The sequence below is a fragment of the Danio rerio genome, chromosome 15 (genome assembly GCF_049306965.1).
Source record: "Danio rerio strain Tuebingen ecotype United States chromosome 15, GRCz12tu, whole genome shotgun sequence".
NCBI lineage: Eukaryota > Metazoa > Chordata > Actinopteri > Cypriniformes > Danionidae > Danio > Danio rerio.
In genome coordinates, this window is record NC_133190.1 from 18,865,635 (window position 1) to 19,004,836 (window position 139,202).

The 139,202-nt window shown below is 40.4% G+C and overlaps 3 protein-coding genes, 1 long non-coding RNA gene and 57 other non-coding genes across 63 annotated transcripts in view; 15 read left to right on the forward strand and 46 right to left on the reverse strand.

Moving 5' to 3' along the window:
* Positions 1–21,063: 21,063 nt before the first annotated feature.
* LOC137487681 (uncharacterized) lies at positions 21,064–25,103 on the reverse strand. Its single transcript, XR_011006376.2, has 3 exons — positions 24,948–25,103; positions 24,734–24,818; positions 21,064–24,243 (listed from the first exon to the last, which is right to left on the reverse strand). It is a non-coding gene; the product is annotated as an uncharacterized lncRNA (long non-coding RNA).
* A 14,144-nt stretch (positions 25,104–39,247) lies between these two features.
* On the reverse strand, positions 39,248–39,334 carry trnay-gua (transfer RNA tyrosine (anticodon GUA)). Its single transcript is given in 2 exon segments — positions 39,248–39,283; positions 39,298–39,334. It is a non-coding gene; the product is annotated as a tRNA-Tyr (tRNA).
* An 88-nt stretch (positions 39,335–39,422) lies between these two features.
* trnae-uuc (transfer RNA glutamic acid (anticodon UUC)) lies at positions 39,423–39,494 on the reverse strand. The gene has a single exon. It is a non-coding gene; the product is annotated as a tRNA-Glu (tRNA).
* Positions 39,495–40,985: 1,491 nt separating this feature from the next.
* Positions 40,986–41,058, reverse strand: trnar-acg (transfer RNA arginine (anticodon ACG)). Its single transcript has one exon. It is a non-coding gene; the product is annotated as a tRNA-Arg (tRNA).
* Positions 41,059–41,320: 262 nt separating this feature from the next.
* trnae-cuc (transfer RNA glutamic acid (anticodon CUC)) lies at positions 41,321–41,392 on the forward strand. The gene has a single exon. It is a non-coding gene; the product is annotated as a tRNA-Glu (tRNA).
* Positions 41,393–41,481: 89 nt separating this feature from the next.
* On the reverse strand, positions 41,482–41,568 carry trnay-gua (transfer RNA tyrosine (anticodon GUA)). The gene is given in 2 exon segments: positions 41,482–41,517; positions 41,532–41,568. It is a non-coding gene; the product is annotated as a tRNA-Tyr (tRNA).
* Positions 41,569–41,656: 88 nt separating this feature from the next.
* trnae-uuc (transfer RNA glutamic acid (anticodon UUC)) lies at positions 41,657–41,728 on the reverse strand. Its single transcript has one exon. It is a non-coding gene; the product is annotated as a tRNA-Glu (tRNA).
* Positions 41,729–43,658: 1,930 nt separating this feature from the next.
* trnar-acg (transfer RNA arginine (anticodon ACG)) lies at positions 43,659–43,731 on the reverse strand. Its single transcript has one exon. It is a non-coding gene; the product is annotated as a tRNA-Arg (tRNA).
* Positions 43,732–43,993: 262 nt separating this feature from the next.
* On the forward strand, positions 43,994–44,065 carry trnae-cuc (transfer RNA glutamic acid (anticodon CUC)). Its single transcript has one exon. It is a non-coding gene; the product is annotated as a tRNA-Glu (tRNA).
* An 89-nt stretch (positions 44,066–44,154) lies between these two features.
* On the reverse strand, positions 44,155–44,241 carry trnay-aua (transfer RNA tyrosine (anticodon AUA)). Its single transcript is given in 2 exon segments — positions 44,155–44,190; positions 44,205–44,241. It is a non-coding gene; the product is annotated as a tRNA-Tyr (tRNA).
* Positions 44,242–44,329: 88 nt separating this feature from the next.
* Positions 44,330–44,401, reverse strand: trnae-uuc (transfer RNA glutamic acid (anticodon UUC)). The gene has a single exon. It is a non-coding gene; the product is annotated as a tRNA-Glu (tRNA).
* Positions 44,402–46,113: 1,712 nt separating this feature from the next.
* On the reverse strand, positions 46,114–46,186 carry trnar-acg (transfer RNA arginine (anticodon ACG)). Its single transcript has one exon. It is a non-coding gene; the product is annotated as a tRNA-Arg (tRNA).
* Positions 46,187–46,448: 262 nt separating this feature from the next.
* On the forward strand, positions 46,449–46,520 carry trnae-cuc (transfer RNA glutamic acid (anticodon CUC)). Its single transcript has one exon. It is a non-coding gene; the product is annotated as a tRNA-Glu (tRNA).
* An 89-nt stretch (positions 46,521–46,609) lies between these two features.
* trnay-aua (transfer RNA tyrosine (anticodon AUA)) lies at positions 46,610–46,696 on the reverse strand. Its single transcript is given in 2 exon segments — positions 46,610–46,645; positions 46,660–46,696. It is a non-coding gene; the product is annotated as a tRNA-Tyr (tRNA).
* An 88-nt stretch (positions 46,697–46,784) lies between these two features.
* On the reverse strand, positions 46,785–46,856 carry trnae-uuc (transfer RNA glutamic acid (anticodon UUC)). The gene has a single exon. It is a non-coding gene; the product is annotated as a tRNA-Glu (tRNA).
* A 1,828-nt stretch (positions 46,857–48,684) lies between these two features.
* Positions 48,685–48,756, forward strand: trnae-cuc (transfer RNA glutamic acid (anticodon CUC)). The gene has a single exon. It is a non-coding gene; the product is annotated as a tRNA-Glu (tRNA).
* An 89-nt stretch (positions 48,757–48,845) lies between these two features.
* On the reverse strand, positions 48,846–48,932 carry trnay-gua (transfer RNA tyrosine (anticodon GUA)). Its single transcript is given in 2 exon segments — positions 48,846–48,881; positions 48,896–48,932. It is a non-coding gene; the product is annotated as a tRNA-Tyr (tRNA).
* Positions 48,933–49,020: 88 nt separating this feature from the next.
* Positions 49,021–49,092, reverse strand: trnae-uuc (transfer RNA glutamic acid (anticodon UUC)). The gene has a single exon. It is a non-coding gene; the product is annotated as a tRNA-Glu (tRNA).
* Positions 49,093–50,585: 1,493 nt separating this feature from the next.
* Positions 50,586–50,658, reverse strand: trnar-acg (transfer RNA arginine (anticodon ACG)). The gene has a single exon. It is a non-coding gene; the product is annotated as a tRNA-Arg (tRNA).
* Positions 50,659–50,920: 262 nt separating this feature from the next.
* trnae-cuc (transfer RNA glutamic acid (anticodon CUC)) lies at positions 50,921–50,992 on the forward strand. The gene has a single exon. It is a non-coding gene; the product is annotated as a tRNA-Glu (tRNA).
* Positions 50,993–51,081: 89 nt separating this feature from the next.
* Positions 51,082–51,168, reverse strand: trnay-gua (transfer RNA tyrosine (anticodon GUA)). Its single transcript is given in 2 exon segments — positions 51,082–51,117; positions 51,132–51,168. It is a non-coding gene; the product is annotated as a tRNA-Tyr (tRNA).
* An 88-nt stretch (positions 51,169–51,256) lies between these two features.
* Positions 51,257–51,328, reverse strand: trnae-uuc (transfer RNA glutamic acid (anticodon UUC)). Its single transcript has one exon. It is a non-coding gene; the product is annotated as a tRNA-Glu (tRNA).
* Positions 51,329–52,821: 1,493 nt separating this feature from the next.
* Positions 52,822–52,894, reverse strand: trnar-acg (transfer RNA arginine (anticodon ACG)). Its single transcript has one exon. It is a non-coding gene; the product is annotated as a tRNA-Arg (tRNA).
* A 262-nt stretch (positions 52,895–53,156) lies between these two features.
* trnae-cuc (transfer RNA glutamic acid (anticodon CUC)) lies at positions 53,157–53,228 on the forward strand. Its single transcript has one exon. It is a non-coding gene; the product is annotated as a tRNA-Glu (tRNA).
* Positions 53,229–53,317: 89 nt separating this feature from the next.
* trnay-gua (transfer RNA tyrosine (anticodon GUA)) lies at positions 53,318–53,404 on the reverse strand. The gene is given in 2 exon segments: positions 53,318–53,353; positions 53,368–53,404. It is a non-coding gene; the product is annotated as a tRNA-Tyr (tRNA).
* Positions 53,405–53,492: 88 nt separating this feature from the next.
* On the reverse strand, positions 53,493–53,564 carry trnae-uuc (transfer RNA glutamic acid (anticodon UUC)). The gene has a single exon. It is a non-coding gene; the product is annotated as a tRNA-Glu (tRNA).
* A 1,493-nt stretch (positions 53,565–55,057) lies between these two features.
* On the reverse strand, positions 55,058–55,130 carry trnar-acg (transfer RNA arginine (anticodon ACG)). Its single transcript has one exon. It is a non-coding gene; the product is annotated as a tRNA-Arg (tRNA).
* Positions 55,131–55,392: 262 nt separating this feature from the next.
* On the forward strand, positions 55,393–55,464 carry trnae-cuc (transfer RNA glutamic acid (anticodon CUC)). Its single transcript has one exon. It is a non-coding gene; the product is annotated as a tRNA-Glu (tRNA).
* An 89-nt stretch (positions 55,465–55,553) lies between these two features.
* Positions 55,554–55,640, reverse strand: trnay-gua (transfer RNA tyrosine (anticodon GUA)). Its single transcript is given in 2 exon segments — positions 55,554–55,589; positions 55,604–55,640. It is a non-coding gene; the product is annotated as a tRNA-Tyr (tRNA).
* An 88-nt stretch (positions 55,641–55,728) lies between these two features.
* On the reverse strand, positions 55,729–55,800 carry trnae-uuc (transfer RNA glutamic acid (anticodon UUC)). The gene has a single exon. It is a non-coding gene; the product is annotated as a tRNA-Glu (tRNA).
* A 1,494-nt stretch (positions 55,801–57,294) lies between these two features.
* On the reverse strand, positions 57,295–57,367 carry trnar-acg (transfer RNA arginine (anticodon ACG)). The gene has a single exon. It is a non-coding gene; the product is annotated as a tRNA-Arg (tRNA).
* Positions 57,368–57,629: 262 nt separating this feature from the next.
* On the forward strand, positions 57,630–57,701 carry trnae-cuc (transfer RNA glutamic acid (anticodon CUC)). The gene has a single exon. It is a non-coding gene; the product is annotated as a tRNA-Glu (tRNA).
* Positions 57,702–57,790: 89 nt separating this feature from the next.
* On the reverse strand, positions 57,791–57,877 carry trnay-gua (transfer RNA tyrosine (anticodon GUA)). The gene is given in 2 exon segments: positions 57,791–57,826; positions 57,841–57,877. It is a non-coding gene; the product is annotated as a tRNA-Tyr (tRNA).
* Positions 57,878–57,965: 88 nt separating this feature from the next.
* Positions 57,966–58,037, reverse strand: trnae-uuc (transfer RNA glutamic acid (anticodon UUC)). The gene has a single exon. It is a non-coding gene; the product is annotated as a tRNA-Glu (tRNA).
* A 1,493-nt stretch (positions 58,038–59,530) lies between these two features.
* On the reverse strand, positions 59,531–59,603 carry trnar-acg (transfer RNA arginine (anticodon ACG)). Its single transcript has one exon. It is a non-coding gene; the product is annotated as a tRNA-Arg (tRNA).
* Positions 59,604–59,865: 262 nt separating this feature from the next.
* Positions 59,866–59,937, forward strand: trnae-cuc (transfer RNA glutamic acid (anticodon CUC)). The gene has a single exon. It is a non-coding gene; the product is annotated as a tRNA-Glu (tRNA).
* An 89-nt stretch (positions 59,938–60,026) lies between these two features.
* On the reverse strand, positions 60,027–60,113 carry trnay-gua (transfer RNA tyrosine (anticodon GUA)). The gene is given in 2 exon segments: positions 60,027–60,062; positions 60,077–60,113. It is a non-coding gene; the product is annotated as a tRNA-Tyr (tRNA).
* Positions 60,114–60,201: 88 nt separating this feature from the next.
* Positions 60,202–60,273, reverse strand: trnae-uuc (transfer RNA glutamic acid (anticodon UUC)). The gene has a single exon. It is a non-coding gene; the product is annotated as a tRNA-Glu (tRNA).
* Positions 60,274–61,766: 1,493 nt separating this feature from the next.
* trnar-acg (transfer RNA arginine (anticodon ACG)) lies at positions 61,767–61,839 on the reverse strand. The gene has a single exon. It is a non-coding gene; the product is annotated as a tRNA-Arg (tRNA).
* Positions 61,840–62,101: 262 nt separating this feature from the next.
* trnae-cuc (transfer RNA glutamic acid (anticodon CUC)) lies at positions 62,102–62,173 on the forward strand. The gene has a single exon. It is a non-coding gene; the product is annotated as a tRNA-Glu (tRNA).
* Positions 62,174–62,262: 89 nt separating this feature from the next.
* Positions 62,263–62,349, reverse strand: trnay-gua (transfer RNA tyrosine (anticodon GUA)). Its single transcript is given in 2 exon segments — positions 62,263–62,298; positions 62,313–62,349. It is a non-coding gene; the product is annotated as a tRNA-Tyr (tRNA).
* Positions 62,350–62,437: 88 nt separating this feature from the next.
* Positions 62,438–62,509, reverse strand: trnae-uuc (transfer RNA glutamic acid (anticodon UUC)). Its single transcript has one exon. It is a non-coding gene; the product is annotated as a tRNA-Glu (tRNA).
* Positions 62,510–64,002: 1,493 nt separating this feature from the next.
* On the reverse strand, positions 64,003–64,075 carry trnar-acg (transfer RNA arginine (anticodon ACG)). Its single transcript has one exon. It is a non-coding gene; the product is annotated as a tRNA-Arg (tRNA).
* Positions 64,076–64,337: 262 nt separating this feature from the next.
* trnae-cuc (transfer RNA glutamic acid (anticodon CUC)) lies at positions 64,338–64,409 on the forward strand. The gene has a single exon. It is a non-coding gene; the product is annotated as a tRNA-Glu (tRNA).
* An 89-nt stretch (positions 64,410–64,498) lies between these two features.
* Positions 64,499–64,585, reverse strand: trnay-gua (transfer RNA tyrosine (anticodon GUA)). The gene is given in 2 exon segments: positions 64,499–64,534; positions 64,549–64,585. It is a non-coding gene; the product is annotated as a tRNA-Tyr (tRNA).
* An 88-nt stretch (positions 64,586–64,673) lies between these two features.
* trnae-uuc (transfer RNA glutamic acid (anticodon UUC)) lies at positions 64,674–64,745 on the reverse strand. Its single transcript has one exon. It is a non-coding gene; the product is annotated as a tRNA-Glu (tRNA).
* Positions 64,746–66,238: 1,493 nt separating this feature from the next.
* trnar-acg (transfer RNA arginine (anticodon ACG)) lies at positions 66,239–66,311 on the reverse strand. The gene has a single exon. It is a non-coding gene; the product is annotated as a tRNA-Arg (tRNA).
* A 262-nt stretch (positions 66,312–66,573) lies between these two features.
* trnae-cuc (transfer RNA glutamic acid (anticodon CUC)) lies at positions 66,574–66,645 on the forward strand. The gene has a single exon. It is a non-coding gene; the product is annotated as a tRNA-Glu (tRNA).
* Positions 66,646–66,734: 89 nt separating this feature from the next.
* trnay-gua (transfer RNA tyrosine (anticodon GUA)) lies at positions 66,735–66,821 on the reverse strand. Its single transcript is given in 2 exon segments — positions 66,735–66,770; positions 66,785–66,821. It is a non-coding gene; the product is annotated as a tRNA-Tyr (tRNA).
* An 88-nt stretch (positions 66,822–66,909) lies between these two features.
* Positions 66,910–66,981, reverse strand: trnae-uuc (transfer RNA glutamic acid (anticodon UUC)). The gene has a single exon. It is a non-coding gene; the product is annotated as a tRNA-Glu (tRNA).
* Positions 66,982–68,474: 1,493 nt separating this feature from the next.
* trnar-acg (transfer RNA arginine (anticodon ACG)) lies at positions 68,475–68,547 on the reverse strand. Its single transcript has one exon. It is a non-coding gene; the product is annotated as a tRNA-Arg (tRNA).
* A 262-nt stretch (positions 68,548–68,809) lies between these two features.
* trnae-cuc (transfer RNA glutamic acid (anticodon CUC)) lies at positions 68,810–68,881 on the forward strand. Its single transcript has one exon. It is a non-coding gene; the product is annotated as a tRNA-Glu (tRNA).
* Positions 68,882–68,970: 89 nt separating this feature from the next.
* On the reverse strand, positions 68,971–69,057 carry trnay-gua (transfer RNA tyrosine (anticodon GUA)). The gene is given in 2 exon segments: positions 68,971–69,006; positions 69,021–69,057. It is a non-coding gene; the product is annotated as a tRNA-Tyr (tRNA).
* An 88-nt stretch (positions 69,058–69,145) lies between these two features.
* On the reverse strand, positions 69,146–69,217 carry trnae-uuc (transfer RNA glutamic acid (anticodon UUC)). The gene has a single exon. It is a non-coding gene; the product is annotated as a tRNA-Glu (tRNA).
* A 1,493-nt stretch (positions 69,218–70,710) lies between these two features.
* trnar-acg (transfer RNA arginine (anticodon ACG)) lies at positions 70,711–70,783 on the reverse strand. The gene has a single exon. It is a non-coding gene; the product is annotated as a tRNA-Arg (tRNA).
* Positions 70,784–71,045: 262 nt separating this feature from the next.
* Positions 71,046–71,117, forward strand: trnae-cuc (transfer RNA glutamic acid (anticodon CUC)). Its single transcript has one exon. It is a non-coding gene; the product is annotated as a tRNA-Glu (tRNA).
* Positions 71,118–71,206: 89 nt separating this feature from the next.
* On the reverse strand, positions 71,207–71,293 carry trnay-gua (transfer RNA tyrosine (anticodon GUA)). Its single transcript is given in 2 exon segments — positions 71,207–71,242; positions 71,257–71,293. It is a non-coding gene; the product is annotated as a tRNA-Tyr (tRNA).
* An 88-nt stretch (positions 71,294–71,381) lies between these two features.
* trnae-uuc (transfer RNA glutamic acid (anticodon UUC)) lies at positions 71,382–71,453 on the reverse strand. Its single transcript has one exon. It is a non-coding gene; the product is annotated as a tRNA-Glu (tRNA).
* Positions 71,454–85,847: 14,394 nt separating this feature from the next.
* On the forward strand, positions 85,848–110,210 carry galnt17 (polypeptide N-acetylgalactosaminyltransferase 17). Of its 2 annotated transcripts, none has more exons than XM_073923497.1 (12): positions 85,848–86,328; positions 89,077–89,356; positions 91,245–91,428; positions 92,728–92,894; positions 94,140–96,883; positions 98,931–99,128; positions 102,363–102,480; positions 102,644–102,829; positions 104,192–104,329; positions 107,314–107,409; positions 109,483–109,644; positions 109,749–110,210. In XM_073923497.1, the coding sequence occupies exons 5-12, from the start codon at positions 96,240–96,242 to the stop codon at positions 109,893–109,895; spliced, it is 1,689 nt and encodes a 562-aa protein (XP_073779598.1). In that variant the 5' UTR covers positions 85,848–86,328; positions 89,077–89,356; positions 91,245–91,428; positions 92,728–92,894; positions 94,140–96,239; the 3' UTR covers positions 109,896–110,210. The 2 variants fall into 2 exon arrangements, with proteins under 2 accessions (XP_073779598.1, XP_696189.5); XM_691097.10 differs by having other exon boundaries at positions 96,709–96,883.
* Positions 110,211–127,488: 17,278 nt separating this feature from the next.
* caln1 (calneuron 1) overlaps positions 127,489–139,202 on the reverse strand; it is a 141,378-nt gene continuing 129,664 nt past the window's right edge. For both annotated transcript variants that reach the window (XM_685807.8, XM_021466346.3), the window contains exon 6: positions 127,489–129,864. In XM_685807.8, coding sequence (XP_690899.2) covers positions 129,737–129,864 — 128 coding nt within the window. In that variant the 3' untranslated portion in view covers positions 127,489–129,736. The remainder of the gene's footprint in view (positions 129,865–139,202) is intronic.
* Positions 139,198–139,202, reverse strand: part of LOC141377977 (uncharacterized) — a 146,763-nt gene continuing 146,758 nt past the window's right edge. Inside the window, exon 3 of the mRNA XM_073924212.1 lies at positions 139,198–139,202. This exon is cut by the window's right edge and continues 329 nt beyond it. The gene's annotated coding sequence lies outside the window, so the exon portion shown is untranslated.

Consider the following 139,202-nt stretch of genomic DNA (forward strand, 5'->3'; position numbering starts at 1 on the left):
TTAAAAAAGACATTTTCTGTTTGTTCAAGCGACTTATTTAAAATGAGCTGAAACATCACAATTATTGAGTTTTTTTTTAGTGAGGAAACTTGTTCTATGGTCAATCTATGTAAAAACTAATGAGCTAACTTATTTACTTCATGTTGTCCCAACACCAAACCATTGTGTGGATTTTTTACAGTGTAATGTGTAATTTATTATTTTTTTTACAAATAGTAGACACAAACAGCATTGACTTTTATCCTTATGAGAATAATGACAATCTAGTGATAATGATTTCAACAATCTAGTATTTTCTGCTTCAGCTAATAGTCTTTACAGTTAACTGCCCCGGCGAAGACATTCAACACACATGAAATATTCTGCGTAATTAAGCCTAAATGCTTAGATGTCAGCCGTTTCTTCTAATCCTCTCAATATTTAATCTGCCAGCAAGTGCGGAGGGCTTCTCGTTCCACCCGCGGTAGCCTGCTTCGCCACATTAATCCAGAATTTTTAACTCCTTGAACACACATCCTCCAGGCGTGACATTAAAATAACCTCCCAGCACTTGAGAGAGGAGGAGAACTTCATGGCTCTTTGTTAAGGGCTGTAAAAGCAGCACTGTGTGTCTTTGTTGGCTGTGTGGAAGTGTCAGAGGCTCGACTCAAGCGTGGAGATGGCGGAGTGAGAAGTCCTGAGGATATAGACTGGCTGTAATTACTGTCTCTCTCTGTTGGCAGATCTGACTCTTCTAACAGCTAGTGCACTGTAGTGACAATTATCAAATGCACTAGTCATGCTTTCATGCACTCTTAGATTTCAACAGCTAATGCTAAGAGGAACACCTAAGGGCATGTAATGAAAAACAGCTTTTTAGTCAGTGCTATTGCCATTTTAATAATATTATTTATAATTATAACAATATAAATGTAATTTTTCTCTTTTTGTACAATTCATATTATTACATTTTACTATATATGTACAGTGCTCAGCATATATAAGTACACCCCTCACAAATCTCTTTTAAATTAAAATTTTTATTAGGAAGCCATACTATATTATTTGTGCATATACATTAAATTAGTCAGCACTAAAGCCAAATCTGGAACTTATCTAACAAAATAACTTACGATTAGTCCAAAAACAAGTAACCTACATTCAAATTTATGTTATAGAAAAATATTAAAGACAATTTTTTAAAAAGAGGAGAAATCAAGAGAAGCAAAAAATTAGAAAAATCGAGTTGATATTTTGTAGGTTGTAATTTTTTTTTTTTTTGCAATATTTTGCTTTAATTTATTTGTATTTTCTTTCAATTTCTAGAAATGCTTATTGACTTAAATAATATTTTATTGTCATAAATATATCTGTTTAATAAATCTATTTTGTTTAAATGAACCAAAATACAACATACAATATAGTTGAAGTCAGAAATCTTAGCCCCCCTGATCTATTCGCCCCCTGTTTACTTTTCCCCAATTTCTCTTTAACGAAGAGCAGATTTTTTAAAACACATTTCTAAACAAAATAGTTTTAGTAACTGATTTCTTATAACGGATTTATTTTGTCTTTGCCATGATGACAGTAAATAATATTTTACTAGATATTTTCAATTCAGCTTGAAGTGACATTTAAAGCATTAACTAGGTTAATTAGGGTAACTAGGCAGGTTAGAGTAATTAGGCAAATTATTGTATAACGATGGTTTGTTCTTTAGACTATAAATAGATGTTTAAAAGAGCAAGGAAATTATATATATATATATAATTTATTTTTCTTATTTTTATTTGTTTGCAGACCAAACAAGTTCTGCAATTTACAAATGAATGTTTTAAAATAATGTTACAATATATGTTTTGATATAAATAAAAGCACATGAGCAATCTATTGCTAAACTCAATTATTTATTTTTGTTATATGTATAAGAACATATAACAAAAGTGTTATATGTTATATGTACATGCATAAGATTAGGACTTATTTGATGTTTTTCTATTATCATTTAATACATATTGCTGTTTTTATTTATAGATTTTTATAGATGTTTTAGGCTTTTGATTGTATTTTATTAATTTGTTTTTATTTGTATATATTTGGGCCCAATTTAAATTATATAAGCACTATATTAATAAACTCGAATCTTTAATTTTTGTTGTATGTAAAATAAATACTCAAGATTATATCTTATGTGATGTTATTCTATCATCATTTAATTCAAACCATGACCATTTTTATTTTAGGATTTCTGTTTTCATAATTATTTTAGTTATTGTTTTGCGTTATTCATTGTATATAATATTGATTGTATATATATATATATATATATATATATATATATATATATATATATATATATATATATATATATATATATATATATATATATATATATATATATATATGTTTTGACCCAGGGGCGACGTTTTGACCCAGGGGCGACAGGGGTTAGCACTGCCGTTTCACAGCAAGAAGATCACTGGTTCAAGTCCCAGTCCGATTTCTCCCACAGTCCAAAGACATGTGCTATAGGTGAATTGAATAAACTAAATTATCTGTAGTGCAAGTGTGTTAAAGAGTGTGTATGGATGTTTCCCAGTGATGAGTTGCAGCTGGAAGGGCATCCACTGTGTAAAACATTTGCAACATAAGTTGACGGTTCATTCCACTGTGGCGACCCCTGATGAATAAGGTACTAAGCCGAAGGAAAACTAATGAATCAATTAATAAATTTTGACCTAAAAATATGCAAATGATTAAAGTAATATCAAATTATGTAATGAGCGAACACATTACTAACATCAATAATTATTCAATGTTACTTTATATGTAACTAAAAGAAATACAAAAAACACATTAAAGTTTCATATTACAATTATATCCATATTAAATACTGTACAATCATAGTCATTTGACTGTTACAATAAATCTTAACCACAAAGGGCTTGAGTGAAGTGTTGATGTGGGTGATTGCAGTGATTTTGTTCATCTTTGCACAAAGCCTGAGTCGAACATGAACTTGTTTACCTAGTAACACATCCAACCAATGCTTTTATTGAATTTTGTGAAGTCTAGACAGCTAAAAAGGCATTTTAAGAGCTTTAACCACTTAGCTGAATCACGCTTAGGAGATAAAGAGAATGGAAGAAACTATTGATCTAATACATGCTCTCCAAAAAAAGAGTTGCTAGTTCTAATTACTTATTTAAAATGAGCTGAATTAACACTATTCTTGAGATTTCTTTAGGTGACAAATTAATTGTTTTATGTTCAATTCATTCAATTATTAATAGGTAATGTTTTTTTTTTGTTTTTACAGTATTTTGGGATTTGAATTAACATGACAGCATGAAATTCCATGGAGAACTAAAGCATGCAGAAAAACAAATGCTGACAGACAGCCGCATTAAAGTTTCAGACAGAATTGGTGCTTTGACTGCTACAATAAAACTAAAATAAAATCTGAAACAATTCCAGACAACCCTTTGATTAACACAATAATTTATATTTCAATAGAGCAAAAAAATGGTCTAAAAACCTGACCTACTTCAAGCAAAATCAAAGAACGAAAATGGCATCATTTCAAACAATCAGGTCAAAACAAAGTGGAGTCATTTTTAAAGAGCCCATATTATACATGAAATATCTTGGTTGTAAGGGTCTCCAACAACAGTCTAATATGCATGCAAGGTCAAAAAACACTTTCATGGTCTTATAATCTGCATTTATTTTTACCCAATTATCCCAGCAACTCCTGTATGAATCGTCCAGTGATTCATTTGTTCCCAAACCCCTTCTTAGCGCGAAGCTAATCTGCGCTGATTGGACAGATGACAGCCTGTTGCGATTGGTCGAATGCCTTCAGTCAGAGTGAAAAGCCAAACAGCTAATCAGCAATATAAAAGTAATCAGAGTTCATACACGCTCGATAGTGTAGGCGTGGATTTTAGCTGCCAGTGGGTCAATGTAAATACAGTCGATGAACTTGAAAATTCAGAAAATTCATTTTATTGAGCAAAAACTCCAAAAACTGTCGAGGAGATCACATAGCTTTTTTCACTCTGCTCTTTTCACAGACACAGACACACACACACACGCACACAAACACACACACACCTCCGGACGACAACGCGCGCGCACACACAAACACACACAAATACCTCCGGACGACAGCGCACGCGCACAATTACTACCCTCGTCCACAGAGCTCCGTAAACCATGCAGCACGCGTCGCGTTTTTACAGTACACGCGGTACACGCAGTACACGCGGTTACAAGTAACAAATCCCAACTAAATACATTTGCAAGCTAGAGTCAACGAGGCAACAACTTTAATCGCACGTACTTACACTTGAGAAATGGAGGAAGCAACCCATCCTGATGTCCAGCAGTAAGTTACTCTTTACTGATCCTTCTTTTAACAAACGCCGATGAAGTATTCTTTGTAGCATGTAGTTTGCAGAAGTTTCCAGTAGTTTCCAACTGCTTGGTTATAATGCTGATGTTTCATCTTTGGGTAGAGACTCGATATAATATCCATCTGCAGTGTGACTTCAATCGACCGGCATGTTTGTGTACGTGTGTTTGTGGGTGTGTGTGTGTGTGTGTGTGTGTGTCTGGGTTTCTGCGTCAGAGGGCGGGGCCTCAGGTTTGAAAACTCCCGGGTTTGCGCGTGCAAGTGAATAACTTGGTTTCGTTCGTACGTCATGGCGAAACACCTAATGACTCAGTATCAAGGCGACTCGTTTGAAGCACTATGAGTCGACTCTTTTATTTAGATGAATCAACCATTTTAAACACTGTACACTAACAGATTTAAGCCTTAGCTGGATACTTCACTTCACTTAGAGCTGTGTTACACACTACATAGAGGGGAATTTTCAAAAACCCATAATATGGGCTCTTTAAAGTAACTCTCGCTCTCAGTTTGTTTTTCCCCCTCGTTCCATTATAAGTAAAGTAGAGATAAGTAAATTATAAAGATCAAGAGATTGATTGAAGACAAATTTGAGCATGTACCTGCGATATTTGAAAATTACAATATCTACCATTTGTTTTTATTAAAACTAGATCAGTGCTATATATTTTTCTGACTTGTGTATACCAAATGTTTCTAAGAATGTTCAAATCCAGACAAATAAGCCAATTTATCTATGTGGCATGGTGTGGCATGTGTTCTGTGTAACCATACTACACACACCTTTGATAACTGGTTTGTTTTTATCGAAAAAAACAATTTGCTGCCCTAGGCACAATTTTATCTGATGCTTGCACTTCAGTCACAGCCAATTGCAGCAATAATCATTCTGTGCAAACATTTATACAAACAAGTTATAGCATTTTTTGAACACGGACACACATACAGGGATAAAATAAATTCAAATTAAAACTTAGAGAAGATATTTTTCTCCATCTCTGTATTGGTGTGTATTAGTCTTGAAATGTGATTATAGATAAGGTTATTCTTGTGGTAGTATTGTATAAGGTTGTACAGTGTGTGGCATCTGTTATGTGTTATGTGGTTGTGCATACTGTGTTATAATGAAAATTAATAATATGATTTGAATAAAAAAATAAAAGAAGATTTTTGCAGAATGTATAAACTAGATCTATAAATTTGTAAAAGTAATTATTGTTTTTGTTGATGTTAGTTATTAAAAATCAATCTTATTTTAAATACTAAAGTTTCCAGTCATTCAAACATTCATTTTCTTTTCGGCTTTGTCCCTTTTTTAATCTGGGGTCGCCACAGCTGAATGAAAAGTCAAATTATCCAACATATGTTTTATGCAGCGGATGCCCTTCCAGCTGCAACCCATTACTGGGAAACATCCATACACACTCATTCACACACATGCACTACCGACAATTTAGCTCACCCAATTCACCTATACCACGTCTTTGAACTTGTGGGGGAAACCAGAGCACCTGGAGCAAGCCCATTAAAACACGGCGAGAACATGCAAACTCCACACAGAAATGCCAACTGACACAGCCAAGGCTGGAACCAGCGACCTTCTTGCTACTCACTGTGCCACCATGACGCCCGTTTACAGTCAAATTATGCAAATATTGGTGTATTATATTGAAACAAAATGTATAATGCACAAAATTTAATGACTTCTCTTGCATGCGCTGTTTAATCTCCAAAATAAATGAATAAGCATACATCATTATTTTAAAACACCTGTGTTTTCACAGTCAACTCAAGAGACAAAATGAATGTAAAGGGCATGCATGAAAACCATCGTATTAGTCATTGTGTTATTGCTATTTTGTATAATAATAGTAATAATACATTTTTAAATTTTGTATCATTTATCATTTTAAAACTTAATATTTTTTACTTAATTCAAAATCTTTAAAAAATTATTTTGTATATGGTTAATTGTTATTCTATTCAATAATCAGTTAACTGTTAAATATGATAAAAATAGCATTATACCATTTCATATTTTTTTTTATTTGTCAAAGAAGGTCAGCAGTTTATGAATATATTTGAATACTATTTACAAAATGTGTTAAAAAAATGTACCTTAAAAAAGCTCAGATTTAGTACACTTAAAAAATCGGTAGGAAAATGGACAAAAGACTTAAGATATTCTGTTGAATTACAGACAAAAATTATTTTATATAATTACAAGCAGAAACTGTAAAAATACAGAACATACTTTACGGTCACAATTCATTAAATTACAGTTTATTACTCTTGATAATTGTGTAAACTGTGAAAAACGGGGAAAAACAGTCAGAAAAAAATGAAGATAATCTGTAAAAAACAAACAAACAGTAATTTCTTGACCCACAATTACAAATTATTACTGTCATTTTTCAGATTATAACTGTAATGATACAGGTAGTTACTGCATTTTACTAATTTTTACAGCAATTTAGATCATTACTGTCATTTTACAAATTATTGCTGTAGATATATAATTTATTGTTGTAGTTATACAAATTAATTAATGTGATTAAAAATATTTCTGTAATTATACAGGTTATTAATGTAATGATTCAAATTAATTAATGTGATTATAATGATTATTACTGTAATTTTACAGATTAATTAATGTGATTATACAGATTAATCTTAGTAATTATGCACAAAATCTCTAAATATTCCATACATTTTTCCACTTTTTACATACCTGTAAAAGAGAAAAAACCCTTTTAAAGGATGATTAAAAAGCTTAAGTACAAATAACTGCTGTAATCATAACACACTGTTAATATAACTATAAACTATATTAACAAATAGTTTTAGGATATGTAGTTTAAACTCCAAAACAAATAGCTTGAAAAAATACTAGACTATTATATATTTTTTTATTTTATTTTTTTCCAAATAACACATTTGGTCATCATTGAACAACAAAAACAAGGTTAGTGTCATGTGAATAAAAATTACATGTTACTCTCTGAAAATGCAAAGAAAATTCCTTTAAGAAACAGAAAAATAATGTAATACAAAAATACAAGCAATAACTGAGAATTTGATGTTAGAATTTTTTTTTATAACAGAAAATATCTTTAAAACAACAGGTATTTCACTGTATAATAAAAAAACAAAAATAAAAAACAAATACCTGTAAAATAATGTTTATTTTTTACAGTGTAGGAAAAAGAACACAAAACAAGTTCCGTTTTTGAATGAAATGACAACTAGAGTGGACAAAAGCATGTAAAAATGGACAAAAGGGATCACTATGCTGATTAGAGCTGATATTATCAGAGTAGAAAAGGAAAGAGGAAGTTATACTGATTAAAGGTTACTATGGCACTTGCATTTCAAAATAAATATTGCAATCTTTGAATACAAAAAAGGTCAGTTCTGATTTCATAGTGATTTTAAATCTTGGAGTCTGAAGGCGACTTTCTGAAACAGCCTAATATAGTCTGGCTATATCCACTCCGAAAATGGGTCACAAAACATCACCTGTGAATAATAAAAAGATTATAATACCCATGACGATCGCATTAAGATTTCAAAGCACATCATAATAGACTATTACCTTGAGTATTATGGCAAGAAAACTGAATTTGCTGGCAATTTAAGGTATAAACTCAACAAATGCTTGAGGGAGATGCATGCTGGGCATACTATATTAGATGCACAGATTTTGAAGCCGTTCCCAGACAGGTTCTGACAGCATATTATTTTACATATTTAGGCTGTAGTGACAGACAAGCTGGCAAAGTTAGGCAGCCTGGAACAAACTCTACACTCTAACAGTACAGCTTTAAATATATGTGTGGATGTGAGGGTGTGGAAGAAATGCAGTCAAATGCTGTATTTAGTTACTTATTTATAGTTTTTAAATTAAGTAATTTATTAGAAAAATAGGTACAGTAACACTTCAAGCCCACCAGAAGTTCATAGTTGTCATTTTCCCTTTATCAGTAACTATCTAAATGTTATTCATGTTTAATTTCGCAAAGACAAGCAAGCAAACGACCAAATAAAAGATTTCAAGAAAGAAAAAAGGGAATTGATTTACTTTCTGTCACATGAGGCCTTCAACTTCCTACCTAATTTCAGGATGCAAAATGGATGCAAACCCTCCCAAATAAATACAACTTTCATGATACTAAAAAATTTTTTTGTTCACAAATGTAAATCAACATAAACATAAAGGTCTCTAGATTCCTTCAAATAAAACAAATCTTTCAAGACATCTATAGTTTTTAGTATATGTTCATCTAAACATAAACATTTAACTGATATATTTACTTTAAAGTAGCCTTTTTTGATACACAATTTGGTATACAGTAAAATCCTCTACAAATTAGTAAAATTAACTTCTCCCACTGCTTTCGAATAACACTCGAGCTGAGTTAAAGTGCTGAGTCAACAGAGAATAATGATCTCTTGCAGTAAAAAAGCAGAATGACTGAAGAAAAACACAAAACCACATTAAATTCAGTCATAACTTTAGGCCCAGCTGCGAAATTGCAGCTTTTTTCTACACAAAAACACAGCATCAGGTTACTGAAACCCAATTTTTGAAAACTCTTGTCAGGGTGAAGATTTTCAAAAGCGCCAGGGTCTATGTTTTTTAGAAAATTGAGAAAAACACGTTTTTGTTTATAAAAATACCTGTGTACGTGTGGACATGGCCTTGAGATCAACTAAAACCTCATTAAATCTCTCAAAATCTCAGCTCATCAGGATCATTAAACAACTCCAGAAACAGATTCAGCAGCTTTACTTATTACTAAGCTGTCTGACTATTTCTGGCTGATGCCTACAAAAGTCAAAATCTTTTGTTAGATGTCACCATTGTGGAATGCATTTACTTTTGTGTACTTACACCAGTATTTAATTTTTTGCTTTGACTGCTGTAACTCTGTGTGGGACCAAATAATCCCTGCCCTTGGGATTTTGCTGTGTAGGTAATAAGACATTAAAACTGTTGTTATTACAAACTATTTGTATTAATTAATAACTTAATAACTAATTATTGCAATATTTGTAATAATTTTTTAAATCAGATTTTTTGAATGAATGAATGAATGAATGAATGAATGAATGAATGACACATAATGGCAGTTATCATAAGGATCAATAAGAATCCCTTCACATTCAAAATGCGTTGTGTCAGGTTTATAATGGTTTTATGGCTTATGAACAACACCTTCAAATCAAGCATTAATGAAATATAAAATATATTTGACATACATATGTGTGTAAATCTCATCCACTTATTTGGTGTTATAACCTCTGTGACCTTCAGCTCCTATTTTAAGAAGAAAGTAGCAACTATCAGCAGCTCATTCTCACAATCCATTGCCCAATTTTACCACCAGTTTGCAGCTGACCTCATTCGAGACGGTCCCAGATGAGGGAAAAACTCAGTATTTACAAATGAACACCTGCCCTCTCTGTCTCATCGCTCTCCATCTCCTTCAAGAGCTCTATTTTGATGAGCCATTTCATCATTCAGATCTGCGCAGCTGAGCACATGACTGGTAAACTCCACAAATAGTCCATCCAGTTTAACAGCATGAGAGACCGACTCAGATACACGATCACATGTGTATCAACTGTTCTAGCTGGTGTTGGCAGTCTTGTCTTTGAGTGGTGCGCAACTGAAAATAATGTTAACATTTGACAAAGAATGCATTTATGTTCGGCAATCAGTTGAGCTTCAAAAAGTTACAATATAAAATGTGATTGAGGCCAAAAGTACTTAATCATATGCAACTTGATAAAATCACCATAACAATGTTTTGTCTTAAAAGTCATGTCTATACTGAAAAACATGTTTAAAACTACCACTCCAATATGGTCAAATCATGTTTTATTCAAATAGGTTTGGCCCTGATCTCATTCCATAATTCTCAGTTAATTTTAAGCGTTTAAATAAATCTGAAGACTTGAATAAATTTTTATTCCTCAGCTCAGGAGCTGTCTGTACATTTTCTTTTTTTGCAGTTTTTGTTCTTTGCAATTCCACCAGAGGATGCTGTGTATGCTTTTTTCAGTCATTGAATCTGTCATCTGCACGTCAAAAACTGTCTGGCTTAGCCCAGCTACCAAATCCGACCTCTGAAGACTATGTCGAATAGTTAGGACTGCTAAGCGAATCATTGGTACAGCCCTCTTTACTCTCCAAGAACTGTACTTATCCAGAGCGAGCGGAAGGGTTGCCTAAATCACTCTGGACCCCTCACACCCAGCCTTTTTTGAACTTTTCCCTTCTGGTCGACGCTAAAGAGCACTGCGCACCAGAACAACCTGACACAGAAACGGTTTCTTTCATCAGGCAATCCATCTCATGAACACTTGATGATAGTAATTGTGTAACAAACATTACTTCTGACTATACACTGTTTATACACAAATACACTTATTTAACAACACACTCTACATGCCAATTTGCACATAACAGCTGCACATTTAACGTTATATATAGTGATTACATACACTTGTCAATTTGTATAATAGCATTCACTACTTCTATTTTTGAAATATGTTTATTATCTGTTTTTTGTCCTGTCTCTGTAATTCTGTTGCACTGTAAGAGCTCTGTTACGAAAACAAATTTATTTTATGTGTGAACATACCTGGCAATAAAGTTCTTTCTAATTCTGACATTCAGATCTCAAATTTCTCTCGCGAGTGTCATTCTTGTCTGCTGTTCTCACGTAAATCCACCAGAGACAGCTGTCGACTGACTGACTGTCCAATGGACAGACCCACCCTCCTCCTTCTCTAAACCCAACTAATAGTGTTTTCAAAAACACTGATTGACCGCGTCTCATGTTCATCAACGTACATGGCGAGCTATGCTGAACAAACTGGTAACAGTGAGAAATACGTCCATGCAGAGGTAAGTGGTCAGCTGGTAAGTGTGAAAAGGAACGGCATAGTGTTTGTTTTAAAGATGAAATTCAGCCATACATACTTCTGGCAACATAATTCTCAATCTCCAGAAATGTATGGGCTATGTTTTAAGAATGAGCCTATGTAGTGTAATTTAGTTTCTATGAGAAAAGAAAGTTTGTTTAACAGTGTTGTTTTCACAGTGGGGGTGTAAATGGTGGAGAAGCAGAAATTAAGCTAATCTAATAGTCATCAGTTATGACCATTTTTTAAATGAGGTCACTAGGAAATGCAGCCAATTATCAGTCCAAAATTGGTAAAATGTGAGAATCAGGATATTTAGTAAGACCAGGGGTGTCCATATTCAGTCCTGGAGGGCCGGTGTCCAGCATAGTTTAGCTTCAACACGCCTCCCTGGAAGTTTCTAGTATACCTAGAAAGAGCTTGATTAGCTGGTTCAGGTGTGTTTATTGGGGTTGGAACTAAAACCTGCAGGACACCGGCCCTCCAGGACCGAGTTTGGACACTCCTGAGTTAGACAAACTAACTTCATATGATGTATCAAAAATTGATTGGACAGTTGAAAACAGGGCAAGGGTAAAATAAAAGCAATTCATGATGTCAGCTGGAATTGAAAATTAGTTTAGAGATGGAAAAACTAAGTCCGTTTCCTTTGACATTAATTAGTAAACATGTATTGGGGACTTTTAAAATGTTGTATAGCATTTTCTATGCTTTTCTAAATTCATTATGTGTTTTAGTTTAATAATAAAATACTTTTAGTTTTTAATAAACCATGCCAGTGTTTAACTAATTTTTCCTTGGTTTTGATCTTGTTAAAACTTGGCCACAACTGAACTCAATCAAGACTCATTACAGATACATACCCAGGTCTATATTTCTGGGAACAGCGAAATATGTAACCAGAAGTAGGTTTCCTTGCAGTTTTTGTTTTTGCAAATTCACTAGGGGCCGCTCTGTACGCTTTTTGATGATCACAAATTTCTCTTGCGTAAATCCACCAGACGGTGCAATATACACTACAGCTGACCAGGTCAGCTTGCTGTTGTCTGACTGACTGATTGGCCCACCCAATCCTTTTCCTTAAACCCAACTTTTAGATATTGAGCAAGTTATTTTTATAGTGCTTTTGTGTATTGTTTCTGTGTGTTGTATTCTCCCTTATCTGTCTACTGTATTTCTCTCTCTCCACATAAGCGGAGATCTAGTGCAGCTCTAAGAGGGGAGGTGCCAATTATAAAAGCACGCTGTTGGCGCTGTTCCTTGAGTTCTCTTCCTGTTTTCCATTGCTGTTGTGTGTGAGCAGATTGCTCTAAGTTCTCTGTGTGGCAGTGACACCTTTCTGTCCGAAACCCCTTTTCAAAGTCATCTGGTGAGATACTCTGTTAAATATGGTAATAGGACAGTATTATGTATTAGCTGTGGCTGAATATTTGTTTATTTACTGCAGAATGATCTTAAGGAAGGCCCTTTTCTTTTGTCACTTTTTCTCCTGTTTAAAGGATAGACAAAGAGGGTAGAATTGTTGTTTTATTTGCAGAACTTTATTTTTGGTTTCAAGAGTTCACACTTAGCTGATGATTGTTTAAAAAGCTTGTTTGGCATGCTGTCTCGGGAGAGAGCCCTAAGCTCATAAGATCCCCGAACTGGGGGCTCTCTCCCGTTTGCAACGCGAGAGGGAAGTTTGAGCTCAGGTAAATCTTGAGAATTCCCCTGCTGTAGTAGCTAATGAACTGATAGTGATTGCTCTTAAGAGATAACCATTTACTTAGAGCATGTCTATGATGCCGATTTGGATTATTCAATTAACATAGGTTGCATGTTTTTTTTTGTTTTTTTTGACGGTGGGAAGAAAACCGGACAACCCGGGGAAACCCACGTGAGCATGGGGAGAACGTGTAAACTTAGCACAGAAGCGTCAGCTGGCTTGGTAAGGACTAGAACCAGTGATGTTATTGCTGTGAGGCAACAGTGCTAACCACTGGGCCACTGTGCCACCCATCTAGGAAAGGAAAAGTAGGAGATGGCTGTCATAAGGAACTTGGGGTACTTTTAGTGGCTTAGGAATCATCTGATTAGTGAATCATAAATGAAATAATGTGGGGTCGGCTGCAAGCAATCATATGCACGTGATCCTCTCAAAATTAGTTCATAAAGAAACTTCACTTCAAGAGTTCACTCTTAGCTGATGATTGTTTATAAAGCTTGTTTGGCATGCTGTCTCAGGAAAGAGCCCTGAGTTTATAAGATCCTCGAGCTGGGGGCTGCGTCCCGTTTGCAAGGCGAGAGGGGAGTTTGAGCTCAGGTAGATCTCGAGAACTTCCCAAGATGCCTTAATAGGCTCGGGACAGCAGCCGCGTATTAAAGAACCCCCCAAAAGGCTATAAAGATCAAAGCCATAACTGGATGCTGAATGGAATGTTTAAAAGATGGTACCGGGAGAGGGTTTACAGGAGCAAAGATGGAACCGGTGCAGAGTGTAAAAGTTTAGGTTAGAGGGATCGCTACAACTGAAGTGGTGTATTGGCTGCCGATGTTGCAAATTTTATGTGTGCTCCCGTGGCAGTATTTAACTGTCGTGACTGGACAGGAGAGTGAGACAGATGTAATAATTTTAATGCAGGATGTATGAGCTCTGCTAGAAAGACTCTTAAAATGGTAGTGATGAAATGTCAGGACAAGCTCAGTGGAGCGTCTTTGCTGCAGCTGAGGTGCAATAGAGTCAGTGATGCAAAAAATAATTTAAGCTAGGTGGAGCATCTCTTTAGTTGCAGAGGTGCAATAGAAGTCAGTGGTGCAGAGAATTTAAGCTAAGCCGAGCTTCTCTACAGTTGCAGAGGTGCAATGGAAATCAGTGGTGCAGAGAATTTAAGCTTAGCATCTCTACATTTGCAGAGGTGCAATAGAAGTCAGTGGTGCAAAGGTTCAAAAGAGAATTTAAGCTAAGCGGAGCATCTCTACAGTTGCAGAGGTGCAATGGAAGTCAGTGGTGCAGAGGAGAATTTAAGCCAGGCGTAGCATCTCTACAGTTGCAGAGGTGCAATGGAAGTCAGTGGTGCAGAGGAGAATTTAAGCTGAGCGGGGCATCTCTGCAGTTACAGAGGTGCAATGGTTGTCAATAATAACAACAGGTAAATACGCTTCCGTGGAGGCATTTAGACTGCTGTGGCAGTGCTGGGGAGTGTGTCAGTAGTGGTATGTTAGATGCAAATTACGCAAAATGTGCAAATTAAATATTCATTAAAGGCGGCAACACCAAAGCTCCAAAAATATTAATTTATTAAATTAAAAAAAGCTGACACAAAGCTTTAATAAATTTATATTTTTGGAGCTTTGGTGTTGCTGCCTTTAATGAATATTTAGATGGAAGTTTATGCAAGCTCTGGCAGAGCGTCACTGCTGCGGCAGTGGTGCAGAGGGGAAAAGAAGCTCAGCTGAGCTTCTCTGCTGTTGCAGAGGTGCGGTGGAAGTCAATATTGGAAGGTAAGTACGCTTCCATGGAGGCGATTTAACTGGTGTGGCAGTGCAGGGAGTGTGTCGGTACTGAATGGCTAAATGGAGATTGTGGGAACTCAGGCAGAGCATCACTGCTGCGGCAGTTAAATAGGTCAGAGCTGGGGTGAATGGAAGTGAATAGAAGTATGGGATAGTTCAAGTTTGGAGGGAAAAGTTAAAGGAAGTAAAAAGGGGAGAGGGTAGTGTAACAAACTCCTGTAGTAATTGTAGGGAGAATAGGGAAAAGGTCATACTTATACCTAGAAATGCATGTGGGTGGAAGTTGGCTGGAGAGGATCAGCTGGGCTTCCTTGAGGTGGTATTGCTCTCCTGTGGTGTAAGAAAGCTAAGAGGGTTTAGAATGGGTGCGCGGGGAAGGGGATATCAAACTTTATATAGAATGTCCTTTGCAAAATGTATCTATTTTGATTTGCTTAATAAAGAAGATAGCATTTCTTTATCCTGCAAAGTTAGATTAGATATGGTGAGGTAATTGTATGATTGAAATTTGATGTTAGTTCAGAATATCTCAAAAACTTAAAAGGCTTGTGTGAATATGGCATCAAGAGTGTGAGCTACACTCACCCATAGCAACACTGCAACTGCAGTGACGCTCTAGCTGAACCCTTATTTACTTTCTACATATCACTACCGACAGTATTTAACATTCCTGCGGGAGCACTCATAACGCTCCAATACTGACTACCACTGCACCTCTGCAACAGCAGAGACGCTCCGCCGAGCCTTAAGCCTTGTTTATACTCGACACGTCCGCTTGTTTGCTTGAGTGCGTGCAGCCAATGTGTTGTCATCGCGGAGTTTGCGGAGGTTTGCTTTGGATGCGCGCGGCATGATTTCTGCTGGCGGGGCGTCGGGCATTTTCTGAGACTCGAGCGAAGAGTGTGCGCGGCGCCGCAACTGATTTGAGTTGAATATGAACCACTCTGAAGTGATTTTATCTAAAACAGTAGGACTGAACAAAAATCTTATGACCCGTGATCAGAGAGATAACCAGATAATCAATAATTCTTGCCTAGAAATTGCAACAGCCATGGGAAAGGAGAAAGTTTTTGTTTAAAGGTTTGGAAAAACCTGAAGAATAAGTTTATTAAAATCAAAAGAGGCCATGGCAAAATGTACACAATTACAGAATATGTTTTTCCACCAGTCATAGGTTTTGCACTGATTTGTTTAATTTTGTATTAAAAACAATTTAATAGTTATAAAACTATAATGAAGTCACAAAATTATTTTTAATAACTGGAAAGGAATAGATACTAATGGCCTGTTTCTCTGGGCTTTATTGTTGATAATGGTCAGGAATGTTGGACCATCACTGCCTTTTTAGCATAAGAATAGGACAGAAACTAGCCAGACAGTAATATGAATTGTGGAGCGGTCTAAATCTAAAATAATCAGTATTTTTAAGTAAGTGTGCTTTTTTTGCTTTTATTTATGCTATAATAAAACATTTGATTGTAGAGCAACTCAAAATTGTATAGGTTAACTGTCCGAGATATGAACAAAAGCAAGTGATGACCACTAATTATTTGCTAGAAATAAAAACAACAGTGGGAAAGGGGGAAAGTTTATGTTAAAAAAATTTGAAAAAAAAAAAACCTGAGGGATAAGGTTTATGCCAAAAAAAAAAAAAAAAAAATCATAGCAAAAGTGTAGACCCCTGTACACAATTACTGAATATGTTTTTCCACCAGTCATAGCCTTTACACTAACGTATGTTATTGGATCGTATTTGTAATACATCTGTATTTTTTTAGTAAGTGTACTTTTTGTTTATTGTTTTTATCCTTGCCATAATAAAAATACATTAGTAGAGCAACTCATGTTTTCTTGTGATTAATATTGTAATAAACTTTAAAAAGTAAAACTGTCAGATATAAAAAGAAAGTGATGCATCAAAGTTTAATAAAAAAAATCTTACAGGTTATAAAAATGCTTATAATCATTAAAATAATTTATAAAAACAATACAAATAATTAGTTTAAAATATTGAACGACATTATGATATGAGTTTGTACTTCTCTGTTTATCCGACTGATTTTAAGGTGGGTTTCTTTTGACTGCCCCCTGTCGTTTTAAAGAATATCACAACAGTGAATGCGGCAAGTATAAAAGCCTCGGCAGTTTTGCGAGGGGCGCGCGCAGTCAGCGGAGGTGCCTGATGTGGCGCCAGGCGCGAGTATAATTCCAGCTTTATTCTCCCTCTGCACCACTGCCGAAGCAGTGATGCTCTGCCTGAGTTCACACACATCTCCTTTTAGCCATTCAGTACCGACACACTCCCTGCACTGCCACACCAGTTAAATCGCCTCCGTGGAAGCGTACTTGCCTTCCAATATTGACTTCCACCACACCTCTGCAACAGCAGAGAAGCTCAGCTGAGCTTCTTTTCCCCTCTGCACCACTGCCGCAGCAGTGACGCTCGGCCTGAGCTTGCATACACTTCCATCTAAATATTCATTAAAGGCGGCAACACCAAATATATGGGCTATGTGAGTGGAAATGTATCCTTTGTGTACAGTGTGATTATATTTGGAATGTCTATAGAATGTAATGGGTTGGATGAGGGTCAGCTTCTGCAGCCGAATGTCATAGTCTCTGAAATGAGAAACAAGAGAGAATCTGAATTTTTTGTTTTACAACATGGTACATGTACGGCAGACATAATAAATAGTTTTAGCTGATATCCATGTAAGCCGCTTTAATAAGGACATGGGCGACTGTGAATGGAAGCATCTTTTGTTAATGGATGGTCCGATGGCTTTGTTGTTGCAATGTGCAAGGATGGTAGAGGTGGGCATTCGTCCCCCCACAGGATGGCAGATGGATGGGAAGCTGAGGATATAGGGTGTGGCCTGTCTGATGGTCCTGGAAGTATCTATTGAAGATCCATTTGTCAAAAAGATCCTCCTTCTATTTATGGGAAGTTTGTTTCTTTGCCATTTTTACATCCAACTGACTTACCATTATAAACTTATGTATGACACTTTGTATATCAACACATGAGTCACTGGGATATTACAATTGGACTTCTGTGCTCAATGTTTATAATGTTATTCAATAGCTGGGTAATATTCACTGGTTAGGTAATAATCTTTCCAGAGGTTAACTGGCTATTAGATTTAACAGAGATTTTTATTTTTTACATTTATTTATTTATTATTTATTTATTTATGTATTTATTTATTTTATAAATAATAAAAATATATTTAAAAAATTGCCATTTTGTTAACCAAAAATACTAGTGTATATGAGTAGAGATGCTGTTGCGCTGCAGTGACTAGCTTGGATGATAACAGAGCAATCCATGATGTTTTTCTATGCACGAACACGATGCGAACCAATGCTTAAAGACTAGATTGCCTGGATCTTTGCTGTTGAATTACTTTGGAATGTTGCGGATCTGTGGACGGGCGGGAGGCTTGAAAGGTAAGCTATTGGTTGATATCTTTTTATTCATGTGAGTCTCGTCTTTCAAAAGATTTATAATAGTTTAGTCTTTGTTGGGGAGTAGTTTTTTTTTTTTTTTCGAGGCTTCCCCTTAAAGGGTCACGAAACACCAAAACACATTTTTTGAGCTTTTGACAGTCGTATATGTGTCCCACACTGCTAAAAACACTATTAGGACACCTATATTTCACTAAAAAGTGTAAATTGGTTGTTTTTGCGTTATTTCAAGCAAATTCGTACTTCCTGTTTGAAACGAATTTTTGAAGCTGCGTCACGGTCATGACATAATAGCGTGTATTCCAGCGTGCAGACTGGGCGTCTGTGCCTGAGTGAGTCTTATTACGTCTTACAGTGTGATACATTAATGCATGAGTAAGGCTTGGTTCAAACCAATCAGCGCGCTCTATTGTGCAACTTCATTATTATTCATTTGTGTCACCGTGTTTACACCACAAAGACGTTGTGTTGGCAAAACAAGCGTGAAGTGTTGCTTTTATAGTTTGCTGCCGTTAAGTTTCATTTTCATTTTCTCTCTGTGAGAGCTTATCTGGATCACGTGTGGATTAACAGTGTACGCAACGCTCGACAACAATAACTTACGTGTCTAAGGAGGATTATTGTTTACCTGAGAGCTGTTCTCATCTGCAAACGCTGAAATCTGGATTTGCTTGTAGTATTCTCTCCATAAAGACGCGGCTCTAGTTGCTGGTGATTGTCCTGTCTCTACAGATTTGGTAAGTGAGCGACCAGTGCTCTTTGTTTATTCAGTTTGCTCGTATCGAATTAAGTTAACTATAGCACTGAGTGCAGAAATGTTAGCACCGCATTTAGTGACCGGAATAACACACGCGGCTTTCTGACGCTACCTGCCGTGTGCATCTAAGTTTCCGGGAAATGCGGAGTTTTTTTTTTCTCTCATTTGCCGTGCGGTATCAAACATTGCATGAAAAATACACGCTTAGAGCAGTTCCTCGAATCAAATACCTCGTTTGTCGCGAGGGGCATGAATGAATTCCCTGAATGAAAGAGCCAAACTGCAGTTAAAGTCCAACATTTATTAATTCAGCAAATAATTCGACTACAGATGTCCATGTAGGTTAAACACCATCGCTTTCTCCTGTCTCTCTGTGTGTGTGTGTGTGTGTGTGTGTGTGTATTTTGACTCTGAAACTCGCGCGTGCACAAATAGACACTCCCACACCATCCCACTTTAGTTCCTCCGACACTCCCCCCTAAACAGAGCTGGACACGCCCACTTTTCTGACTTTTTCGAAAGTAGAGGTGTGAAAACACCCTGCTGAAACGAGGGGGTTTCATGGCCCTTTAAAGCATACAATATATGTTACCACGGGTGCACCGCTAGGAGAGCAGTGAGTTATTGCAATGGCTTGGTTCGTCGGCGTCTTTAGAGTTTAAGCAGAGTTTGTGGACAGAGTTTGAGTTTTGACTGTGATCTTGCTGGAGAATTAGGTTGAAGACAAAGCGGATGCGATGTGTGAGGCACTTTGAAGTGGAAGGTTTTGATGTTGTTGATAAAACTGTTGTTGATGTATAGTTTGAGATGTAGTTGTTGTTGTTGTAGTTACAGTAGCAGTAGCTGGTGATTTGTAGCAGAGCTGTCTTTAAAACGAAGATGTCTGTCATATGGAACTTATGGTACTTATATTGGCTCATGAATCGAATAATGCGGGCCAGCTGCAAGCAATCATAAGCTCTCATAAGCTCATAATCATAAAGCTGCGGTCACACTAGAGTTTGATAATGCGAAATTCTGTCCTGCGGCGCTGCAAAAAGGGGCGGGAATAAACAAGTTTATTAGACATTTTAAAAAGCGAATGATTGCTCCATGTTTTTAATTTCTGTCCAGAGAGGTCATGTTTGGATCCTCAATTGGTCTCACACAGTCAAGTGGTGCGATTTCGCAGGTCAGAGTTCACCAAGCTTGAACTTTGCACGGCAGCAACTTGCGAAACTTGACGCATGACCCTCCGTTTCCGAACCGACGCACTCGTGCACGTACGAATGGAAGTTTATGGGAGGAAAAGCCCAGTGTGACCGCAGCTTTAATCTCATTAAAACACATTTTTCTTGACAGAAATTTAAAACATGGAGCAATCGCTCGATTTTTTTAAATGTCTAATAAGCTTGTTTAATCCCACCCTTTTTCGAAGCGCCGCACGTCAGAATATCGCATGCTCAAACTCTAATGTGACCGCAGCTTTAGAGTTTGAGCTTGCGATATTCTATCGTGTGGAGCTGCGAAAAGAGGCGGGATTAAACAAGCTTATTAGACATTTGAAAAAGTGAGCGATTGTTCCATGTTTTAAATTTCTGTCAAGAAAAATGTGTTTTGGTGTTTCGGTGTATCTTTAAGAAGGAACATAGAAATGTTATCTGACTAACATCTAGCAGCTTAATGTGTCTGGAAAAATAATAACAGGCTTTTATTCTCACAAACCGCGCAAATGTGTATGCGTCTGAGTGTTCTGATTGGCTAAATTCGAAGTCTTATGTCAGCACGTTCTAGACGTGAACGCACTCTTTCCGGCAATCTTCCTTCTGCGTTCACAAAGCGCAGCATTTCAGCAAATTATCGGTGATGTTACAACTTATCTCTCCGGAAAATAGGCGGAATTAAGTTTTTTTTAAAAAGGGTTCACACATACAGACCTTTACTGAAAATTGCCGGTAATTTTCCGGAAAGGTCTATATCTGTAAAAGAGGCTTATGTCAGATAATGTGATTTTTATTTATTTATACATTTTTTTCTTAATAAAATCTTGACTTGGTCATGGGCAGCAAATGTGCCACATTACACGTTCCTTCACGATTAGTCATCCTGTGACGTCTACGACGAGTGTTATTTCCCAAAGCTGTCACATAGGTTGCTATAACAATATATATTTTTTAATCTAATTTTCAATATGTTCGTTTTTTTAAATGTTTGTTTTAATCTCAATAAACACTGATGCTTGCAGACAACTAATGACTAGGCTACATTATTTAGGGGAACTCATTAGGATAGGATCAAACTTATAATTCCTTTTTAAAAAGGGCGTAGCCAGGGTGTGCCGGTGCCCTAAAAAAATAAAATAAAATAAAAAATAAAAAAACATATATATAAGCGCATCTTGTTTATTTTTTAAAATTTTATAATTATGCAACTTTGATGTTATTGTATGTATATTTCTGTGGTTATATAGACTAGGTTTTAATATTGCTTAAGTGGAGGCATTATTTTACCGTGGTAAAGTGAATAATTTTTTGGCAAGTTAATGCTTAATTGTTTAGTAATTAAATTTCATAGTTATAAAATACATTTAAAGAATATTTTAAGACTTTTAATAATTCAGGATTATTTATTGCACCAAAGGTCAAATCAAAGGAACATTAAATGTTTGTAAACTTTTAAACTGTTTAATTTGTGTGTTAACGCCTGTTGTAAAAAGCTTATTTAGGCCTGCTAAATGCATCATGTAATTTGAAATATATATTTTATCATTTTTGTGCAAGTTTTTCTACAAACATATAACCTAAAATGAGGGTACTTCAAAACTTAACATTGGCAGAGTGTGTGTCGCAAATAAAGTGTTCATTAAATGAAAAGTCAGGTGTCTATTGCAGCAAATGGTGCATTCAAAGCTTTAGAAACTGGCTTATAAAAAAAAAGGACAAGGACGTAAATGCTGTTTAAAAATTGCAATCAAAAATGACGATAATATGGTGTATTAGAGGGTATAAGCAGGCAATCCTTGAGAACAGGTTGATGCAGGTACGGTATATCACTTATTTATCACACAGCTTATACCCACTTCTAAATCCCCTCTGATACGCATCATTCAGTAGCATCCCACAGTAGCTAAAATCATGACAGTCCACCACATTCAGTCAAATGTGAATAAATGTCACAGTGATGATGCAGTGAAAACTGTGGCACCGGCTTGCATTAAATCAACGCAATCTTACGGCAATTCGTAACTTTTTGATATTCGATGATTTGCACCCTCTCCGTCTCCCACACCCCAGTAATTTGAATCAGAACATAATAACGAAAACATTACCTTACAAATAAAAAGAAGCAGGTTTTACAACCAGACATTTCTCAAACCAGTGAACCCCTGTAAACTTCTCAGTCCAAGGATCCAGTAAACTAATGCATTCAAATAAGTTCTTATATAATAATGTCTTGGATACAGAGAAAGTTTTTAGATTGTGTGTGCTTTCAGAAAATAAGTAAGCTATCATCTGAATGATCAATGGGCATGTATGATTTACAGCCCAGTCTGTTCTGTAACGTTAGCAAAGTCTGCGTTTTCTTTTCTTTTTGCAACTTATTTTGACAATACATGAGGCTCAACCAGTTTTTCTGATGCACACACAGAGTCTCTTTCTGGCTATGTTACATGCTTTTTATTATTAAGATATTTTCTTTCAACTCTAAATGTATATTTTTTGCCATGGGTTTCTTAATAAACAATCCCTCCATTGAACTTGTCGCGAGAGAGACGGAATAATAAAAGCACATAAGCAGCAAGGAAAAATCATATGCTCAGACATAATCTTTAAAATAATGACGTATTAAAAATTCGCAAATATATAACTGAGATTTGTGATTCAATTACAGTGAAGGATTCATTAAATCCTTATTTTCCTCAGAGCGAAATAAATCATCCACCCGTATAATTGAGTAGTGGAGATACAAACAAAAATCTAATTTTCTTTAAAAATATATCTTTTTGAAGCGAATTTCATTTGCTATAATTTTTTACTAAATATTTATGTATCTATTGTGGATCAGTTATCAATAAACAAGAATAATGAATAACATTTGAGGTGACGCCCATCAAAACAAGTCCACTATAAAACACTTTCCGCTATAAACAACTTAATATTGTAGAACAGGGAGTTAAAGCTTATAGAACCATATCATATCATCATAGAGTTAAAAATGGTTTTATATTCTGATATTCAGACATTCCCCTAATAATATAATTTCAGAAAAGTATTCTTTGCAAATTGTAAATAGGGTAATCATATTAGCAGCCATTGTTCACAGTGAATTAAATAGTGTTAATGTCGTTTTGAAGCCATGCGTGCATGCTAATTCCGATCGAATATTTAAAGTAACATGCACTGAAAAAAATAATATGCTAGATTTACTTAAGAATATAGTGCATCATTTTTGCATCCCTCTTTTTAAGCAATTTTCACATTAAATTTAAAGCAATATTACCTAAAAAACCTTCAGTTGGTGATGCTTAATTTTTTAAGTATTCTAGTAAATAGTTTTGCTTAAATTTATTGGTTGGTGTAACTTAATATTTTAAGCAGTTTTTGTTTACAAATTTAAGTTATTTCTACCATTAAAGTTCTGTTTACCCAATTATAAAATCTTAAGCCAATTTAACTGAAAATGTTTAGTTCTTCAACTTTAAAATACTAAGTCACTTATCAGTTAACTTACGATTAGCTATACATTACAAAGGGTGGAAAAAAACACAGATAACAGGATTAAAGTAAAGAATTTCTTTATTAGACAAATGCATCTTAAAACATTTCCTTAAAACATTTTTTGGTGTTCAAAAAAATGCAAATTTTTTTACAAATGTACTGCTTTAATAGAAACAATAGTTCAAAAACTGTTTCAAGAGTATTCTGAAAAGTAGCGTTCAAAGCTGTTCTTGTCAAACACTCAGCACAATTGCCTCACAGCAAGAAGGTCGCTGGTTCGAGCCCTGGCTGGGTCAGTTGGTGTTTCTGTGCTGAGTTTGCTTGTTCTCCCTGTGTTGATGTGGGTTTCTTACGGGTGCTCCGGTTTCCCCCACAAGTCCAAGACATGCGGTATAGGTAAATTGGGTAGGCTAAATTGTCCGTAGTGTATATGTGCGTATGGTCACAGTTTTTGGTATGTGCTCTCCAATGTCCAGCTGGTCTGTTTCCCCACAAGTGTCCTGAAACAAAACAAAAATCAAAATGTATATTATGCATCAGTTCATAAAGAAATAAAAAGGCACAGCCTAGTAAAAAAGGGGGAAAAAGTAAGAAACCGAAAAATACAATCAGAACCCGAAAGTCAGAACTTTTCTTCAGTAAAACAGTAAAGAAAATTAACTTAAACTGTGATCTTTGTTCACTAACTTTCATCTGCTAACTAGCATTTTATCAAAGACCACAGGTGCTTCAGTTCCAAATTTTCTTTACTGTTCTACTAGAGAAGAAAAAATGTTACTCACATCTTCGATTGGCGGGGGTGATTTAAAAAACAGGAAATTTAAAATTTTTGTTGAACTCAATTTAAGATGACTAAAATCACTCAAATATAAAAAAAAGTTTCTCTTTCTAAATTGACATTTTACATGGTTAATTGTATTTTCAGGTTTGCAATTAAAACCTGCTACAAAAGTCATTTGAAAGTGAACCAAATGAACTACATTCACTAACCACGTAATGTGTAATCAGATTTTCAAGGTTGTCAGACAGGTACACAGTCAGACAGCATATCACCACCTCCCAGAGAATGTCCACACTGTGATTGCAAATAGAAAGAAATATATAAATAAATTGTAATATTTTAAAATGCATTACATGGTAGAGACAATGAACATCTAAAATTTAAATGCTAAAACAGGCAAGCAGAATTTTCAGTAAACAATACCTGCTCCAGCAATTTCATCACATCACAGATTTTGCATCCTGCACTTCCCTCCTTTTTGTGAAATAAATGGACAAGCTGTTCTGTGTAATTGTCGAAATTTTCAATGAAGGTAGATTCCACATCAGCAGCCGTCAATCCTTTGAATTCTTCTTTGATCTTAAAAAAAAGAAAACTAACAAATTTTACTTATATTTACTTATAAATATACTTTCATTATTAATTTAATAAAAAACAACAACACAAAAACAAACAAACAAAACAATACAATAAAACTTTTAAGTTTTCAAAAGTCAGGCGGTACTGACATTTTTACAATGAGAGTATACCAGCATTTCCCACCATGTTCACATGCTCAACAGTGTTTGGCCACAATGATAATCGTTTAAAGCTCAGTAAAAAGCACCTTAACAAATACAAACCGGAGCAGATATATAATAGATCAGCTGACAGACCTGGCTTCAAACACTCCTGCGGATCAGGGTTAACACGTTGTGTTGAGTCAAGCATGGTCATTTATTAAAAGCATCCATTCGTTATACTGTAAATTGCCATCTAAACATTTAGACATGCATTATTTATAAGCAGGCATAAGGAATATCATTTAACGTTTGCAATAGCTTGCCAAAAGATGAACAGCCTTCTCCCGAGCTGATTTTCCAAAATGGACTCCTCAAATTGCGCGCTGTGGTACAGCGGCACGTGGTAATCGGAAGATCCTAAAATATTGGGTTCAATTGACTAAACCTCAAATTATTGCTAACTTTACTAAAAATTGCTAGTTGTTTTTCTTCATTAAATAAAGTAAACAGTGAAATCAATATTTTATGTAACATTTGTAGTTTAAAATTAAGCAATGTCCAAAACTAAACTTTTTAAGTGAAATTTGTTTGTTTAAATGAGCCATATTTACTGTGTCATTTTTTACAGTGAGGTAAACAATATAGGGACTTCTAAATGAACCCATATCCACCGGTGACCCATGCACCCATAAGTAAGTATAAATATGCATGCAGCCTATTTTTTGATTACCTGACAAGTGCATTAACAGCAGCACCCACTGATATAACCGAGAAATGAAGAGCTCCTATTGCACAGTGTCATCCACAAGACTGAACTCGTCGTGAAGATGGGGGGAAAAATTAAACATGCTAGACTTGCTGCGATGGTGTCGTGAGGCATCTCAGACATGATATTGGTTGTCGTGAACTATGGCACATTACACGAGAAGAAACGAATGAATCTTGTGTCACGATGCCCATTTGTTGTTTTCGAATCCCCGTGACACCCTACGTCAAGGAAATCATGCCTAAATCAAGTGATCTGACCGGGGCTTTAAGAGACGCTTAATATTAGGTAGCGTACTTTGTTTTGTTTGTTGTTTTGGCCGTTTGTTCCCTTACCACCATGGTTTTGATATTGGAAATATTTATGTTTAATAAATCTGTTAACCTTTTTCGACAACTTGGCCTGTGTGTGTGTGTGTGCTTGGGGAGCAGGAAAGGGGACTCCGGGTGACCTCTTTTATTAGACAGTCATCCTTATCTTTTATGTTCATGGCACCATGGTTCCGCTACGTACAGTAACACAACTAATAGTGTTTATTTATGTTTTACCTGGTTTCTGGAACTGTTCTTTGCCAGACTTGAACCTTGTCATTGCAGTTAACTACGCTCCCATCCCAAGTCCACCAACTTGTGCGGCGAGCCACTGGGTAAACTGGTAACAATGGAAAAGTCGTCCATGCGGAGGTAAGCAGTCAGCTGTTAGCGCTAAAAGGACCAGAAGCTGTCGTCGTTGTCATACCACTCTGTAGAGTATGATTTACATACGAAATAGCCAGACATACCTCTGGCTACATAATAAGCGCTCTCCAGAAATGTAGATGGGCACATATCCACAATAAGCATATGTTGCAACAACTATAAAATGAGGAATCCCATAAGTACAGAAGGAAACTACTTAGCTAGCTACTTCGAAACTTCGAAACTAATTAATGTAGCTCTCATAGTACAATTTAATTAGACAATGTTTTGACCCATATCAGGTCAAACAGGAAATACAAGAGAACCCTAGTAATAGTCAAACTTGAGACATCATACACGCAAACAATAATATCCATAATTAACCAATAAATAGGCAAATGACATAAGAAATATACATACAAAAAAACATGTTATCCATTCAGAATTAAGTATTATTAACAAGTTTCTGAAAAATGTACAAGTATGTTTTTACAGTTCTTGAGGCTCCTATAAATGAGATCAAATTATAATAATATAAATTCACCACACTCTAAGTATATATATATTTTTTGTTCAGAGAACAGCTGTACTTTCCGGACGTTATACCCACAAAAAACCATACATGATTGCTGGTATAATCTTGAATTTTTTTTTCAAAATTACAAACATTAACATATTTTACTGTTGTATACATAAACCTTGCACCTTAGTTATAACAAAATTTTGTCTTCATCTTCCTCATCACTTCACATAATGTCCACATCTGAGATATTTTCATATGCTCAAGAACTTCAAGTCTGTATATTTTGCATATGAAATTGTTTCAGCAATGTATAAGAACTTCAATGTAGTTTTTAATTTAAAAAAGTGCAATCAGCATTACTAGAGATGTAAATTTAGTTACAGATTTTGAACCCATTGTACATCCTACTGGACAAACATATTTGAGAAGATCCTGATCTAAAACATTTAAACTTTAATTAGTTAGTGCAATCTCTCATTTTTACATACAATCTATGAAATATTGGCCAACAATAAATCTGTCTTGAGTGAAGTGATGCAATGCTTCTTATGTAGTGGATTTTTTTTTCAAATTACAACAAGCCAAGCCTTACCGCCATTTGATTTGGAGGACAATTGTCAACTCTCATGGACTTCAAGCTTTAAATTACATGACAGGAAACAAAAAGGAAACAAAAAACATGGGCTGACATGATGTCCATTTTAATAAGAAAGGTTTCAAATCAAATTCCAAAATAAAACCCCTTTGAGATTATATATCCCATCATATAATTATAAAATCGAGATCATATGATCACAAGTTCAACATTACCACACATACAGTCGGAACCAATTTCTTCAAATTCTTTTAAAAAAAGTCACGACACTGCCAGTACATCTGCCAATAGTTCTAGGAGCTATAGTTTTTAAAGTTCCACTTAAATATGTAAACAAATTATCAAGGAGCTGTAAAAGCTTTGTGTCAAGTAGTAAACAATTAAAATGAATGGATCCAGACATTGCTTTCTATGCCTTTAACACAAAGACTTAAAAAAAATCTTGTCTAATGTTGAGTTACGCATAATCTGTCATCACAATGGTCTTGGATTATTGCGAGCTATAGAGCATAAAACAAAAGAAAAAGAGCATTTCTATTTTTGAAATCATGAGTAATGCTGGCTCGTTCGCAGTAAATCAATACAACAAATATAAAGAAAGCAAATGTGGTCAAATATTTACATGAATACATGTTGAATGAGTCATTAGAACATACACATGTTCTCATTAAAATAAACTTGCTGACAACCGATCTAATCAAACCGCTGTTGTTAAAGGTGTGGCTCCCTGAAATTATTTTTAGTGCGATTTCATTGGGTTCCTCCCATTCTTACTTTCATCTCGGTATCCAACCTCATTATGCCACTTCCTGTTTATCAAGTAATCAAGAACAGGAATGTCAGTCCTGTAGAAGAACCAAGGGTTACATGATGCAGCCGTGTGAGGACTTGACATGCAGAAAGTGAATAATGCGAGTGTGGCGAGATCTACTGAGTTACTGCTATGCAGCCATGCACATAAATTCCTTGGGCTATCTGGGTGACCTATTTCCTCCTAAACCGAACGAATATAAAGGTGCAACAGAGAGGAAAGCCATGAGCAACCCATATAGCTATAAATAATATACACTGAAGGTGACAGCATTAAATACACCTTCAAAACACATTTTGTTTAAGCGATTGCATACATGAGAGATAATGGATCATAAATATGCCCTCCTGGTATCTTTGGCTTAAGTTGAAATGCGATGCTGATTGTTACTGAGGTGCAACAATGTTTATTACAAATGAAGACAATCAGATAAGAGCCAAACCTACTTGCCAAATCTAAAAAAATAATAATAATAATTTACTGGAATAGTGCAAGTATAAGCTTGTCTAAGCATGTGGGATGTTAAGGTAATGTTACACTTTCACTGTCACACATGACAAAAATGTATATAATTTACATTGTCATCATTTAAAATGCAGTAAATTAGTTATAAAGGGGTGGTCCTCTACCACATCATATTTTAAACTTTAGTTGATGTGTAATGTAGCTGTGTGAACATAAACATCAACTCTGAATGTAAATTGCTCAAAGTTCAATGCGAAGGGAGGCCTTGATTTTTTACAGTGTTAGCTTAGCAAAGCCTACAATGAACGAATTTTGGGGACTGCAAAAAAAATACTTCCGGGCCTCTGAGATCACAAACGTACTTTCACCGCGCACACACACACTGTGCAGCTAAGGGGCGTGGCCAGAGGCACTGTAATCTTACAGCAGAGGGAGAAAATGCCATCCTGCTATTTCCACAGAGCTTCTTTTGTTTCTATATTTGGGCTTCCAAAAGACACAACACAAAGACAGAAGTGCTAACAGTTCAATATTAATTATGTTCCAGAGAATTATAAAAACATAGCAAGCATGATTTGACAAAACACAGCTTCCAGAATCTCTCCCAGTTCAGTGCTCTATTCGGTTAAAATTGCCTCAAAGAAGGAGCAGCTCCAACAAGCAGAAGCTGTGGACTCACAACCTGTAAGTGTTTTTATTTGTTAAAATTGATTATGACATGCACAGTGTCTAGCTGTAATGGTATGTTGTAGCAATGATGTAAACAACAATATTTGATTTTTGTATTTCTATGACACAACATGTTCAGAGAGTGTACTATTTTTCTGGTCAGTTACTGTTCCTTTAAGATGACATTATAGCGTAAGCTGTGCGAGAGAGCGAGAGAAAAAAAAGAGGAGCCTCGTGAGAAGCAGCTGCTATAGTTGGGAGGCGATATATTGGTAATATTAAGCGCTCTATTTTGACGGTCCATGCGCAGAGCGCAAAACGCAGGGCACAAACGCTTTCAGGGCGTGTCAGGACGCGTTTTTGCTAATTTAAGGACGGGAAATCTGTCTTGCGCCAAGGCGCATGGTCTAAAAGGGTTGAGTTTATTTTCTTAATGAGTTATAGGTGTGTTTTGAGAATAAACCAATTAGAGTCTCATCTCCCATTCCCTTAAAGAGCAAGCTGCGTCGCGCCAAGAGCGCATTCGCTATTTACAGCACGCAAAGTAAGTCTAAGTGGAAAAAATGAGCATTTCACAAGCAAACAGTTAACAGGTAACAGTTTTTTAACAGAATACTGTTAAACAGAGCATCTACTGCGTGAGAAAGAGAGATAAATGATCTACTTTCACTTTCGCTCTTGAATAGGGAAACCTTTACGCACAGACATCAATTAGCCTATAAATAATTAATTTCGTTTGTTAAGCGCAAAGATTTGTTTCAAAACTATTTCTAAATTCAGTTCTAATTTCTAGCAAACGAATAAATGAACAATAATGGCCAAGTGTGGTCAAAATACTGAGTTATTTCCAAATACACCTGCCATGCCCCATATGGTCTAAAACCTGACAGGTGGGCAAATCTAAGCTTGTTTTTAATAAAACAAATATAAATAGGGATATAATAAATAATACTGCTAATAATGATAACATTATACAAAAGCAAATCGTCACAAATAAACTGAAAAAGCCTCCCGAGATGAAGAAGACATAAAAGCAGTGATAATTCATATTTATGTAGGCTAGAAAATAATATGTTTTGTAATGTTTTAATCCTTTATATTTATATCCTATATCTATTCTTATTATATCCTATATATATCCTTAATATTTAAAATTTTTCATATGTAAAGATATTTGCCTATTGCTCTCTTGTGCGTATTAGACAGTGCGTAAGCGAGGCGCAACTCTGCGCCGGAGTTTAGACCGGGTTAGTTTTGGTCTAATGAAAAATCTTTTATAGTTTCTCAAAATAGCAACGCGCCAATGGTCCACCTCAGAACGCCTTCCTTTTTAGACCAGAACGCCTATGGGCGCACAAATGAGCGCTAATGCATTTGCTATTTAAACAGCGTAGAGCAACGCCTCAAAACGACTCTTGCGCCAAGCTGAAACTACCAAAAGACTACTGCGCCGCGCCTTGCGCCACACTGCGCCAGGTGTATGATAGGGCCCATTGTCTTCAAAGTGAAAGTAAAAGTGACTGTGACTCAGCTCGTTTGTTATCTAAGTACTGAAAATTACCACATACATCACAAACATTCCACTTAACGCAGCGTTTGTGTCTGGTAAATAAATCGTTAGCTGTTTAGCAGTACCTGTTTTTACCGGCAGGTGGGAGTGGCTCTGTTGTCACATGGTGTTAAAAAATCCCGCCACTGCACTTAATTCATTCATTATTTTGAGGAGCTGAAGCTAATGAGGTAATAATACAACTCTTTCACAAAACTGAATAGTTCTAACTACTGATGAAGCTTATTTGTTTCCACAGTATAAAATGTGTGTAGTTTAAATTCATGCAAATTAGTCAAAAAACGTAAATTGTACTAGCTTTCTAGATATGATAGATATCTAGGCATATTTATATGATATAGCCAGTCACATCTGTTTCTGTAATAGTTAAATCACAGTTCATGCGTTTAGCTTATTATATAGCTATATTCTACTTTAACATGCTTTGTCAGTTAGCATTGAATTATAAATTGACTATAATTCAAAAATACCTAAAATGGTTGGAAGAACACATACAGTGGAAGTCTGAATAATTAGCCCCGTTTTTCCGCAAATTCTGTTTTGATGACAGCAAATAATATTAGACTAGACATTTTTTAAGACACTTCTATACAGCTTAAAGTCACATTTAAAGGCTTTAAAGGCAGGGTAGGATAATTAAGTTATTGTATAATGATGGTTTGTTCTGTAGACTATAGGAAAAAAATATAGCTTAATGGGGCTAATAATTTTGACGCTAAAATGTTTTTTTAAAAATGTATAACTGCTTTTATTCTAGCTGAAATAAAACAAATAAGACTTTCTTCAAAAGAAAAATATTATCAGACATAGGCTACTGTGAAAATTTCCTTGCTCTGTTTAACATCATTTGAGAAATATTTAAAAAAGAAAATAAAATTCAAAGGAGGGCTAATCATTTTGACTTCAACTGTATAAAACATTTATTGTTGCAGTCGTGTAAATTATCAGTTACTGTAAAGCCTTTTTATGTTTATTCAGATCTTATTGTCATTCTATTACAGCAATAGCTGGATGCCTTCCCCCATATTAGGGATTTCCTAGAATGTTCTACTCCTTTTGTGAGGCATATATGGAATTTCTGCTTAAGTATGAATAAAACAGGCATTAAATGCATTTAAAGTGCTACAATGCCCACATCAACCCTATTTTAAGGAAAACTGAAAAAAAAATTCCCTCTGAAAAAAATTAAAGTAAACATATTTCTAGCATATAGATATGTATTTTTATTTTTGTACTATTTTTGATAGAATTGTTATTATATAAAAATAGTAGCCTATTGAATATCAATATTTGATATTATACACTCCATATTATATTATATTATGTTATATTATATTATATTATATTATATTATATTATATTTGTAACGACTGGGGTGGAAGTGACAGATACAACTGGAGGTAAGATCCAATATGCAGGTTTATTCAGCGTCAGGCAAGCAGTGGTCATACAGGTGCAAACTGGTATGTGTGGACAATCCAGAATCGCAATCAAAGTAAAGGCTATAGGTCGTAAGGCAGGCGGCTAAACAGAATAACAAAGATACAAGGCTAAGGTCTAACACAGAGAAACAAGACAAGGAAACGCGTTGTAATATCACACTCGGGTAAACAAGACTCGGCAACCAGGGTGAGTGAATGAGTGGTTTATGTATGGTTTGTATCAGTCTCTGACAAGGTTCAGCTGGTGAGTGCAATCAAGCAGATGAATGAGCATGGGTGTCTGGGAGCAGTGCATGTATGAAAATGTAGTCCGGGGAAATGCTGAAGTGTAGTCCTGGTGTTCGTGTGTTGTGTGACAATATTATACTATATATTATATTATACTTCTTTCGGGCTAAGCCCCTTATCCCTTTTGACCCTAGCAACGTCCCTGGACCTGTTTCAGCGCTGGACATGGAATTATCACGTGGGATATCGGTAAATCGCAGCTTTGTGCAGGTGGGATTTCATCATATGTTTGGTTTTCATCGGATGGACGTAAGTGACATCATCATAGCATTATGAGAGATCGTTCTGAAGCAATACAACTATGAATGTGCACCAACAAACTAGGCCCCAACGTTAAAGTATGCATACTAATGTTTTTTTTAGACTGAGTGACTTTGTGACTGTTTTGACTGTGACTGATTTATAATAGGTTTGTAAACTAGACTGAGACCATTTAAATTGTAAAGATTTGGAGGTTCACTTTATTAATCTTGTTTTTTACAATTGTGAAACGATCTGAGTTAATGGTGTTTGAGTTCAGGTGTTATAGCAGAAGTGCTTAACTCTAACTTTGATGTGATTTTTTATCACTTCTGTTGATTTGGTGTAAAACAAAATATAAGGAAAAATATGAAATATAGAACAAAAGAAGTCAGTAAAGAACAACACTTAGACTTGTAAGGCTAGTTTACATATTTTATTTAGCTGATTTAAGGTGCTTAATTTTTACTGAAAGAGTAAATCTTCATTTAGTGAATTCAAAATTAGATAAAGGGTTAATTCTTTTCTTTTATTTATTTTCTTTTTACTTTAAACAAAATTGTAATAAATTGCTATTATTTTTCTTAAAATCTAAATTTGATATCTCATTGTGTTTTTTTTATATATCAAATTCATTTAAAGAACACAAAACAAACAAACTTTAAATTTATACACACTGTATAGTTTAATTCAGCTAAAACAATTTTTTTTTTTAGAATACAAAGGAGTAAAAATACCGGCTAATTCACCATTCAACTGCCGGGAACCCAGGTATTTCTGAACAGGATATCTAAAAATAATTCTTAAGGTTAAGAAAAGGGTTACATATTTATTTACTGATCGACTGTTGGCATGGAACATTGAGTGGTCTCGCCAGCGCAGGAAGCTTACCATCCATTATATAACACCACAGAAATTCTCTGTTAATAACCCAGTAGAAAATGTATTTTATAACATCCTCATTTAGATAGGCGCTGTTAAACATTCAGCCCAAATGCTCCGGAGAGACCTGGAACGTATTCATTTTTCCTTATAGCCTATATCACACCAATAGGTGGATGTGATCTTAAGGAAAGTGTTAAGTATTTCAGCACATAAGAGCAGGTAATAAAATATATCCTATATTTTGTTGCGCTCAGCAGCTTTTCACTAATAAAGCTCTTCATGTAAATTTCATTATCATATTTTACCACGTCATATAAAAGCATAAACACTTGTTTGAGGACACAGAACACATTTTGTATTTGCAGTTTTCCCCGATGCCTTTGTAAAGCGGCGCTGTGCAGAACAGAAAAAAAGGCAGCCTAGTTTCTGCTTTCGCTCACCAAAAAATGCTCTGTTTGCACTATTTGATTAATATCATCGTATCCAAATATTTATAAATAACATTTTAAACCTCCTCTGGTGTTATTGTTTTTTGGAAATATCTAAAATCTTTTTTTCAGATAGGTTTTTATAAAATGAAAGTTTAATATGGCTTTAAAACGGTTTGATTTATCGATTGTATGTACCTAAATTGTTATTGTCACCGACTCGGTCCCAGTCATTCCCCTCGCTGGCCAGCAGAGGTCATCATCACTGGACTACTGACATTACGTCACCCTCTCAGACACTGATTGCCACACACCTGCTCCACATCACACTGATTACCCACGCACACATATAAGCAGCCCAAACACACACTCCAGTGCGAAGTCTTGTTCTGCCTCTGCTGACATTACTGAGCGTTTCTCATCCTTGCCTGATCTCCCTGTTGCTAACTCGGATTGTCCCTCGACCTTGCCTTGCCTGCCGACTGTCTTGAACCCAGCCTGATTATCGACATTGATCCTAGCCGCCTGCCTCTGACCTATGCCTGCTATATCACCCAGTGTATGCCAGCTGCCAGCCTATCGACCCTATACAACTGTGATTGATGTGAGTTCGCACACTAGTACATACTGTGTGTTCGTTATTAAACTGTGTTTAATAAATATACTGCAAATGAATCCCTCTGTGTCAGACCCTTCGTTACAGAAGACTTCGCCCAACATGGATCCCGCAGCCCTGCAGGTCTTGTCCACAGAACTCACTACCCAAGCCCAGGTACTAGCGACACATCAGCAGCAGCTTTCACACCTCACCCGGCTGACGGAGGAGTTAGTAAAAGCCCTACAAGGTTTGAATGTTGCAATCCCAGCACAACCCACCGCCAACTACTCTCCCAGTCAACATCCGGTAACCTATGCACAAAGTTCCAGTCCCCGCCTAGCGTTCCCTGAGAAGTTTACGGGTAATCCAGCCAAGTGTAAAGGTTTTCTGCTGCAATGCAAACTGTTTGTCGCTAAACAATCCCACATGTTTGCGGATGAGAACAGCAAGATCGCCTTTGTGTGCTCACTGCTCGCTGGGAAGGCTCTAGACTGGGCTACTGCTGTCTGGCCAGATAACACTCCCACTTTTCCTACGTTTAAAGAGTTTATTCAACGTTTCTGTGTGGTATTCGATCATCCGGAAGGAGGTCGAAATGCAGTTAAAGAACTTTTGACTATCCAGCAGAGAAATCAACCTGCGGCTGAGTTCGCTTTGCACTTTCGTTCATTAGCTGCACAAACTGGCTGGGCTGACTATCCCTTGAAAACCCTCTACCGCAAAGCTTTAAACCCCAGACTCAAAACTGAAATGGCCTGTAGAGATGAAGGGAAAACACTGGATCAGCTCATCGAACTGTCCATCAGGCTAGATAATCTGCTCCGCACACGAAGACCATCCCATGCTATTCTTCCCTGTCCTACTCAAGACGCAGTCCCAGCATCTTCATTCACCGTGGAACCCATGCAACTGGGTCGAACCCAGTTATCTAGTGAAGAACGTGACAGATGTTTAAAGAATAAATTATGCCTTTATTGCGGTCTTTTTGGTCATACCAAGGTTCAATGCCCCAATAAGCCACCCATCAAAACGTTATCGGTGAGTGCAACTTCTATCTTTTCAAGCAACAGTAACACTCTGACTGTACCCGTCTCTCTGTGTTTTGGAAATGCAACGATTCACACTGTCGTTCTGGTTGATTCAGGAGCTGCAGGCAATTTCATGGATTATACGTTTGCCAATAACAACGCTGTTCCATTAACCTCTTGTGATTCCCCCCTAGCAATCACGGCGATAGACGGACGCACCCTAGGGGATGGAAATATAACTTACCGCAACTCCAACTCTCCGTTCAAACAGGCTCTCTCCACAAATAACAGATGGAGTTTCTGATCACAAAATCCCTACAACATACCATTATTCTTAAATGGCCCTGGTTACAAGCCCATAACCCCCATATTTCCTGAAAAAAGGGTGAGATTACTAAATGGAGCGAATTATGCCTGAATAACTGCCTATGTTCTATTGTTCCCGTCCAGCTCAATGCCATTGTCACCCGAAGTGTACAAGGATCTTGCGGAGGCATTTAGTAAGCAAAAGGCTATTAAGCTTCCACCTCACTGTGAGTATGACTGCGCCATTGAGTTATTGCCTGGTACAACACCCCCTCGTGGGAGAATCTTTCCTCTCTCCCAAAGAGAAACCGAAACCATGAACGCTTACATTAAAGAGGAGCTGGAGAAAGGATATATGTGACCATCAACGTCACCCGCATCCGCAGGCTTCTTCTTTGTGGAGAAGAAGGATGGAAGTTTACGCCCCTACATCGATTATAGAAGTTTGAACGAGATCACAGTCAAATACTGCTATCCCCTGCCTTTGGTCCCAACAGCCTTGGAGCAATTACGCTCAGCCAGGTACTTTACTAACCTTGATCTTCGCAGTGCATACAACCTCATCAGAATAAAACAGGGTGACGAATGAAAGCCCGACTTTTCCACTGCCAACGGCCACTATGAATATTTGGTTTTGCCCTTCGGCCTAGCAAACAGTCCTTCCGTCTTCCAGGCTTTCATAAATGAGGTATTCCGAGACATGCTTAACCAGTGGGTCATTGTGTACATTGACGATATCCTCATTTACTCCAATACCTTAGAAGAACTAAGAAGAACCTTGCTAACCCGGACTGTCCCTCGACCTTGCCTTGCCTGCCGCCTGCCATTGACCCATGCCTGCTATATCACCCTGTGTATGCCAGCCGCCAGCCTATCGACCCTATACAACTGTGATTGAGTTCGCACGCTAGTACATACTGTGTGCTCGTTATTAAACTGTGTTTAATAAATAGACTGCAAATGGATCCCTATGTATCAGACCCTTTATTACAGTTATAGCTAGCTTTTGTTTGATTTTTATTAGTTTATTTTTTTTATGTGATTTTATTATATCCAATATTTGTAGTTCTTTAAATTATTTCAATATAACTTAGACTATTTTATTAAGATATGACATTATTGTTTTGAGCCACAAAAGTGAACACGGAATTTGTTAAGTTTTATCTTCTGTAGTATTCATATTGTGTATTCTCCAAAATAAATTCTTGCACACACATACAGGCATCGAAATGCGCACAAACATGTCTTTAAAAACTCTCGAAAACCTTTACTGTCTGCTGTGTCTTTAACATGGTGTACAGATTATTTTGGGTTATTGAAACAAGGAGGACACAGTAAAGAATGTCACATATGAATTAAACCTTTATTATTTTATGCAACAGCCTTACATTTAACAGGGAAACATGAGAGCGATCATAAGCAAAAAGACCCCAGCCTATAAGGCTAGATGTTTTCTTTCTCTTATTTATTTATTTGTTTATTTGCTTGGCGCATGTACTAATGTGAGGTTGGAAAACTAGTGCCCGCCTCTCCTCTCACTCTGCCCCGAAGCCCCAGCTGGCCCTCTTTAGCCCAAGATATTCGGCGGGCCGAAGAAGGCCGGCCGCTGGCCCTGAGAAAGCTTCACTTTAGCGCGATTAGGCCCTGGAAGTGACAGTGGAAACATAACTGACCTTGGCTCGCCCTGGCTTGCACGCTTTAGGTGCGATAGTGGAAACGCGGCTAATGTAGCTGTTTTCGTTGCTTGCACCTTTAATGCTAGTTCACCCTGCCCACTATTCCCACGTGCCTGTCAGAGTGTGCCTCAATATCCGCCTCAGCTGCGTCTTGGAGCAGATCTCACATAACATTTGTGAGAAATACTAGTAAGAATTTTCCCAATGATTATTTGATGTATTTGTTGTGGAGTTAATTCAAGTCTTTCTGCATCAAGTTACACACAATATCATTACAAAATTCCTGCAAGCACACACACAGCACACACGTTTAACTTTGCACTGTTTTTGCATGACAAATGTGACAGAATACAAGTTAATATCTACTGCTGTATGGATATCCGTTTAGGTAATGGAAGAAATAAGCCTGATTTAACATCAACAAACTGGGATTGAAGTGTCTTCTATTATAATTGTACTGACACGCAGCTTTTTTAAAAATGTTTTAAACTTGTAAAACTCATTCTTGATCACATTTAATGATGATTGATGATCACAGAAAGCTGAACATATCTTGTAATCCAAGTTGCTTTGTGCACATTGCATCTTGTTGATATGGTTATACGCACTACTATGAAGACATGTTAATACATGGTTGTCATTCAAATTGGTGTGTGGAAAAACTGCAAACCTACATCACATTCCAGTAGGCCCCAAAATGGGAGGGGTTTGGGATCCTGTTTAAACATCAGGAAATTTAAAAATAAGAGTTATTGTCTTCATATCACTCCATTATCGCTTTTGACACACAATACACACAGATCTGTCCAAACAGCTTACAAAAAATGATTTTCATCATTGCTGCCTTTTAATAAAATACATTAGGTTGTTTTCTGTGCCATATAAAAGACATTAAATAAATGAAAACTCATCTTGTTTGTTACTGTGAGATTGGGTTTAAGCTTGGGGTAGGTTTGACATTCAAACATACCAGGTGTCTTGGTGCGCATGCAGTCTTCGCAAAGGGAAGAAAGCGGCTCTGAGCGCAAAAGTCGTCCTTCGAGCCGGAGTCGAACCAGCGACCTAAGGATTGCCAACATCCCACCTACAGTCCTCCGCTCTACCAACTGAGCTATCGAAGGCTGACGAGGGAGTTCCACAACCTCACACTATAGGGTCGCTGCAGTCCGGCTGCTGGCCGAAAAGGACAGAAGCAAAAGCGCTCAAGCCTTCCCAAACCGGGAGTCGAACCCAGGCCGCCTGGGTGAAAACCAGGAATCCTGACCGCTAGACCATATGGGAACTGCCACTCATGAGGCCCAGTCTTGGCCCACACTCCAGTTCTTTCTGATCGCTCGCACTTCCCTGCTCCGCTTGCACAAGTGCCACTCATACACTTACGCACTCTCTCATACACAGCTTCCTGGTTTCCGTAACCTAGAATCTTCAGATCCGTAGTCATAAGCGTTATCCTTTGTGCCACCGGCACTCTGTTCAGCACCTTGCTAGCCCATTGCATGAAGTAAGGACAAGGCTCTGTCATTCCGGAGTTCCTTCACCACACATTCTGCTTTGTTTTTATGGCAAGAGGTTGTGTGGATGGGATGCTCTAACAGGATTCCCGACAGTCCCTCCATAGAAGACCTGCGATCCAGGGCTGGAGACTCTCACCTCTCCAAGAGGAGGTTAAAAGCCATGGTTTCTTTTATGCCTTTGTGTCAGAGCATTTAGGTGTTGCTGCAGCTCAGAGACCTACAAGTGGAGGAGATTACACTGCAAGTTGGCTGGGTGACCACTAAGTGGTAGGCACTTATGCCACAAGTAGGCTAGCTTTGCGATTGATGTGGCTGTAGTAGACAGTAATAAAAAAAAATAATAATAAATAAAAAACTGGTTACTCTGAGGTTGTGTTTAGGCTTGGGGTAGGTGTAAAACTGAATAAAACGCAGCAGGTTACTGTGAGGTTGGCGCCAAGGGCTGGGGTAGGTGTGATAATAATAAAATATGCAATAGGTTGTATTCTGTGCCATGTACAAGACATTGCATAAATGAGAACCTCATGGAGGTTTGTTACTGTGAGGTTGGGTTTAGAGTTGTGGTAGGTTTGGAGGTTAATAAAACACAGCAGCATACTGTGAGGTTGGGTTTCGCATTGGGGTAGGTTTGACATTCAAATATAATAGGTTGGACGCAGTGTCTTGTACGAGACATTAAACGAATGAAAACTCCAGGAGGTTTGTACAGCCCACTTGGAGCTCAAGTCTCACCCACTTGGAGCTGACCAGGCCATTTGGAGCAGGCTCCGATTTCTATTTATACCTTTCTCAGTCAGGTAACTTCCTTTTCAGTAATATGAGCATCTGCACTGTGTGGCATATTTGCAGACATTTAACAGAGACTACAAACATTGCTCACACTGGTCTGAGATGGTCATTTTGACTGCAATCTTGTTTTAGGTGGGCACTTTGTTTTTGAATCTTGTCTGATTTTCCTATGTTTATCTGTGCTGCAGTAGAACGCCTTAGCCTCACAGCAAACATTGTGGTTTACAAGCTGTCACTGGCATCTTCCCAGGAGAGTGGCTGTCCTGGTTTCCTCTGGAAGTCCTGAGGTATGTGCGGGACCAAGACATGAGAGCAGTTGGGGCAGCCTTTAAAAGCAGGGGAGCACCCCACAGGCTCTGGGCCGGCGGCCCCAGAAACTCGATTCACTCCAGAGTAGAACTGAACAGCTCCGGCTGGGGCAAACGGCGACTGCAGTGCACTGACTGACAGCAACGCAAAAAGCTCTGAGCGAGCCAGCCAGGAGTCGAACCTAGAATCTTCTGATCCGTAGTCAGACGCGTTATCCATTGCGCCACTGGCCCAGTCTCTGTCTATAGTGCGCCTGTTGCTCGAAAGAGGACACAGCTCTGTCAGCATGGAGTTCCATCAACGCATGCTGTGCTTTGTTATCATGGCAAGTTGTGGTGTCGATAGGATGCACTTACACAGAGCATGAGACAGTCCCTCCCTGGAAGAACTGTGATCCAGGCTCTGAGACTTTTTCCCTTTCCAGGAGGAGGTTACAGGCGTAATTTTTGTCTGAGGAGCTGCAGCACACCTGGCTAGGGCAAGTTTTGCCAGCCTTCCCTGGTGGTCTAGTGGTTAGGATTCGGCGCTCTCACCGCCGCGGCCCGGGTTCGATTCCCGGTCAGGGAACTTTCTTTTCATTTCCATGGTGAACATCGATCTGTGGTGCGCATGCAGTCTTCGCAAAGGGAAGAAAGCGGCTCTGAGCGCAAAAGTCGTCCTTCGAGCCGGAGTCGAACCAGCGACCTAAGGATTGCCAACATCCCACCTACAGTGCTCCGCTCTACCAACTGAGCTATCGAAGGCTGACGAGGGAGCTCCACAACCTCACACTATAGGGTCGCTGCAGTCCGGCTGCTGGCCGAAAAGGACAGAAGCAAAAGCGCTCAAGCCTTCCCAAATCGGGAGTCGAACCCGGGCCGCCTGGGTGAAAACCAGGAATCCTGACCGCTAGACCATATGGGAACTGCCACGCACGAGGCCCAGTCTTGGCCCACACTCCAGTTCTTTCTGATCGCTCGCACTTCCCTGCTCCGCTTGCACAAGTGCCACTCATACACTTACGCACTCTCTCATACACAGCTTCCTGGTTTCCGTAACCTAGAATCTTCAGATCCGTAGTCATAAGCGTTATCCTTTGTGCCACCGGCACTCTGTTCAGCACCTTGCTAGCCCATTGCATGAAGTAAGGACAAGGCTCTGTCATTCCGGAGTTCTTTCCAGTTCTTTCTGATCGCTCGCACTTCCCTGCTCCGCTTGCACAAGTGCCACTCATACACTTACGCACTCTCTCATACACAGCTTCCTGGTTTCCGTAACCTAGAATCTTCAGATCCGTAGTCATAAGCGTTATCCTTTGTGCCACCGGCACTCTGTTCAGCACCTTGCTAGCCCATTGCATGAAGTAAGGACAAGGCTCTGTCATTCCGGAGTTCTTTCCAGTTCTTTCTGATCGCTCGCACTTCCCTGCTCCGCTTGCACAAGTGCCACTCATACACTTACGCACTCTCTCATACACAGCTTCCTGGTTTCCGTAACCTAGAATCTTCAGATCCGTAGTCATAAGCGTTATCCTTTGTGCCACCGGCACTCTGTTTAGCACCTTGCTAGCCCATTGCATGAAGTAAGGACAAGGCTCTGTCATTCCGGAGTTCCTTCACCACACATTCTGCTTTGTTTTTATGGCAAGAGGTTGTGTGGATGGGATGCTCTAACAGGATTCCCGACAGTCCCTCCATAGAAGACCTGCGATCCAGGGCTGGAGACTCTCACCTCTCCAAGAGGAGGTTAAAAGCCATGGTTTCTTTTATGCCTTTGTGTCAGAGCATTTAGGTGTTGCTGCAGCTCAGAGACCTACAAGTGGAGGAGATTACACTGCAAGTTGGCTGGGTGACCACTAAGTGGTAGGCACTTATGCCACAAGTAGGCTAGCTTTGCGATTGATGTGGCTGTAGTAGACAGTAATTAAAAAAAAAAATAAATAAATAAAAAACTGGTTACTCTGAGGTTGTGTTTAGGCTTGGGGTAGGTGTAAAACTGAATAAAACGCAGCAGGTTACTGTGAGGTTGGCGCCAAGGGCTGGGGTAGGTGTGATAATAATAAAATATGCAATAGGTTGTATTCTGTGCCATGTACAAGACATTGCATAAATGAGAACCTCATGGAGGTTTGTTACTGTGAGGTTGGGTTTAGAGTTGTGGTAGGTTTGGAGGTTAATAAAACACAGCAGCATACTGTGAGGTTGGGTTTCGCATTGGGGTAGGTTTGACATTCAAATATAATAGGTTGGACGCAGTGTCTTGTACGAGACATTAAACGAATGAAAACTCCAGGAGGTTTGTACAGCCCACTTGGAGCTCAAGTCTCACCCACTTGGAGCTGACCAGGCCATTTGGAGCAGGCTCCGATTTCTATTTATACCTTTCTCTGTCAGGTAACTTCCTTTTCAGTAATATGAGCATCTGCACTGTGTGGCATATTTGCAGACATTTAACAGAGACTACAAACATTGCTCACACTGGTCTGAGATGGTCATTTTGACTGCAATCTTGTTTTAGGTGGGCACTTTGTTTTTGAATCTTGTCTGATTTTCCTATGTTTATCTGTGCTGCAGTAGAACGCCTTAGCCTCACAGCAAACATTGTGGTTTACAAGCTGTCACTGGCATCTTCCCAGGAGAGTGGCTGTCCTGGTTTCCTCTGGAAGTCCTGAGGTATGTGCGGGACCAAGACATGAGAGCAGTTGGGGCAGCCTTTAAAAGCAGGGGAGCACCCCACAGGCTCTGGGCCGGCGGCCCCAGAAACTCGATTCACTCCAGAGTAGAACTGAACAGCTCCGGCTGGGGCAAACGGCGACTGCAGTGCACTGACTGACAGCAACGCAAAAAGCTCTGAGCAAGCCAGCCAGGAGTCGAACCTAGAATCTTCTGATCCGTAGTCAGACGCGTTATCCATTGCGCCACTGGCCCAGTCTCTGTCTGTAGTGCGCCTGTTGCTCGAAAAAGGACACAGCTCTGTCAGCATGGAGTTCCATCAACGCATGCTGTGCTTTGTTATCATGGCAAGTTGTGGTGTCGATAGGATGCACTTACACAGAGCATGAGACAGTCCCTCCCTGGAAGAACTGTGATCCAGGCTCTGAGACTTTTTCCCTTTCCAGGAGGAGGTTACAGGCGTAATTTTTGTCTGAGGAGCTGCAGCACACCTGGCTAGGGCAAGTTTTGCCAGCCTTCCCTGGTGGTCTAGTGGTTAGGATTCGGCGCTCTCACTGCCGCGGCCCGGGTTCGATTCCCGGTTAGGGAACTTTCTTTTCATTTCCATGGTGAACTTCGAGCTGTGGTGCGCATTCAGTCTACGCAAAGGGAAGAAAGCGGCTCTGAGCACAAAAGTCGTCCTTCGAGCCGGAGTCGAACCAGCGACCTAAGGATTGCCAACATCCCAGCTATAGTCCTCCGCTCTACCAACTGAGCTATCGAAAGCTGACGAGGGAGTTCCACAACCTCACACTATAGGGTCGCTGCAGTCCGGCTGCTGGCCGAAAAGGACAGAAGCAAAAGCGCTCAAGCCTTCCCAAACCGGGAGTCGAACCCGAGCCGCCTGGGTGAAAACCAGGAATCCTGACCGCTAGACCATATGGGAACTGCCACTCATGAGGCCCAGTCTTGGCCCACACTCCAGTTCTTTCTGATCGCTCGCACTTCCCTGCTCCGCTTGCACAAGTGCCACTCATACACTTACGCACTCTCTCATACACAGCTTCCTGGTTTCCGTAACCTAGAATCTTCAGATCCGTAGTCATAAGCGTTATCCTTTGTGCCACCGGCACTCTGTTCAGCACCTTGCTAGCCCATTGCATGAAGTAAGGACAAGGCTCTGTCATTCCGGAGTTCTTTCCAGTTCTTTCTGATCGCTCGCACTTCCCTGCTCCGCTTGCACAAGTGCCACTCATACACTTACGCACTCTCTCATACACAGCTTCCTGGTTTCCGTAACCTAGAATCTTCAGATCCGTAGTCATAAGCGTTATCCTTTGTGCCACCGGCACTCTGTTCAGCACCTTGCTAGCCCATTGCATGAAGTAAGGACAAGGCTCTGTCATTCCGGAGTTCCTTCACCACACATTCTGCTTTGTTTTTATGGCAAGAGGTTGTGTGGATGGGATGCTCTAACAGGATTCCCGACAGTCCCTCCATAGAAGACCTGCGATCCAGGGCTGGAGACTCTCACCTCTCCAAGAGGAGGTTAAAAGCCATGGTTTCTTTTATGCCTTTGTGTCAGAGCATTTAGGTGTTGCTGCAGCTCAGAGACCTACAAGTGGAGGAGATTACACTGCAAGTTGGCTGGGTGACCACTAAGTGGTAGGCACTTATGCCACAAGTAGGCTAGCTTTGCGATTGATGTGGCTGTAGTAGACAGTAATTAAAAAAATATATATAATAAATAAAAAACTGGTTACTCTGAGGTTGTGTTTAGGCTTGGGGTAGGTGTAAAACTGAATAAAACGCAGCAGGTTACTGTGAGGTTGGCGCCAAGGGCTGGGGTAGGTGTGATAATAATAAAATATGCAATAGGTTGTATTCTGTGCCATGTACAAGACATTGCATAAATGAGAACCTCATGGAGGTTTGTTACTGTGAGGTTGGGTTTAGAGTTGTGGTAGGTTTGGAGGTTAATAAAACACAGCAGCATACTGTGAGGTTGGGTTTCGCATTGGGGTAGGTTTGACATTCAAATATAATAGGTTGGACGCAGTGTCTTGTACGAGACATTAAACGAATGAAAACTCCAGGAGGTTTGTACAGCCCACTTGGAGCTCAAGTCTCACCCACTTGGAGCTGACCAGGCCATTTGGAGCAGGCTCCGATTTCTATTTATACCTTTCTCAGTCAGGTAACTTCCTTTTCAGTAATATGAGCATCTGCACTGTGTGGCATATTTGCAGACATTTAACAGAGACTACAAACATTGCTCCCACTGGTCTGAGATGGTCATTTTGACTGCAATCTTGTTTTAGGTGGGCACTTTGTTTTTGAATCTTGTCTGATTTTCCTATGTTTATCTGTGCTGCAGTAGAACGCCTTAGCCTCACAGCAAACATTGTGGTTTACAAGCTGTCACTGGCATCTTCCCAGGAGAGTGGCTGTCCTGGTTTCCTCTGGAAGTCCTGAGGTATGTGCGGGACCAAGACATGAGAGCAGTTGGGGCAGCCTTTAAAAGCAGGGGAGCACCCCACAGGCTCTGGGCCGGCGGCCCCAGAAACTCGATTCACTCCAGAGTAGAACTGAACAGCTCCGGCTGGGGCAAACGGCGACTGCAGTGCACTGACTGACAGCAACGCAAAAAGCTCTGAGCAAGCCAGCCAGGAGTCGAACCTAGAATCTTCTGATCCGTAGTCAGACGCGTTATCCATTGCGCCACTGGCCCAGTCTCTGTCTGTAGTGCGCCTGTTGCTCGAAAGAGGACACAGCTCTGTCAGCATGGAGTTCCATCAACGCATGCTGTGCTTTGTTATCATGGCAAGTTGTGGCGTCGATAGGATGCACTTACACAGAGCATGAGACAGTCCCTCCCTGGAAGAACTGTGATCCAGGCTCTGAGACTTTTTCCCTTTTCAGGAGGAGGTTACAGGCGTAATTTTTGTCTGAGGAGCTGGAGCACACCTGGCTAGGGCAAGTTTTGCCAGCCTTCCCTGGTGGTCTAGTGGTTAGGATTCGGCGCTCTCACCGCCGCGGCCCGGGTTCGATTCCCGGTCAGGGAACTTTCTTTTCATTTCCATGGTGAACTTCGAGCTGTGGTGCGCATGCAGTCTTCGCAAAGGGAAGAAAGCGGCTCTGAGCGCAAAAGTCGTCCTTCGAGCCGGAGTCGAACCAGCGACCTAAGGATTGCCAACATCCCACCTACAGTCCTCCGCTCTACCAACTGAGCTATCGAAGGCTGACGACGGAGCTCCACAACCTCACACTATAGGGACGCTGCAGTCCGGCTGCTGGCCGAAAAGGACAGAAGCAAAAGCGATCAAGCCTTCCCAAACCGGGAGTCGAACCCGGGCCGCCTGGGTGAAAACCAGGAATCCTGACCGCTAGACCATATGGGAACTGCCACGCACGAGGACCAGTCTTGGCCCACACTCCAGTTCTTTCTGATCGCTCGCACTTCCCTGCTCCGCTTGCACAAGTGCCACTCATACACTTACGCACTCTCTCATACACAGCTTCCTGGTTTCCGTAACCTAGAATCTTCAGATCCGTAGTCATAAGCGTTATCCTTTGTGCCACCGGCACTCTGTTCAGCACCTTGCTAGCCCATTGCATGAAGTAAGGACAAGGCTCTGTCATTCCGGAGTTCCTTCACCACACATTCTGCTTTGTTTTTATGGCAAGAGGTTGTGTGGATGGGATGCTCTAACAGGATTCCCGACAGTCCCTCCATAGAAGACCTGCGATCCAGGGCTGGAGACTCTCACCTCTCCAAGAGGAGGTTAAAAGCCATGGTTTCTTTTATGCCTTTGTGTCAGAGCATTTAGGTGTTGCTGCAGCTCAGAGACCTACAAGTGGAGGAGATTACACTGCAAGTTGGCTGGGTGACCACTAAGTGGTAGGCACTTATGCCACAAGTAGGCTAGCTTTGCGATTGATGTGGCTGTAGTAGACAGTAATTAAAAAAATATATATAATAAATAAAAAACTGGTTACTCTGAGGTTGTGTTTAGGCTTGGGGTAGGTGTAAAACTGAATAAAACGCAGCAGGTTACTGTGAGGTTGGCGCCAAGGGCTGGGGTAGGTGTGATAATAATAAAATATGCAATAGGTTGTATTCTGTGCCATGTACAAGACATTGCATAAATGAGAACCTCATGGAGGTTTGTTACTGTGAGGTTGGGTTTAGAGTTGTGGTAGGTTTGGAGGTTAATAAAACACAGCAGCATACTGTGAGGTTGGGTTTCGCATTGGGGTAGGTTTGACATTCAAATATAATAGGTTGGACGCAGTGTCTTGTACGAGACATTAAACGAATGAAAACTCCAGGAGGTTTGTACAGCCCACTTGGAGCTCAAGTCTCACCCACTTGGAGCTGACCAGGCCATTTGGAGCAGGCTCCGATTTCTATTTATACCTTTCTCAGTCAGGTAACTTCCTTTTCAGTAATATGAGCATCTGCACTGTGTGGCATATTTGCAGACATTTAACAGAGACTACAAACATTGCTCCCACTGGTCTGAGATGGTCATTTTGACTGCAATCTTGTTTTAGGTGGGCACTTTGTTTTTGAATCTTGTCTGATTTTCCTATGTTTATCTGTGCTGCAGTAGAACGCCTTAGCCTCACAGCAAACATTGTGGTTTACAAGCTGTCACTGGCATCTTCCCAGGAGAGTGGCTGTCCTGGTTTCCTCTGGAAGTCCTGAGGTATGTGCGGGACCAAGACATGAGAGCAGTTGGGGCAGCCTTTAAAAGCAGGGGAGCACCCCACAGGCTCTGGGCCGGCGGCCCCAGAAACTCGATTCACTCCAGAGTAGAACTGAACAGCTCCGGCTGGGGCAAACGGCGACTGCAGTGCACTGACTGACAGCAACGCAAAAAGCTCTGAGCAAGCCAGCCAGGAGTCGAACCTAGAATCTTCTGATCCGTAGTCAGACGCGTTATCCATTGCGCCACTGGTCCAGTCTCTGTCTGTAGTGCGCCTGTTGCTCGAAAGAGGACACAGCTCTGTCAGCATGGAGTTCCATCAACGCATGCTGTGCTTTGTTATCATGGCAAGTTGTGGCGTCGATAGGATGCACTTACACAGAGCATGAGACAGTCCCTCCCTGGAAGAACTGTGATCCAGGCTCTGAGACTTTTTCCCTTTTCAGGAGGAGGTTACAGGCGTAATTTTTGTCTGAGGAGCTGGAGCACACCTGGCTAGGGCAAGTTTTGCCAGCCTTCCCTGGTGGTCTAGTGGTTAGGATTCGGTGCTCTCACCGCCGCGGCCCGGGTTCGATTCCCGGTCAGGGAACTTTCTTTTCATTTCCATGGTGAACTTCGAGCTGTGGTGCGCATGCAGTCTTCGCAAAGGGAAGAAAGCGGCTCTGAGCGCAAAAGTCATCCTTCGAGCCGGAGTCGAACCAGCGACCTAAGGATTGCCAACATCCCACCTACAGTCCTCCGCTCTACCAACTGAGCTATCGAAGGCTGACGACGGAGCTCCACAACCTCACACTATAGGGACGCTGCAGTCCGGCTGCTGGCCGAAAAGGACAGAAGCAAAAGCGATCAAGCCTTCCCAAACCGGGAGTCGAACCCGGGCCGCCTGGGTGAAAACCAGGAATCCTGACCGCTAGACCATATGGGAACTGCCACGCACGAGGCCCAGTCTTGGCCCACACTCCAGTTCTTTCTGATCGCTCGCACTTCCCTGCTCCGCTTGCACAAGTGCCACTCATACACTTACGCACTCTCTCATACACAGCTTCCTGGTTTCCGTAACCTAGAATCTTCAGATCCGTAGTCATAAGCGTTATCCTTTGTGCCACCGGCACTCTGTTCAGCACCTTGCTAGCCCATTGCATGAAGTAAGGACAAGGCTCTGTCATTCCGGAGTTCCTTCACCACACATTCTGCTTTGTTTTTATGGCAAGAGGTTGTGTGGATGGGATGCTCTAACAGGATTCCCGACAGTCCCTCCATAGAAGACCTGCGATCCAGGGCTGGAGACTCTCACCTCTCCAAGAGGAGGTTAAAAGCCATGGTTTCTTTTATGCCTTTGTGTCAGAGCATTTAGGTGTTGCTGCAGCTCAGAGACCTACAAGTGGAGGAGATTACACTGCAAGTTGGCTGGGTGACCACTAAGTGGTAGGCACTTATGCCACAAGTAGGCTAGCTTTGCGATTGATGTGGCTGTAGTAGACAGTAATTAAAAAAATATATATAATAAATAAAAAACTGGTTACTCTGAGGTTGTGTTTAGGCTTGGGGTAGGTGTAAAACTGAATAAAACGCAGCAGGTTACTGTGAGGTTGGCGCCAAGGGCTGGGGTAGGTGTGATAATAATAAAATATGCAATAGGTTGTATTCTGTGCCATGTACAAGACATTGCATAAATGAGAACCTCATGGAGGTTTGTTACTGTGAGGTTGGGTTTAGAGTTGTGGTAGGTTTGGAGGTTAATAAAACACAGCAGCATACTGTGAGGTTGGGTTTCGCATTGGGGTAGGTTTGACATTCAAATATAATAGGTTGGACGCAGTGTCTTGTACGAGACATTAAACGAATGAAAACTCCAGGAGGTTTGTACAGCCCACTTGGAGCTCAAGTCTCACCCACTTGGAGCTGACCAGGCCATTTGGAGCAGGCTCCGATTTCTATTTATACCTTTCTCAGTCAGGTAACTTCCTTTTCAGTAATATGAGCATCTGCACTGTGTGGCATATTTGCAGACATTTAACAGAGACTACAAACATTGCTCCCACTGGTCTGAGATGGTCATTTTGACTGCAATCTTGTTTTAGGTGGGCACTTTGTTTTTGAATCTTGTCTGATTTTCCTATGTTTATCTGTGCTGCAGTAGAACGCCTTAGCCTCACAGCAAACATTGTGGTTCACAAGCTGTCACTGGCATCTTCCCAGGAGAGTGGCTGTCCTGGTTTCCTCTGGAAGTCCTGAGGTATGTGCGGGACCAAGACATGAGAGCAGTTGGGGCAGCCTTTAAAAGCAGGGGAGCACCCCACAGGCTCTGGGCCGGCGGCCCCAGAAACTCGATTCACTCCAGAGTAGAACTAAACAGCTCCGGCTGGGGCAAACGGCGACTGCAGTGCACTGACTGACAGCAACGCAAAAAGCTCTGAGCGAGCCAGCCAGGAGTCGAACCTAGAATCTTCTGATCCGTAGTCAGACGCGTTATCCATTGCGCCACTGGCCCAGTCTCTGTCTATAGTGCGCCTGTTGCTCGAAAGAGGACACAGCTCTGTCAGCATGGAGTTCCATCAACGCATGCTGTGCTTTGTTATCATGGCAAGTTGTGGTGTCGATAGGATGCACTTACACAGAGCATGAGACAGTCCCTCCCTGGAAGAACTGTGATCCAGGCTCTGAGACTTTTTCCCTTTCCAGGAGGAGGTTACAGGCGTAATTTTTGTCTGAGGAGCTGGAGCACACCTGGCTAGGGCAAGTTTTGCCAGCCTTCCCTGGTGGTCTAGTGGTTAGGATTCGGCGCTCTCACCGCCGCGGCCCGGGTTCGATTCCCGGTCAGGGAACTTTCTTTTCATTTCCATGGTGAACTTCGAGCTGTGGTGCGCATGCAGTCTTCGCAAAGGGAAGAAAGCGGCTCTGAGCGCAAAAGTCGTCCTTCGAGCCGGAGTCGAACCAGCGACCTAAGGATTGCCAACATCCCACCTACAGTCCTCCGCTCTACCAACTGAGCTATCGAAGGCTGACGACGGAGCTCCACAACCTCACACTATAGGGACGCTGCAGTCCGGCTGCTGGCCGAAAAGGACAGAAGCAAAAGCGATCAAGCCTTCCCAAACCGGGAGTCGAACCCGGGCCGCCTGGGTGAAAACCAGGAATCCTGACCGCTAGACCATATGGGAACTGCCACGCACGAGGACCAGTCTTGGCCCACACTCCAGTTCTTTCTGATCGCTCGCACTTCCCTGCTCCGCTTGCACAAGTGCCACTCATACACTTACGCACTCTCTCATACACAGCTTCCTGGTTTCCGTAACCTAGAATCTTCAGATCCGTAGTCATAAGCGTTATCCTTTGTGCCACCGGCACTCTGTTCAGCACCTTGCTAGCCCATTGCATGAAGTAAGGACAAGGCTCTGTCATTCCGGAGTTCCTTCACCACACATTCTGCTTTGTTTTTATGGCAAGAGGTTGTGTGGATGGGATGCTCTAACAGGATTCCCGACAGTCCCTCCATAGAAGACCTGCGATCCAGGGCTGGAGACTCTCACCTCTCCAAGAGGAGGTTAAAAGCCATGGTTTCTTTTATGCCTTTGTGTCAGAGCATTTAGGTGTTGCTGCAGCTCAGAGACCTACAAGTGGAGGAGATTACACTGCAAGTTGGCTGGGTGACCACTAAGTGGTAGGCACTTATGCCACAAGTAGGCTAGCTTTGCGATTGATGTGGCTGTAGTAGACAGTAATTAAAAAAATATATATAATAAATAAAAAACTGGTTACTCTGAGGTTGTGTTTAGGCTTGGGGTAGGTGTAAAACTGAATAAAACGCAGCAGGTTACTGTGAGGTTGGCGCCAAGGGCTGGGGTAGGTGTGATAATAATAAAATATGCAATAGGTTGTATTCTGTGCCATGTACAAGACATTGCATAAATGAGAACCTCATGGAGGTTTGTTACTGTGAGGTTGGGTTTAGAGTTGTGGTAGGTTTGGAGGTTAATAAAACACAGCAGCATACTGTGAGGTTGGGTTTCGCATTGGGGTAGGTTTGACATTCAAATATAATAGGTTGGACGCAGTGTCTTGTACGAGACATTAAACGAATGAAAACTCCAGGAGGTTTGTACAGCCCACTTGGAGCTCAAGTCTCACCCACTTGGAGCTGACCATGTCATTTGGAGCAGGCTCCGATTTCTATTTATACCTTTCTCAGTCAGGTAACTTCCTTTTCAGTAATATGAGCATCTGCACTGTGTGGCATATTTGCAGACATTTAACAGAGACTACAAACATTGCTCCCACTGGTCTGAGATGGTCATTTTGACTGCAATCTTGTTTTAGGTGGGCACTTTGTTTTTGAATCTTGTCTGATTTTCCTATGTTTATCTGTGCTGCAGTAGAACGCCTTAGCCTCACAGCAAACATTGTGGTTTACAAGCTGTCACTGGCATCTTCCCAGGAGAGTGGCTGTCCTGGTTTCCTCTGGAAGTCCTGAGGTATGTGCGGGACCAAGACATGAGAGCAGTTGGGGCAGCCTTTAAAAGCAGGGGAGCACCCCACAGGCTCTGGGCCGGCGGCCCCAGAAACTCGATTCACTCCAGAGTAGAACTGAACAGCTCCGGCTGGGGCAAACGGCGACTGCAGTGCACTGACTGACAGCAACGCAAAAAGCTCTGAGCGAGCCAGCCAGGAGTCGAACCTAGAATCTTCTGATCCGTAGTCAGACGCGTTATCCATTGCGCCACTGGCCCAGTCTCTGTCTGTAGTGCGCCTGTTGCTCGAAAGAGGACACAGCTCTGTCAGCATGGAGTTCCATCAACGCATGCTGTGCTTTGTTATCATGGCAAGTTGTGGTGTCGATAGGATGCACTTACACAGAGCATGAGACAGTCCCTCCCTGGAAGAACTGTGATCCAGGCTCTGAGACTTTTTCCCTTTCCAGGAGGAGGTTACAGGCGTAATTTTTGTCTGAGGAGCTGGAGCACACCTGGCTAGGGCAAGTTTTGCCAGCCTTCCCTGGTGGTCTAGTGGTTAGGATTCGGCGCTCTCACCGCCGCGGCCCGGGTTCGATTCCCGGTCAGGGAACTTTCTTTTCATTTCCATGGTGAACTTCGAGCTGTGGTGCGCATGCAGTCTTCGCAAAGGGAAGAAAGCGGCTCTGAGCGCAAAAGTCATCCTTCAAGCCGGAGTCGAACCAGCGACCTAAGGATTGCCAACATCCCACCTACAGTCCTCCGCTCTACCAACTGAGCTATCGAAGGCTGACGACGGAGCTCCACAACCTCACACTATAGGGACGCTGCAGTCCGGCTGCTGGCCGAAAAGGACAGAAGCAAAAGCGATCAAGCCTTCCCAAACCGGGAGTCGAACCCGGGCCGCCTGGGTGAAAACCAGGAATCCTGACCGCTAGACCATATGGGAACTGCCACGCACGAGGCCCAGTCTTGGCCCACACTCCAGTTCTTTCTGATCGCTCGCACTTCCCTGCTCCGCTTGCACAAGTGCCACTCATACACTTACGCACTCTCTCATACACAGCTTCCTGGTTTCCGTAACCTAGAATCTTCAGATCCGTAGTCATAAGCGTTATCCTTTGTGCCACCGGCACTCTGTTCAGCACCTTGCTAGCCCATTGCATGAAGTAAGGACAAGGCTCTGTCATTCCGGAGTTCCTTCACCACACATTCTGCTTTGTTTTTATGGCAAGAGGTTGTGTGGATGGGATGCTCTAACAGGATTCCCGACAGTCCCTCCATAGAAGACCTGCGATCCAGGGCTGGAGACTCTCACCTCTCCAAGAGGAGGTTAAAAGCCATGGTTTCTTTTATGCCTTTGTGTCAGAGCATTTAGGTGTTGCTGCAGCTCAGAGACCTACAAGTGGAGGAGATTACACTGCAAGTTGGCTGGGTGACCACTAAGTGGTAGGCACTTATGCCACAAGTAGGCTAGCTTTGCGATTGATGTGGCTGTAGTAGACAGTAATTAAAAAAATATATATAATAAATAAAAAACTGGTTACTCTGAGGTTGTGTTTAGGCTTGGGGTAGGTGTAAAACTGAATAAAACGCAGCAGGTTACTGTGAGGTTGGCGCCAAGGGCTGGGGTAGGTGTGATAATAATAAAATATGCAATAGGTTGTATTCTGTGCCATGTACAAGACATTGCATAAATGAGAACCTCATGGAGGTTTGTTACTGTGAGGTTGGGTTTAGAGTTGTGGTAGGTTTGGAGGTTAATAAAACACAGCAGCATACTGTGAGGTTGGGTTTCGCATTGGGGTAGGTTTGACATTCAAATATAATAGGTTGGACGCAGTGTCTTGTACGAGACATTAAACGAATGAAAACTCCAGGAGGTTTGTACAGCCCACTTGGAGCTCAAGTCTCACCCACTTGGAGCTGACCAGGCCATTTGGAGCAGGCTCCGATTTCTATTTATACCTTTCTCAGTCAGGTAACTTCCTTTTCAGTAATATGAGCATCTGCACTGTGTGGCATATTTGCAGACATTTAACAGAGACTACAAACATTGCTCCCACTGGTCTGAGATGGTCATTTTGACTGCAATCTTGTTTTAGGTGGGCACTTTGTTTTTGAATCTTGTCTGATTTTCCTATGTTTATCTGTGCTGCAGTAGAACGCCTTAGCCTCACAGCAAACATTGTGGTTTACAAGCTGTCACTGGCATCTTCCCAGGAGAGTGGCTGTCCTGGTTTCCTCTGGAAGTCCTGAGGTATGTGCGGGACCAAGACATGAGAGCAGTTGGGGCAGCCTTTAAAAGCAGGGGAGCACCCCACAGGCTCTGGGCCGGCGGCCCCAGAAACTCGATTCACTCCAGAGTAGAACTGAACAGCTCCGGCTGGGGCAAACGGCGACTGCAGTGCACTGACTGACAGCAACGCAAAAAGCTCTGAGCGAGCCAGCCAGGAGTCGAACCTAGAATCTTCTGATCCGTAGTCAGACGCGTTATCCATTGCGCCACTGGCCCAGTCTCTGTCTGTAGTGCGCCTGTTGCTCGAAAGAGGACACAGCTCTGTCAGCATGGAGTTCCATCAACGCATGCTGTGCTTTGTTATCATGGCAAGTTGTGGCGTCGATAGGATGCACTTACACAGAGCATGAGACAGTCCCTCCCTGGAAGAACTGTGATCCAGGCTCTGAGACTTTTTCCCTTTTCAGGAGGAGGTTACAGGCGTAATTTTTGTCTGAGGAGCTGGAGCACACCTGGCTAGGGCAAGTTTTGCCAGCCTTCCCTGGTGGTCTAGTGGTTAGGATTCGGCGCTCTCACCGCCGCGGCCCGGGTTCGATTCCCGGTCAGGGAACTTTCTTTTCATTTCCATGGTGAACTTCGAGCTGTGGTGCGCATGCAGTCTTCGCAAAGGGAAGAAAGCGGCTCTGAGCGCAAAAGTCGTCCTTCGAGCCGGAGTCGAACCAGCGACCTAAGGATTGCCAACATCCCACCTACAGTCCTCCGCTCTACCAACTGAGCTATCGAAGGCTGACGACGGAGCTCCACAACCTCACACTATAGGGACGCTGCAGTCCGGCTGCTGGCCGAAAAGGACAGAAGCAAAAGCGATCAAGCCTTCCCAAACCGGGAGTCGAACCCGGGCCGCCTGGGTGAAAACCAGGAATCCTGACCGCTAGACCATATGGGAACTGCCACGCACGAGGCCCAGTCTTGGCCCACACTCCAGTTCTTTCTGATCGCTCGCACTTCCCTGCTCCGCTTGCACAAGTGCCACTCATACACTTACGCACTCTCTCATACACAGCTTCCTGGTTTCCGTAACCTAGAATCTTCAGATCCGTAGTCATAAGCGTTATCCTTTGTGCCACCGGCACTCTGTTCAGCACCTTGCTAGCCCATTGCATGAAGTAAGGACAAGGCTCTGTCATTCCGGAGTTCCTTCACCACACATTCTGCTTTGTTTTTATGGCAAGAGGTTGTGTGGATGGGATGCTCTAACAGGATTCCCGACAGTCCCTCCATAGAAGACCTGCGATCCAGGGCTGGAGACTCTCACCTCTCCAAGAGGAGGTTAAAAGCCATGGTTTCTTTTATGCCTTTGTGTCAGAGCATTTAGGTGTTGCTGCAGCTCAGAGACCTACAAGTGGAGGAGATTACACTGCAAGTTGGCTGGGTGACCACTAAGTGGTAGGCACTTATGCCACAAGTAGGCTAGCTTTGCGATTGATGTGGCTGTAGTAGACAGTAATTAAAAAATATATATATAATAAATAAAAAACTGGTTACTCTGAGGTTGTGTTTAGGCTTGGGGTAGGTGTAAAACTGAATAAAACGCAGCAGGTTACTGTGAGGTTGGCGCCAAGGGCTGGGGTAGGTGTGATAATAATAAAATATGCAATAGGTTGTATTCTGTGCCATGTACAAGACATTGCATAAATGAGAACCTCATGGAGGTTTGTTACTGTGAGGTTGGGTTTAGAGTTGTGGTAGGTTTGGAGGTTAATAAAACACAGCAGCATACTGTGAGGTTGGGTTTCGCATTGGGGTAGGTTTGACATTCAAATATAATAGGTTGGACGCAGTGTCTTGTACGAGACATTAAACGAATGAAAACTCCAGGAGGTTTGTACAGCCCACTTGGAGCTCAAGTCTCACCCACTTGGAGCTGACCAGGCCATTTGGAGCAGGCTCCGATTTCTATTTATACCTTTCTCAGTCAGGTAACTTCCTTTTCAGTAATATGAGCATCTGCACTGTGTGGCATATTTGCAGACATTTAACAGAGACTACAAACATTGCTCCCACTGGTCTGAGATGGTCATTTTGACTGCAATCTTGTTTTAGGTGGGCACTTTGTTTTTGAATCTTGTCTGATTTTCCTATGTTTATCTGTGCTGCAGTAGAACGCCTTAGCCTCACAGCAAACATTGTGGTTCACAAGCTGTCACTGGCATCTTCCCAGGAGAGTGGCTGTCCTGGTTTCCTCTGGAAGTCCTGAGGTATGTGCGGGACCAAGACATGAGAGCAGTTGGGGCAGCCTTTAAAAGCAGGGGAGCACCCCACAGGCTCTGGGCCGGCGGCCCCAGAAACTCGATTCACTCCAGAGTAGAACTGAACAGCTCCGGCTGGGGCAAACGGCGACTGCAGTGCACTGACTGACAGCAACGCAAAAAGCTCTGAGCGAGCCAGCCAGGAGTCGAACCTAGAATCTTCTGATCCGTAGTCAGACGCGTTATCCATTGCGCCACTGGCCCAGTCTCTGTCTATAGTGCGCCTGTTGCTCGAAAGAGGACACAGCTCTGTCAGCATGGAGTTCCATCAACGCATGCTGTGCTTTGTTATCATGGCAAGTTGTGGTGTCGATAGGATGCACTTACACAGAGCATGAGACAGTCCCTCCCTGGAAGAACTGTGATCCAGGCTCTGAGACTTTTTCCCTTTCCAGGAGGAGGTTACAGGCGTAATTTTTGTCTGAGGAGCTGGAGCACACCTGGCTAGGGCAAGTTTTGCCAGCCTTCCCTGGTGGTCTAGTGGTTAGGATTCGGCGCTCTCACCGCCGCGGCCCGGGTTCGATTCCCGGTCAGGGAACTTTCTTTTCATTTCCATGGTGAACTTCGAGCTGTGGTGCGCATGCAGTCTTCGCAAAGGGAAGAAAGCGGCTCTGAGCGCAAAAGTCGTCCTTCGAGCCGGAGTCGAACCAGCGACCTAAGGATTGCCAACATCCCACCTACAGTCCTCCGCTCTACCAACTGAGCTATCGAAGGCTGACGACGGAGCTCCACAACCTCACACTATAGGGACGCTGCAGTCCGGCTGCTGGCCGAAAAGGACAGAAGCAAAAGCGATCAAGCCTTCCCAAACCGGGAGTCGAACCCGGGCCGCCTGGGTGAAAACCAGGAATCCTGACCGCTAGACCATATGGGAACTGCCACGCACGAGGCCCAGTCTTGGCCCACACTCCAGTTCTTTCTGATCGCTCGCACTTCCCTGCTCCGCTTGCACAAGTGCCACTCATACACTTACGCACTCTCTCATACACAGCTTCCTGGTTTCCGTAACCTAGAATCTTCAGATCCGTAGTCATAAGCGTTATCCTTTGTGCCACCGGCACTCTGTTCAGCACCTTGCTAGCCCATTGCATGAAGTAAGGACAAGGCTCTGTCATTCCGGAGTTCCTTCACCACACATTCTGCTTTGTTTTTATGGCAAGAGGTTGTGTGGATGGGATGCTCTAACAGGATTCCCGACAGTCCCTCCATAGAAGACCTGCGATCCAGGGCTGGAGACTCTCACCTCTCCAAGAGGAGGTTAAAAGCCATGGTTTCTTTTATGCCTTTGTGTCAGAGCATTTAGGTGTTGCTGCAGCTCAGAGACCTACAAGTGGAGGAGATTACACTGCAAGTTGGCTGGGTGACCACTAAGTGGTAGGCACTTATGCCACAAGTAGGCTAGCTTTGCGATTGATGTGGCTGTAGTAGACAGTAATTAAAAAAATATATATAATAAATAAAAAACTGGTTACTCTGAGGTTGTGTTTAGGCTTGGGGTAGGTGTAAAACTGAATAAAACGCAGCAGGTTACTGTGAGGTTGGCGCCAAGGGCTGGGGTAGGTGTGATAATAATAAAATATGCAATAGGTTGTATTCTGTGCCATGTACAAGACATTGCATAAATGAGAACCTCATGGAGGTTTGTTACTGTGAGGTTGGGTTTAGAGTTGTGGTAGGTTTGGAGGTTAATAAAACACAGCAGCATACTGTGAGGTTGGGTTTCGCATTGGGGTAGGTTTGACATTCAAATATAATAGGTTGGACGCAGTGTCTTGTACGAGACATTAAACGAATGAAAACTCCAGGAGGTTTGTACAGCCCACTTGGAGCTCAAGTCTCACCCACTTGGAGCTGACCATGTCATTTGGAGCAGGCTCCGATTTCTATTTATACCTTTCTCAGTCAGGTAACTTCCTTTTCAGTAATATGAGCATCTGCACTGTGTGGCATATTTGCAGACATTTAACAGAGACTACAAACATTGCTCCCACTGGTCTGAGATGGTCATTTTGACTGCAATCTTGTTTTAGGTGGGCACTTTGTTTTTGAATCTTGTCTGATTTTCCTATGTTTATCTGTGCTGCAGTAGAACGCCTTAGCCTCACAGCAAACATTGTGGTTTACAAGCTGTCACTGGCATCTTCCCAGGAGAGTGGCTGTCCTGGTTTCCTCTGGAAGTCCTGAGGTATGTGCGGGACCAAGACATGAGAGCAGTTGGGGCAGCCTTTAAAAGCAGGGGAGCACCCCACAGGCTCTGGGCCGGCGGCCCCAGAAACTCGATTCACTCCAGAGTAGAACTGAACAGCTCCGGCTGGGGCAAACGGCGACTGCAGTGCACTGACTGACAGCAACGCAAAAAGCTCTGAGCGAGCCAGCCAGGAGTCGAACCTAGAATCTTCTGATCCGTAGTCAGACGCGTTATCCATTGCGCCACTGGCCCAGTCTCTGTCTGTAGTGCGCCTGTTGCTCGAAAGAGGACACAGCTCTGTCAGCATGGAGTTCCATCAACGCATGCTGTGCTTTGTTATCATGGCAAGTTGTGGTGTCGATAGGATGCACTTACACAGAGCATGAGACAGTCCCTCCCTGGAAGAACTGTGATCCAGGCTCTGAGACTTTTTCCCTTTCCAGGAGGAGGTTACAGGCGTAATTTTTGTCTGAGGAGCTGGAGCACACCTGGCTAGGGCAAGTTTTGCCAGCCTTCCCTGGTGGTCTAGTGGTTAGGATTCGGCGCTCTCACCGCCGCGGCCCGGGTTCGATTCCCGGTCAGGGAACTTTCTTTTCATTTCCATGGTGAACTTCGAGCTGTGGTGCGCATGCAGTCTTCGCAAAGGGAAGAAAGCGGCTCTGAGCGCAAAAGTCATCCTTCAAGCCGGAGTCGAACCAGCGACCTAAGGATTGCCAACATCCCACCTACAGTCCTCCGCTCTACCAACTGAGCTATCGAAGGCTGACGACGGAGCTCCACAACCTCACACTATAGGGACGCTGCAGTCCGGCTGCTGGCCGAAAAGGACAGAAGCAAAAGCGATCAAGCCTTCCCAAACCGGGAGTCGAACCCGGGCCGCCTGGGTGAAAACCAGGAATCCTGACCGCTAGACCATATGGGAACTGCCACGCACGAGGCCCAGTCTTGGCCCACACTCCAGTTCTTTCTGATCGCTCGCACTTCCCTGCTCCGCTTGCACAAGTGCCACTCATACACTTACGCACTCTCTCATACACAGCTTCCTGGTTTCCGTAACCTAGAATCTTCAGATCCGTAGTCATAAGCGTTATCCTTTGTGCCACCGGCACTCTGTTCAGCACCTTGCTAGCCCATTGCATGAAGTAAGGACAAGGCTCTGTCATTCCGGAGTTCCTTCACCACACATTCTGCTTTGTTTTTATGGCAAGAGGTTGTGTGGATGGGATGCTCTAACAGGATTCCCGACAGTCCCTCCATAGAAGACCTGCGATCCAGGGCTGGAGACTCTCACCTCTCCAAGAGGAGGTTAAAAGCCATGGTTTCTTTTATGCCTTTGTGTCAGAGCATTTAGGTGTTGCTGCAGCTCAGAGACCTACAAGTGGAGGAGATTACACTGCAAGTTGGCTGGGTGACCACTAAGTGGTAGGCACTTATGCCACAAGTAGGCTAGCTTTGCGATTGATGTGGCTGTAGTAGACAGTAATTAAAAAAATATATATAATAAATAAAAAACTGGTTACTCTGAGGTTGTGTTTAGGCTTGGGGTAGGTGTAAAACTGAATAAAACGCAGCAGGTTACTGTGAGGTTGGCGCCAAGGGCTGGGGTAGGTGTGATAATAATAAAATATGCAATAGGTTGTATTCTGTGCCATGTACAAGACATTGCATAAATGAGAACCTCATGGAGGTTTGTTACTGTGAGGTTGGGTTTAGAGTTGTGGTAGGTTTGGAGGTTAATAAAACACAGCAGCATACTGTGAGGTTGGGTTTCGCATTGGGGTAGGTTTGACATTCAAATATAATAGGTTGGACGCAGTGTCTTGTACGAGACATTAAACGAATGAAAACTCCAGGAGGTTTGTACAGCCCACTTGGAGCTCAAGTCTCACCCACTTGGAGCTGACCAGGCCATTTGGAGCAGGCTCCGATTTCTATTTATACCTTTCTCAGTCAGGTAACTTCCTTTTCAGTAATATGAGCATCTGCACTGTGTGGCATATTTGCAGACATTTAACAGAGACTACAAACATTGCTCCCACTGGTCTGAGATGGTCATTTTGACTGCAATCTTGTTTTAGGTGGGCACTTTGTTTTTGAATCTTGTCTGATTTTCCTATGTTTATCTGTGCTGCAGTAGAACGCCTTAGCCTCACAGCAAACATTGTGGTTTACAAGCTGTCACTGGCATCTTCCCAGGAGAGTGGCTGTCCTGGTTTCCTCTGGAAGTCCTGAGGTATGTGCGGGACCAAGACATGAGAGCAGTTGGGGCAGCCTTTAAAAGCAGGGGAGCACCCCACAGGCTCTGGGCCGGCGGCCCCAGAAACTCGATTCACTCCAGAGTAGAACTGAACAGCTCCGGCTGGGGCAAACGGCGACTGCAGTGCACTGACTGACAGCAACGCAAAAAGCTCTGAGCGAGCCAGCCAGGAGTCGAACCTAGAATCTTCTGATCCGTAGTCAGACGCGTTATCCATTGCGCCACTGGCCCAGTCTCTGTCTGTAGTGCGCCTGTTGCTCGAAAGAGGACACAGCTCTGTCAGCATGGAGTTCCATCAACGCATGCTGTGCTTTGTTATCATGGCAAGTTGTGGCGTCGATAGGATGCACTTACACAGAGCATGAGACAGTCCCTCCCTGGAAGAACTGTGATCCAGGCTCTGAGACTTTTTCCCTTTTCAGGAGGAGGTTACAGGCGTAATTTTTGTCTGAGGAGCTGGAGCACACCTGGCTAGGGCAAGTTTTGCCAGCCTTCCCTGGTGGTCTAGTGGTTAGGTTTCGGCGCTCTCACCGCCGCGGCCCGGGTTCGATTCCCGGTCAGGGAACTTTCTTTTCATTTCCATGGTGAACTTCGAGCTGTGGTGCGCATGCAGTCTTCGCAAAGGGAAGAAAGCGGCTCTGAGCGCAAAAGTCGTCCTTCGAGCCGGAGTCGAACCAGCGACCTAAGGATTGCCAACATCCCACCTACAGTCCTCCGCTCTACCAACTGAGCTATCGAAGGCTGACGACGGAGCTCCACAACCTCACACTATAGGGACGCTGCAGTCCGGCTGCTGGCCGAAAAGGACAGAAGCAAAAGCGATCAAGCCTTCCCAAACCGGGAGTCGAACCCGGGCCGCCTGGGTGAAAACCAGGAATCCTGACCGCTAGACCATATGGGAACTGCCACGCACGAGGCCCAGTCTTGGCCCACACTCCAGTTCTTTCTGATCGCTCGCACTTCCCTGCTCCGCTTGCACAAGTGCCACTCATACACTTACGCACTCTCTCATACACAGCTTCCTGGTTTCCGTAACCTAGAATCTTCAGATCCGTAGTCATAAGCGTTATCCTTTGTGCCACCGGCACTCTGTTCAGCACCTTGCTAGCCCATTGCATGAAGTAAGGACAAGGCTCTGTCATTCCGGAGTTCCTTCACCACACATTCTGCTTTGTTTTTATGGCAAGAGGTTGTGTGGATGGGATGCTCTAACAGGATTCCCGACAGTCCCTCCATAGAAGACCTGCGATCCAGGGCTGGAGACTCTCACCTCTCCAAGAGGAGGTTAAAAGCCATGGTTTCTTTTATGCCTTTGTGTCAGAGCATTTAGGTGTTGCTGCAGCTCAGAGACCTACAAGTGGAGGAGATTACACTGCAAGTTGGCTGGGTGACCACTAAGTGGTAGGCACTTATGCCACAAGTAGGCTAGCTTTGCGATTGATGTGGCTGTAGTAGACAGTAATTAAAAAAATATATATAATAAATAAAAAACTGGTTACTCTGAGGTTGTGTTTAGGCTTGGGGTAGGTGTAAAACTGAATAAAACGCAGCAGGTTACTGTGAGGTTGGCGCCAAGGGCTGGGGTAGGTGTGATAATAATAAAATATGCAATAGGTTGTATTCTGTGCCATGTACAAGACATTGCATAAATGAGAACCTCATGGAGGTTTGTTACTGTGAGGTTGGGTTTAGAGTTGTGGTAGGTTTGGAGGTTAATAAAACACAGCAGCATACTGTGAGGTTGGGTTTCGCATTGGGGTAGGTTTGACATTCAAATATAATAGGTTGGACGCAGTGTCTTGTACGAGACATTAAACGAATGAAAACTCCAGGAGGTTTGTACAGCCCACTTGGAGCTCAAGTCTCACCCACTTGGAGCTGACCAGGCCATTTGGAGCAGGCTCCGATTTCTATTTATACCTTTCTCAGTCAGGTAACTTCCTTTTCAGTAATATGAGCATCTGCACTGTGTGGCATATTTGCAGACATTTAACAGAGACTACAAACATTGCTCCCACTGGTCTGAGATGGTCATTTTGACTGCAATCTTGTTTTAGGTGGGCACTTTGTTTTTGAATCTTGTCTGATTTTCCTATGTTTATCTGTGCTGCAGTAGAACGCCTTAGCCTCACAGCAAACATTGTGGTTCACAAGCTGTCACTGGCATCTTCCCAGGAGAGTGGCTGTCCTGGTTTCCTCTGGAAGTCCTGAGGTATGTGCGGGACCAAGACATGAGAGCAGTTGGGGCAGCCTTTAAAAGCAGGGGAGCACCCCACAGGCTCTGGGCCGGCGGCCCCAGAAACTCGATTCACTCCAGAGTAGAACTGAACAGCTCCGGCTGGGGCAAACGGCGACTGCAGTGCACTGACTGACAGCAACGCAAAAAGCTCTGAGCGAGCCAGCCAGGAGTCGAACCTAGAATCTTCTGATCCGTAGTCAGACGCGTTATCCATTGCGCCACTGGCCCAGTCTCTGTCTATAGTGCGCCTGTTGCTCGAAAGAGGACACAGCTCTGTCAGCATGGAGTTCCATCAACGCATGCTGTGCTTTGTTATCATGGCAAGTTGTGGTGTCGATAGGATGCACTTACACAGAGCATGAGACAGTCCCTCCCTGGAAGAACTGTGATCCAGGCTCTGAGACTTTTTCCCTTTCCAGGAGGAGGTTACAGGCGTAATTTTTGTCTGAGGAGCTGGAGCACACCTGGCTAGGGCAAGTTTTGCCAGCCTTCCCTGGTGGTCTAGTGGTTAGGATTCGGCGCTCTCACCGCCGCGGCCCGGGTTCGATTCCCGGTCAGGGAACTTTCTTTTCATTTCCATGGTGAACTTCGAGCTGTGGTGCGCATGCAGTCTTCGCAAAGGGAAGAAAGCGGCTCTGAGCGCAAAAGTCGTCCTTCGAGCCGGAGTCGAACCAGCGACCTAAGGATTGCCAACATCCCACCTACAGTCCTCCGCTCTACCAACTGAGCTATCGAAGGCTGACGACGGAGCTCCACAACCTCACACTATAGGGACGCTGCAGTCCGGCTGCTGGCCGAAAAGGACAGAAGCAAAAGCGATCAAGCCTTCCCAAACCGGGAGTCGAACCCGGGCCGCCTGGGTGAAAACCAGGAATCCTGACCGCTAGACCATATGGGAACTGCCACGCACGAGGCCCAGTCTTGGCCCACACTCCAGTTCTTTCTGATCGCTCGCACTTCCCTGCTCCGCTTGCACAAGTGCCACTCATACACTTACGCACTCTCTCATACACAGCTTCCTGGTTTCCGTAACCTAGAATCTTCAGATCCGTAGTCATAAGCGTTATCCTTTGTGCCACCGGCACTCTGTTCAGCACCTTGCTAGCCCATTGCATGAAGTAAGGACAAGGCTCTGTCATTCCGGAGTTCCTTCACCACACATTCTGCTTTGTTTTTATGGCAAGAGGTTGTGTGGATGGGATGCTCTAACAGGATTCCCGACAGTCCCTCCATAGAAGACCTGCGATCCAGGGCTGGAGACTCTCACCTCTCCAAGAGGAGGTTAAAAGCCATGGTTTCTTTTATGCCTTTGTGTCAGAGCATTTAGGTGTTGCTGCAGCTCAGAGACCTACAAGTGGAGGAGATTACACTGCAAGTTGGCTGGGTGACCACTAAGTGGTAGGCACTTATGCCACAAGTAGGCTAGCTTTGCGATTGATGTGGCTGTAGTAGACAGTAATTAAAAAAATATATATAATAAATAAAAAACTGGTTACTCTGAGGTTGTGTTTAGGCTTGGGGTAGGTGTAAAACTGAATAAAACGCAGCAGGTTACTGTGAGGTTGGCGCCAAGGGCTGGGGTAGGTGTGATAATAATAAAATATGCAATAGGTTGTATTCTGTGCCATGTACAAGACATTGCATAAATGAGAACCTCATGGAGGTTTGTTACTGTGAGGTTGGGTTTAGAGTTGTGGTAGGTTTGGAGGTTAATAAAACACAGCAGCATACTGTGAGGTTGGGTTTCGCATTGGGGTAGGTTTGACATTCAAATATAATAGGTTGGACGCAGTGTCTTGTACGAGACATTAAACGAATGAAAACTCCAGGAGGTTTGTACAGCCCACTTGGAGCTCAAGTCTCACCCACTTGGAGCTGACCAGGCCATTTGGAGCAGGCTCCGATTTCTATTTATACCTTTCTCAGTCAGGTAACTTCCTTTTCAGTAATATGAGCATCTGCACTGTGTGGCATATTTGCAGACATTTAACAGAGACTACAAACATTGCTCCCACTGGTCTGAGATGGTCATTTTGACTGCAATCTTGTTTTAGGTGGGCACTTTGTTTTTGAATCTTGTCTGATTTTCCTATGTTTATCTGTGCTGCAGTAGAACGCCTTAGCCTCACAGCAAACATTGTGGTTCACAAGCTGTCACTGGCATCTTCCCAGGAGAGTGGCTGTCCTGGTTTCCTCTGGAAGTCCTGAGGTATGTGCGGGACCAAGACATGAGAGCAGTTGGGGCAGCCTTTAAAAGCAGGGGAGCACCCCACAGGCTCTGGGCCGGCGGCCCCAGAAACTCGATTCACTCCAGAGTAGAACTGAACAGCTCCGGCTGGGGCAAACGGCGACTGCAGTGCACTGACTGACAGCAACGCAAAAAGCTCTGAGCGAGCCAGCCAGGAGTCGAACCTAGAATCTTCTGATCCGTAGTCAGACGCGTTATCCATTGCGCCACTGGCCCAGTCTCTGTCTATAGTGCGCCTGTTGCTCGAAAGAGGACACAGCTCTGTCAGCATGGAGTTCCATCAACGCATGCTGTGCTTTGTTATCATGGCAAGTTGTGGTGTCGATAGGATGCACTTACACAGAGCATGAGACAGTCCCTCCCTGGAAGAACTGTGATCCAGGCTCTGAGACTTTTTCCCTTTCCAGGAGGAGGTTACAGGCGTAATTTTTGTCTGAGGAGCTGGAGCACACCTGGCTAGGGCAAGTTTTGCCAGCCTTCCCTGGTGGTCTAGTGGTTAGGATTCGGCGCTCTCACCGCCGCGGCCCGGGTTCGATTCCCGGTCAGGGAACTTTCTTTTCATTTCCATGGTGAACTTCGAGCTGTGGTGCGCATGCAGTCTTCGCAAAGGGAAGAAAGCGGCTCTGAGCGCAAAAGTCGTCCTTCGAGCCGGAGTCGAACCAGCGACCTAAGGATTGCCAACATCCCACCTACAGTCCTCCGCTCTACCAACTGAGCTATCGAAGGCTGACGACGGAGCTCCACAACCTCACACTATAGGGACGCTGCAGTCCGGCTGCTGGCCGAAAAGGACAGAAGCAAAAGCGATCAAGCCTTCCCAAACCGGGAGTCGAACCCGGGCCGCCTGGGTGAAAACCAGGAATCCTGACCGCTAGACCATATGGGAACTGCCACGCACGAGGCCCAGTCTTGGCCCACACTCCAGTTCTTTCTGATCGCTCGCACTTCCCTGCTCCGCTTGCACAAGTGCCACTCATACACTTACGCACTCTCTCATACACAGCTTCCTGGTTTCCGTAACCTAGAATCTTCAGATCCGTAGTCATAAGCGTTATCCTTTGTGCCACCGGCACTCTGTTCAGCACCTTGCTAGCCCATTGCATGAAGTAAGGACAAGGCTCTGTCATTCCGGAGTTCCTTCACCACACATTCTGCTTTGTTTTTATGGCAAGAGGTTGTGTGGATGGGATGCTCTAACAGGATTCCCGACAGTCCCTCCATAGAAGACCTGCGATCCAGGGCTGGAGACTCTCACCTCTCCAAGAGGAGGTTAAAAGCCATGGTTTCTTTTATGCCTTTGTGTCAGAGCATTTAGGTGTTGCTGCAGCTCAGAGACCTACAAGTGGAGGAGATTACACTGCAAGTTGGCTGGGTGACCACTAAGTGGTAGGCACTTATGCCACAAGTAGGCTAGCTTTGCGATTGATGTGGCTGTAGTAGACAGTAATTAAAAAAATATATATAATAAATAAAAAACTGGTTACTCTGAGGTTGTGTTTAGGCTTGGGGTAGGTGTAAAACTGAATAAAACGCAGCAGGTTACTGTGAGGTTGGCGCCAAGGGCTGGGGTAGGTGTGATAATAATAAAATATGCAATAGGTTGTATTCTGTGCCATGTACAAGACATTGCATAAATGAGAACCTCATGGAGGTTTGTTACTGTGAGGTTGGGTTTAGAGTTGTGGTAGGTTTGGAGGTTAATAAAACACAGCAGCATACTGTGAGGTTGGGTTTCGCATTGGGGTAGGTTTGACATTCAAATATAATAGGTTGGACGCAGTGTCTTGTACGAGACATTAAACGAATGAAAACTCCAGGAGGTTTGTACAGCCCACTTGGAGCTCAAGTCTCACCCACTTGGAGCTGACCATGTCATTTGGAGCAGGCTCCGATTTCTATTTATACCTTTCTCAGTCAGGTAACTTCCTTTTCAGTAATATGAGCATCTGCACTGTGTGGCATATTTGCAGACATTTAACAGAGACTACAAACATTGCTCCCACTGGTCTGAGATGGTCATTTTGACTGCAATCTTGTTTTAGGTGGGCACTTTGTTTTTGAATCTTGTCTGATTTTCCTATGTTTATCTGTGCTGCAGTAGAACGCCTTAGCCTCACAGCAAACATTGTGGTTCACAAGCTGTCACTGGCATCTTCCCAGGAGAGTGGCTGTCCTGGTTTCCTCTGGAAGTCCTGAGGTATGTGCGGGACCAAGACATGAGAGCAGTTGGGGCAGCCTTTAAAAGCAGGGGAGCACCCCACAGGCTCTGGGCCGGCGGCCCCAGAAACTCGATTCACTCCAGAGTAGAACTGAACAGCTCCGGCTGGGGCAAACGGCGACTGCAGTGCACTGACTGACAGCAACGCAAAAAGCTCTGAGCGAGCCAGCCAGGAGTCGAACCTAGAATCTTCTGATCCGTAGTCAGACGCGTTATCCATTGCGCCACTGGCCCAGTCTCTGTCTATAGTGCGCCTGTTGCTCGAAAGAGGACACAGCTCTGTCAGCATGGAGTTCCATCAACGCATGCTGTGCTTTGTTATCATGGCAAGTTGTGGTGTCGATAGGATGCACTTACACAGAGCATGAGACAGTCCCTCCCTGGAAGAACTGTGATCCAGGCTCTGAGACTTTTTCCCTTTCCAGGAGGAGGTTACAGGCGTAATTTTTGTCTGAGGAGCTGGAGCACACCTGGCTAGGGCAAGTTTTGCCAGCCTTCCCTGGTGGTCTAGTGGTTAGGATTCGGCGCTCTCACCGCCGCGGCCCGGGTTCGATTCCCGGTCAGGGAACTTTCTTTTCATTTCCATGGTGAACTTCGAGCTGTGGTGCGCATGCAGTCTTCGCAAAGGGAAGAAAGCGGCTCTGAGCGCAAAAGTCGTCCTTCGAGCCGGAGTCGAACCAGCGACCTAAGGATTGCCAACATCCCACCTACAGTCCTCCGCTCTACCAACTGAGCTATCGAAGGCTGACGACGGAGCTCCACAACCTCACACTATAGGGACGCTGCAGTCCGGCTGCTGGCCGAAAAGGACAGAAGCAAAAGCGATCAAGCCTTCCCAAACCGGGAGTCGAACCCGGGCCGCCTGGGTGAAAACCAGGAATCCTGACCGCTAGACCATATGGGAACTGCCACGCACGAGGCCCAGTCTTGGCCCACACTCCAGTTCTTTCTGATCGCTCGCACTTCCCTGCTCCGCTTGCACAAGTGCCACTCATACACTTACGCACTCTCTCATACACAGCTTCCTGGTTTCCGTAACCTAGAATCTTCAGATCCGTAGTCATAAGCGTTATCCTTTGTGCCACCGGCACTCTGTTCAGCACCTTGCTAGCCCATTGCATGAAGTAAGGACAAGGCTCTGTCATTCCGGAGTTCCTTCACCACACATTCTGCTTTGTTTTTATGGCAAGAGGTTGTGTGGATGGGATGCTCTAACAGGATTCCCGACAGTCCCTCCATAGAAGACCTGCGATCCAGGGCTGGAGACTCTCACCTCTCCAAGAGGAGGTTAAAAGCCATGGTTTCTTTTATGCCTTTGTGTCAGAGCATTTAGGTGTTGCTGCAGCTCAGAGACCTACAAGTGGAGGAGATTACACTGCAAGTTGGCTGGGTGACCACTAAGTGGTAGGCACTTATGCCACAAGTAGGCTAGCTTTGCGATTGATGTGGCTGTAGTAGACAGTAATTAAAAAAATATATATAATAAATAAAAAACTGGTTACTCTGAGGTTGTGTTTAGGCTTGGGGTAGGTGTAAAACTGAATAAAACGCAGCAGGTTACTGTGAGGTTGGCGCCAAGGGCTGGGGTAGGTGTGATAATAATAAAATATGCAATAGGTTGTATTCTGTGCCATGTACAAGACATTGCATAAATGAGAACCTCATGGAGGTTTGTTACTGTGAGGTTGGGTTTAGAGTTGTGGTAGGTTTGGAGGTTAATAAAACACAGCAGCATACTGTGAGGTTGGGTTTCGCATTGGGGTAGGTTTGACATTCAAATATAATAGGTTGGACGCAGTGTCTTGTACGAGACATTAAACGAATGAAAACTCCAGGAGGTTTGTACAGCCCACTTGGAGCTCAAGTCTCACCCACTTGGAGCTGACCAGGCCATTTGGAGCAGGCTCCGATTTCTATTTATACCTTTCTCAGTCAGGTAACTTCCTTTTCAGTAATATGAGCATCTGCACTGTGTGGCATATTTGCAGACATTTAACAGAGACTACAAACATTGCTCACACTGGTCTGAGATGGTCATTTTGACTGCAATCTTGTTTTAGGTGGGCACTTTGTTTTTGAATCTTGTCTGATTTTCCTATGTTTATCTGTGCTGCAGTAGAACGCCTTAGCCTCACAGCAAACATTGTGGTTCACAAGCTGTCACTGGCATCTTCCCAGGAGAGTGGCTGTCCTGGTTTCCTCTGGAAGTCCTGAGGTATGTGCGGGACCAAGACATGAGAGCAGTTGGGGCAGCCTTTAAAAGCAGGGGAGCACCCCACAGGCTCTGGGCCGGCGGCCCCAGAAACTCGATTCACTCCAGAGTAGAACTGAACAGCTCCGGCTGGGGCAAACGGCGACTGCAGTGCACTGACTGACAGCAACGCAAAAAGCTCTGAGCGAGCCAGCCAGGAGTCGAACCTAGAATCTTCTGATCCGTAGTCAGACGCGTTATCCATTGCGCCACTGGCCCAGTCTCTGTCTGTAGTGCGCCTGTTGCTCGAAAGAGGACACAGCTCTGTCAGCATGGAGTTCCATCAACGCATGCTGTGCTTTGTTATCATGGCAAGTTGTGGTGTCGATAGGATGCACTTACACAGAGCATGAGACAGTCCCTCCCTGGAAGAACTGTGATCCAGGCTCTGAGACTTTTTCCCTTTCCAGGAGGAGGTTACAGGCGTAATTTTTGTCTGAGGAGCTGCAGCACACCTGGCTAGGGCAAGTTTTGCCAGCCTTCCCTGGTGGTCTAGTGGTTAGGATTCGGCGCTCTCACCGCCGCGGCCCGGGTTCGATTCCCGGTCAGGGAACTTTCTTTTCATTTCCATGGTGAACTTCGAGCTGTGGTGCGCATGCAGTCTTCGCAAAGGGAAGAAAGCGGCTCTGAGCACAAAAATCGTCCTTCGAGCCGGAGTCGAACCAGCGACCTAAGGATTGCCAACGTCCCACCTACAGTCCTCCGCTCTACCAACTGAGCTATCGAAGGCTGACGAGGGAGCTCCACAACCTCACACTATAGGGTCGCTGCAGTCCGGCTGCTGGCCGAAAAGGACAGAAGCAAAAGCGCTCAAGCCTTCCCAAATCGGGAGTCAAACCCGGGCCGCCTGGGTGAAAACCAGGAATCCTGACCGCTAGACCATATGGGAACTGCCACGCACGAGGCCCAGTCTTGGCCCACACTCCAGTTCTTTCTGATCGCTCGCACTTCCCTGCTCCGCTTGCACAAGTGCCACTCATACACTTACGCACTCTCTCATACACAGCTTCCTGGTTTCCGTAACCTAGAATCTTCAGATCCGTAGTCATAAGCGTTATCCTTTGTGCCACCGGCACTCTGTTCAGCACCTTGCTAGCCCATTGCATGAAGTAAGGACAAGGCTCTGTCATTCCGGAGTTCCTTCACCACACATTCTGCTTTGTTTTTATGGCAAGAGGTTGTGTGGATGGGATGCTCTAACAGGATTCCCGACAGTCCCTCCATAGAAGACCTGCGATCCAGGGCTGGAGACTCTCACCTCTCCAAGAGGAGGTTAAAAGCCATGGTTTCTTTTATGCCTTTGTGTCAGAGCATTTAGGTGTTGCTGCAGCTCAGAGACCTACAAGTGGAGGAGATTACACTGCAAGTTGGCCGGGTGACCACTAAGTGGTAGGCACTTATGCCACAAGTAGGCTAGCTTTGCGATTGATGTGGCTGTAGTAGACAGTAATTAAAAAAAAATAATAATAAATAAAAAACTGGTTACTCTGAGGTTGTGTTTAGGCTTGGGGTAGGTGTAAAACTGAATAAAACGCAGCAGGTTACTGTGAGGTTGGCGCCAAGGGCTGGGGTAGGTGTGATAATAATAAAATATGCAATAGGTTGTATTGTGTGCCATGTACAAGACATTGCATAAATGAGAACCTCATGGAGGTTTGTTACTGTGAGGTTGGGTTTAGAGTTGTGGTAGGTTTGGAGGTTAATAAAACACAGCAGCATACTGTGAGGTTGGGTTTCGCATTGGGGTAGGTTTGACATTCAAATATAATAGGTTGGACGCAGTGTCTTGTACGAGACATTAAACGAATGAAAACTCCAGGAGGTTTGTACAGCCCACTTGGAGCTCAAGTCTCACCCACTTGGAGCTGACCAGGCCATTTGGAGCAGGCTCCGATTTCTATTTATACCTTTCTCAGTCAGGTAACTTCCTTTTCAGTAATATGAGTATCTGCACTGTGTGGCATATTTGCAGACATTTAACAGAGACTACAAACATTGCTCACACTGGTCTGAGATGGTCATTTTGACTGCAATCTTGTTTTAGGTGGGCACTTTGTTTTTGAATCTTGTCTGATTTTCCTATGTTTATCTGTGCTGCAGTAGAACGCCTTAGCCTCACAGCAAACAATGTGGTTCACAAGCTGTCACTGGCATCTTCCCAGGAGAGTGGCTGTCCTGGTTTCCTCTGGAAGTCCTGAGGTATGTGCGGGACCAAGACATGAGAGCAGTTGGGGCAGCCTTTAAAAGCAGGGGAGCACCCCACAGGCTCTGGGCCGGCGGCCCCAGAAACTCGATTCACTCCAGAGTAGAACTGAACAGCTCCGGCTGGGGCAAACGGCGACTGCAGTGCACTGACTGACAGCAACGCAAAAAGCTCTGAGCGAGCCAGCCAGGAGTTTTTGTTTAAATTAAAATGTTAACCAATTAATTAGTAAAAATACTTTTTTTCACATTAAAGAGCCCATATTATAAGTTTATGAAAGTGCCCCTCCATGTAGTGTGTAACACAGCTTTAAGTGAAGTGAAATATCAAGCTAAGGCTTAAAGAGTAAAAGTAAGAGTACAGTGTTTAAAACTGTTGATTCATTTATAAAAGCGTCGACTCATAGTGCTTCAAACGAGTCACCTTGATACCGAGTCATTAGGCAAGGCAAGGCAAGGCAAGTTTATTTATATAGCACATTTCATACACAGTGGCAATTCAAAGTGCTTTACATAAACAGGAATAAAAAAAGACAAGTTTAGGAACATAAAATGCAGACAATAAAAATTATTAAAAACAGATAAAAACAAATTAAAATTAGTTAAAATAGGTTATAAAAGAATGAAAAAGAAAACGAAAAACCTAATAGTGCGATCTGTCGGACGCAGCACAGTGCTCATTCAGTAAAGGCACAGCTAAACAGATGTGTTTTCAGTCTTGATTTGAATGTGCCTAATGTTGGAGCACATCTGATAATTTCTGGAAGCTGATTCCAGCAGTGAGGAGCATAGTGGCTGAAGGCAGATTCACCCTGCTTTGACTGAACTCTTGGAACTTCTAGTTTATATGATCCTAAAGATCTGAGTGATCTGTTAGGTTTGTATTCAGTGAGCATATCTGTAATGTATTGAGGTCCTTGGCCATTTAGTGATTTATAGACCAGTAATAATACTTTAAAATCTATTCTGAATGTAACTGGCAGCCAGTGTAGAGACCTGAGGACAGGTGTGATGTGCTCTGATTTCCTGCTTCTGGTCAGAATTCTGGCTGCAGCATTCTGGATGAGCTGCAAGTGTCTGACTGTCTTTTTGGGAAGGCCAGTGAGGAGTCCATTACAGTAATCCACCCTGCTGCTGATAAAAGCATGAACAAGTTTCTCTAAGTCTTCACTGGAAACAAAGCATCTGATTCTTGCTATGTTTTTGAGATGATAGTATGCTGATTTACTAACTGCTTTGACATGACTGTTGAAACTCAGATCTGACTCCAGAGTCACACCAAGAAACACATTAGGTGTTTCGCCATGACTTACTAACGAAACCAAGTTATTCACATGTACGCGCAAACCCGGGAGATTTGAAACCTGCGACCCCGCCCTCTGACACTCAAACACACACAAATACAAACATGCCGGTCGATTGAAGTCAAACTGCAGATGGATATTATTGAGGCTCTACCCAAAGATGAAACCTCAGCATAAGCCCAGCTTCAAGCAGTTGGAAACTTCTGGAAACTACATGCTACAAAGAATACTTCGTTTGTTAAAGGAAGGATCAGTAAAGACTGGATATGGATCGGTTTCTTCCTCCATTTCTCAGGTGTAAGTACGTGTGATTAAAGTTGTTGCCTCGTTTACTCTAGCTTGCAAATGTATTTAGCTGTGATTTGTTACTTGTAACCGTGTATACTGTCTCAGGTTAGCTCGCTATATTCTCATATCGCATGCAAAGCCATGTTAACAACGCGACGCGTGCTGCTTTGTTTACGTTCCCGTGGAGGAGTGTAATTTGTGTGTGTGTGTGTGTGTGTGCGCGTGTGCGTGCGTGCATGCGCACGCGTTGTCGTCCGGATGAGGTTTATGTGTGTGTGTGTGTGTGTGTGCACGCCGCAATGTCATCTGGGGGAGGGTTACGTCCGTGCGTGTGTGTGTGTGTGTGGACGCGTGCGTGAGAACGAGGGCAATGTGTGTGTGTGTGGACGCGTGCGCGAGGACGAAGGCAATACGTGTGTGTGTGTGTGTGTGTGTGTGTCTGTGAAAAGAGCAGAATGTGACAAGCTAGGAGATCTCCTCGCCAGTTCTTGGGAGTTTTTGCTCAATAAAATAGTTAGTTGTCTGTATTTTCAAGTCCATCGTCTGTATTTAAATTCATCCACTGGCAGCTAAACTCCACACCATCGAGCGTGTATACACTCTGACTACATCTATTTTGTTGATTAGCTGCTGGGCATTTCGCTTTGTCTCTGGCTGAAAGCAGTCAGTGTCAACCAATCTCAACAGACTTGTCATCGGTCCAATCAGCGCAGATTAGCTTCGCGCTAAGGAGGGGTTTGGGAACAAATGAATTACTGGACGATTCATATAAGAGTCGCTGGGATAATTAGGTAAAAATAAATGCAGATTATAAGACCATGAAAGTGTTTTTTGACCTTGCATGCATATTAGACTGTTGTTGGAGACCCTTACAACCAAAATATGACCCTATTTCATGTATAATATGGGCTCTTTAAATGTTTTGAGAGACAAATACAGAAACCATTTTGACGTTTTGCGCCACACTGTTTAAATAGTAAATGCGTTTGCGCTCATATGTGCGCCCATAGGCGTTCTGGTCTAAGAAGGGAGGCGAGTTGAGGTGTATTGCTTGCGCGTTGCTATTTTGAGAAACTGTAATAGATTTTCAATAGACCAGAACAAAGCCGGTCTATTGTCCAGCGCAGAGTGTGTTAGTTGTGCGCCTCGCTTACACACTGCTTAATACACACAAGATGTAGAGCAATACGCAAATATCTTTACAAATGAAAAAGAATTAAAATATTAAGTATATATATATATGTAACCCTCTTCGTTGGTGTGCTTCCCCAAAATGTCTCTGCGTTGTGTATGTGTAAAAGGATGAATAAGAAGGACACCAAGACCCTGGTTGAGCCAAACAGAGCAGCTTTCCCTTTAATGGACTCCTCTCTTCATTTTGTCACTTGCACAGCAGAAATGACACTGCAACATCTTTCCCACAGGGAAACACAACTGAGGCCAAACTGCAGCCCATCTCCCTAACACAACACACAGCTCCCCCCGGAGGAAAGGAAGAGTTATAACATATTCCCTACACCCACCCCCTCTTTGATTGATGGCGTCACAGTCATAATTCAATTCACCCCTCCAAAAATTGTAAAATAAAGTCAAATAAACACATTAAGAAGTTCTTTTCAGTGAGTGTGTATTGTGTGCATGTCTATATGTAGTGTTGCTAAGGCACATCTACTCCTTCTTCGCTTTAGCCTTTTCCCACACTTTCCTTCCTCTTTCAATCTTTTCATTGTCACTTTCTCTTGTGAAGACTCGCAGCTCCAAAGAGAGTCTATTTGGAGGGCGTCTTTTCCGCTCAGGATATCTCCGTTCTGGCTTTCTGAATTCCAGAACTTGCAACAGTGTATGCTTTTCGTGTCCACTTTCCATTTCACTTATTGTTTCCTGCAAAATACTCACAGTCTCTTCTCCTTCTTCTACAATGTCCACAGGTTCCTTGCTTGAAGACAAGTTTACAGAACCATCCACTCTTTTGTCTATTTTCTACAAATCCACCTTATCCTCATCCGAAACATCGTCAGTTGACTCCACTTCATTCTGTCCTTCACTTTCAGACTCTACTTGATCTTGGTAGGTCTTTTCAACTGGAAAGAACATGCACTGAGTTAGAAGATTGCGGTGGACCACTCTTTCCTTGTCACCATCTTCTGATTGAACAACATACACTGGAATTCCTGGCTGTTTCTTTACCACAACATAAGGATGGGGCTCCCACCTATCAGCCAGCTTCTGCTTCCCTTCTACATGACATACTTTGACCATCACTCTGTCACCAGTTTCGAACACGTAATCCTTCACTTTTTTATCATAGTGCTTCTTCTGTAGATCCTTAGCATGCCTTGACATCTTATCTGCCTGATCATATGCAAAAGTCAAGCTCTCACGCAGATTTTGGACATATTCACTGGACTCACATTGCCCTTTGGTGGTAGACAACCCAAAAACAAGATTAACTGCGAGTCTGGGATGTCTGCCATACATCAATAAGTATGGGGAGAAACCTGTTGAATCATGTTGAGTACAGTTGTAAGCAAGAGTCATTGCATCAACATATTCATGCCACTGAGGTTTATTCTCAGGATCAAGAGTTCCCAACATATTCATGAGAGTTCTGTTGAACCTCTCCGTAGTCCCATTCCTCTGTGGGTGGTAAGGGGTGGTATGAGTCTTTGTGACTCCAATCAGCTTGCACAGTTCCTTTACCACTGCACTCTCAAAATTGCGCCCCTGGTCTGCATGGAGTCTTGCTGGGAAACCAAATCGACAGAAAAAGATCTTCCACAGCACCTTTGCCACTGTGACAGCCTTCTGATCTTTTGTGGGGATCTCAAATCCTCCCCTAGACTTTTCCAGGACCAGGAAATCAATGCATAGAAGTTCCATAGGTGCATTAGTGTGAATGCTTACCAACGGAGCTCGCTTTCCAGCAGTTGGAGTCTTCCTTAAACAACATCTTTCACACTGCTCACACCAGGACTTCACATCACATTGCATTTTTGGGCAATAAAATCACTCACGGAACAAAATCAGGGTGCGCTCAAAACCTAAATGACCAGCATCATCATGAAGACTTGTCCTAGCCACCTCTCGCATTTTTTTCTGGCAAGACCAACTGATCAATAGTCCTTCCCTGGCCACCTTGAACTTGTCTGTACAGAATTCCATCTCTGACCACTAACTTCCTCCACTCTTTTAGAAGAAGCCGTGTTTGTTTTCCTTCCTCCAACCTCTTCCCTCGCCGTGACTTACAATTCAGTGTTTTAAAATACAGGACTAGACCTTATCTTCCACACCATCACCTGCTTCCAGCTCCCCTTGGCCAGTGCTACTATTTTCTTTATTCCCCTGAGGAAGGATCTGTTGAGGACAGGACTGGAGGGCTTTTGCGAATTCTTGGCTAGACATTCTTGACAGTGCATCGGCATTAGAGTTACACTTTCCTTGCCTATACTGGAAGTCAAAGTCAAATATGGCAAGCTGTGACACTCAACGTTGGCCTGTGGCATCCAATTTAAATGTGCTCATCACATATCTGAGTGGGTTGTTATCAGTCAAAACAGAGAATGTATGTCCATAGAGATGATCATAAAATTTGTTAGTTACAGCCCACTTCAGAGCCAAGAACTCTAACTTGTGCGCTGGGTAGCGGGTTTCTGGTGGACTCAAGCCCCGGCTCCCATAAGCAATCACTCGCTCTGCATCATCTTGAATTTGGGCAAGGACAGCCCCAAGACCATCCCTGGAAGCATCAGTTTGCAACAAAAATGGTAAACTGTAGTTGGGGTAGCCCAAAATGGGAGCAGTAGTCAGCTTCTCTTTTAATGTCACAAAACCCCTGGAAGCATCAGTTTGCAACAAAAATGGTAAACTGTAGTTGGGGTAGCCCAAAATAGGAGCAGTAGTCAGCTTCTCTTTTAATGTCTTTACCCCTCTTTTTTCCTGCACTTAGGGTCTCCAGATGTCAGAGCATACAAGGGAGCTGCCAGTGCCAGGAAACCTTAGCACTTCCTTTGCAGTTGACGGCCGCTTCCAATCCCTGACTTTACTTATCTTCTCAGAATCAGTCCGTATACCCTCCGATGACACTACATGGCCAAGGTACTGAACCTCTTTCCTCAGCAGACAACACTTTGTAGGGTTTAGTTTTAACCCATGTTTGCAGAGGCGGTTGAACACTTCCTTCAATCTTTCAAGGTGCTCATTGAATGTTCTAGAGAAGATAATTATGTCATCAAGGTAGATCAGGAGGCTCTCAAAGTTTAAGTCACCAAAGCAGCAAGTCATCAATCTTTGGAACGTTGAGGGAGCATTTTGTAGACCAAACGGCATCCTATTAGCCTCGTACAACCCCATTGGTGTGCTGAAAGCAGTTTATACTTATCATGTTCGGCCACCTCCACTTGCCAATACCCAGAGCCGAGAAGTAACTTGCTTGACCCAATGCTTCTAATGCGTCCTCTATTCTTGGTAAAGGAAAAGCGTCTCTGGTGCTACAAGAATTCAGCTTTCTGTAGTCCACACAAATCCTCATGGAACCATCCTTTTTTGATACCACAACAATAGGGGATGCATAAGGGCTTTTGCTTGGGCGTATAAATCTAGCCTCTTCCATCTGCGATATGGCTTTCCGAACTTCCTGGTACTGTGAGGGAGGTATCTTCCGATAAGGGAGGCGAAATGGCTTTGGGTCTACCAGAGGAATCTCGTGTTGCACAGTAGTAGTATGACCATAATCCATGGAATGTTTGGAAAAGACATCAGAATTTTTCCTCAATAAATCCTGCAGTAAATCCAACTGCTCCTGCCCTTCCACTGTGATGGCACTAAGGTCAACTCCACATGACATATCAAACTCGTTTTTGGCACTGGTAACCTGTTCTTAACTTTGACAAGTTGCAGTCACTGAGTTTTTTTCACACAGATTCCGATTCATGATCTGTTTCTGGCCTAGTATTTTGCCCTCATCCCCCTCTTCAAATACCTCATTGACCAAGAAAGCATCTGCCAGCAGGGTCCTTGGCTCCACAGTCACAACTTTTTCCGAAAGATTCAAGAGACGAATAGGTACATAACCCTTTTTCACATTAGCTAGCAGTCTGGCAATGACAATACCTTCTGGTACTTTTTTCAAACATTGGCTCTCCACCAAAACAGTGTATTGTGTCCTCTTTGGACCACCCATTACTCTGCCCACAACATCCAGCTCTCTTCCTGCTGGTATTTGTATTGCATCACCAGCATACTGTACTTGACCCACTTTGCCATTAATCCCACAAGGTTCACTTTTACCTATGGACACCAGTGCTGAGTGCCACTCAGGATTAGTCTGCTTCATATTGGCCAGGTACTTGCTACCATATGTTGCTTCGAGATCATTTCTGAAAGCCCGTATGACATTAGTCCCAATGAGCAATGGAACACTGGATCGGTACTCTTTTACTTCAGGTTGATACAGAGTACCCCAACATAAGGTACGGGTTGACCAGCGGCACATTCAATTGGGATTTCTGATGGCTGCACTTTCTTAGTACATAAGATTGGGTGTCTGCCCCAAAACTCATCTGTAATTGTAGTTACTTGAGAGCCGGAATCAATTAGAGCCTTACACACCTCCCCATCTACTTCAACTCAACCACCCCTTCATTACAAGGACCTACCAGCGGAGTTTTAGCTAGTTTGGACATTCTCGCCTTATGTTGCTGGGGACTCTGTTGAATGCCTGTGGTCGCCCCGATGACCACAGGCCTTACGCATTTAAATCTTGGCTTTTCTCTGTTTGATTTTCAGCTTGGCTGACCTCATCAGTCATTATTGTCCGACACAGACGTGCAATGTGTCCTGGTTTGTTACAGCGATAGCATACAACGCTCCTTGCTGGAGTATCACTGCTCCCTTGAGGCCTCTGGGTCTGCGGAAATATCATTCGTGGTGATGCAGCAAATCTGGCTTCTAGCTGTGTCAGCCGATTGACTTGATCTTCTTGACTGATCAACAAATTTTTTACCAAGGCCGTAAGTTCAGTCAGATCATTGTTCTGTTTATTTCGCTTTTCCGTTCCTGTGGATTCTCCACTCCTGTTACTACTAGCTGCCATAAACTGAGCCTGGGTATATGCCCTTTTGGACTTTGGCAGCATCTGGAACTTTTTCGTCTCCCGAGCAGGGTTACGTAACTCTGCTTGCAGTTCACGAAAACTTAAGAGCTGAGGTTTTATTGGTGCTAGCCTATGATAAACTTCTTCATCACTCAATCTTCTCATGAACTGACGAGTTAGCTTTCCATCCCGATCTGGAAATGTTTGTCCTCCATACTGTGTTTCCTCTACTGAACGTAAAGTGGCCTCCAGGGCAATGGCATAGGAACGAGCTGTTTTGCCAGAGCGCTGACATCTTTCATAGAAATCAGCTAATGGGTCAAGAGATGTCTGCATATTACTATACTCAGCTCGCAGTTCAACAAAAGCTCTTCTGGTGGTTTGCTTAGAGGGAGGGAGATTTAGGACTAACCTCCTGGCTTCACCATTTAAATGTCTCACTAGCGTTGCAAAGCATAAATTTGGTGGCATTCCTCCTGCTTCAAGGAGATACTGCATATCCCGTATCCAGTCTTCAATTAGTATCTTGCATTCAGGACCACCACTGAACACTTGAACATTTCATACCTGATATGTTTGTGTAAAACTAGGTGGTGACGTGGTCATTACAGAGGCATGTTGGTTGGTGCCTTGTTGATATGAGATATGTGAAGGTGCAGTCTGAAGCTGTTGCACTACACTGGGTTGTTGTGCATATATACGTGATGCAGGGTATGCAGGCATTGTCACAGGAGTGGAAGAAGATGAAGCAACAGCATAGTTTGAATGCAAAGTCAGCTTCTGATCATGAGGAGCTTGGTGTGCTTGAATAGGGTCCAATTTGCGAGGAAACATTATTCCAGAAAAGACAGGCGGTGCAGGGGGCAGTACTGAGTCAGACTGTGATGAGTACATGGTATTTGGAACACCATAATAGGAGGAATGAGGAGCCTGGATGGGTTGTGGATGGCCGGTTAGGTTTGTGTGAGGCAAAATGACTGTTGCTGGGGTTGAGTATGGGATATTTGGTGAAGTATGCATATCAGCTTGCATTCCAATCGCCATGTCTGGTGGAGCCTGAACAGGTGTGACACTGTCATGCATGGAAGTTTGGCATGAAACATGTGGGTGTGTGGCAATAGGCAAAATATGGTTGCTTGTTGGATAGACATGGTTATCTGGGGCTTGGTCATGAGCTGATACTTGCACAGATGCATTAGTGTGGGTGCCTGGCTTTAGCCAGCTTACTACTGGGGGAGTCACAATCTCTCTGTGTGTCGCTAGCTGTGTTGATTTTGGCCTGACAGACTGTAGGGGGCTTTCATCTAAGTGAGATTCACCCACATTACTCATATCAACTGTAGTGCTCATGTCATGCGATTTAATTTTTTCCTGTCTTATGGGCAACCATGGAGTGACGTGGAAAGGCTGCCTAAATGATTCTTGGGAACAGGTGGGTGGTCGATGAGGCGTGGAATCATAGTGTCCTTGCATTATTATATTTCACTTCTCGACTCTGCCTACGCAACACTCTATGTGCAGTACTATGTGTGGTGCATGCAATTAAAATTGACTATGTTTTTGTGTGTGTGTGTGTGTGTGTGTGTTATGGTTTCTTTGCAAACTTTCTATTGTTAGAGAAAAAATGTACAATAATAAACAGAAACAAAAAAATTAGCAATTTTTTTTTTCAACAAAATAAACCTAGTTCAATTTAAATTCAGATACACCCAAAAACTTGTCAGTGCACACAATAAATGATACACTTTCAAAAACACATCAATTTAAACATGTTACATCAGTAAATTCACATATTAGTCTACTTATCAGAGAAACAGTGGGAAAAAAAAAGATAGGAAAAACAAAAAACTCAGAAATTCAGATCAATTGTCTTTTTTTTTTTTTTTTTAAGGAAAAAGCCTACTTTAATTGACGTGAAATCCAAGGATCCGGGTCATGGCACCAAAGATGTAACCCTCTTCGTTGGTGTGCTTCCCCAAAATGTCTCTGCGTTGTGTATGTGTAATAGGATGAATAAGAAGGACACCAAGACCGTGGTTGAGCCAAACAGAGCAGCTTTCCCTTTAATGGACTCCTCTCTTCATTTTGTCACTTGCACAGCAGAAATGACACTGCAACATCTTTCCCACAGGGAAACACAACTGAGGCTAAACTGCAGCCCATCTCCCTAACACAACACACAGCTCTCCCCGGAGGAAAGGAAGAGTTATAACATATTCCCTACACATATATATATAGGATATCATAAGTATATATAGAGTATATAAATATAAAGGATTAAAATATTACAAAACATATTATTTTCTAGCCTACATGAATATAAAAACCATACTTTCATGCCTTCTTCATCTTAGGGGGCTTATTCAGTTTATTCATAACAATTTGCTTTTGTATACTGTAATGTTATCATTATAACATTACAGTCACAGCCATGTCACCCTGCAGCCCACCCTGCAACCCACAGCCATGTCACCCTGCAGCCCAAGACTGGTTACTCACTGAAGCTAAGCAGGGCTGAGCCTGGCCAGTACCTGGATTGGAGACTGCTAGGGAACACTAGGTTGCTGTTGGAAGAGGTGTTAGTGAGGCCAGCAAGGGGCGCTCAGCCTGTGGTCTATGTGAGTCCTAATGCCCCAGTAAAAGTGAAGGGGATACTACACTGTCAGTGGGTGCCGTCTTTTGTATGAGACGTTAAACCGAGCTCCTGACTCTCTGTGGAAAAATCCCATGGCATGTGTAACCCCGGTGTCCCTCTATCATCCCTTATGATCATCCCCACCACCCCCTTCCTTCTATCACTGTCTCTCCACTTCACCAATAGCTGGTGTGTGGTGGTCCTGTGGCTGCTGTTGCATCATGTGGATGTTGCACACTGGTGGTGGTGTGGAGAGACCCCCCCTCATGATTGTGAAGCGCTTTGGGTGTATGGCCATACACAATAAATGCGCTATATAAATACACATTATATTACATTATTAGCAGTATTATTTATTATATCCATATTTATATTTGTTTTATTAAAAACAATCTTAGCCTACCTGTCAGGTTTTAGACCATATGGGGCATAGCATGTATATTTGGATTTAACTCTGTTTTTTTTTACCACACTTCGTTATTATTGTTTATTTATTTATTTGCTGGAAATTAGAACTAAATTTAGAAATAGTTTTGAAAAAAAAACTTTGCGCTTAACAAACAAAATTAATTGTTTATAGGCTAATCAATGTCTGTGTGTACAAGGTTTCTCTATCCACAAGAGCAAATGTGAAAGTAGATAATGAGAAGGCTCATCTCTCATTCTCACGCTGTAGATGCTCTGTTGTTTTCTTGATAGTAAAGTATTCAGTTTTTCCACTTGCAAAGTCTTCATGTAAATAGCAAATGCGCCATGGCGCGACGCAACTGACTCTTAAAGGGAATGGGACATGAGACTCTGATTGGTATATACTCAAAACACACCTATAACTCATTAAGAAAATTAGCTCAACCCTTTTAGACCATGCACCACGGCACAAAGTAGATTTTTCTGTCCTTATATTAGCAAAAGTGGATTCTGACACGCCCCTAATGTGCATGGGTCGTCAAAATAGAGCCCTGGATGTGGATGAATCTTCAGTGTGCATGTATTGAGGACAAACTAACTAGTGCAAAAATAATTCAAATAGCATGTTCAGAAAAAAAACAGGCTGCAAGCATATTGTACTGATTACGTAATTTGCGACATATGCACTGTACTGTTACCCCAACGGCAGGTAAAACTTTGCACTCAAAAGCTATCAATGATTGTTCTTAACACTATTATGCTTAATTAACTGCCAATGCCAACATAGGCTCATTCTGAAAACATCAATCGGTGCTTTTGAAAAAACTATTAGTTGGGTTTAAGGAAGGTGTAGGGTGGGTCAGTCGATTGGTCAGTTTGTCAGTCAGTCAGTCAGTCAGTTGGTCAGTCGACAGCGGCTGCTTGTGGCTTTACGAGAGAACAGCAGCCACGAATGGCACTCGCGAGAAAATATTGAGATCCTCAAAAGCGAACACATCGGCCTCTCACTGATTCGTGAAAACAAAAACTGCAAAAAAAAAGAAAAGAAAAAAAACATCGCTCCTGTGACATATTTAACGGTCTCTAGAAATGTATATAGAGGTACGTTTTCAGAATGAGCCTAAGTTGCCCAATGCATATGGTCAAATTAACATGTTGTCTCATTTCTTTTACAATAATAAGGTCATAAAAAGTAAAAACATAAGCATAACAGATTTTTGTGTGTGTGTGATTCATTACCTGCTTTGTATTGTTTATTAAAGTGGACATGTTTTATCTAACAGTAGCGTGTCTTTACTAAAGATTTAAGCACATTCAGACAAAGCGAAAGTTTTGCAGTAAAGGAAAAATACAAATTATACAAACTTAAATTTTTTTAATTATTTAATTAAAATTTATATAATAAAAATGTTGCCTCTTAAAAGGATAATTAGCTGTGAGTTTCCCTACTGACAGTCTTTTTTTTAAAGATTTAACTTAAATGTTGATATGCAAATTAGTATGTTTTGACTTTTCTATCTGGAAATAAACAATTTGATATTATACTACTGGGCTGTTAAATGCTTGATTTTGATTGACCAGTGAACATTCTAAGGTGTGCAATGATTTTCAGTCAAACGCATGATTAAAGTCTTGGCCACATTGCCATTCTACATTACTAAAATGAATAATGAGTTAATTCACAGCCTCAACAATCAAACACAAAAGGTTTTTAAATGAGATGAATAATACTCATCCCCCACACAAGAGCATCTTGAAAACAAAAACCTGACAAATGTCTTGAAATACAACATCTGAACAGTGTCTTTTAGGTGTGGTAAGACTCTGGTCCATTGAATTATTAGGTGAATTGGAGAGGTGTAATGGTCATGCTGCATAATTTTGGAATAACTTTATGTCCTATATTGTCATTTAGCTATTCATTGCTCAAAATCCTGTACAGGCTATCAGTATACGTAACAACAATGTTATTTTTTCGTGAGTTATTATCAGCGTATTGCTGTGTATGTAAATACGCTCAGTAATTCCTCTAGTTCAAAAAGATACATTGAGATTCTCCCAGGAGATCTCCATTTAGCGCATCTGCCCTAAAGTGTGCCTCCAGCATCTTACTAATTAACGTTGGATGTACCATTCATTAATCTCATATTATATTAAGCCCAGAAATTCTGTACCTTCTTCCCTGGCTTTGTAAAATGATGTGGGTGAAGAGTGATCAAGTGCGCGCGTGAGCAGTTCTTCAATCCCACACACGCGCGCGCATCTGCTCCTCCACTCCGCGTTTTCCAGCCGGCTCAGCAGAGGCGCTATCCAGCATTATGAGGACAAAACCATTTAACAGGGCACATTAACTGCAGAGAACTGTGTGAACGGAACGAGACGCAGGCTACTCGTAGATCAACGGCTGACGTCTGAAATAACAGCAGATCGGAAATATAGCGACTATAATGAACGGTGCGCTGGATGTGGACGAATCCGGCTGGAGATGATGATGATGATGGTGATGATGATGTTGCGTCTGCGGAGACTCAGAGCTGAAGTAGAGGGATCTTACACACTTCTTCAAGCACACACGTAAAGCCTGACCTCTCGAAACATCTCACATTATTTATTTCCAGGAAGGAGCCGTGTTTGTCACTGAAGACCTCCTGAATTTGACTGACAGACGCCTTATGATGAATGACTGCAGTTTATGACCGTTTGCTGCGACTCTTTGAAGTATGTTAATATATTTCCCATGTGGGTTTCATACAGAAGAACATGTGAATACGGATGAAAGCACACAGGCGGACTCCACTATGTTCAAGAGCAGGATGCGTTTTACCAATCCGAAATGGTAAGTGCTTATAATACATTTCTGAAATGTATTATAAAATGAAATGTATTTCTGAAGTATATTTCAGAAAAGTCTTGCAGGAACAGTTCTTATTGGGGGATGTAAGAGATCCATCAAATGTAGAATTTCAGAAGACTGTTAATTGGGTTGTTAAACCTGTCAAGAGCCAACCTTGAGCAACCTTTGGTTACAAAATTTATGGTCTTTACAATGGGAATAAATGCATTTAGACAATAGATGAAACGGTTAGAAATTAGAAACAGGGATGTCAAAACTGACTTACTATTTAATCACCCTCAAACTTTTTGAGTTTCTTTATTCTGCTGAACACTAAAGAAGATATATTAGAAGAAATCTGGAAACCTGTAACCATTGACTTTCATGCAGGGAATACAAATAATATGGATTTGTGGATCCATAGCTACTATGGTCAATGGTTAGTTTTCTTTGAAGAAAATTATAGTATAACTATATAATGTTCAGACAGTTGGCCATTATCAATCTAAAGGGGTATATTTTGTCATATATTAACTCACTTATTACAATATTACTTTGTAAGTAAACAGCCAAATTATTTCTACGTCAAACTGTTTGCTTAAGTTAAATTTGGACTTTTTCAAAAAGGGTCTGCAGCTAAAAATGAAAGCTGTCAAAATGTACTCCTTTAACTGTTTCAAACCTGTTTAAGTTTCTTTCTTCTGTTACACAAGACATATTGAAGAGTGCTGGAAACCAGCAGCCATTGACTTCCATAGTATGGTTTTGTTCACACTATGGATGTCAGTGGTTGCTGGTTTTTTAGCATTCTTCAGCATTCTTAGGATAAACTTTTTTTGTCCCAGAGAAGAAAATTTGTCAAAAAAGTGCTACGATGTTGCTCTAAGCAGACAATAAAATAATAAAACAAACAAAACAATTAAGTACCTAAATTGTTTCCAAAATAAGACGGTATATAAATATATAAATATGAAATATTTAAGGCACAGAACGCAGTCAGGTGCTAATATACTACAGGTGCATTGTTCTTGGCAGAGTTTAACAGTTTTATCGAGGTAGGAACAAACAAAAGCTTCAACATAGTGGTTTTGCACATCTGCATTTTCAGTCTTTTTCCTGATGGAATCAGCACTAATATTTATTGCTCTTCTCATGACCGCCTGTTTATATAGAATCTGTATAGGCTCGTATTGTTTTATTCCTAGTATTTTTATTGCTGTTTTTTGAATATCACCAATTTATTTTTTAATTGAACAGACAGATTTCTAAACCAGACAGTGATTTCACAGCGAATAAGACTTTACTAGAGAGAGAGGGCGGATTGATACACAAAACAAGAAATTAGCACCGGCATGTATAATATCTGTCAAATTTGTTAGACAATGATCCATTATTTACAAATATTTCAGAGTGAAATTGGTGCAATTGACTGATCAGAAAACATATATACAGATAATGTACTATAGGACACTTCAATTACATATAAAATGTGATATAATAAAAGGAAAAAGGTTTGTGCAGTGGCGAAAAAAAGCTATTTTTAAATAATTGATCTTGAAAGTGTGGTTGATTTGATTTGATTCTCGAAAGCTATGATTCCACCTTTATTTCATGCTCTGGTTACTCACCATAGGCATTTAAAACAGTATACCCATGTGTACAATTAAATAGAGTTTGGTACAGGTGGCTCATCATTTAATTTGTAAACTAATAAAATCTCTTTATTTTTAGAAATATTAAGTAGCATTTGTAGTATTTGTATTCATTAAATGCACTAAATCAAGAATTCCCGGCAAACAATTTTGTGTTTAATAGACTTATAATAGATATCTAAATGGAGACAGCTTAGCTAAAACAAGGCTAAACTTGGGCTGTCAGAAAAAAATCTAATAGACATCTAAGAACAGCCCAAAACTTAACTAGTCGTCAAATAGGTAGATTAGACAGACTTTATATGTGTAGTCATTCATTCATGGTTATGTGTTGACTAGTCTAGTTTTGGCCTATTTTTAGACATCTATTAGATTTTCGCTGACAGCCCAAATTTAGCCTTGTTTTTGCCAAGACGACTATGTTTAGACATACTATATTAGACATGTTTTAAAAACAAAAATGCTTGCTGGATTGAAAATTGAATCAATTTGAAATAAATTTGCAACCAAGAACAACTGAATCGATACTCAACTCTAAAGCTAATTTAAAGCTGCTCAAGATTTACATTTGTTGACTCAAACTAATAAACAATGGACAAACTGTTAAACACTGTTTAGTCAATTTTAGGAAAAGGTGTGTGGTCTGTCCTTTAATGTTAAGTAGTCGTTGACCTACTCTGTATTCAAATTGATATAAAATGGTAACCTTATACTATGCGAAAAACAGTTTACCCCAAGAGTAGCAACAATAGGCAGAAACCACCCAAAATTACCCTCTACTCCCAGTGAGATTCTATAGTGTCCCTCCTGAAGTATCAATTTACTATCCCATGAGGCCAGAAGGGAGAATGTTTGAATGGCAGTGAAGTGACTCTACTAATGCGGACAGATCAGGTAATAGTTTCAATGATCCATCAAACATTTTGGCCACAAAGTAGCTTCAAATTCAAATGCAGTAACTATTCGAGTCCTGTTCATGTTCCCTTCAGTCTTCTGTTGATTTCCTGTCAGCACTACTGTGTCTGTCAATAAAACAGAGAGCTTACCATCACATCCCTGCTTGTCACAAATTCAGTTTGTGTATAAAATGTCTTCCAAGATGCGTTTCACTGGATTCCGAACACCAAAATCGTTCATGGCCTTTGTGATGAGAAGATGGAAAATATTACTGGTGCTGAATGTGTTTACGGTGGCCGGCTTTATCACTTTTTGGGGCAAGTGCAATGTACGCACCACCAAAGGTGTTGGACAACAGATGGCTGTCGATTCAAGAGGACAAACCAATCTGAATGGATCTGTTCAGGAGACCAGCATCACTCATGATGTGCTCTTAAAGAGACTGGGATCACTGGAAGATGTGGTGTACAGGCAACTTAATGGTAAGTTATACTCGTTGAGGTATTTATTTAACCCAATGTTTGAGTTAAAAAAACATTTGGTGCTTTGTTGGGTTATTTATTCATAATTTATTTAAAACCATTTAAAAATTTGAATTTCAACAGTCAAATGATTTACCTGACACAGAGCAGCCGTATTAACACTACAACTGCCGGAGGTCGCTGTATACCTAAAATCGCCAGTGCGGGTAAATTTTACCCGGCACAAATTTTGTTTAGAAGTTGATAAAAAAAAAAAAAAAAACATACTATATCACTGTTTTTGCCACTGTTAACAAAATGTGTCTAGACGTATGAAATTGTTATTTCAGGATAACAAGTTTAAATAACAAGATTAGATTAGTAGGATAAATTTTAGCCATCATACTCTGATGCATAACTTTTTTTCTCCAGACTCCATTTAATGCATTTTGTGTTTTTAATAGCTCTACAAATAGCCTTCTTTTAGTCATTGTGACTTTATTCATTTATTATAACCACTAATTCAGTGAGTGAAAATGAAAGTAAAAGTAAGTAATTTCAAACATGAGCATTTCATAAATACAAGCATTTTTTATAGTGGGTAAAATTGACCCACACTGGCGCTTATAGGTATAAACGTCCCACTTTCTAATCTATTTTGATCTAAACAAATTTTAATATCTGGGAATTCTAAATAAGGCATTTTTAGTAAAAGTCAATGACTGGGAGGCTTGAATGTTTTATTGAAGGTTTGTTATGTACATTTGAATAACAGTGATGGTTAAAATTGACCCCACGCCGGTTATAGTGTTAATATGTTATGTTGTTTTGCGTTATAATGTTTATTTAAGCTCTAAGGCAATAATATTGTTTTTACTTTTTTAATCAAATTACCTCTTCATGCTGTGTTTTTATATCCATTTCACCAGCACTTCATTTTTGAAGATACACATGTGCACTTCATAGCTGATCTATATTAAGTGGATAAAAATGCTTAAGTGTTTGGAACTCAAAATGTGCTATGTGCTAAAATAAGCTATAGTTGGGTTATATGTTGGGGTATTTTTAACCCAAGTATTTTAAATGAGCACAAAGCAGCAAATACTGTTATATTGGAAAATGTAACAATATTCTTCACAAAAATGACCTTTTATAGAATTAAATGTTGGTTCACCCCCCAAAAAAGTAAAATTCCTCCTCATTTATTTCTTTTGTTGAACACAAATATATTCTGTGATTAAGATATTCTGAAGATTATTGGAAACCAGTGTAACCCTGCCGATCCTACAGCACCCAACCCGCTTGAAGCTGGAATCAAACTGGCAACCTTCCAAATGGGAGTCAGGTGCTCTACCAAGAAGACTAACGACCATGACCTATAGTATCAGTCGCTAGAGGACCTTTAGAGGTCAGAGGAGTGAGGTTTACTTGCACAGCACTTCACTAGGTGGCCTCTGCTACACTCACCCCCCTAAACATCTCTCCCATACTGGTCACAGCACCAGTGTAACCCTGCCGATCCTACACCACCCATCCCGCTTGAAGCTGGAATCAAACTGGCGACCTTCCACATGGAAGTAAGTTGCTCTAACAAGGAGGCTAAAGACCATGGCTCCTAGCATCTGTCGTTAGAGCACCTTTAGAGGTCAGAAGAGTGAGGTTTACCTGCACAGCAGTTCACTAGCTGGCCTCTGCTATACCAGTAGCAATCAACATCTATAGTAAAAATAAAACATACTACCATAGCTGCTGCTTTCCAACATTCTTCCAAAAAAAATCTTTATTTGTGTTCGACAGAAGAAAGAAACTCAAACAGGTTTTGAACAAGTGGAGAATTAGTAAGTAGATTTATTTGGGTGAACTGTTCCATTAAAATCATTTAACTAACTAAGTCATTTATGTTGAATAGGTTTGTCCAAATCTCTTGGACTCATCGAAGGTTTTGGAGGCCGGGGTAGAGGAGGTATACCAGCCACACTTACACCAGCGGAAGAAAAGGAGGCCAAATTCCTGAGGGAGAAATATGGCTATAATGCATTTCTGAGTGACAAAATCTCTCTGGATAGATCACTTCCAGACTACCGTCCCAGCAAGTTAGTGCCACTGACCTTTTTTAATTTAACCTTTAGATACCTTACAGTTACTCTTGATGTATTATGATTGATTTACCTGAAGGGCAAAGATGAGACTTGCTCACACTAATTAGAAAGAAAGTTATGGTATTTGGTGGGCTGTCAAAAGGGAGGGCACTAAGCTTAGAATTTTAACTGCATCCGATGTAACTCTTGGTGAAGATAAGATGTAATGATATAATGCATGATTTTACAATAGGAGAATTGCCGAAAACTTTGTCTCGGTCTGCAAACTACGTCTCACAACCAAACAAATGTGAGAAGTGACATGAAAACAACGTGAGGTCACGTAGTATATCTTCTGCTATTAACTACATAATGAGAAAGAAGCCTTTAGTGGGGTAGAAAATGTACTTATTTTGCTCACCTGCCAAATTTACACTAGTTTTTCCTCCATATCTTGGGTCCAAATAGACCAAAAATAAGCTCTTTTAACTTCTCCCCAACCTCCCGCTGGTCTGACACCCATACAGATACCCATACTAGTAGATGGTGCTCTCTCATTGGCTGTAGGTAATGTTATTTTTAATCGGAATACATTTCACACAACATGATTTTAAATCGCTGAGAGATTCCAGTTATTTAGTATGCCAAATATCTCATGGGTGTTCTCATTGACTCATTTGCAATTCTATGATAATGACAAAAAGGTCTATGATAATTCACACTGTGTGAAATGTGATCATGTGTTACTCACTTGAACGAGCACCGATTTGACTGTGATTTTTAGGCATTTGTGTCAAAACCTGTTAACGAGTCAAAATCTGGGCTAAAATCATGCAGTCTGAACTCGGCATAAGTGAGTTGGTGGAGGGATGCTGTCAACTGTCAAGGGACAGAGCTGAGTCATTTTTGCACATGTATTTACTCCTTGATTAATTAGGCTGATTACTAAATGTGGTCTGCCTTGTGTTAGGTTAATTATCTGAACGTGCTCCTTTTGAACTTTGTTAATAAAACATCATTAAGTAGAATGTGCTTAAGATTTTCTATATACCAAGTTTGCTGAGCAGAGAAAAATGGCATTTACTGTATCTGAGTTCAAGCGAGTTTCTATAAATAAGCGTCATATTTGTGCCCCACTAGGCTATGTAATTGTTATGGTGAAAATGTGCAAATAAGCCAAGCGAGCAAATTGGCTTTCCTTCTGTTAGGAAGTTAAAGGTTTCACACCTGCTTGTGTAGCAAAGGAGATTCAAGAAGCTTGTTTGTTTCATAGATAATGTGATATTCTATGTGTCCTTGTGTGTGTTTTTATAGATGCAAAAAGGCCTTTTTTCCCCGTGACCTGCCACAGATTTCCATCATTTTTATCTTCGTTAATGAGGCGTTGTCTGTTATACTGCGTTCAGTCCATTCAGCTGTCAACCACACACCAGCACATCTTCTAAAGGAGATCATCTTGGTGGATGACAACAGTGATGATGGTGAGAAATGACAAGAGAATTGCATACTTACAATATTTTGCAAGTCTTACACCGTGTATTACAGGGTATCCGCTGAGTCTTAACATTTCTTAAATCTCAAAATCAAAATTTTAGGCCTTAAAAAAGTCCTAAATTTACTGAAATGTGGGGTATAGGTTTTAAATCTTTTTTTTAAACAGGTCTTAATTTTTCTTTGTTCATGTATAGCTACCCAATCTGGCAATTACCACCCATACAATCACCAACAATCCATCTCAATAAAATTTGAACTTTTTATTTAAAAAGAGCATTTAATTACTTAGAGTAACACTTGCTTAAAAGATCTCCATTTTGTTACTGCTGAGAATACTGACCTTTATTTTTTTATTATTAAATTATTATTACTGTAGACTGAAGTAATTGACAGCTATGTCTTGTTATATTATTGATAAGGGGTGTAGTGTTTGTGAATGGATATATTTGAAAATCTTTTCTAACTGGTATCTTTAAAAAAAATCCTTAGCATTTAGCCCAGTATAAGTCTAAAATTTCATTTATAATGGTCTTAAAAAAGTTTTTAATTTAACTTGGTGAAACCTGCAGAAACCCTGGTTTTAATAACTCGGCAGAAACATTTAAATACCAGAGACATTCAAAAGTGCAGAACAGTGCACTGCACTCCCAACAAAATGGTCAGGTTTATAATCTAATTGATACATATTAAACCTCTCTAACATTATTAAAAGCACATGCTGAGTGATTGATATATGTTGTATTGAGTCATTTTCAATTACAGTAGTCAACATTTGAAGTGGATCAAAAAATCTTTATTTTAAATTAGTCTAAAGACAAGAATGTGTGTTGCTCAATAGTTTTAGGACAACTTTGATGAAAGGTTTTGATCCACTTCAAACATTGGCTGCTGTATACAGTATGTGTGCTCAGTGCTTAACTTGTAAATAACTAGTTTTTTTTCCAGAACGGAAAAAAAAGTTACTGTTACCGACGTCTGCCACACAATTTCAGTTTTATGGGAACATGACGTCATTAGGCAAATATAGCACAAAAAAGCATCAAATTTAAACAGCCTTTAATTATTTTGTATATTTATAATATTAGGTTAGGGGTCAACAATGGGTAAAAAACTAAAACAAACAAACATTCATTCATTAATTTATTCATTTTCTTTTCGGCTTAGTCCCTTTATTAATCAGGGATCACCATGGCGAAATGATCCCCAACTTATCCAACATATGTTTTACACAGCGGATGCCCTTCCAACTGCAACCCATCACTGGGAAACATCTATGCACATCCAGTCACACTCATACATTTTGGACAGTTGACCTTTCTCTAAGCCACACCCAACAACCACCATCTAATAATCGTGGCTTAGCAACCGTAGCTACGCGCAGGGGCTCTGTCAAGCTTTCGAGTGGGGGAAACAGACCAGAGCGCTGTGCATATGGATTGTGCAAATCTGACACCTGGTATCTGTAAATTTGAATGGGATGGTGGAATTTTATCCCTTTTCAAAACCAAAAACCCAAGAGGAGAAATGCCAGCGTGGATCAAGCTGTGCGAGGGGCGCTAAAGGAGCGGAGATAAGTTTTTTTTTTTTGATATTCCTGACACATTCAGTGATAGACTGACGGCAATAATTCACACACCTCTTACCCTAAACAGATCTAAACTGTGTTGTCTACAGAAATACAAAGCAGGTTATGTTTCACAGCTGTCTTTTTTTTGCTCGAAATTATGAGTAATGCTCCGTTTAAGCCTTCGCAATAGTAACGCTAGTCTTATACCGAATAGTGACATGAGTTAGTGATCCGGAAAATACGAATCAGAAAATCTGTTGCTAACTTTACTGAACTTCATATTTCTATCTATATCAAGCTACGAAGATTTGAAATTACAAATCAACAGAACAAAACCAAGATACCCGGAGGAAACCCACACCAACACAAGGAGAACATGCAAACTCCATACAGAAATGCCAACTGACCCAGCTGAGGCTCGAACCAGTGACCTTCTTGCTGTAAGATGATCGTGCTAACCACTGTGCCACTGCATCGCCCCAACAAACAAACATGTAGCTAAAAACATAAATTGTATGAAACATCAATATACTGTTTACTTACATCATTACAACATTCAGTTCACTATTATGTGCCAAGTGAAAATAACTCAGTCCAATCTTCAAGAAGAGCCCACAGTTAGCTCTTCCATCATGTTTTCCGGCTGACGTGAGATTGCTTTGCTTCTGTCTCCTGCTTTCCTGATCCATTCGCCCAGTTTATCTTCTCAAGATCTCTTTTGATCAGGCTCAATATCAAATTTACTCGTGGTTTAAAAAAATAGTATATGCTTGACTGCCTCTGGATTTTTAAAAATACAAATATAATTTATATAGGTCACTATGCCTTTATTAATTTTCGCTGCTCACAATAATCACCGACCAATGAGAGTAATCATAAACGTAAGAAGCCCATTGGTCACAATTGGTCCTACATGCTCAAAATCCACACAGCTTTGCTCGCTGTTTTACATTCGGACTCATTCAAATTCTCTCTCTCTATCTCTCTCTCTCATACACACACAAACACACACATGCAAGTATTTACCATGCAAAAGTTATGCCGGATCAAATAAAATAAATACCGGAGAGCAAAACACAAATATCTGACATTTCCCCGAACAGGATCCAACAAGATCCACCTCAAATTAAGCACTGTGTGTGCAAATTATTTTATTTTCACAATCTGAGGTAAAATATCTACTCATGCTTTCAGTATAGCAAGAAATTTATTCTGAGGTAATCATTTTATGCTGTTGTTCAACCTCAGTGTTGCATAAATAGTTTCTAAAATTAAATTTTGGATGCTGCTGTCACAGATGGTTAAGAGGACATAGTGTAAAGAGTACGTTTATCACCTTATATTACATCGTAGCATTGTGTGCAGCTAGGACCAGGTGTTAGGGTATGTTTACATTGCAACAAATGTACTACAAACAGATGACAGCACTGTTTAAATGATCCCTGAAATCTGGACTTTACTAGAACTATGTTAAGCTGACACAATCTACATTGTAAAAAGTGCTATATAAATAAACATGAATCGAATTGAATTGAATCCCTGTTCAAACGGATCTGAAAAAAATGACTAAACCAAATCCATAGAAAAGCACTGCAAAATCACCCTGAACATATTTGAAACCATTAGCAGACATAGAAACAGTTTCCTAGAAACATTTTTTGTAAACCATTCTGACTGAGTCTAATCCGTTGTGTTGCATTCGGCGGGCAGTGTCAACACTGATAATCTGGAGTTGTTTGTCAAGCACCCTTTGCTCACGCTGCACATGACCACGCTTGTCTATTGTATCAAAGTGTGTGCTCAGGCCTTCCCAGAGAGACAGTTCAATTTCCATCGCATTGTTAGCATGAGCTGGTGGCAGAGGGCCAGCCGTCCATCAACGCGGAGGGAAAAGCCTGCGTTTGCTGAGATGAGGCGGCAGGCGAGCAGCACACCCAATTCTGTCCTCATAATGTCAGTGATTCACGGTTTGTCACTTGGAATGCAGATGACAGTGTTTAACGTGGGGAAAGAGATCGCTTTCCAAGAACGTGCTTTCCAGGGGGTTGATGTGGATCCCCATTGCACAGATCAAAGGCACAGGAAGAGTTTTGGCGTAGGAGACACATTCCCTCTGGTGTGGTTTAAACACAGCAACAAACACTCAAGTACCATGAAACAAGATTTCCCCCTCTTTACCATTTGTGTGTGCGTGTGTGTGTGTGTGCATGTGTGTGTGTGCGTGTGCATGACAGTGCAACTGAAAGGCCCACTGGAGGAGTACGTCAACAAACGCTACCCGGGTCTTATCAAAATAGTGCGCAATCAGAAGAGAGAGGGGCTCATACGGGCTCGCATCGAGGGCTGGAAAGTGGCCACTGGGGAGGTGACCGGCTTCTTTGATGCCCATGTTGAATTCACGCCTGCATGGTGAGAATTGAGCACTTGCCACAATATGCTGCTGATCTTATAGATGGTCTCATTTTCATCTCGACTCCTCAAGACTGTTTATAACTGGTACTAACATCCATCTTGGGTGATCTAAACTGAAGTGCTTAGCTGAGACAGATATTGTAGATGTTTACAACTAGTAGTAACATGTTCAAGTTTATCCCTTGTGATTGGCTTTTAACTATAACATTTTAAGTGCATTAATCAAGTATGTCAGTGGAAGTCAGATTAAGAAAACGAAAGGGATTTCTTCCCAGTATACTAACAAATTTTACTTTTGTGTATGCAGTATTCTAAAATTATAAACTATTGATGCACTGATTGACCAATCATAAGCACAGCCCTGCTTTGTTTACAGCGCTAACCAAATAAACATTTTGTTCTTCTTCTACTAATATTTTCATTCTGGTCTCTTGCTTAAAGTAAAATAAATTACAAAATCAACAATATCTGAATCAGCCCATTTGCTTGTAAAAACATTCAGGATTTTCAATCGATGCATCACTATTATAACATATTTTCTTTCAAACCCTCACGTACTGTAAGAGAAAAGTGTCAAACTAAAATTAGTATGATAAATGCCTTATTATTGGTTATATTAGACCAGGGGTGTCCAAACTCGGTCCTGGAGGGCCGGTGTCCTGCATAGTTTAGCTTCAACTTGCTTCAACACACCTTCCTGGAAGTTTCTAGTATACATAGAAAGAGCTTGATTAGCTGGTTTTGGTGTGTTTAATTGAGGTTGGAACTAAAATATGCAGGACATCGGCCATCCAGGACCAAATTTGGACACCCCTGTATTAGACATTCCTGATGGACATTTATTCATTTATTTTTTAAATAATGACATGATTATTGATGAAAAATACTTTGTTTTTATGGATTAAACTGGTTTAATCTGGCTCACGGAAACAACCGGTTAAAGACATCACCTTGCAAAACTGGTGCTTAGCTGGTTAATTTCCATCTAATAGTGGTTAAACCCTTTTAAAAGAATGTTGTACATATATTTCGAGCTCAGGCTCAATCTGAAAACGTATTGCTATATAAATTTTTGGAGAGTTCCAAGTACGTCCCAGGAACTGTGTTTTTTGCAAATCCACTAGAGGCCGCTGTGTGGGCTTTTTTTAGATCTCCAATTTCCCTCGCGAGTGCCATTCTCACCTGCTGTTCTCATTTTATTCCACCAGAGGCCACCAGAGACTAACTGACTAACCGATCAATCGAGTGACCCACCCTGCTTCTTCTTCTACAAACCCAATCAATTGTGTTTTCAGAAGCACTGATTGACGCACCCACTTCCCTAAACCCAGTGACAGTTTTTGAAAAAACAAAACAATTTAGAAAAAGAAAAGCCCTCGTCTGATTTCTACCACGTTTTTCAGATTTTACCACATTCTCACTCTGTTATTTACATGTTTATTTTATTTTTTGGCTTCAGTTTTTACCTCACCTTCTTTCTGGAACCGTTCTTTGCCACACTCAAAGCCCGTTGTGGTCAACCCCTCTCTGCATCTCAAGTCTGCCGTCGTACATGGCGAGCTACTGGGCAAACTAGTTACAGTGGAAAAGCCGTCCGTGAGCGGTCAGCTGATAAGCGCGGAGAGGAACGGCATCATACCGCCCCATAGCATTCGTTTAAAGACAAAATGCAGCCATACACACTTTTGGCTACATCATTCGCGATCTTCAGAAATATAAATAGGGCTACGTTTTCAGAATGAGCCCAAGTTGTATATATCTGACCACTAATGTAGTTTCTCTAATCAGATCATGAATCATGCACACTAATATCTATATTTAGTGCTGTTCAGATGAAACAGATTTTAATGGCACGTGTAAACAGGGTCTTGATGCATGTACCCTCTGTAGGTCCATCTAATTGGCTGATGTGAGGCGAGAAACCAGCCAACACATTCTGAAGCCAGGATTAGATTTAGCTTCACAGCACAGTTGAAGAAGTGTTATTAGAAGTGTGCTATACAGTTTTGCTTATAATGATCTAACCTCTGCATCCCCTTGTCAGGGCTGAACCAGTTCTGTCTAGAATCAAGGAGAACCACAAGAGGATCATCTTGCCCTCCATAGATAACATCAAAGATGAGACGTTTGAACTGGAACGCTATGAGAACTCAGGCCACGGCTATAACTGGGAGCTCTGGTGTATGTATATCAGCCCACCCAAACAGTGGTGGGATGAAGGGGACACTTCTGCACCTATCAGGTATGGTCCTACTGAACCTATTATGTTAGATCTTTCGTTCTGAACGCTTGCAATTCACATTATTCATACTTTGGTTTAGTAATTTGTCATGGGTGACCAGGTGGCAAGGTTTCACATTGTATGTTTATGAACATTAGCTTTTGGCCCAATTCCATCGTATTTTTAAAAAAGCATGAACATGAACACCATTTTGAATATATTAAAACATGTGCCTGTTTTTGTAAAAATTGGTAATAATGACAAAGATTATAATTTGTGCATCTCTTGACTTCCGTGGGCAGCCATGTTGCCGTTATAGCTAGTGTATTCTTGGAAATTTTTGTACCCCTTGGTTTCGAGTGTGGTCCTGGAAAATTTCAGTTTCAAGGGCTATCTAATCCTTCTCCTTAACCATACGCCTTCAAGCTAAAGTGAATTAGGACACCCCTACCACTTCTTGTGAATGCGCAAAACGAGTGGCAGGGGTAAGGGGAAGGGCTAAGGGGTAGAATTGGAATTGGGCCTTTGTGTTTTTATTTACATAATTATAATGGCTGGAAAAGTACAGTGCTCAGAGCCTGCAAACTTACTGTTTGAATAACAGAACTTGAAGGACCAGCTGTGGAAAATCCCATTACAGTATATACATTCACCAGCCACTTTATTAGATACACCTTGCTAGTATTAGATTGGATCCATTTTTGCCTTCAGTACTGCCTTAAATAATCATGACAGATTCAACAAAGTGCTGGAAACATTCATTAGAGAGATTTTGGTCTATATTGACATTGTAGCATCATACATATCCATCATGCAAATCTGCTGTTCCACCACCACATCCTAAATGTGCTTTTTTGAATTGAGATCTAATGACTGTGGCAGCCATTAAGCATTTAATTATCCAAATTATCCATGATTTGAGCTTTGTGACATGCCTCGATATCCTGTTGGAACTAGCCATAACAAGATAGATTAACTGTGGTCAAAAGAATATACAGTACCTATGTTTCCATCCAGAGATACGAATTAAACTTATGCACAAAGCTGGTATATCACATAAATCATTATGCAAATGAACTGTCTTTTCCATCCAATGAGTCAACGAGAACAAAATCGTCACGTCATGATAAACAGCTGCCAAATATTGAAAAGAAAAATGGAATTTGCCGCAGTAGGAGAAGCCACTGTTGGCTTTTTTCCTTTATATAATATATAACTTGCGTCTCATATGAAGACGAAACGCAATGAACAGAGGGTGGCACTTTGTGGGAGCAGACACACAAGACAGTTCTGAGAGGTAATAATATTTTATTATTATTAATAATAATAATTATAGCAAACCATTTGATGATGTATTTTAGCTAATAGGCGGTTCATTCTGCTGTGGTGACCCCTGATAAATAAGGGACTAAGCCGAAGGAAAATGAATGAGTGGAAATTGTGTATAATAGACATAATCTATTAAAACAAAATCACATGTTTTTTAATGTGCATGCTTGAATTTATTCAGTAAATGTGTTTCCATTGTAAATTATGCACATTTTTTCAAAAAGTTTATCCTAGTCAGTTGTGCACAAAAGTTTTTATATACATTATCAAAATTTATGAGCATCTTGGTATTTTCATTTTTTATGCAATATTTCAAAATGCGCATTAAATTAGATGGATGAAAACATAACTATTGACAGAAAAAAACACTCAGAGAGACTCTGGCTTTTAAACAGTGCTTAATTGGTACAAAGACTGACACAAGGCATAACTGATCCATGTTTTTGTGTTGTATAAGTTCTGACCGTGTACCAGCTGTTTCACAGGAGAAACTGAGACTCATCAGAGCAAGCCAACATTTTCCAACATTCAGCCTTTGATAATGAATTAAATATGAATTGTAGCCTCAATCGGCTGTTCTTATTTGACAGATCTTCCGCTGATGTAGATCATCTGCTTCAAGGTTTGATGTGTTGTTCTACAGACCTACAGATGGTAATTTGAGTAAATGCTGTCTTTCTATCTGCTGAACCAGCCTGGTCATTTTCCTCTAATCACCTCTGATCGACAAGGCTTTTTTACCCATGGGACCACTGTTCACTGGTTAATCTCTATTTGAGCCATTTTCTTTGTGTGAAAATCCTAGTAGATCAGCAGTTTCTGAAAAACTCAGACCAACTTGTCTGAATGGAACAACCTTGACATGTTGAACGGCACTTAGAAATTACTTTTGTTTGTAAATATAACGTTTAGAAGATTGCCATAACCATGTTTACTCACTAAATGCATCGAACTGCTTATATGCATTGAGTCTAAATGTGATTGGCTGATTAGATATTTGTGCTAACAGGCAGTTGAATGGGTGTACCTAATAAAGTGACTGGTTACTGTATCTGCACTGGTCATTTTACAAACTATAGAAAATATTAAAACATAAAATAATAGCTAAAAGTACACCAGAGAGTTTCACTGTAAGGCTGAAAATATACAGTGCATGCTGAAAGCAGCAACGGTTCAAAGCATATTAATATTTAATGAGGTTAGCATTGTTCAGATTTTGATTGGTTTTCTGCTGCCAAACAGCTTGCCAATATTCTACAACAACATTGTTTCTCATTGTGTAGCTTTGGTACTGCGTTTTAGCACCACAGTTTCAGATCTCATAGTTAAAAGCAGAAATAATACTTTCAAATGAACATGTTACTGGTTAAATTATCTTAAAAGTAAATTTGCTAACAATATTCTCTAAAAACACAAACCCTAAAAAAATCTTACTATTAAGAATCAATGTGGCATCTAAATTAATATCACATCAACTAAAATCAATAAATAAAGAAGTAAAAACACGATGAATAAAATATCAGTAATTTCTCCATCAAACAGTAAACACATTTACATATAAATACAGCATTAAAATGTAACAGAGGCTAGCTAGTGAAGTGCTGTGCAGGTAAACCTCACTCCTCCGACCTCTAAAGGTGCTCCAGCGACAGACGCTAGAGGCTATTGGTCTTTAGCTTCCTTGTTAGAGCAACCGACTTCCATAAAAAAGAATTGCTGGTTCGATCTCTGCTCAGACTGGGTTTCGTGCAGTAGCACCGGGTTACAAAAATAATACAAGATATAACATATTTTAACTGTTGTCAATATTTAATATTTTCATTTAGTTATACAGATTTGTCAGTATTGACATTCATTATTTGTTTATGAATTATTCAATAAAATATAAAGCAGCATTAGAAAATGCTAAAAATGTTTATTTTTTAGGACGCCTGCAATGATAGGCTGCTCTTTTGTGGTAAACCGGGAATACTTTGGGGATTTGGGCCTACTGGACGCAGGGATGGATGTGTATGGAGGCGAAAATATAGAGCTGGGAATCAGGGTTAGTATGCCACCCACATCCCACTGCTAAAGTAGAGCATTCGCAACTTAGCCTCACCTACGCTCACTCCATACAACCTTCATTTGATAGGTATTTTTGACTTTTTATGTTTAAAATTATGCCAGAACTGATTTTTTTTACTGGCATATGTTTTGAAACCCAGGTTTGGTTGTGTGGGGGCAGCATGGAAGTCCTGCCTTGTTCCAGAGTGGCTCATATTGCTCGAACAAAGAAGCCCTACCACAGTAACATTGCCTTTCACACAAGACGCAATGCTCTTCGAGTTGCGGAAGTGTGGATGGACCAGTACAAATCTAATGTCTATTTGGCATGGAACCTACCGATGAAGGTAAGCAATAAAAGGTGGCAAAGAATGAAACTCTGGATATATCTAGGCACAGCTTGATAATAAGAGTTCAGTACATAGAAAATGACATACTGTAAGTCTTAAACATCATTGTTTTCTTGTTCACTTCCAAATCCTGTAATTGTAAAATCCTGATGTTAAACAGGCAGATCAGAACAAAATACAGAATCATGAATATGCATGCCATAGACTGTTTGATTGGCCACAACTTTTCCTGAGATTGCAGTGATTATAATGTTTCCATTATTTTTTATTTAATCTATTATACTTACTTCGTATGTCTGACTTTTATTTTGAAAACCGCACATATAACTTAGCTTTTACCGTGATTTCTCTGGAGTGAAAATATTCGATTAAAACTTGTCTGTTTATGCCTAAGTTGATGTTAATAACTGCCTGTGTTTTCATATACATTAAACCCACAAAATACTTTAAATATATCTCTGCAACATAGGCTCATTCTAAAAAAACATAGCCCTATATACATTTCTGGAGATCACAAATTATGTAGCCAGAGCTAGGTATGGCTGCATTTCATCTTTAAAATGAAAGCTACAGATAGTATGACAGTGGTCCTTCTACCGCTTACCTCTGTATGTACAGCTTTTCCTCTGTTACCAGTGTGCCCCGTAGCAAAGACAAAAGCCAAAAAATAAAATAAACAAGTAAATAACAGGGTGAGAAATAATAAAAAAACTGTAATTCCTTACATTTAAATAGCACTTTTCTGGACTCTCAAAGCACTTTTACATTTTTTTTTTTTGGTGAATCTCCTCATCCACCACCAACATGCAGCATCCTCCTTGATGATGCGACGGCAGTCATAATGCACCAGTCTGCACACCACACAAAGCTGATTGGTGGAAAGGAGCCAATTATGATATGGGGATGGTTAGGAGGGCATGATGAACATAGGCCAGTGGGCAAAGTCGGCCAGGACGCCAGGGTTAAACCCCTACTCTTTTTTTTTTTTGCTGAGATTTTTAACAACCACATAGAGTCAGGAAGTCAATCTGACGTCTCACGCTGAGTAGTAAAGAGTCCTCATCAATATACCCAGGGCATTAGGACCCACACAGACCGCAGGTTGAGCGTCCCCTGCTGGTCTCGCTAACATCACTTCCAGCAAAATCCTAGCTTTCCCATGGGGTGTCCCATCCACATACTGACCAGGGGTAGCCCTTCTTAGCTTCAATGGGCGACCATGTTAGAGACTAACTTACTAAAATGCATCAATAAAAAGTTAAACTAATATAGTGCATCAATGAATTGTATGACACCTTTAACAGTTTATCCAAGTCATAATAATAAAGATTTTAATACTTACCTTTTTTATCCCTGTAGAACCATGGCATTGACTATGGAGATGTATCGGAGAGACTTGCACTCAGGAAAAGACTCCAGTGCAAAAGCTTTGACTGGTACCTCGACAATATCTATCCAGAAATGAGAAGATACAACAACACTGTCTTTTATGGAGAAGTAAGTGCCATATTAAATGACTAAAGTTTATCATTGTTCTGAAGTAGATGTTATTTGTTTTGAAAGCACAGATTTTACAATAGTTTTGATCATGTGGATTTGCTGTGCTGACCAACCATTGTTTTAATGTGATTTCTGTTTAAGCTGTGGTTCACAGATGTCAAAACACTGACAATAGACCACTACACTTTTTTTGCCTGCACATTTTGCTAATATGTCTGCACCCTAAAGGCCTGTTTTTACTGCTTTTGGTCTCACAGACAGCCATGTCCACACAGTTTTCAGTCTATACTCAACTCCAGGGTATAGTTTAAAATGTGTAGTACCACCTGGTGGATCTTTTGATGTTTTGGCATTCACCTTGAGCCTGAGCTATTCACACACACCATCATGCAGACTGTAAAATTAGATTGCATGTGGATCTGTGTGTGGGACACTCCTATTAACAAAAGCTGCATCATGAGGCCAATGTGTGGACCATCACTGAATGCAGATGACCAGAGTATACTTTGGGCCTAATGCTGCGTCTCTAAATAGCACAGCTGGCACTTGTTGAAGGGGTTGTTTTGGAAGCGCATAATTGCTTTTATATTGTTAGACGGTTAGTTCATCCAAAAATCATTTGCACACCCTCATGTCCTACCAAAACCAGTATGACTGTCTTACTTAGAACAAAGACTAACTGCAGCCGCACACATTATGGTTCATAACCATGCAATGGAATAGCACTTCAGATATCCTTAAAGTCATAATCGTAAATGCAAATGGAATTAAGACATGGAGTATTCCTATTTCATTAATATAAATATTGTAGAGTATAAATCAACCACACGCACACTGAACTCCTGGAGATTCGTCACATCATCATCACCAAACACACGTTTATACTGTCTGGGAAAAGCTGAAGTTTTTTATTTGGCGTGCGGTACCAAATTACATTAAAACAACTCTCTCTTATCGGGTCTACTTCATATTTGCTTTCAGTAGCTCAGAGTTTGTCACAGGGAATCAGTGAAAAGTTGCTGAATGAAAGTGGAACTGCTAAAAAAAAATTAAAAATTAAATTTTTAAATAAAATTACATGATTTTTTTTTGTTTCGAATTCTCAGTTGAAATGGTACAGGGGAGAAGCCAGTCAATAAAGTTTATAGCTACAGTTGAAGTCAGAATATTAGCCCCCCCTTTGAATTTTCTTTTATTTTTTAAGTGTTTAACGCCCCATTCACACCGGGCGTCAGCTTCAACACTTCCCATTCACTTTTAATGGGTAATGTCAGGCGTTGCCGAACTGCATTGTGGATCTGTCCGCCTGCTTCAGAAACGTTACTCACTGCAAAAGTTGGGACTTGCTCAACTAAGCGCCGACGGAAGTGTCAGCCAATCAGATCGCTGTATGCTCAGACAGTGTATTATTGCTCACTATTTTTATTGGCTGACGCTGCTATGTGGATTGTGTCAGCCCCAACTTTAGACACGCTTTCTGTCAAGCGTTGACGCTGAAGCCCCGTATGAATGGGGCGCAACAGAGCAAGGAATTTTTCACAGTATGTCTGATATTATTTTTTCTTCTGGAAAAAAATCTTGTTTGTTTTATTTCGGTTAGAATAAAAGCAGTTTTTAATTTTTAAAAACCATTTTAAGGTCAACATTATTAGCCCCTTTAAGCTAGTTTTTTTTTTCAATAGTCTACAGCAGAAGTCACCAAACTTGTTCGTAGAGTGCCAGTGTCCTGCTGGTTTTAGCTCCAACCCTAATCAAACACATGTGAACAAGCCAATCGAGGTCTTACTAGGTATACTTGAAACACCCACGCAAGTGTATTGAGGCAAGTTGTATTCCGGCCATCCAGGACCGAGATTGGTGACTCTTGGTCCACAGAATAAACCATCGTTATACCATAACTTGCTTAATTACCCTAACCTGCCTAGTTAACATAATTAACCTATTTGAGCCTTTAAATGTCACTTTAAGCTTTATAGAAGTGTCTTGAAAAATATCTAGTCAAGTATTATGTAATGTCATCATGGCATAGATAAAATAAATCATTTATTATAAATGAGTTATTAAAATTTTTATGTTTAAAAATGTGTTGAAAAAAATCCTCTTTCTGTTAACCAGAAGTTGGAGAAAAACATTAACAGGTGGGCTAATAATTAAGGGGGTTTATTAACTTTGACTTCAACTTTAAATATTTAGCAGTGTTTGCATGTCCTTTACAGCATATAATTCATTAAAATTGGAAAAAAATATATACCATTCATTACATTAAAAAAAAAGCACCTAAGCAGTTTTGCATTTTGTTATTTTTTAAGTTAAATAGAAAACTATTTTTCCATTTATATATTTCATGATTAAAGACTTCTTAAAAATTTTGTTAAATTCTCATCTTGTCTTGTTCGTGTGAACCCAATCTTGCTATCTTGAAATCATAGTAATTCTGGAAAGAACTCTTTTTTAGCATTGTCTTAAAAAAAGCCCATGTAAATTCATACATATAACACCTTTATTGTCTGAATACAAGAGAAAACTGTAAACATTCTTCAAACTGTCTACTCGTGTAATTCTAACCAAAAAGAAAGTCAGTAACATTTACTTTGATGGTCCATTTGAGTATTATTAGACTGTCTGCCTTATATCTGCTGATTCTGATCCTTCAGCAGACATTTAACTGTCTGTAAGAACCTTTGCAAGTACAAGTACCCCTAACCCCAACCAGTCTACTAATAATCTAAGGAGAATTAGTTGGCATGTAGTTGCAATGTAACTAAAATTCAACAAACAGACCATCACCATAAAGTGTGAACAGAAAGTCATTAGGTATGGCACTATTTAAATTTGTTGTGCAAATTTTGAGGTGGCATAGCATCGTTATTTAGGTCTCATGTTAAAAATGGCTCATCAAAACAGGTTTCAAAGTGAGAACTTTTTAACAAACAAAAAGTGCGACAAGCCATAAGTTGATTAACCCTTTCAACGTGTTCTAGATTCGCAATACCAATGTGACCCATCTGTGTGTGGACCAGGGCATAAAGGAAAACCACACAGCAACTCTGCACCCGTGCCATGGCTGGGGCCCTCAGGTAAAGCCTCACAGATACACTGATCTCCACAGACCTGACCTCCACTAAACCTCCACTCTAGTCTGCGCACAGCAAATAGGTTATGTCTAGAGGGACTTTATGCATGACACAGTTCTCCGCATTCTGTTCATCAGCTGCAAGTAAGCAATGACACGACAAGAAGCAACAACAGCTTTATTTACATTTTTGGGCTACGTTTATATGACAACAAGGTAGCCCGTCCGAATTCACATTCTTATACTATGCCCTAAAAGTATGAATGTAAAAGTATGACATACTAATTCCTCATTAACAGACTGTTATGGTGCTTAGTTATGTCACCTGTCAATCATCTCGACATCATCCACATTTCTTTCATATTTAATTACCTACCGTATTCGAGAAGCAGCAGCAGAATAATCTGCCATTCGGGAGTCTTTCATTTAGAGAAATCTTCTCAGCTCTTTGGGTAGTTCAGAAGTAAAATGTCCAAACATATCTTTATATAAGTTCACATTGTTGTTGCAGATGAAAAATAACACTGAAAAGCAATATAAACATGTTCCAGTTGGCTAGATATTAATCAACAGTCATTCAAACAACTTACCGAAGCCTCTCTACTTCACCATGTTTGTAGTTTGTTTTTACTTTTTAACCGAGCTTGTAGTTCTAAACAATTTCACGTCTGACAGGCAATGTATTGTAGGCAAGATTAGCGGTTAGAGTATGAACGCTTCTACACTTTGAGATTTTACTGGAAATAGTAAACCATACGGGAACCTTTGGCATACTCTTTTCAACATACTATGATTTGCGACATGCTGATTCTATTTTCCAATACTATTAAGGATAAATTGAATGCAAATAGGACACAGCAACTGTCTTGCTTTTGAAATTTTTTATTTTCAGATTTTCAAATCTGAACATAAAACACTTTCGAATGACAACGTAAAAACAAAAAGGCATACTATATAAGTATCAGGGTCACTGGATACAATCTTATTTACATTCATAAGTATTTATTTGATCAGGTCCTGCCATACAAAGTTCTGTTAAGGGTTACAAGTCAAAGATCAGAAACCTCAAAGTACAGGTCAGAGTACATACAAAAGTGACAATAACAGTCAATAAATGAAGCAAGTAACATGGATATAAATAAATAAAAAGAAATCAGTCAGTGGTAAGGAGTGTAAACAATGCTAGTAATGTCATGATAGTAATGATGACAGTAAAAATAAAGAAAGGACAACAGTAATAATAACTAACAACAATTATAATAAAACATATATATTTACAACTGAACAATTGAACAATTACAAAACTCCCATTTAGAGGATATAAACTGTTATAGACATCTAAAGCTTGAAGTAATAACAAAAATAACAAATTTTGGAATAATCCAGCACAGCCCTTGGATATAGAGGAGAACTCTTTTTTCCTCAATGGAGAATTGAGTGAACAAAAGATGTAGCCTATTCCTCTTTCTTTTTCTACTTTAAAGAGAGAGAGGAGAACAAGGCATCACTGCTTTAATTGACTACGAAATATTTAGCATTTTTTTCACATTAATTAATAAGCAAAAGCATTAATATGCAATCTTTTTGGATATGAATATTAAAAAAATGAATATGAAACTGTCGGACCAGTGTGCAGACCTTAACTGGCAAAGCTGTGATAAAAACAAAATGCTTTTGGGTAAAAAGGGGGCTCTATGTACCGCTCACTTTTTGTGTTTCAGTTTAGATTACGTCAAACATCAAATAAAAAGTGCACATGTCAAATAACTTCTAAATAAAGAAATGTATAAAGTTTTAAAACCGAACAAAGGTTAGTAAATAGTAATAAATAATTTTTCAGAGGTGAACTATCCCTTTAATGTCAACTTGGACATCAGAACTTTTAGATTGAATCTTGACCAGTTCATGTGACTGGAGCTCAACCCAGCTAATAATTAAAATTCATTAATTGTCATTATGGATCTGGCAAACATCATCAGAGCAGGGTGCCAAAATGCCCCTGAATGACTCTGTGACCCAGTTACCAAATCACTGAATGAAATAAATTCAGATTATCCCTCTGTGGTTTATTTTGTAGCTGGGTCGCTACACTAAGGAGGGTTATCTTTTCCTGGGTCCTCTGGGAAGCACTGGCGAAGATACTCGGTGTGTGGTGGACGATAAAATCAGCAGCTATCCACAGCTCCTCAACTGCGAGAAAGTCTCAAGCGTACGGCAAAAAACTTGGCACTTTGCACAGGTAAAATGATTACATTTTTAATGGAGCATGTTGGAAAAAAAAAGTCAGTAAAAACCATTCTTTTTAGTCAGTAAAACCATTCTTTTCATTTTTGTTCCCTGAAGAATGAATCAATCATCAGCCGAGCTACAGGACGCTGCCTCGAGGTAGTGCCGGCTAATGTCTACTTTGGCTACGCTCTAATCCTGCGCTCATGTACTGGCCAGAAGTGGAACATCAAGAATCTGATGAAACAAGACCAAGGGCAGTGAATCAGAAAGTGGAAGCAGTTTCGAAGAACTCAAGCCGAAGGGGTACTGATCATTTTTGCGTTTGTTGAGTTTCTGTCTTACTACGTTCCATGTTACAAAAACAAGACGCACCATTTAAGATCTGGAGAAGCTCAAGACATCTTTTCAAAATTGACAGTTCCTACAAGAACATTAAAGAAGTTCCTCCAGTAAGCTCATCATATTAACAAGAATTTGGAATATTAACTGTAGGCTGAGTAGGATATTCGGGGTTTAATCGTGTGACTCTTGTGAAGTTTTGAAACCAAAATGACCATTAAACATTGTAGATGATCAGCTGTTGTATTGAAAATATACATTAATGTATCATCGTATTGTTCTATTATTATTGTGCTTCTATTATTAATTTTAGTTCTCAAAAAAAAATGTACTGCTAAATTTACTCACCCTGAAGCCATCAAAGATGTACTGTAGGTGTTTTATTTTCCTTTAGTAGAACTTTCACCAGCATGGAACATGCCACACGTTGAGCTGGACTTTATTGTAGGAATACACACGGATGGTAAGACAACAGTGGGATGAAGGGCAACGAAAAATATAAACTATAAATAGTGAACGGGTAGGCAGGATAATCGAGTGTCCTATAATGATGCTCAGAGACTCAGAGTGGGGGTACTGACTCTGTAATATTTTTGGTAGAGTGATTGGACCCCCCAGTTTAACCCTGAGCGGGAAGAGAGGGTTATAAGGATTGTTAATGGTAAGCATGGAAATAGGGGGAGGGTGGGTTTGAGAGAACTAGAAGAACAGTGCTAGAGGGCTGATCTGCCTTAAATAAGTTTTAGGAAGGTGATTGGTTAAGGCGAAGTGAGGGGGTGGTCCTGCTGCCGAACCATTGCTAACAAGTTAACTCCATTTAAAGATTTTTTTTAACAGAAAGATCCTTAGCGATCCTTCATTAAATGTAATTCAGTGACACTTTAAATGTAAAAAAAGCTTAATACAATTAAAAACAGTAATAATAATCTTAAATTGGGCGACGCAGTGGCACAATAGGCAGCACATTTGCCTCACAGCAAGATGGCCACTTTTTCGAGTCTCAGCTGGGTCAGCTGACATTTTTGTATAAAGTTTGCATGTTCTCCCTGTGTTCGCTTGGGTTTCCTGCGGGTGCTCCTGTGTCCTCCACAAGTCCAAAGACATGCGGTACAGGTGAATTGGTTATGCTAAAATTGACCGTAGTGTGTGTGAATGAGTGTGTATGGATGTTTCCCAGTGACGGGTTGCAGTTGGAAGATTATCTGCTGTGTAAAAGTTATGGTGGATAAGTTGGCGGTTCATTCTGCTGTGGCTACCCAAGATTAATAAAGAGACTAAGCCAAAAAGAAAATTATTTACAACATTATTATCTTTAACAAAAAGCCTCAGCAAACTGAAAACATTCATGACCGTCTGGATTAAAATATATGCCTGGAAATCATGTGACGGGAAATTTGTGGATTAACGGTAATAATGTTGTTAACAATGTTCAGTTTCTTGCACATGCAGACCAATGGTTTCAATTCATAAGACCTCAATGTACCATTGGGAGCCGTAGGTATTACATTTTATATATATGAGCAATATCACACGAGTAGCAGTGCGATATGGCTGTATATCGGCACTGGTGGGAGGCGTGCGATGGCACAAGGCCGCAGGCCTTACATTATTTAGTGCCCCCACCAGTGCCGATATACAGCCATATCGCACTGCTACGATGCCGACAATGACGTTTATCTCTTTTCACACTTCCAACTGTGAAGGGCTTTTCCACTGTTACCAGTTTGTCTAGTAGCTCGTCATGTAAATAGGTGGACTTGTGTACCCGCTTCGAATGTTCGAATGTATCACTCGATTAAATGAGTGTTATCAGTGGTTATCAGCAGTTAGATATGGGCCAGTAGGGGGCCTTCTGTGCCTACTGGTAGACTGAGAAGCTGTTATTATCAATCCACATAGGTAATCAGAAGGTGCAGAAGGCTCATATGGCCCATATCCATCAGTTGATAACCATTCAATCAAGTGATAACATTCGAAACAGCTGACTCAGTTGACTGTGATGACGAGGTTCGAGTCTGGCAAACAATGGGTCCAGAAAGCAGATAAAACAAAAGGCAAAAAAAAAAAGTAAATAGCAAAGTGAGAACATGCTAAGATCTGAAAACGTGGTAAACATCAGGCAGCCGTGAGAGCTTTTCTTTTTCTGGATTGTTTTTGAAAACATTGTCGTTTGGGGTTTAGGGATGAGGGTGGTTGGGGTATCGGTCGGTCAGTCAGTCAGTCGACAGCAGCCTGTCGAATTTATGCAAAAACAGCAGTCGCTAATGGCACTCGTGAAAAAAATTTGAGATCTGAAAAAGCATACACAGCAGCCTCTGGTGAAAAAAACAAAAACTGTGAAAAAAAATAAATAAACGTATCTCCGGGGACATAATTTGAGCTCTCCAGAAATGTATACAAGAGCCTGCTCCTTAATTAAACGTCTAAAACATAATTTCTGTCTCAAAGAACAGGATCATGATGGATTTACTTAGACTTCGTTCTATTATTAAATTATACAATGTATTTCTTCTACCATTTTCTTGTTTTCAGGTTGCCACTGTCAGTTGTTCTCTGTTTAAATAAGCCGTCTGCACTGGAAATATGTCAGTGCATTATATTTTTTCTACAGTAGCCCTTCACCAGAATGACATTATATGATATGCAGTTTAACAGTAACTATGGTAACTGAGCTCTGCTGTTAAATGGATCCTGTAGTAGTCATACTGTTACTTTGAACCACACTCTAAAGCAACAAGGCCAGTATGTAGGCATATGGGAGAGGATCGTCAGGGATTGTCAACATACGTTACATAAGAACACATGAAATGACTCATAAACTGTACATGTAACTACGGTGTCCTCAGATGTTGTTGCACCCATATCGTCTTCCATTTTGAATAGAGCTGATTTGAATAAAATGGGGAACTGCAGCTGCTCAGTTTCTTATATATAAACAGAATATCTCAAAGAGGCTTATAATACACGTTATTCACATTTATGTACATGATGTTTAAAATATAAGGGTAAAATTCACCCACTTCTTTTAATATAATCTGCATAAATGAGAAGTAATGCCAAAATCTGCAAGTCCAGATTTCAACCTATTTAAGCAAAAAAATGCATTCATGTAAAGAAAATCTATCAGTGAGCTATTACTGCATTATTATTATTGCATTACTGAACATATTTTGCAGCATTTCTTCTGTAGTTAAATTCATATTAACAAAACAGACAGCGTTAGTTTCTGTCTTATACTCTGCTGGCATTTTAAACAGCTTTGACATAAACTTAGTATTACCCTCCTAGAAGTTTACATACAACAAAACTATGCAAACTTTTTGTGTGTTTGCTATATAATCTTGTGTCTATTTGAATTTATAGGATGCAAAATAGAGCTTTAAAGAGGCTAAATAGAAACCCACAAGCCACTTTATTAGGTATACCTTACTAGTCCCGGAAGGACCCTCTTTTGTGTTCAGAACTGCTTTATTCCATAGGGGCATAGATTCAACAAGACACTGGAAATATTCCTCAGAGATTTTGGTCCATATTGATATAATGGCATCACGCAGTTGTTGCAGATTTGTTGACTGCACACCCATTCCACCACATCCCATACTTGTGTTCTATTGGATTGAGATATGGTGACTGTAGAGGCCATTTGAATACAGTGAGCTCATTGTCATGTGATGTCACTGTGATGATTTGTGCTTTATGACATGGCGTGTTATCCTGCTGGAAGTAGCCATCAGAATATGGGTACACTGTGGTCATATAGGGGTGGACATGGTCAGCAACAATACTCAGGCAGGCTGTGACATTGACACATTGCTCAATTGGTTCTAATGGGCCCAAAGTGTGCCAAGAAAATATCCCCCACACCATTACACCACCACCACCAGCCTGAACTGTTGATACAAGGTAGGATGAATCCATGCTTTGTTGTTGTTGACGCCAAATTCTGACCCTACCATCTTAATGTCACCGCAAAATTCTCATTGGATATTTTTTGACCATTCTCTGTAAACCCTAGAGATGGTTGTGCGTGAAAATCTCAGTAGATACGCACATACTGATATACTCAGAGCAGTTGGAAAGGTGTACCTAACAAAGTGGCCGGTAAGAGTATGTTAAGTACTCACAGACAGGTGTCTAATAGATTGATTCCTCTTTGTTCAGAAGTGTAAGCTCAGAAAATAGTATATAATGTCAAGTTGACTTTAAAAATAGTAATAATGAACTTTCATGTTGAATAAAAGATTTGCAGTGTTATAGGCATGATGAAACAATCAGATATTTTGTTTTGAGAGTATTTGAGTCAAATCACAAGTCAGCTGAGAATAGGTTTTTGCTGAATTACTAAAACTTATCAATATGATGGTAAAAAAAAACTACATTTCTAACCAAACAATCCCTCTGCAATCTTATACCAAACGTGGAAATAAGGGCTGTAATAATAGCTAAATATGTTGCAGATTGTTGCTATTTTGTGATTGTATTGTATTGCAATATGGAGCAATTAAGTGTTGGTGTTAAATCAAAAGTAATTCCCAAATACTTGAAAATGAGATGATTTAATGACAATAATTCTTAATGGTTACAACAGAATTAGTTACAAATAACTGTATAAAATGATAAAATATTAAATGATAAAAAACATGATAATAATTGTACCCAGCATAAATATAAAATAAAGTTACCTCAGAAAGAGGGAGAGACAGGGGGAGAAAGGAGAGACAAAAAGAGTAAGTAGGCCTCACAGATAGCCTGATAGCAGTAGAGCTAGAGAAGATAGCCTCCAAAGCAGGAGAGGAGCAGAGCAGGAAAAAAGTTGACCAGCTATTTTGTATCTTTCTTGACCATGGGAGCCTAAATACTGAGGGTGCTTTCACAACTGTGAATCAATTCAGTTGTTCCCTAGTATTGATTAAAATTGTTACATTATTGGTCTTTGCTCTTGGTGTGGTTCGCTTTTACACGGCAAAGTTTCTAAATGGACCAAAAGAGCTAAAACAAGTCAAGTGTGAGTAAACTCTCCTCACATTGGTCAGAGTTTCACGGTTTATTTTGCAGAGTCCCACACAGCTGTCAAAGGGGGTGGTGGTTTGGTGGTGTTTGACAAGGTGCGTGACTTGTCTGAAGAGCGAAGAGGGATGCGGTGGGGAGGGTGAGAAGGGTGTGCTACGTATTTGAGGACCGGGAGGGAGACGTGCGATTTCCAGGAGATTATCACTCGCTTGCGGGCATCCAGGAGTCTCTGTGCATTTGCGGGTGACTCACAAAACTTCCAGGAGACTTGGGATGTCTGTTGAATGACCTCCAACCCTACTCATAATTCTCTCTTCATAGCCGTATGCCTATACATATCCATAAAACACTGTAATAAAACCGGGCTCGGATTGTCTTGCTTTCTCACTGCAATCGATCCGCTCTAGGATTCGTTTTATTCTCACATCGTAAAACCCTAAAGTCCACATACCAGGCCCTGATCTTATTATTATGTGACTTTGGAGTCAGTTTTCAGTTCTTTTGTGAGAAAAATGTTTTGCCATATAAACAAATGCATATGAAAATATTCATTCTTGCAATTGTTAAAGCTCCACTTTCACCTGCAAAGGTGTTCAGGGACTGCAGCTCACTTACATTTGAAGAAACATGCAGTGTTTGGTTCCACTCAAAAATATGAAATTATAGCATGTTAAAATAATAAAAAATAAAAATACATAAATAAATAAATAAACAATCTTTGACGGGGTTGGGATAAACTTTACAGACACATTCTAGAGACATTAATTTTCTTTTCGGCTTAGTCCCTTTAATAATCAGGCATTGCCACAGCAGAATGAACCGCCAACTTATCCAGCACATGTTTTACACAGCGGATGCCCTTCCAGCTGTAACCCATCACTGGGAACCACCCATACACTCTCATTCACACACATACACAATTTAGCTTACCCTATTCACCTATATTGCATGTCTTTGGACTTGTGAGGGAAATTAGAGCACATGGGGGAAACCCACGCGAAAACGGGGAGAACATTCAAACTCCATACAGAAATGTCAACTGACCCAGCCGAGGCTTGAACTCACTTGCTGTGAGGCAACAGTGCTACCCACTGTGTCACCACGCCGCCCACTCAAGAGACATCTAAGACTTAATATATCTATATAAAAAAAACTATATATTAGGTACTATTATATGCTTTAAGTTAATGATGGGAGACATTTAACTTCTTCTAAAACTATTAAACAACAGCCATTCTTGTCATAAAGAAGCAATTTTTTTAATACGTTCAGCCATTTTCACTGTTCAGCCAATCTTCACCTTTAGCCTAGCGTAAAATGATGAATTGAATTGATTTGAGCATTAGCATTTTGTTCAGAATTTTTATAAAAAGAATTTTGATAACATAATATCACTGCGTAATATCACTCCACCTGGTGTGGGCATAAAACAGCAGCAGCATTTTATGACTATTCCGACAAAATAAGAGTATAGTTCCTTGCTATATTTTCCTATAAAATAGTATTTTTTTATTTTCTGACAGTTTTATTACACAATGTAACTACAGAGAACTTAAGCTTTAACTAGGAAAATGATCAAAACTCTTTTTTTTTTTTTGAAGAGTAAAAACTGGTGACTGTATTTATTTTTAATTATACAAATGTCTTATTGAAATGTCTAGAAATTTACAAAACCTAAAACCGATCAGGTATAAACTTAAACTGTCAAGCTCCAGTTCCTAGAGGACTACAGTCCTTCAGAGATTAGTGCCAGCCCTGCTCCAACAACTTACATATAGGTTTCACCCAAGCCTGAGGGACTGAAGCATCAGGTGTGTTTAATTAAGGTTGAAGCTAAATTGTGCCCTCCGGGACTGGAGTTTGACACCCCTACCAAAGACAGCAATACTATGGTTATCTCCAGGGTGGCAATCTTAGGCCATGTCAACACATAAACAGGCTCAAAAAAAAAAAATCAATGGCACTGTAGGTGGTGCTGTCGCCTCACAGCAAGAAGGTCACTGGGTCGCTGGTTCGAGCCTCGGCTGGGTCAGTTGGCGTTTCTGTGTGGAGTTTGCATGTTTTCCCTGTGTGGGTTTCCTCCGGGTGCTCCGGTTTCCCCCACAGTCCAAAGACATGCGGTACAGGTGAATTGGGTCGGCTAAATGGTCCTGTGTGTGTGTATGAGTGTGTATGGATGTTTCGCAGAGATGGGTTGCAGCTGGAAGGGCATCCGCTAAGTAAAACACGTGCTGGATAATTTGGTGGTTCATTCTGCTATGGCGACCCCTGACTAATAAAGGGACTAAGCCGAAAAGAAAAAAAATGAATGAATGCTATGATGTAATATCCAAAACACAACAAACTAACAGGGGGTGACATAACCCTAAGCATAAAGACATGTTAGCCAATCAGAAGCCTGCAAAAGCGGTTCAATCAGATGTCAAAATATCATGAGGCAAAATTTCAAGTTTCACCAGCTACACTGTTATTGAGCTCAAAACCTTCACATTGGCAGGACCTTTGAAAAAGTTCTGGTTTAGTTCACATGATACTGCAATTGTGTGTAGATAAACTTCGAAAATGTGCGGCTTTAAAAAGACCCGTGTTCATGCATACAGAGCCTTAATACACCTGCATAATTCATGGGATCACACTGATCACCCCCAGCTGAGAACCACTGGAGTTTTGCAATGTTTTGAAACTCTTATGATGTAACAAAGCTGCAATCATGTGACTTTGGAGCTGCACACATTCAAAAACGAAACAAATGTAAAGGGTAAAAAAATTCACTAAGCAGTGCTTCAAAAATAACACTGTAGAAAATCCTGTGCTCCACACAATTCATTTGTGTTGAAATTAAGTTAACTTATTAGTTCCCAGCAGGCACAGGTCATCATCATGATGTCAAATTGATGTTGTACCTCAGTGTCAGGGTATGTTGCATTTTGTTTGGAAATGAAAATCGTGTTGACTTCAGAAACCAATGTCAGCCCAACATTAATGTCCAACATCCAACCTAAAAACAACAAAATATCAATGACTCAGGATGGTACAGCTTGAGGTAGTGTGGATGTTACCACTATGACGTCTATCAGACATTGGATTTTCGTTGCCATACTTGACAAATAAATGTCGGTATTTGAATTTTAAGACGTGGATTTTGGTCACTTTTCAACAGAACCTAAAATCACAACATAGGTTTATTCTGAAAACGTAGTCCTATATACATTTTCTGGAGACCGCGAATTGTGTATTCAGAGGTACGTATGGCTGCATTTCAATTTTTAAACGAACGATATGGTGCGGTATGACGACATGACCTTTTCATGTTTACCAGCTGACCGCTTACCTCCGTATGGATGGCTTTCCCGCTGTAACCAGTCTGTCCAGTTTGCTTGCCATGTATGTTGGTGGAAGGAGGGAAAGAGAAGGGTGGGTCAGTTGATTGGTCGGTCAGCCAGTCAGTCAGTCGTTCAAACAGTCACTCAACAGTAGCCTCTGGTGGATTTACGCAAGAACAGCAGGCACGAATAGCAATCGCAGGAGAAATTTGAGATCTGAAAAAGCATACACAGCGGCCTCTCACGGATTTGCGAAAACAAAAACTCCTAAACCTCCTAAAACGTATTTTGCAGTCTCCAGAAATGTCGATACATTTTCAGAATGAGCCTGGGTTGTAAAATCAACCAAATATCAATGTCATTTGGCATCAATATTGGATGTCAAAATAACGTCCTTAATTAATGTCTTATGACTTTGCATCCCTCCTGGGTTTTTGCACATTTGAGTGGATTAAACAAAACAATTAAATTGTCCTAAAAAACATTAAGAAGTGTATTGTTTCCGCTCATTTCAAGTAAGTGGTTTGAACAAACCATCATTTTTTGAGTGAACAATCACCAATGTAAGAACCTCACCAACTACTTTACCTGTTGGCAATAACGCAGCAGCATATCCCAAGAATAAAGCAACTCTCCACAAACAATTTTAGGTTGTCATTTGAAGATTAGTGTCAAACCCTGCTGTTCCAGTGACAGAAGGTTGATAGGTTACTAAGAGGGTGGTTTGACGTGTCAAAAAGCACCAGCTGAGCGTGTTCACACAACAGTCCTTCCTTCAGCAACGGTAAAGCTGTTCTAACTTAAAAGGACATCAACTGTGCATACTAATCAAGCCTTTGAGCGCCTCCCACTTCTAAGTCGAACCTTTCCTGCTGCGCCGCTTCAGGCTCAGTGTGAATGACAGCTCCCAGTCATGTGAGCCGCGCCACATGTTTGAAGCCTGCTAAATATTCAGCTGCTGTTTATTATGCATTTACAACTCGAATTAGGGCAAATATTCTTTTTCATCTTTCCATATTTAAGAACTCTGGTATAGGCAGCTCTGCTCTGTGGACCCACCGGCTTATGGATTTTTTTTTTTTGTGGTAGAAGATTGCACGTTTTATAGGAGGCTTGCGTTATTTTATAGTAAGCTGTGAGGCAGCAAGTAATTGTAGCAGTTCGTTGCTCTCGAATACACATAATGACTTTGTAGTTTATAGTACAGGAGTAAATAATTAAAACAGATGATACGCCTCCATAGTTCATCACAGTTAATATTGATCATCATGATTCATTACTGGCTCATTAACTTAGTGATTCACCCTCAGAGCTCTGATTTGGCTGATGTCTGTGACTGAGTGCAGTGGCTTCATATTTTCAGAAAAAAATCGAGACAACCAGGCTTTGCATCTCGTTAAAAGTTTCCGAACTCAAATTATATTGGCTTCAGGTTTGTGGTACAGTCTATACTAAAATGTTAAGATACATTTCCATTATTAAATTCCATTAAACTCCAAAATCTCTATGTACTTCAGCATTAATGGTGCTTTTCCAAAGGCTTTGACACAACCCCAAACCATGATAGACCCTGAATTTTGGACTTGTTTCTGGTAAAAGTATTGATGATCCTTTTCTTCTTTGATCTGGAGCACACGGCATCTATTTCTCCCCAAAATATGTGAAATACTGATTCTTCTGACCACAGTTCACATTTCCAGTGTGTGAGGGTCCATCCCAGATGCCTTCAAGCCAAGAAAAGTCAATGGCACTTCTGGACACTGTTAACATAGGGCTTCCTTTTGGACAGTTTTTACTGGCATTTGTGGATGTAACTATGTATTGTGGTACTCGACAAAGTTTTGCAAAGTAGTCCTAAGCCCATGTGCTGATATCGCTTAAAGATGAATGACGATTCTTGATCCAGTGCCGCCTGAGGGATCGGAGATCACAGTTGTTCAGCCTTTGTCCTTTATACACTAAAATTCCTCCAGGTTACTTGAATCTTTAAATTATGTTTTGCACTGTTAAAGGTGAAATATTCAAATGTCTTCATATCTTTTTTTTATGAACATTGTTTTTTTTAACATTTCATTAATTTTCTCTTGTATTTGTTGGCCGACTGTCGATTCTCTGCCCATCATTGCTCCTAAAGCACTAGACCTTTCTTGGATGTTGCTTTTGTACCAAATTATAATTACAATCACCTGTTGACATCACCTGTTTCAAATCACATCACACTTTAACAAATTTACCTGATTACTAGCCCTAAATTGCTCCTGTCTCAACTTTTTTTGCAGGAGTTTTGCAGGTCTGACTGACAGAAAAAAAAATTATATTTACAAATTAAATTAAGTTGACGAGATGAAACATGAAATAGTTTGTTCATAGTAAGTCAAAGTAAATTTGCAAATCACTACTTTTTTATTTGTTTTTTCTGTTCCAGTCTTTTATGGTTTGGGGTTGTTGAAGTCCTTCTGCACTCTCAAAAAATAAAGGTATGCTGTCACTGGGGTGGTACCTTTAAAAAGGTACACATTTGTATTTGAAGGGTCCATATTGGTACCTCAAAAGTATATAATAGTACCTACAAATTTTAAAAGGAACACATTTGTACTTTTTAGGTACTAATATGTACCTTTGAGGTATCAGTATAGACCTTTTAGGTACAAATTTGTATCTTTTGAAAAGGTAAAACCCCAGTGGCAGCTTTATTTATTTACCTTTATTTCTGAGAGTGTATGATGTTTGATGGCTTAGGCAGAATATCCTTATACCACTACCCTCATATAAAAGACCACTGGGGCAAAAACATCAAAACAAGCTGTGTATTCCAAAGGGAATACATTACCCTCTGAAAAGCACTTTAGCATGAAAACAATCATGGTTATCATATTGAAGTGTCCTTCCAATTCTAAGTGCTCAAACCTAGCCATTTGGAAGGCCCCCCTGAGAATGAAGGATTTCCAAGGGTATAACTCATGGGCACTTCAGGCACCCATGATTCTTTATGTAAGGTAGTTGTTTGGTGTCAGAAAGCTCATTCCATTCAAGGGCTCATCTCTATGCCCTAATCACTATAAAGCTGTCAGGTAAGCTCTTCTGAATTTTTAGTATCCCAAGTTTTCCATTAACTTAGACCAGGCCGTATCCTAAGCAGATGCTGTGGCGGTCAAGGAGGAGTGGAGAGTATGAGACTGATTTCTGAAAAAACCCCAGTAACAGACAAGTCTTAAAGAGACCTGAAGCTTCTCCACAAAGGACCTCCAACCTTCTTCAGCCTCCGGCGCCTAGACAGCAGCTCTGCACAGGAAGTTTGGCCAGAGGAGAAATGGTTGTGCCCAACTGAGCTTGGTTTCTCTCTAGGTTTATTCCTTCGCTTTTGTCAATAGGCAAAGTTTGTACCTCACCACTGGGCTGGCTTGCTTGGTTTGGGACTTGTAGAGCTGTGCATTGATGGATTTGTACTTTTTGTACCTTGGACTTTCAGCAGTAAAAATTAAAGCACACTGAACTGAAATAAACTGAACTTTAACTCTAAAAACTAGACTGACACAGTTTTGATTAACTAGAGCTTCTATGTTAAGTTGCTTTGACACAATCTACATTGTAAAAGCACTATAGAAATAAAGATGAATTTAATTGAATTGAACATGCTAAAGTTGACATGTCATATTGAAAACTGTATTGCATCATAGCTGTTGCACTATCTAATGGTATGGAGACACTTTGGCCCCAGTGGTCTCCCATACCCTTAAGCTGTTTACTGCAAGTGAGAAATGTCAATATAAACAATTAAACCACATCTTCTGTTCTATATTCCACTTAGGTTGGTAATGTCATGATACTAAAATCAGCAAGAATGTGTAATTCAGACCTCAACCAAAAACGTATTGATGTTTAAAGCACACTGTGAAACAAAGCCACAGTCTGTCAATTGGTTTCACTAAAACTGAAAACAAGAATATTAAGCAAGGGGGAGTTCTTTAACCTCATGTGGATCCTGAATGCGAATACACAAAAATTTTGTTTTAAAAACGAACTGTGATTTAACAATAGTGATTCTACAGTTTAAGATCATGATTTTCCTTTAGTAGTAGAGCACATCAGGAGTTTACATAAGCACTTTTAGTCGTTTACTTTTGGGAACTGATTGACATTTGTAACATCTACATTGTTCAACAGATTTCCATGCACACAGTAATTTTATAGAAAATTTAATCATGTGAATTTCACAATGAGGTAAAAAGAAAAGTGTGTTGTGTAAATGTACTGTAAATGCTTCTCAATCTGTGCTTTACATGACAGGAGGGGGTTTATCAATGACATTTTATGGAGGCTACATTGTTATGCCCAAAAGCAATTTTTTTCGCCAAAAAAACATTTGTTGAAATTTTTAAACCAAAAATCATACTTACGATGACTCGCCCAGGAGGCTCAGTGGTTCATTTTGCTGTGGCCTCCTTTAGAAGTTGACAGCAGACATTTTAATATACCAAAGTGTATAAGCAATAACTTAACCTGCATCCATGTGACAGAAACAACATTAGCTTTGCTTAATATTGCTTATTATTGCAACTTAAGGTTGTCCATTTAAATCATGAAATCACACCGGTTTTTAGTTTACACACGTAACAACAACAAAAAACAGTAATAAATAATGGGGCGTAACATGTCTTACATTTACACTAGGGAGTCAGTAAAAACACAAACATTAAAAAAAATCCTTTATTGCATAAACTCTATGCATTTGTCCTGTACATATTTGAATATGTATATTAAAATGTACTATGGCTAGCTTGCAACAAGCTAATCTCAACTACATATAGCTAAATATTCTGCATGCAAAGTGTACAGATCTGTCATTAAGTGAATAACTGCAAATATATACATTTAGTTACTTACAGTCAAATCCGATGTACCACCATACAGTATCTCCCTTATTTACCAAACTCTTTATTTGAAATACAACCCACTTTACATACAGACCCTTCTCGTGTTTAATCTGTATTCTTGGGACATTTTGTTCACAACATTGCAGTCCTAATTATTTAAAAGGCCATTAACAATATTGTCTTTAAAGTAATCTGAAATCATTTGTTGTGTATGAATGTATTACATAACACTGTCTTGAAACGCCATTCTTTAACTGCTAAAATCTCCCCCAACCGCAAAATATAGTAATATATTTAGATTTCACATTCAACACATCATTTCATTAACCCACCTTAATCTCTAGCTGAATGCTACAATCTTATGTTACATTCTGGATCAGACAAGGACAGTATGAGGACAAACAAAATGAATGAATTAATCGTTTTCAAACACTAGCCACCAGGTGTCGCCATTGTACCAGAATGAAATATATCCACTCGTCAATCAACATTCCAGTGAGAAAAAGGGGTTGTCGTACTAACATTATAGCTTTGTAATTTCAGAATATGCACCTCTGTTCTCTTTAGTACACCTGTGCAGACAAATATGGCTTTAGTCAGGGTTCTCGGGGGCGAACGAAGAGCTGGCAGAGGTGTGTTGATATCGCTCGCCCCCTCGGTAGCCCTGACGCGATCTGTGCAGAATGTACTGTTTAAAACTATCATGCTAACAGAAAACACACATGTAAAGCTCTATTTACAGGTTTCCGCTCATTCACATGCATAATAAAGTTGAAGCAGACCTCGGGAAACAGGTGAAGAACGTATACAGGTGTCTAGAGGAGACTGACATTCATGAAACGCAAAGAGAGTAACTGCATCAGGCACAGAGTTTCAATCGTCTTCCAGTATTCCTTTCTATTTTATAAATGGCGTTTTTTTTTTTTTTGAAGACTTGAGTCTGTGATGCATGTCAATGAAAATTTAAAGTTTAAAATTTTAAATTTAACTCAATCACAAACATTGTTTGTTTTCTTCAATATACAAATGACCTGCCTTTTTGTTTAATAGAGCATATAGTTTCAAAAGGCGGTCATTTGTGATTTGTAAAATGCAGGTCAACAGTTACTAGCATTTTGAGAGTTAAGAAATAAACAAACACAAGTTAACAAGATAACACAAAATTAAAACCTTTGGCTCAAAAAAATATTTTTGCTGATTGCTCAAACTACTTATTTAAAATGAGCTGAAACAACACAATTCTTGATTTGTTTGGGACAACATGATTGTTTTATGCGCGATCTACTGAAATTTGTAACCTTATCTTATTCCATTTGTGTTGCAACCAGGGCTTAATTTGTGCCGGAACTTCTGAAATCTGATTCGGCACCTCATTTTACTGATCCCCCTCCTCAACCACCCTCCTCCCCCCGTCAGCAGTTCACTTTCTTCAGTGACTACATCCCATCATGGGATAGCACAGCGTGCATGGGAGACAAGCAGACATTATCACTGCACTGAGTCAGTCCCGCTTGTCGCCAAAGTAGGTATACACAGACAAGCACACGAATGAACGTTATAAAAACCAAAGTTTGTTGTGCGATTGCATTCATATTAGAGGTGAACCGTTCCAGAGTTTGTACGAATCATACCCCAAGACCACCTCTTTCAGGTGGACTCGGGTACGGTTCATGTGTGCGCACCCGAGTTCAGAAGACAACGTTCACACTAGGTACATGTACCATACTCTGGCATCAAACAAATCCGGATACGGACCAAAAGTGCTAGTGTGAAAGCACCCTAAGTTGTGTGGAGACCTGCATTTTTTACAGTGAGACAACACATTTGGTCTAACCTGCCAGGCCTGATTTCACAAGGAAATGGTTTACGTAACTATTTAGCATATTGTTGTAAAAGTGGCTGATTCATACAAATTCATATGGTTTTATCTTGGCAAAAAAAGTTTTTTAAAAGGAAGCAAGAATCCAAATCCCACCTCTAACCTTTTTATTAATGGGGAGTGAACAAATTGTACCAAAATGAATGAATGAGATTGTAAAAATTCACATGAATTCAAGCCACTAAACCAAAATGTTTAATTACGTGAGATTGCATTGAACCAGCTCAAGAGTGTTTATGCCAGTGTTGTATGCAATTTCTTTCGTGGGATGTTCAGTTCATTTCATAAGACATAAATGTTTCGTCACATATTTATTTAATTTTGCCTGTATACGTTTTTCTTTTTTTGACTCTCAACGCGCCAGCAGCTGTTGACTTGCATTAAACAAATCATTATGAACCACAGTTTCAGCTGGAATATTTCTTTAATGATCAACAAAAATGGGCAGAGGGTGAGTAAATTAGCACATTGTAATTTTTGGGCAGACATGTTCTGCAGACCAAGATGCAATTAGGCTGAATTCACAAGGAAATGTAACTATTTTGTGTATTGTCAGAAAAATGGCTAATTCGCCTGCATTCATACGATTTAATTTGCAAGTTTTTTAAAAGGAGGTGTGTGCCCAAATCATTTGGAGATGAGCAAATCAAACTAAAGTGTACGAATGAGATCCAACAAATACACAAATTAGCCACTAAATTAAAAAAGATACGAACTGCTATAATATTGTGTTGGATGCAATATGTACCACATGGATAACTATAAACATGATTGTGATTCAAGGTAAAGTGAAGGACATTCTCAACGCTGTTAAAAAAAAGAGATTGGCCAGGTAAAGTAAAATTAATATATATAATTTTGGAGGGGGGGTAAAATGGCTGTTGATATAAACACAGCAAGACAACTCAAGCTCATCCACTAAGAAACATATGAGCCAGAAATGCTGAAAATGTGCATTTCAGCAGGATTAACCCTTGAAGCCTTTGGCGCAAACCTCAAGCAAACACATCTTGTTCTTCACTCAGCAGGCCCAGATTGATCATGAAGACATTTTCTGCTCTAATTTTGCCAGAAAATATTTGGTGTAGGTTTTATTATGATAAAATAAGTTTAACAGACCTGAGAGTACTACTACGGTTGTGTTAATATCAAAAAAAGTCATCAATTTAGCTAAAATATTTTTTATTCTTTATTATTAGCTTGTTAGCCAAACATGTTAAAAATGTACTGTAGAACAGTTGTTCTTTCACTTTTTTCTTAAATACTACTGAAAGTTTTTTTTTGTCAGATGTTGTTTCAGATGTATGTACAGCATTTCTTTTTGCTATTAATGATTATTTTTATTTTTGCATTTTAAAAAGAAGTAGCAGTTCATTTAAACTGACCATGTTCTATTATTCCAGAGGTTTTAATACTGTTACATGTAATGTTATACGCTCACTGGCCACATTATTAGATACACCATATTAGTACCAGGTCGGACCCCCTTTTACCTTCAGAACTGCCTTAATCCTTCATGGCATAGATTCAACAAGGTACTGAAAATATTTCTCAGAGATTTTGCCCATACTGGCATCACGCAGTTAATGCAGATTTGTCAGTTGCACATTCAAGATGCGAATCTCCCGTTTCACCACATCCCATCCAGGTGCTCTATTAGATTGAGCTCTGGTGACTGTGGAGGAGATTTGAGTTCAGAAAACTCATTTTCATGTTCAAGAAACCAGTCTGAGATGATTCGCGCTTTATGACATGGCGCATTATCCTGCAGGAAGTATCCATCAGAAGATGCATACACTGTGGTCATAAAGGGATGGACATGGTCAGCAACAACACTCAGGTAGGCAGTTGTGTTGACACGATGCTCAATTGGTACTAAGGGGCCCAAAGTGGGCCAAGAAAATACGAAAATAATATGCCAAGTAAATAATATGTAATACACCACCATCACCATGTCTATATGCCTAAATGCATTGAGTTGCTGCCATGTGGTTGGCTGATTAGAAATTTGCGTTAACAAGCAGTTGGACAGGTGTACCTAATAAAGTTACCGGTGAGTGTACATGATGTCATAAGGGCGTCACACACCGGATGCGCCGCTCAGCTTCGCGACATGGCGCGCACATGACTTTTGAAAATATCGCACACCAGACGTGCACATTCGCATGCTATTTAAAATGAAACTAATCAGATGGCCCTCTGTGGCGCAGCAGAAATATGATCAGGGTCCTGAGTTGTGGCTGGGCACCATGGACAGCCGCCAACAGCCGCCAACTTGCGGCGCCGGTGTGTGTACCCTTATAGAAACCTATGTTTAGAATTCTGAAATGCATGGCGCTGCATAGTGCGACGCTGTGGAACGGCACTTCTGATGTGCGACCAGCTTTAGGCTGCATCCGAAACCGCATACTTCCATACTATATAGTATGCTAAAATCAGTATGCGATAAGTACCCAGATGACTTACTACTTTCAATGAGATTCTGAAGTGCACATCCCATGCACGCTGCTCTATCCCATGAATGGGAGTGAAGCAACGCAATTGACGCAGGTAGGTCATGTGACCATGACAAAATGGCGGATGTAGTATGTCTGAATTCCATTCATACTTCTCACATTCATACTATATTAAACATACTTTTCTAACGGCCAAGTAGTACGTTTAAATTTAAATGCAGTATCTACTTAGTAGTAGGTGGTTTTGGACGCAGCCTTAGTGTTCTTCACTTTTTGGCACTTTTTTGTTTATTAGCAATGAATTCACATGACTTTTCAGGTTTCTTGTGATTGTTTTGATGATTTCTAATTTCTTATTTACCCAATAAAATATTTGAAGTTCGACAACTAGAAAGAAAAGTTATTTTTATTATAGTTCTTCATAATAATGTCACATGTTTTCCTAAATTGTGCAAGTGTTCAATGAATTGCTGTTAAAGAAACTACTTAAATAAGAAACATGATGTCAGCTACATCTTATTTTTGGTCAATGTCTTTTGTTTGATTTTAGATAGTATTACAATTAAAATAACATTTTTAAGAACATTTTAAAGATTACGTTTCTATATATTTTAATATATTTCTGTAGATAACAAACCAGTGTACAATGCTTAATATTTTTTCAATCCTAAGTATTGATAGACATAAATTTTTCATTTATTAATATTTTTATTTTGTTAAAAAAAACTTTAAAATGATACAAAACAAAGAAAACCTTCTACACCACTACATTTACGATTCATAATAAAATACATAATCCTTTACATAATTTGAAATTTATTAAAGTATTTATTAATCGCTAAATATTTTGGTAACACTTAACAATAAGTTTGTATTAGTTAATGTTAGTTCATGCATTTATTAACATGAACATACAATGAACAACACATTTATTACAGTATTTGTTCATGTTAGTTAACATTAGTTAAAGAAAATACTGCTGTTTATTGGTAATTCACGTTAACTCATGGTGCATTAATGTTAACAAGCATGAATTTAGATGTTAAAAATGCATTAGTAAATGTTCATCTGTGATTAATAAATGTTGTACAAGTATTGTTTACTTTTAGTTCATGTTAGTAAATACATTAACTAATGAATCTTATTGTAAAGTGTGATCAGTATCTTTTAAGAGTGAAGTGTGAAATTTATACTGAGTAACAAGACAGAAATACTAATGAAAGTAATATTTTGACAGTTAGATTACATCACTTGGCAGACACATTTCTCCAAATTAACCTGCAAAAAAATATATATATATTATGAAGCATTCTAGGATGTTTTTTATTATTGTTTTTGAGTGATTTTGTTTGAATGTGTTTTTTGTGTAATGATGCTACTGCCCTATGTTAATTGCCCCCAGTGGGATTAATAAAAATGTTCAACTTAATGGAACCAATATATAATATAATATAATATAATATAATATAATATAATATAATGTGCAAAACTTTCCTTTCTGTTGCATTGCTGTGCTCATTTACAAACCATTTCAGAAAAAAAAGCATTAGACATGGGAAGATCGCACAATCAAAGCGCAGAAACACATTCAGAACGATTAAAACTATGAGTCGGGCTCATAGATTTTTTGGAGCAGATGACTGTGGATTTAATTATGGACTACAACGAGCGCCCGTTCCTTCCTTTCTTCCTTCCCTGGCCTCCCACCAACCAAAGAGCCTGAAAAGCACTCTGACAAGAGCAGACATAAATAGTCTCCGGAGTGGATGCTGTAGCTCTCCCTCCACAAAGGTGTAATGAGTTGCCAATTACTTTTGCCTTCCTACATCGACAGCAGGCCCGAACCAAGCAGAAGCTCATCAGCGAATCCCTGCTGGAAAAAAAAGCATGGAGGAGATAGCCACGTCGTCTAAGAGGTGCTTATGAACTCCTGCGTGTTATTGCATTAGGGAACAGAGGTGGCACGAAAAGCAGAAAGTCAGCCCTTTAAAGTCCCTGCCTGAGAGATGAGACCCCGTGTAGAACATGCTGGCTTGGCTGGCCGTACGTTTCCTGTGTCACTTGGTCCGCATGAAAAAAGTAACGAGAGAACAGGAATAAAAAAAGAATAAAAAGCTCCTCTTTTTTCAGTAGTGAGGTGTTTGGTTTTTGTTTGTTAGTTTCCAGAAACTTCATGGACAGACATGCACATGCAGGCTCCGCCCCGCTCACAGTGGTGTCGCTACTCCATGCCGTTGCGCAGCATCTGATTGGCTGCGATGAGCATGACGCTGATGATGAAGGCCATGGCGAAGGCGCATATCAGACTCTTGCGCACACACGTCTGACGGTTCTTCTTTTTGGGATGAACTGCAACACAAAAGCAAAGAGGTTTAACCCTTAATTTGAGTTTAGAGTATATAGTATTTGGCCCTAATCAACTGTTCCCTTTTTTCAAAAATGGCTCTTTTCATTTTATTGAAACAAGATTTTGTGACTTTTCTTCAAAATCTGGACTTCATTTGGTTGTTCTGAAGGTATGTAAAAAAAAAAAAAATTCTGGTATGTAAAAAAGTTTCTGGTATTTGGGGTCAAATTGAAAAATTGGAAAAATAAACTGAAATTAAAATAATTTACTCTTCCTTTCAAACATTTTTGAATTTCTTTCTTCAGTTGAACACAAAAAAAGATATTTCAATCCAGGCTCATTCTGATTGTGTACCCCTATATTTATTTCTGGAGAGCGCCACATACGTCCCAGGAGCTACAACTTTTTGCAGTTTTTGTTTTCGCAAAGCAGCTTAAACCCCGTCATCATGTCTCAAATCCACGCAGTGAGCTACTGGACAAACTGGTAACAGCGGAAAATTTATCCATGTTGAGGTAAGCAATCAGCTTAAAGGGAAGTTGTGAAAAGAAACGCCATCACACCGCCCTGAAGTGTTTGTTTTAAAGATGAAATGCAGCCATACGTTCCTCTGGCTACATAATTCGCAACCTCCAGACATGTATATAGGGCTACATTTTCAGAATTAGAGGTTGAGATATTCTGAAGAATTCTGAAAACCTGTCACCATTGACTTCCATAATATTTGTTTAGTTCAGTTTTCTTCAAAATATGAGAAGAAGAAAGAAACTCATAAAGATTTGGAACCACTTGTGGATAAGTAAATAGTGAGTAAATATTAACTTCTGGGTCAACTTTCCGTTTTAAGCTTGTTTACACCAAAGGTGATGACTATAATGATAACAAATAGCTCAAAAGCGTCCAAACTTTAACAATAAAAATAATAATAATGGCATGGAGAAACACAATGGGCCCTTTCATATATCTGGTGCAGTAAGGCACAAGATGTGTTTGATGCAATTTGTTGTTATTTTTAGACCAGTGAAACCGTAATTTTCGTGTTTTGCGCCATGTTTTTTTAAATAGCAAATCCATTTGCACTACTTTGTGGACTCATGGGTGTTCTGGATTTGTCCACCTGTCGGGTTTTAGACCATATGGGGCATTAGAATAGGAAACTAAATTTTTTTACCACATTTTGTTATTATTCTTCAATTATTTATTTGCTGGAAATGAGAACTGAATTTAGAAATAGTTTTGAAACAAATCTTTGCACTATACCAACTAAATGCAATATGTAGGATAATGGATGACTTTAGTGCAGTGCATACAACACCATTTTACTTATTAGTGAAAGTAAAGGCATGACACAACTGACTCTTAAAGGGAATGTGAGATGAAACTCTGATTGGTATAATGCACGTTGTGCTCAAAACATGTAACTCATTAAGAGAATAAGCACAACCCTGTTAGACCATGTGTCACAGTGCAGACAGTATTTTTCCATCCTTAAAATAGCAAAAGTGGGTTCATACACACCCTTAATGCTTTTGCGCCAAACACTTTAGACTTTGCGCCCTAGATCATTTAAATAGAGCCCTATGGCCTCCAGAACATTTTTTTAGCTGATGAATCAGGATCTACCTTCAATGTGGCAGATAATAACTACTGTACTAGAATTTAAAAATCATTGAGTGAATTTACATGCCAAAATAAGTTGAGAACTAACAAACATCTGATTATTTCAGAAACCATGATTTAGCATTGCATGTAAAGGCATTTATCAGTGTACTGGCAGTTTAATCATGTGCACATGTCTGATTGTGCATGTGAGGTGCTCGCAAAAACTATTTCCTTTCAATAATTATCTGTGAATTTAATCAAGACTAGCATCACCCACCAGTCCTTACAGCGAACATCCATCCAGCTTAAGCAGGCAATATTGAGCGGTGGTAATATTTTGTTCACTCCGACGCTTTTTTTGTCTTAACTGCATCCTGCATACAGTATAATAAGCAACAACACTGTGCAATTGTTCAGATGCTAATATTGTTATCCTAATAGTTGCCATCCTCGGTGCCAACAGGGCTTTATTCCCTGAGAACTTCAGAAAAACAAGCCAGTGATTAGCATATATGCTAATCTGAATGCATTTTCTACTGATGTCTGAATGCGTAGGTGTCAATTTGCATTCCAGCCGACCACCTTTCATCTGTCAATCTGACCCATCTAAATAAAGCAATGTTTCTTGAGCAGCTGCGAAGAGGAGATGAAGGTTCACCTGAGCACATGTGGCTCGTCCGGGGTGACAGTGGGGTCTGGGCTGAGAATAGAGTTAGTTATTAGGTGCTTCTGGAGCACACAGCGAGACAGATTGTGTGCCAGCCTCACCCCATGATATCATTTTCCGCTCCAGTCTTCCTTCCGGCACAGAGCACCAGTCAGCAAGTCCTGCCTCCTGCAGCCAATCTCTGGCCTGGTTATGCTGGGATAATAAGCAGACGTAGGTACTCTTTTGACTGAGTGTGTGTTGCTGAGGAGAACTTTCATTTTTGCCTCACTCCCGCCTTTTCAAATGGCAGAAGATAAAAGTCAAGATAAAATGTCTCACAGTGGGCTCAGCATGTTTTGAACTTTAAAAAGTCTCAGCACTGCAGCACATTTGTAAAAAGAAGTGTTTTGCATCTGCACTGTTGTGTACTTCAAATGCAGAATTATTAGTGTATTTATAAAACTGTACTTACAGACATTATTTATTCAAATGGCCAATTAGTATGAATAAAGTATGAGATTTTTATGTTTAATCGAAAGTTAAAATTTAAAGTATATTAACCATTAGTAGTATGTTTTAGTTATATTTTATACAGTACACTAATTGTGAGGCACTGATTATAAAACCAAAGCAAATATGAAGGTATTTGAATATATTTTGTATAATTTAAAGTTTACATACTTGTACATAAGCACTAATTTAAAACCCCATTATTGTAAGGCCCAATCTCAATTCTATTTTTGTACCCCTTCCACTTGGCTCTTGAAACAGAGTGTGAAGGGCTTTAAGATTTACCCCTAAGAAATGGGACAGCACTACAGCTCCAGCACACGTCAACATGTCATCAAGATCTCTTGCTTCATATGAGATCAACGATCGTGACAGCTAGTTATTCCAGTTGCATTATTTTTTGGTATTTATCTTCTGGAAATCACAGAAGGAAAAGATATGAAAGATATAAAAATAAGATCGTAACTGTACTGTACTGTACTGTGTATTTACAATGTGGCCATATTTATCTAACTTTATGTAAACACACTAAACAACATTAACATTATACCAGAAACTGTAAAAAGGCCCAGCCACTAGACTTTTCTGACAGAGTATTGTAGCGTCATCGAGTGTCAGAATGTTGTGGGACAGCTGCACAGGAATTATGATTATGGATTATAGATTAGAAATAGTTTTTATTTTAGCTGTTTTCATTTTTTTTTAAGCATTGACAGTAAAATATGAACGTGGTTATGAATGTAATAATACATAAGCTTGTTTGTTGTAAAAATAAGTAACAATGTCAAAAAATACTCATTTGTGCATCTCTTTACTTCCGTGTGCAGCCATGCTGCTGTTTTCGGCGGTGTATTCTGGGAAATTTTCTTACCCTATGGTTTGAGTGTGGGCCTGAAAAATCTGTTTCAAGGGGTGTCTAGCCCTTCCCCTTAGCCCTACTCCTTCATGCTAAAGAGCATTGGGACACCCCTACCCCTTTATGTGAACGTGCAAAACGAGGTGTAGAGGGGTAAGGGGAAGGGCTAAGGAATAGAATTGGGATTAGGCCTAAATATGCGTTCACTGATAAATTAGTGATTAGAAATCACATTATTTTAGTTTAATGCATTAGGCATTTATTCTTTTAATTTTTTTATTTTCTTTTAATTAATTAGAAATATATATATATATATATATATATATATATATATATATATATATATATATATATATATATATATATATATATATATATATATATATATATATATATATGTGTGTGTGTAGTTATGCTTAATACTATTTTAACTATAAAACATTTCCATTAAACCATAGTTAACATGAATTTTAAAGTTTTGTACTTTAAGTCTGTCATTTGTGCTTCACTATTGCTAAATTTACTCTGTTTACACTGTCATGTTGGCACAGAAGTCCTTCGGAAGTGTAGGCCTTGTTTATAGCTTATACTGAAAACAGAAGTAAACAGGTTTGAAATGTTTTGTTCTTGACTTCTTTCAACCACTTTTAGAAGTAGTTAAAAATGCATTTTTGTGCAATTTTAAAATTTCTCCAATAGATTTAATTACATCCACAACAAATTTGGTCAGTTTAATCTAAAGGCTTTTGCGATGTTAAATTCGTTGAAAAAATCTTTAGTATCTGATTTGTCCCAAAACTGGCCTGTATACAGTGCTCAGCATATATAATTACACCCCTCACAAATCTATCTTTTAAATTATTGTTTTGATAGGAATTACAATATTAGATTTGTGCATATACATTAGATTAGATTAGTCAGGACTAAAGCCAAATCTGGAGCTTATCTAACAAAATAACTTATCACTGGCCCAAAAACTAGTGCATCCAAATGTATATGTTAGAGAAAATATGACAAATTTAAAAAAAGAGGAAAAATCAAAAGAAGCAAAAAAAAAAAAAAAAAAAAAAAGTAAGAAAGAAAAATTTAGTTGAAAATTTGTAGGTTGTACTTTTTTCAATATTTTGCTTGATTTAAATTTTATTATCTTTCTATGTCTAAATATGTTTAGTCACTAAAATGTTATTTTATATATATGTTTAATGAATCTGTTTTGTTTAAATGCACCGAAATGCATTGCCTAAATTTACTGAGAAATGGATACAATTATTCATTTTCAAAATGGGGTGTACTCAATTATGCTGAGCAATATACTGCATGTCTACATACTAATATTTGGCTACATTCATAGCAAAATCTGCAGGTTAACACCTGCTGGCTACAGAACTTGTGGCACATATATATTCCTCCTATTTTTATCTGCAGAAATGCATATAGTGTTCACTGCTTTCCTAATGGGTTGCAGTGGCCCCATGTGCAAGTGCCCTTTTAGTGCTGCTTGCAGCTTTAATTTGGTTTCCATGCAGCATTACAATTTTAGTATAATATAATGTAATTTTGATCAGCCATAGAGAAGCTGCATAAAGATTAGGCTGTGTGTTAGATTGCCAAATGCTAAATCTGTTAGTCTTGTTAATCTTAACTGACTGTTTCCAGTACGCATCGTGTATTGTAGCTGTTGTGCAACAGAAACTGTAGTGTCTACTTGTGTCTCTGGACACATTAACATAGCCGCAGCGTGTGGTCTGTTGACAACACTAAAGCTCGGCCCAGGTGCTATCATAAATGATTCATGAAGACACGGAGGGCTCAACATAAGGTGTGGATGAGTGTTTTTTTAGCGCTGTGGACATCTGTTACTGCTGGTAGAACAGAGACTAACACTCTTGGCATATAGGATCTGCTTGACCCCAATGGTAAAAGTGTGCTAGGATGGATCATACACCAACATACTAAAACATTTAAACACTGAAATAACTCACTATGCCCACTAAGTAACTTCTGGGCATACATTAGAAAATTGAATGCAATTTGCCGAACTTGATCTTTCAACTACAACACAACAATGCATGATGAAAAACAACAGTTGCATTTACCTGTACCACAACAATCAGAGTAGTTTACATTCAGACTCACTGAAAAAAAAACATTTAAAGATGACTCCTTAGATTTACAACTTTTTTTTTTTTAAGTTAAGTGGTTGTAAACAATTCATTTGGGCTGAATTTAAACAAACAAATTGAGTAGAACATTACTAAATTTAATTTGTTCATTTAAAATCAGTCTATATAAATTGTTGACATAATTTTTTCAGTGCTGTAAGCAGTGGTTTAAACCATTTGTAATCCATTGAACAAGTCCTATAAATGATGTCACACAAGAACAATGATCTTAGGCTCTGTTTTAATGATCTAAGTACAAAGTCTAAAGTGGATAGTTCACCGAGTGCTATCCACTTTTGCAATTTTACTCTGTGAGCCAGGCGCATGGTTTAAAAGGGTTACACTTATTCTCTTAAGGAGTTATGGGTAATTTGGGCATAACATGCATTAAACCAGTAAAACCAGAATCTCATGTTCAAGTTTCTCATTAATTCTTCTGACGGTTTGTTTATTTGCAACAGTTTGCACATTCTGAATGTTTTATTAGGGAAAACAGACCTTTTAGATCACTCAAAGCATCAAACAGGCTTCATTTAAAAACAAATTTTCTTAAGTTTCACATGATAATTATGAGTTTGTCTCAATGCGAAGCAGCATATGCAAGAGCGAGCTCTGCTGACCCTATAGATGTGGTGATGACACCCACTCGTGCTGTATCTGCAGATGAGCTACCCACACAAAACCCAAACCAGCATCTCGAATTCACCAAATAAGCCTCTAAAAATGGCACCTCATGTCAATTGGCTGTGAATGTCACATTTTGTAAAAGAGCATCAAAGGAATAGTTCACCCGAAAATCATTTGCTCTTAATTTACTTACCCTCGGGCCATCTAAAATGAATATCCATTGCTCCTGATGATACACTGAGGTCTTATGAAGTGAAATGATCGGTCTTCATTAGATCTCAGTGCATCTTAAGGAGCCCAGGGCACCTACGCATTCGTACAAACACTGTTTTTAAAATTAGCTGCCTATGTTTGGCTGATTATAATGATTCAGATGCTATACTATCTTATTAGATATTCCATGTGTTTTACATCATCTTCATATATCATAATTTACAATACAGAGGAGATCAAAATATTTCCTAATTTTCAAGGTAACTCACTTTCCACATTCAAAATTTCTCACACAGTTTTAGGATGGTGAGCTGTTCTACAGTGACTGAAACCCTCCAACAGTTGTTCAAATGAAGGCTAAATAGAGACCCTTTTCGTCATAGCAAGAGAAGTCACCCATTCTGAGAGCTCTATTTTGACGGTCCATGCGCAAAGCGGAAAGCGCAGGGCGCAAACGCTTTCAGGGCGTGTCAGAATTCACTTTTGCTATTTTAAGGACGGGAAAATCTACTTTGCGACGTGGTGCATGGTCTAAATGGGTTGAGTTTATTTTCTTAATGAGTTATAGGTGTGTTTTGAAAATAAACCAATCAGAGTCTCATCTCCAATTCCCTTTAAGAGCCAGTTGCTTCGCACCATAAGCACATTTGCTATTTACATTACGTAAAGTAAGTGTAAGAGGAAAAACTGAGCATTTCACTAGCAAGAAAACAGTTAAAACAGAGCATCTACAGCGTGAGAATGAGAGATAAGACATCTCATAATTCACTTTTACTTTCGCCCTATCATGGATAGGGAAACCTTGTATGCACAGACATCAATTAGCCTATAAATAATTAATTTCGCTTGTTAAGCGCAAAGATTTGTTTCAAAACTATTTCTAAATTTTGTTCTAATTTCCAGCAAATGAATAAATGAACAATAATAACGAAGTGTGGTCAAAAACCTGAGTTCAATCCTAATATACATGCTATGCCCCATATGGTCTAAAACCTGACAGGTGTACAAATCTAAGCTTGTTTTTAATTAAACAAATATAAATATGGATATAATAAATAATACTGCTAATAATAATAACATTATACAAAAGCAAACTGAATGAACTGAAAAAGCCTCCCGAGATGAAAAAGGATTCAAGGCAGTGGTTTTTAAATTGATGTAGGCTAGAAAATAATATGTTTTGTAATATTTTAATCCTTTATATTTATATCCTTTATATATCCTTATTATATCCTATATATATCCTTAATATTTTAATTCTTTTTCATATGTAAAGATATTTGGGTATTGCTCTACATCTTGTGTGTATTAAGCAGTGTGTAAGCGAGGCACACTCTGCACTGGACTTTAGACTAGCTTTGTTCTGGTCTAAAGAAGAGACTATTACAGTTTCTCAAAATAGCAACGCATCAAAACACGCCTGCTTTTTGAGACCAGAAAGCCTATGAGCGCACATATGAGCTCAAATGCAATTGCTATTTAAACAGCTTGGCGCAAAATGTCAAAACGACTCTTGCGGCGAACTGAAACTAGCAAATAACAATTGCGTCGCGCCTTGCGCCACATTGCGACGGGTGTATGATAGGGCCCTGAATCTATATCTAATTTCTAGAATATTGCCTTTTTACAAGTTCAGTTACTCATTCAAGCCACCTCAAAATGTTGGCCATCCACAAAAAGACAAATGCAAAAGTGCACAACTACAATGCTAAGAATCTAAATGGTAAATAAGTATAACACTCCTGCAGAAATTGATCATTAGTTCAGTGTCAAACTAGGTGAAGATCTGTTCATCAAACAGTGTCTGAACATTGAAGAGAATTTGGACTGAAAGCCATGCCTTTTAAAATGCTACATGACAAAGTGCTTGTAAAAGTTAATCAAAAGCTTCTTCAACATTCATAAACAAAGGTTGGAGCCAGCTCCAAGACCTGACCTCAAATTGGACTGTACAAACCTCCTAAAAGTTTCATTTATTTGATGTCTTGTACACGACACAGAATAACGTTCGAGGTTACAGAAGTAACCCTTCGTTCCCCGAGGAGGGGAACGGAAGTGCCATAGAGTGGATTGATTGAATCCACGAAATGGGAGGATTCGGTTCAGAAGCCGCTTGTCTGAAAGAGTATTGAACGGGCCAATGAATGCAATGAATTGGCAGCGTAAGCTTGCACAGGTGTACTTCATTGCCAATTATCCCAGCATATAAGCACACCTGGAGCGAGCAGACGCCATCCTTTTAAGCTGAAGAGACTTTCAAACAGCTAAGGGACAGTCATTATGGCGACGGAGTATGGCACTTCCGTTCCCCTCCTCGGGTAACGAAGGGTTACTTCTGTAACCTCGAACGTTCCCCTTCGGTTGGGGAACTTCAGTGCCATAGAGTGGATTGATTGAATCCACGAAATGGGAGAAGTATGGAAAGCGCCATAATGACTGCACCTTACCAACGCCCCCGATGAGGGGATTGTCAAGCAAGCGTGACGCACCCACATCATGGGAGGCTCGGTCCTCCAACGTGTCCCTGGCCCTAATTTATCCTACTTCAACAGAAGTTTTACGGATTTAGATATATTTTTGGGAAGTCGTGAGCATCTAGATAATTCTAGGAAAATACGACAGTACGTTGGGAAGCGTGCAATCCCGATAGGGAGGACGCTGCGGAGGCCATCCGTTACCCAAGGGGGGATAGATGGCAGAATTTACATATGAACTAGCCCT

Bases quoted from the DNA above. Each gene is read 5' to 3' on its own strand.
- galnt17 (XM_691097.10), top strand. The intron at 102,830-104,191 runs GTAAGCAATAAA...TTATCCCTGTAG, and splicing joins CATGGAACCTACCGATGAAG to AACCATGGCATTGACTATGG. The intron at 109,645-109,748 runs GTAAAATGATTA...TGTTCCCTGAAG, and splicing joins AAACTTGGCACTTTGCACAG to AATGAATCAATCATCAGCCG.